The following is a 144179-nucleotide window of genomic DNA, read 5'->3' as shown; positions in this document are numbered from 1 at the left end:
GTCACACTTAGTCGAGTAGGTACGGCACCTGACATGAAACAGTCCTTGGTCAGGGGAGAGGGTTGCGGGGCCTTCTGTTCCGAATTTTTAAGGAAAAGGGAATGTTTCCCCATCTATAAATATAGTAAATATTATATAAAATTATTGTATAGCTCTACAGTGTGTATTTGTTTATTTGTGTGAATAAAGAAAGTGCCTGGTGGAATATCAAGCCCTCCATCGGACCTCACAGTCCATTGGGGATTAATATCATTCCATTTTAGGTACCACGCCATTAAAAAAGTCGTAAAGAAAATAACTAACTAAAAACCAGTTATCGTTTTAAAAATTTATGTTGAAATTAAAACCTATTTTACGAATTAACTTGACAGTTATTGAGCTACATGTGGATGATAATAGGACATTGGATTTTTTCTGAATGTAAATTTCAGGCAAATGTTTAAATAATTTGTCTGTGTGTACGTTAGAGAATTTTTATGTATTTGTACTAATCCAAATTACATTTATTACTTTTTTTCAGATAAAATCATACTATCTTGTTTTAACATCTAGTAGGTAGATTTTATACACGACTTAGATTATTATTTAATAAATCTAATAATATAATACATAAATACTAAAATATATTAAAAGATAATTTATATTAGCAAGTCGTGTTTTGAAAAATACAAAAATAATCATACACTTTGGAAGAAATGAAACTTTTAAAGTATATCCACTCTTTCCCGTTTCTGCAAGTTGGAATCATTAAAAAATTATGTTTTCAATTGGATTTTATAGAAGCAGTTTGCAAATAGTTTAAAGGTTCAGATTATATTCACCGATTTGACAATACCGATTTACCTAACGGCTGATCATTAGGGCACCCGTCTAGCTGAACATTCTCCATTGACGTTGCTTAAGTGGCGCATCTTCAAATGATGATGGTTTATGTCTTAGAAAATGTAGTGTTCGATTATCATTTGTACCACAACTTCGCTATTCATGAATGATTTCGTTGTGAAAAATTCTTCTAAAATGATTTATGATTCACGGCTCATTTGTATTTGGCATATCTTTTCAGCTTGAGTTCTCTTTGCAAGGCATCTATTCGATGAAATAAATAGGCTGCCGGTCTGAAAAAATCAGATGCTTAAGAAAATAATAAATTTAGAACGGCTTAATCAAATAAAAGTAGTAAATTCGCACAATTATTATGTTCCTAATTGTTACATTTTGAAGAAGTAAATAATAATATATAAATAATAAGAAACACGGCTAGACACATAGAAGCTAATGTACAGCCACATAGGAGAAAATTACACAAGGTGAACAATATCTACAAATTCTAGACGACGTAACGACTACCAGTCCCAAGGAAAGAAAAGATAAAGGAAAATAAATGCTTCTCACATTAATAAAATGTAATTTAAAAGGGTAAATTGGGTCTGTGCCAAGCTAATAAAAGACCAGATGGCTATTAGGAAATTTATCGTCTGCTTATATATAATAATGCACATGGCATCACTGTTAATAAACTTAATTATCATTCGATCTTATTTGAACAGATTTTTGCTAAATAGTTTATGAATTAAAAATACCCGTATAAAAAAAAATACTATATGCTTAAGTTCCCAACAATTTTGTGCCATAAAACAAAAACGATTAACCGAATTTCCATTTAAGCTGGATTTTGATATTTTATTACATCCATGTTTATAAATATCAGTAAAAATTTCAAATCAAAAGATATTTTTATTATAGTTGTTGGAACAGTTGTTACTAAAAATATGAACCATTCTTAGTGGTATTCATACTAGAGACTTGCCTATACATCCCAACATCATCATTACCACTTATTAAATTCATCTCAGTTCGTGGTCCGATTGACCAATTAACTTTTTTCAATTAATTAATCTTTATGAAAGGTATTGGTTTAGATAAAAAAAAGTCAGGGTCCCGAGTGGGATTCGAACTCACGATCTTCGGCTAAATACGGCGCTGCCCTACCACTTGAGCTATCGTGACTTCGATCCGCTCGTACACTAACTTCCCATTTCAACCTCACCTCCCATTTGAAAAATGCCAAAAAGGAAGGAAAATTCGAGACGTGATGGGAAGTTCGAAGTCACGATAGCTCAAGTGGTAGAGCAGCGGCGTATTTAGCCGAAGGTCGAGGGTTCGAATCCCGCTCGTGAACTGACTTTTTATCTCTATCAATACCTTTCATAAAGATTAATTACCACTTATTTTGCCCTCCACATCCCCTCTGTTCCTGAGGAACCGATACTGGAGTATCATCCACCTCCTTAATGATTTTTTATTAATTAATTTTCGTTCTTTTACATATTTACTACCTCCATACTATGTATCTAGATTGGGGGTGTTCTTCCTCAAAATACTATATTTAACCTAATATATTTTTATTAGGTTAAATATGGTATTTTGAGGAAGAACACTCCCAATCTATATTCACATTATTTAAATTAAGGTCTCCTATCCTATCCAAAATTTATTAGTGTGAGTAATTTATTCATTAACGTTAATCGTTATTCTGTTTGATATAAATTTGAGTATTATTAGTAACTAGTAAATAAATATGACCTAATGGATAAATGAATATATGCATGAATACAAATAAACGCTTTAACGGCTTTTTATTTTATAAATGAATTCCCAAAATGATGAAACTTTTCTTTGGTTTTCACTAATTATTTAAGCTCAAAAGTCCTTACATGAGCTTGTTCGACTAGCTCTTCTGTGATTTCTGTGTATTTTTTGAATTCTCGAATTATGTGCTCGGACATGCCCTCCACACTCGTCATCGACCCTCAGGTCGAAACTATGAGGTACTCGTTGAATCCTCAAGTCCTCCCATACAGGCCTAAGAAAGAGTTATGTTCATTATCCATCTACGCGAATGTCACCGCAATTTGGTCTTCTAGAAGGAATAGCCAACCTCCAACATCCAAGAACACAGTGAATAAAAGAATGGTGCCAAAAGTCGAGGACGGTACTAAATAAATAAAAAATGCACCACGTGTACATTTCCATTGAAAAATAACTTTCTTGCCCTTCGCTGTAAATCAACAAGGATTTTTCCACTTCCATTCAAGTCAGATACTTTAGACTATACCTAGACAGCAGACCGACATGGAATCCCCATACAAGACTCAAGAGACGACAACCAATAAAGCTTGGACAATTACGAAGACGTATATGAATCTGTTTAGTCGGTCAAAGCTCAAATAACTGTAAACAAGACTTTATTGAAAATACTTTGGATATAAAGAAAGGGGGGTTCCACGAAGATCCTACCAATGAAAAGTTCTCAGAAAAATCGTCAAAACTGCTGCCAACCTCGCTATGCTCAATATCTACCCACCTGTACCTCTTGTCAACTGGCCGGTGCGACACTAGACGGAATGCGATGGAAGTTTTTGTGACGAAGAATCCGCCCAACCTGAACAAGCCACATATACAGCGGAAATGAACGGAATGCCTTTAACGACTGTTTGGATATGCAGTTGATAACGTGACTCAGTTGATCGTATACGGTACAATGAAACAACTTTTCATTTTGTGAATTTACGAGGCAATGGAAAGCAAAAGAGACAGAGAGAACATTGGATTCATCCATTCAATATGAAAAGAGTAGCACTTGGTCAGTTTCACTGTCTGTGAGGAAATTCAACACTATCCTGTCAAGTTGTTCCAATACTATGGGATGACCATAGAACTTCCACAATAAATTGGTCCTAGTCCGTCCTAGATCAGCTTCTCTTGCAGTTTGCGTGTCCTACTGCCTACCTCTTCCGTTCTACGCTTGTCCGTCGTCAGTGTGGCGCACCCCATCTACTTTGCACTGTTTTGATCTGTTTAGACGGAGCCCAGCGGAACATTCCGTCGACGGACGCTGGTGCACCAACGGAGTCGACGGAGGCATTACGGAATGTAATCTTGTGCAGTGGAAATTTCCGTCGTGAAAACTTCCTGATGGCAAAATTTTCACGCCATGCTTTCGATCCATCCTAACCCTTCTGCCCAAATTAACCAACATTTTTCCATCCCGAGAAAACACCTCGTCGCCTGAAACGATAAAAACCGTATAAGCGTACATTTGTACTATTTCTTTTGGTATGTAAAGACTACAAGCAAATTTTTAAAAAAATATTTTATGAAAGTGTGAAATATATTAAGATCTGTGACAAAATGAATAGCGGATAACAATCCCGGCAATAATGCTAAAACACGTATAATAACACAGCAATATGCAAACAACTAATTTCAATTATTTGTAGTTAAATTTAAGAAAAAGGATTTTTTAAATATTTTTAAGTAAAAAAGGCACAATACATTCTGTGCAAATGGTTCATAAATCCAAAAATGTTTATCATTTTATAATTCAGTAATTACACTAATTAATAATTTTTTAAAAATACTATTACCTTTGTCAAATTTAAAAACAATAGATCATATAAAGATAATTAAGATATCTCAATTAAAGTTTCTATTTTAATAAAACCTCATAAATTGTGAAGTTAACCTAACACTGCGAGAGTTTTTATTAGAGCTTTATGTTAAAAGCTTCCTCTCGTAAGCTAAATATCAAAATAATTTTGTCGAAAAGCAACAACATTTCATATGCTCATATTAAGGTAGGCATTAAGTCTTTCAGCGAGTACATCAACAAATAATTAAACAAGCCATTATTGTTCAGTCGTGGACGGTTTACAAAATCAATTTAATGTGTTTTTGTCGCAATTATAAATTTTGAATATTATCCCTGTTTCCATTTTATTGTCATGGACGTTCCGATACAATAACCACCGAATTCGACAATGAAAGCCATTTCAATTAACTGCCACCCAGCCCTCAATTGAATTATGAAACTTCATTTACACTGACTGCCAGTCCTGTTTACCTCCCTACTCTATTAAATGTTCTTATTATCCTCGTGCAGTTTGAGAAAGAACAGTGAAATCCTAATTAAAATTTTTTGCCTTTCTTTTTTTAAAATTTAATTTCATATAAAAAAAACTTAACTGCAAAACACCTCATACTGTCGTTTAATCCAAATAATTTATTTAACAATTTCATCTTCATCTATTCAAGAAATAAACGTATAGTATTTCGATAAATTTAATTATGTTATGCCGACAATTTTCCATATCAATTTTTAATATTATTTAACGCTAGAATACTTCAAGGTAAAAGAATTATTGCTCAAGTAAAACGGGTTAACATTGCAAACCTTTTGAACGGGTTTTATAAAAATGTACATTTCTTTAATTGCCCATTAAAAAATATAACTTTCATGGAATACTATGTACATTTCAACTTCACTTCAATACATGATGATGATATATTTGTTTAACGTTTGAAGCCAATTACTCTCTATTTTGAAGACTTGGCTGCACTCATGAAATAAGTCGAAATATTATGCTGCTACTAAAATGTAATATACTAAAAGGTTGAAATATACCATGGCTAAATAAATTAAATCGTCCAGCTCTCGACAATATTGTTAAAATAATGGTCCAACACATCTTCTTTTGAAAATAAATTTCGCATAAAGGCTTTTCATTATTTCAGAAAATTACGTCCTATTTGATCCAGATTAATGATAATTACTAGTAGCCAACCTAAAACAAAATTTTATTAAACAGTAATTTTTTATTTGTATAAGCTCAAATCCGGACATGTAAGTACGTACATACAAACACGTGACGAGTTCACATCTCGTAGTCCACCAGCGATTTCAATTTTAGTTATTGACAGTAAATTGACAGCAGACTCGAAAATTACCCAACTCTGGTGTTGACACTCCAGAGCCAGACCTCAGTCTTATCCCGTACAGCAACTGTTGGGGGGGGGGCAGACAAAATCTGTAGACGAATCGCCGATTTTGTCTGTAGGCTGTTGCAGAACAAATCCAAGATAATCTAAAACCTTTGTCTTGAGCCCCTGAACAGCTCAGTTAAACTAGTATCCGCAGAAACATGACTAATGAGGTAAAGCCAGCGACTTTGCTGCTTGTGCAGTTTTAATTTTTGATCAAAAAAGGATAATTAATCGTTAAGGTCTAGGAACGTTTTAGCAGACGTTCCGACATTTTGACTGACCCTTCTGGAAAAATTAAAATTAGAAGATAGTTGAGGTTTCAGAAATTCCAATCGGCTAGCCACCACTGATTTTGGCTAGCCATTTATAATTGGAAGTAAAATATGCAAGCAAGAAACAAGATTCAGAGCAACATTCAAACATTCCAGCCTCTCAGTTGTTTATGTTGCGCAACATGTCTCATGTTTTCCATTCGAGCTGGGAGACCATAGACTAGTTATTTTTGTCTACAGGTAGTTGCATAACAAGCGATTTGTACCGGATTTTTCTACAGGCAATCGCAGTACTTTGTCTATAGACACGAGTTGCGCGATTTTGTGTACGAGTGTGTGCTAATCTTTATAATTTGCGATTCCATAAGCCTCATTCCAGTTGAGAATCTTATTTTTCCTCGGCGTGAAGAAGTTCCCGTTATCTAGTAGGTTAAATTTGTGTCCTTTAGTCACGAGATGGGTTTTGAAGTCCGACCAAGTTTCCTTCTCTTTCGTTGTATCCTGCTTGGTTTCATCCCATTATGTCTTTTTATTTTTCTTGCCGATTGACCAATGTTCACCACTTAGTTATTTTTACAGATACATTTGTAATTTCAGCTTCTATCTTCAGTTCTTATTTTATCATTATAGTTTTTCAGACTATGTCCTAGGGTGTTTCTATTTCTGAGGGCTACTTTTATGATGTTTTTTTACAATAGCATTAATTTTTTCCAATTTTTAATATATGGTTTTTCATATTAGATTTACAACAATATCCTTTCCCAAATTTTATTTCCTGGAATGTCAACGGATGTGTGAATGACCATTTTTTAGCTCTCTTTACTATCACCTTTTCTTTGTTGTCTTTTTTGTTTTTAATGACCTTGTGTTTCGACATTAGCCATGGATCTTTACTATGATTTCTTTCTTGTAACCGTTTTATTCTGCGAGATACTGAATATTAGGAATATAACAATATTCTTTCCCATTTTTTGTTTCCTGGAATGTCAATGGATGTGTGAATGACCATTTTTTAGCTCTCTTAACAAACACTTTTTTTGTATTTCTGTTTTTAATAACCTTGTGTTTCGACATTAACCATGGATCATTTCCATGATTTCTTTCTTGTAACCGTTTTATTCTGCGAGATACTGAATCATTTTAAATGCGACTTCGTATTTTTCAGAAGAATGTTTTATTTAAAATTCCCTTTACTACAGATCGACAAAACTAAAAAATAACTAGTTGACTTGACTCTACATCAAGAACTTCAAAGATTGTATTTTTTAAATACATCTATGTTTTGAAGCAGAATAATATTAATTTTATCTAACTAGTTTTATTTATATCTTGTACAAATCCAATTGCTGAAGGGTAAAATTGGTGGAATTGAAGACACAGTCACGTAACTTCCTTCATTAATTATGCTGTTTCAGTGTTTACTCTGTTTTATTTAAATTTTTGGCCGTTCTCCAGCATCAAACAGGAAGTCAAGAGATATTTAACAAACCAGGACTATAAATTTGACGGCACGACAGCTATGAGAGGACAATAGACAATCGATGCAGAGGCCAACCATAATGTAGTTGTAATCGGCTGACGTTTTATTTGGCATTCTGTAAGCCGTTCATTCGGAAGGATAAAGGACCGACGCATCGAATCAACGTTAATATATTCAAAATTGCCAATGAAAATTTATAATCTATTTATGTAAGGTTTTGGTTAAAATGAAAAAGCTAGTGCCACGAGCGGGATTCGAAACCACGACCTTTGGCTAAATACGCCGTTGCTCTACCACTTGAGCTATCGTGACTTCGATCCCCTCGGACACCAACTTCTCACTTCAACCTACAACCCTTCGAATTTTCCCTCCTTTTTTTGCCATTTTTCAAATGTCGTGTAATGAGGATTCGATGCTCGGCGACATATGAAGTGGCCACGGGGAGGTGTAAGTGAAGATATACTTCGTTTTATTTATTAAATTCATTATATTTCGTGGTCCGACTGGCCAAATGACTTTTTTCAATTAATTAATCTTAAGTAAGGTATTGGTTGAAATGAAAAAGTTAGTGTCGCGAGGGGGATTCGAACCCACGACATTTGAAAAATGGCAAAAAGGAGGGAAAACTCGAAAGGTAGGTTGAGATGGGAAGTTGGTGTCCGAGTGGATCGCAGTCACGATAGCTCAAGTGGTATAGCAGCGGCGTATTTAGCCAAAGGTCGTGGGTTCGAATTCCCTTTTTTTATTTCAACCAAAACCTTACATAAAAAGATTAATTAATTGAAAGAATTAATTTTGTCAATAGACCACTAAATATAATGGATTTATAATATATATCTAATATATTAGGATTTACACAATGGAAATATTAAAACCAGAGAGTACATCTGTTTCAATTAATATAACACGAGAACAAAATATTATTGATATTGGTTTATAATAATAATTTATATGCTATGTTCACTAGAAATGTTTATAGTGAACCGTCTGAACTTGATGGAAAAATTCGTCAAATGCGTTTAACCATGTATAGAAAGAGTGGATTCGAGTTGGGGAAAGAGCACACAGAGGCAACAATAGGCTATCCAATTACGTCACTCGCTTTACACACCTTCAACAAAAAATACCCAAATCGATACCTACAAGCGTAAAATCACTGCACGAACAGTTTGAGTAGAAAATTTAAAAACTGCAAACTTTTGTATCCAAATATAAACATACTAATAGAGTATTAGTTTCATTCTTGCAAACACAAAACAAGAATAAGGCATGTAAATTATCACCTACGGGTCAAAACCGAAGCTGTTAATTATTCACGGGTAATACCAAATCCTCGTATATCTACTGGCTAACAAATTACACGGCCTTGCTCAATGATCATACGACTCTGACTAGGAAAAGGGAGTAGACATTTGGAACAATGTAAAACGAACCTGATTTCATCCCATCAAAATAATCAAAAATTTAGGTTCAACTTTCTGTTTTGTTTGAATGAATGTTCGTTTATTCGATAAAATCAATTTTAAAAAAATAGATTGCCTATTTATTATTAACACAACGCTTCAAAATAATAAAAAAGTGTGTGGTGATTAGTGACCGTTAGTCTATGATTATTTGGAAATCGTGAGATGCGGTTTGATGTGACGTAGGTTTAAGAAAAACATTTTCTTTGGCGTGCCAACGTTTCGATCTTTATTGAGATCAACTTCAGAGCGTGGGATTTACAAACATTGTTTAAATTTAACAAATACATGTAGGATGTGGAAAAAGTGAATTTATATTTTATAATTTAAACAATGTTTGCAAATCCCACGCCCTGAAGATTTAACAAATACATGTAGGATGTGGAAAAAAAGTGAATTTATATTTTATAATTTAAACAATATTTGTAAATTTCACGCCCTGAAGATTTAACAAATACATGTAGGATATGGAAAAAAAGTGAATTTATATTTTATAATTTAAACAATGTTTGTAAACCCCACGCCCTGAAGATTTAACAAATACATGTAGGATGTGGAAAAAAAGAGAATTTATATTTTATAATTTAAACAATGTTTGTAAACCCCACGCCCTGAAGATTTAACAAATACATGTAGGATGTGGAAAAAAAGAGAATTTATATTTTATAATTTAAACAATGTTTGTAAACCCCACGCCCTGAAGATGATCTCAATAAAGATCGAAACGTTGGCACGATAAAGAAAATGTTTTTCTGAAACCTACGTCACATCAGACCGCATCTAACGATTTCCAAATAATAAAAAAGGTATAAATATTTTAAATCTCGTCCAAGAAATCTCTTAAAGTCAACTAAAAAATAAAGATCGTAATAATAATAATAATAATAATAATAATAAATAAAAATATAAGAAGATTTGTCGCATCGTAAATAAATAAATATGACATTCGGTCAAGAGTCTTACAATTAGACAAATATCAAATTTTTTTCTCCACAATGTAACATAGTTTATTACTTACAACTTTATAAATAGTAAAATTTATTTTCAAGCCACCATATATTATTTTTAAGCCCTTCTGGGAACAGGGAGACTACGATACAGGTCCCCATTGACCAATACCCGCGTCTGAAAATAATTCATCCTCTCTCTCTCTCTCTCTCTCTCCTTCAGGGCAGAGCAAAGTGCATTGGGCTTTTTGTATCGACCAAAATTTAAAAAGAAAGCTTTTTCTAGTTCTACTGAGGGAATATCCCTTTACGATACGAGATAGCCTACCAATGCACTGACTGACAAAAAATTTCACCCAACTGATTTTTTTCATTTTCCCGACAGAAGAAAATTCTGCCCTTAATTTGTCTCATTGTTCTTATCAATAAATATTTTTCAGAGGATCTTCGGAAGAGGTCAAAACAGAGAAAACTTCCTTACGGTTTTCGCCGAGCTTTCGACAGTTTTATACTGTCATCTTCAGGGCCTGTTTTATTATCATAAAAACAAACAATTAAAACATGAAAACACAATAATTACACCAAAAATTTAATATCTTACTTTAAACCTTAATAGGGAATAAAAAGGTTTAAAGTAAGATATTAAATTTTTGGTGTAATTATTGTGTTTTCATGTTTTAATTGTTTGTTTATACGATAAAAAAACAGGCCCTGAAGATGACAGCATAAAACTGTCGAAAGCTCGGCGAAAACCGTAAGGAAGTTTTCTCTGTTTTGACCTCTTCCGAAGATCCTCTGAAAAGACTTCTTGTATCCAGCAGGTCGATAATCTAGTTCATCGTTAAATAAATATTTGTTTATGCTATGTTTTAAATTGGGAATATCAATTAGACATAAACACACTTAATCCTTATTCCAAAACAAGGATAAAGGTTTTTTTCAATGTTTAATTTTTACGGAATTTAAAATGTTTATTCAGTCTCATTTGAATTCTGAAGCAATAAACTGTTTACTTTTCATCTTTGTTTTCTTTAGCTCAAAAACTTAAAAATGCCACTTAGTGCTGAGGATGATGCGCGTGGTGTGGCTCTTATTGATGATGGACGTTTCATCAGGTATGCGGCTATTGCCATGGCAGTTCCCTACGAAACACTGCGAGACGCCGTTAGACGTTTTCTAGCAACTGAGTCCTACCATAAAAGGCCCGGCTCTGGACGCTCTAGGGTAAAAGAACCACAGGATGACAGTTTTTTGTCTTTGAGAATTTTGCGAACCTTACTGTTGTTCAAGCGATTCATCAGCTCCGGGAAGTTCGACGTGTCCAAATTTCTGAACGGACTGCTCGAAGAAGATTAAATCAGTATGGTCTGATGACTTTTCGCCCCGTAAGAGGACCAGAATTGACCAGAACACACCGAGTTGCACGGCTCTCATCGGCTCGAGATCACAGTCATTGGTCTTTGACGGTTGGTCTGCTGTACTTTTTACAGATGACTCTAGATTTGCTCTGCGATCACCACATGGGCTTGAAAGAATGTGGAAAGACGAAATGAAAGTACGAAGCCTGTAATTTTTCACAGAGCCGACTTTTTCAACGTAGCTCAGTGATGGTGTGGGCGGGAACTTCAATGGAGAGTCGCACAGAGTTGGTTGTTGTTCCTGGAGGGTCTTTGACGGCGACTCGCTATGTGGATGAAATTTTGGAACATCATGCGTTGCCCATCCTCGGTAAAATCAGGGACAATTTTCTTCTATTGAACGATAATGCCCGTCCACATGTCGCCCGCATAGTACAAACATACCTTCAACAGCATAACATCAGGATCTTAGCCTGGCCAGCCCGTGCTCCAGATTTGAACCCCATCGAACATTTATGGGATAACCTCAAAAGACGAATAAGAGCACGTCCATCACTTCCTGATACACTCCACGATCTTGAAAGGACTCTTCGTGAATAATAGGCGAACCTCGAGCAAAGAGCAATTTCCAGACTAATAGAAAGTATGCCGAGGCTTCTTCGAGATGTAATTAAGGCAAGAGGAGGAAATACGCGTTATCGAAATGTTAATTAAAAATCTAACACAAATTTTATCTGTCCGTCTTTCTTTTATTTTTCATTTTCCTTAGCAATTTACTTTTTTAGACAAAGACTCAATTATTAAACGTTAAAAACGCGAAACTTTTATTAATATATAAAAATATATACAAATCAAGTTATATTACAAGTGGTCCTAATTTTTTGCCTGTCAGTGTAGTTCCATAGATCAAGCTATTAACCTTAAATTCACCTCTTCACAATATTGCATATATACTATTTAAACCATTAAATTCAATATCAAATAAATAAGGGTATGATGTTAAAAATTCAAAAGAATTGAAGGATAATTTAAAACCGATAAAAATTCAAAAAGATCATATTTTAATTAGCGTAGACATAGAATCGATGTTTTCATTTCATTTTCAAAAATACTCTTATTATTATCATAAATAGGTGAGGTTGAGATGGGAAGTTAGTGTCCGAGCGGATCGACCTACGTTTGAAGGTAGGATGGTGACGTCTAAAATAAAATTGATTGTCTGGGATTATATTAGATGTTTCAAGGATTGGGAATATTTGCTTACAAAGGAGTTTTTTAAGGAGTTGACCAATTCTTGGTCATAAAAGTAATCGGAAGGTGATTTTTGTTGAGTTTAGGTAATTGGTGAACCTTCGAAAAATGTGTAGTTTAATTAAAGAGAGTATTCTTAAAACTAGAGCTTTTGTTGGGAGTGTACAAAGGACCAAGAACAATAAAGAGTGATTGTATCCCCCCCCCAAGCATATAAACAAAAAGAAACGAGAAGGATTCATTTTCTTGTAATAATTGGAACAACATATACAATCAAATCAACAAAATAAAAATTAGTGACAGGAAAAAAGCAAATTAAAAATTACAAAAAGACTGGTTGAATTGGGGAACAAATGGAAGGACACAAACCTCCCAACGAAACAACCAAACACAAAATAACCTGAAAATAAAAAAAGGATACATTTTTTTAAATTATAATAATTCGATAATACATGTGCAATCAAATCAACAAAGTACCGTAGAATGATGGCAAGAAAAAAGCCTCCAAAATCCAAATTAAAAAAGAAGTAATAAAAAATGTTGAATTTGCTTCCAAACAGCATAGCACATTAAACAAATAGATATATATATATTTGTAATCTTTTGTAATTAATTTAATTAATTTTGACTAGTGCTTGATATTAGCAACTTGATATTAAGGGGCTCTTAAAACCTAGAATCCATTTGTAAGTATGTCGGATTCGAATGAAGGGCCGCTGGATTCGAACTCGGGACCTTTACCTTACAGTGATGAGCGCCGTGTCAAAGCCTAAACTGTTACGGCCACCGACGCCCCCAACTCCTTTATTACTGTTGTACGCTACATTTTATTACTGTACTCTACTTCACTTCTCTATCCAAATTTTTTTACTGTTCATCAAACTTTCACTTTCCTTCCAAGACGATAATCGTACGATAAGCATGAAATATCAAAGCTCAAAAAAATAAAAACACTAATTTTTAACATACACGCACGTATATTTTTTCTAATTAAATGCCGCCCATAAATTTTCATCAATAAAACATTATGTTCAGAAATACGAACGATCCAATAAAGTTAGTGAACTTATAAAGTAAACTTTAAATTTAAGATTTTTAAAAAATGTTTGCTAATATAAGAAATATTTTTACTGTATTACAATTTATGTTAAGTACGACAATTCGAACCTCTATCTGTATAAATGTGCAACTATATCACGTTTCCAAGAATATTATTTATATCTTGAAACCCTTTCGTATAATAAAGAAAAGGTGAAAGTAACAGAATATCCTGACATGGTTTTTATTTTACATCTCGTTGACATCTCACTCGGAAAGGATCTGTCTGAATCTTGAGCCTGTCTTTTATATATACCAAGTAAGATTTTTAAATAATATGTCAAGATTAAATCCTGTTCAATTAATAGTAAAAGGACTAATAGAAAAACCTGAAAAGTTTGAAAGATACTGTTTCTGAAAGTCTTTATCAACAAAGTTGGAAGTTTTCTAATTCTACTATCAAACCGGCCGTTTCGATAAAAGATTAAGGTTTACCTTTCCGAAATTTAACGCCCCTGGTTTTCAGGATATTGGGGTGAAAGAAGGGTAGTTAACTGCCAATACTCGCCCACGAGGCGTGTATTACGAAATATATTTTTCGTTGTGAAAAACCCGCCGTCCAATTTTCGTCTTAATAGGGGGTTGCTTTTACGACTATCGGTAAATTGAACGTTTCATTGCTTTAGCAAAATAATCTAACGTTTTAAACCGACACGGAGATACGTCATGTTCGTACATTTCCTGTTTAAGAAATAAAATTTCAGTATAAATTATTCATGCTTTCCCGATAAATTTTACTCGTTCAGTTTTATGACCGGATAAAATACGGTCTACCTACATCACTCTCGATCTGGAAAGCTTATATTCAGATAGCGGAGAAAATGATGTGTGGTCTTTCTGAAAGCAATTTCAGTTACAAATCGTAACAAATGGCTTTTGTGAGGGGAGGGAGTGTATACTTTATGCGTTCTATAGATCTGCCTATGGCTCATCATCTTTCATGCGCATCATTCGGGTTGCATTCAAATTTATTTTAATTACAAAGTTTTTCATTACAAATATCTCTTTGATATTCAAAATTTCTAGTAGAGTAAAATTTATTATTTTACTTCTTAATATTCTTTTAATTTGTAGTCTGCTTGCATTGTCGATAAACGGTAATGGGTACCCTGTGTTTCTAGTTTGTTCCTTATCAAACAAAGTTTTGGGTTTAATGACTTTATAAAACTGAGATAAACAGAGCATAAATTGTTCAATATCGTAAGACTATGGCCATCGAAAAAAATTTTGAAGTTTAACATGTAAAAGGTAGCTTGATAGTTTCCTATATGATTTGCCTATTCTCCCAGTTTTGGTCATTCGCGTTTCGTCTTTTCGCAATATTCAGTAGTCGATTTGTAATTTGTGTAAATGGAACGTTGTTGATTCTTGTATTCAATTGATTCTTGTATATATAAATATCAAGGTTTTGCACACTAACATTGGAAAGGCCACATTCTGAATTTTACATTCATTATAAAAGTTTTCTCAGCCTTCGAAACATTTTGAGTAGAAGTTAAAATATTTCTTTTTGGGCAATATGAAACCAAAAGATCCATGGCTAAGATAATTATTGGAAAAACAAAAAAAGTAGAAATTATAATAGTTCCTTTTAGACAATGTGCTTAAATGAGACCGAAAGACCCATGGCTAAGACTTGCATTGGAAAGGCCAAATTCTAAAGTTCATCCTCAATTCATTACAAGACTTTCCTTCGTCTTTTCCCTATCAAAATTACGTTGGAAGTTAAAATAATTGAACAATATGCTTCTTTGAGACCATAATAACTACGGTTCGGATTAATAAACTCTAGGATGATTCATTTTAACAAACTTTTGGCCTGGTGCTAACTTTCCGAATTACAAATGCGCCTCTCTGTTTACTGATCACGGCTTACTACTTCCTGAAATAACCAGCTCGTGGACCGCCTCGAGCCTACTAGTGGAAAAAGTTTCATCGCAATAAATGGGCCAGGCCCTAAATCATCTCGGTGCTGTGGAAAAAGCTTGAATTTGACCTTCTTAGCGGAAATGTCTTTCCGCTATATTTCACGATTATTACCCTCTGACAAAACGGAAATCGTCGCGGACAACGCGTGTGGTTGGTGCAACCTGGGTTTGCATAGCTGGAAAGCTCTCTCATGGAGAGACTTCACACAGATTCATCCCTTGGGACGCCCTGATATGCCGGAATGCATAATTTTGCATAATTCGCTCCCAAGTATTTCACATCTGACGAAGCAAACTGCTCCATGAAAAAAAAGTCTGCCTAATCAAATATTCTAATATATTATTCTTTTAATATAAGGACTAAAACATAATTATTTTATTAGAAAACGTGTTATGGTATCTTTCGGATACAAATGAATCCGATAATTTTCATAATCATTGTTAAAATTATATTGACATGTGTGGTGTTTAGTAACCGTTAATTAATGATTATTTGGAAATCGTGAGATGCGGTCTAGTGTGACATAGGTTTAGAAAATCATTTTCTTTATCGTGACAACGTTTCGATCTTTATTGAGATCATCTTCAGGGCCTGGGATTTATAAACATTGTTTAAATTATACAAATACACGTAGGAAGTGAAAAAATGAATTTATACAATGCTAGAAATTTTAGACTCAATCGAAGTATTTGTTCTCACTCAAAGTGTTTGTTTTCTGTGTAGATATGTCTCTGAGGATGATCTCAATAAAGATCGAAACACACTAGTTTTTGTGGTCCGCTTGACCAATTAATATTGAGATGGGAAGTTGGTGTCCGAGTGGATCGAAGTCACGAGCTCAAGTGGTAGGGCAGCGGGGTATCTAGCCGAAGGTCGTGGGTTCGAATCCTGCTCGTGACTTTTTTATCTCAACTAAAAACCTTAATTAATTGAAAGATCGAAACGTTGGCACGATAAATAAAATGTTTTTCTAAACCTATGTCACACCAGACCGCATCTCACGATCTCCAAATAATCATTATATTGACAGTTTTGCGCGCAATTAAACAATTTTCCTGGAAAATATCCTTTAGAAGTTCGTAGTTTCAGGCCTAACATATAAACAATTGGCTTGAAAGTTCACAGATTCATCCATACTATGCTGGAATGCGTAACTGGCAGGCTTGGGAAACTCAAATACTGTCCCCAATCCTGACCGGCTATAAAGGAAAATCGTTCTGCACTGCTGAATAGAAATGTAGTCTTTTTCTTCAGGACCTGTTGTTAGTGACGTCGCAAAAACGAACAACTAGGACATAACAGGAAAAAATATGTTCAATTTTTAAACAGAAATAAAATAAAAACCTTTTGTGTTAAAATATGCCGAATCGAAACACCAATAAGCTAATAACACCACAGCATCGTCTCAAAAATAAAACATCTAAACGTATAGAAACTTTATTTGCCATGTTCTGAAAACATTTTAATTCTAAAAAAGACCAGAAAATCAACCAACGTCCGGGAAAGAAGAAAGAAAGCTCAATATTTTGGGTTAACTTCTTTAATAACGTCTAGAGTAAGTAGAAAATAATTAACTTTTATTATTCCTCTACAACCCCTTCACCACTCAGCCATTCAAATTAGTGACTGTACCTTGATATAAATATACTTTTGTATAAGAGCATTAGAGCTGTTTAAAAAGGTAGATTTTCTTTTAATAATGAGCATTTGTAAGTCTGAATTACAGTAATGAAAGAAGAAACCCTTTCCATTATGATGGTTAGGATGTTGAGCACGATTTCTTACAAACTTTTATTTAAAAAAATATAAATAAAAATATATCTCCTATATTATAATAAATTATCAGACTTCAATCCTAATTATGTAATAAAAAACGGATCAGGGATGAAACCAATTTGAAAGAAAACACTCAGCTCCTTCCAAGTTTCATCAAGTCGAGATTTTGAGGAGTGTAATCCACTTCATCATGACTTAACTTTACACTTTACAAACAATAAACTTATTAGTTAATGAAATTTTGAATTATGTTACTGAAAACAAAACTTTTTTGGTCATATTTGTTTACCTTTTAAATTAATAATTAAAGTTTCGAAGCCTGTGATGGTGATATAGTCCTTGATAATAGATTGGGTTAATAACTTAAAACTTTATAATGAAATTTGAACGAAAGCACATTTTACATTTTATCAGCGATTATGACAAAGTAAAATTTTGAGAAATTTATAAATAAATAATTTACAAACGACAAAAATCATCATTTAAAATACATTGCGGGAAATAAGCCGTTAAAGGTGGAATTTTAGGAAAGCTTTCAATGATATATTTTCATCTGGGCTATCTTTAGATCTAAGCTGGCGTTTCCAAAGATAGAACTTATATTTTAAGGCAATGGATCGTGTCAAATTTTTTAATTTTTTATCTCTCTTTTATGAATCATTCATGTCATATCGGAGGGCTTAATGTTCAACTATATGTTTGGTTTCGCGGACCAGGAGGTCAAACCACTTTCCCGTACCTGTTACATATTATTTACAATTAAAATTCCATGGTTGTGCCAGGATTCTAACCCAGAACCACTAGCGTGGCACATACGAGTCTGACGCCGTAATCATTAGGTTACCGTGGTATCCTATTTCCCTTAATATTAATATGAAGATTTGAACAAAAACTGTATAACCATCAAAGTTATTTATTGGAAAACAATTTCTTACCAAAAGAAAATATCGTAAATGGCTTAATAGCTTAGTCAGTTTTTGCTTTTACACTACCTTTTTAAAGATGGCCCTGTCCTAAGATCCGGGTTTTTTTTAGTGACATTATTTTGAAATAAACAAAACAGAAGGAAATTTCGTTTCAAAACGATTATTTAAAAATTCTGAAAGTAGGTGAGTCTTTAAAGTAAGAGTTGAATCGGGCGATTGCTACGTTTTCAAGGATGCCATGGTTCGAATAAGCAACAGGAAACTTGTAGGTGAATTCAAACTTTCCCATATTGTTTTGAACTGATTTGCGAGGCTTTGTAAGTTCCAAGTGTTCAAGAACTTAATAAGGACTGTGAGATTTCTTTGAGGTATGCCAGGTGATGAACTTGCAGCTTTGTCGATCCAGGTTATTTAGGTCTGTCAGACGTGTTTCTACTTTGGAATCAAACAAAAGCAAAACACTTTATGTAGAGGCAAAAACAGTTTACATTTTGCACAAAAGCTCTATAATACATTAATGTATTCAAATCCTATACATTCGTAAAGCTTAAAAATTATAAATTATTAATTTACATAATTCATAAAAGACCTCACGTCATAGAGCATTCAAAAAGCAAGTTTCAGTTTTCAGCAATTTTCTTTTAAAATCCCGATTGTTTTTAAATCCAATTAGTTCACACATTTTGTTGTAAATTTTGTCCATTGAGTATAAACTAGGATTTGTGGTGTTTAGTGATCGTTAGCCAATGATTATTTGAAGATCGTGAGATGCGGTCTGGTGTGACGTAGGTTTTAGAAAAACATTTTCTTTATCGTGCCAACATTTCGATCTTTATTGAGATCATCTTCAGGGCCTGGTATGTATAAACATTATTTAAATTTAAGTTGAAAAAAATAAGAAGAAGAAAAATTTTGAATTTATAGAATGCTAGAAATTTTAAATTCAATCAAGGTATTTGTACTCACTCAAAGAGTTTGTTTTCTGGGTAGATGTGTCATTCTTGTGTTTCTCTTCTTCTTCTTATTTTTTCCACATCCTACACGTATTTGTAAAATTTAAACAGTGTTTATAAATCCCAAGTCCTGAAGATGATCTCTATAAAGATCGAAACGTTGGCACGATAAAAAAAAGTTTTTCTAAAACCTACGTCACACCATACCGCATCTCACCATCTCGGAATAATCATGCTTAGAAAATGTAGTGTGTTGCTTGGGTAGAGCGAATTTGTCCGTGTCCCTGGTGCTGTAGTCATGTGTTTTGTTATATATTCGATTTTTCTAACACAAATCTGTTTTGTATTTTTGACCATCCATGACCCTAAAATGTGTATTTCACCTTCGGTCTCCAGAATCTGCTAGTCTGAAAGCTCTTCGCATAATTGTTCAAGGTGCTTTTAAAGCTTCCGCCGGAACTGCTAGGCCTTAAAGTTTCAAATGCTCCAAAAGCTTCGATCAAGAACTGAACAGAAAATATACTGAGATTTCTTTGGGTTCTGCAGGATAATAAGCTTGGTCGTTTCCGATCATTTTGGTATGTCAGTCATCTAACTGCGTTTGGAAATCTTCTGTCCTGTGTGTGCAACTGTTATTTGCATAGTAACAAAGATATGTCCAAAAGAAAACATACTTTACGATTGATTTGCTTAATTTGATTTGTTTCTTAATGATTATTTGCAGATCGTGAGATGCGGTCTGGTGTGACATAGGTTTTAGAAAAACATTTTCTTTATCGTGCCAACGTTTCGATCTTTACTGAGATCATCTTCAGGGCCTGGGATTTATAAACATTGTTTAAATTATACAAATACATTTAGGATGTGAAGAAAGTGAATTTCTAGGATTAAGGAAAGCTACGTAACAGTTAGCAATCTACAGGGAAACGAACTTTCTGACCAACAAACTGCAACAAAGTAACTGACCTCTTAGACTTTTTCATTACCAAAAAAGTTTCTCCTAACTTCATTACCATACCAGAAAACATTGATATAAATTCTGATCACTCAACGGTAAGTGAAATATATATTGACAATATATTGTCGGTAATTGAAAGGATAATAATAAACAATGCAAACAACACTAGTTAATTTAACAACTGGCTGGACTAGTTTTGCCTTAGACGTAGATATAAAAACGGCGTAAAAAGAAACAATGTACCTCTGTAAACAGAAGGACAATTAAAAAATGACACAGAGATGTAAATTTCCACCATTCAGATTGCAGCATGGTGTAATACTAGACAGAATATGGATAAAACAATAGGGTTCAATTAAAAGACAATAGGACCCAAAGAAATTAAAGAAGAAAGTCATAAAAAAAGAAGAGAAAATGGCAACAATGAAGAAACCCTACAAACAAAAACATCCTCAAGAATATGGCCCAACAAATTAATTTTTAATTAATAATTAAATTAAAATTGAAACAGAAAAAGAAACTACATGACGACTCAGTCAGAAATTAGATAAGATCTAACTCCAAGAAAAATCCACGGTCTATTGCCTAAGGAAGGCAGTAAAAAACTAAAAGACCAATTGCCAAAATTCCTCCATTAAAAAAGAAGATGGTACATGGGAGAGAGACAGCAGAGAAAAAAACGATTTCTTTTCAGTACCCTTGATGAAATTTTCCAACCAAACGAAAATATTTATGCTAGCTTAGTTGAAAAACAACCACAATACAAGAGGACAATATAAAGCTAGTTACACCTAAGGAAGTAGCCAGATAATTAAAAATTTACACTGTACCAAAATATTTGTTACGCCTATTGACTTGTACGCAAATCTCTTTAACAAAAGAATAATATTATTGAAAAATATAGTTCAATAACAATAAATTTACTGATTATTCGTAAAACGTGAAATGCGGTCTGGTGTGATGTAGGTTTCAGAAAAACATGTTCATTATCGTGCGAACGTTTCAATCTTTATTGAGATCATCTTCAGGGCCTGGGATTTACAAACATTGTTTAAATTTAACAAATACATGTAGGATATGGAAAAAAGTGAATTTATACAATGCAAAAAATATTAAATTCACTAATTTCGTGGTCCGCTTGACCAATTAATATAATACAATTATCTCAACTAAAAACCTTAATTAATTGCAAAAAATATTTTTTAATTCTCTTTTTTCCACATCCTACATGTGTTTGTTAAATTTAAACGATGTTTGTAAATCCCAGGCCCTGAATATGATCTCAATAAAGATCGAAACGTTGGCACGATAAAGAAAATGTTTTTCTAAAACCTACATCACACCAGACCGCATCTCACGATCCCCAAATAATCATTAACTGACGGTCACTAAACACCACACACTTATTTATAATGATGAAAAACATTCCGCTTGACATTCTGGCATCGTTTTGTTTGTTTTCTTTACTTCCATTCCATTTGATGTGTTTTATTACATTTTCGAATTTCCTATAACAAATTATGTATTTGAGACCACCCAAGATCCTAAAATGTGTATTTCACCTTCGGTTTGCAGAACCTCCTAGTCTAAAAGCTCTTCCCCTAATTGTTCAAGGTGCTTTTAAGGGTTCCGCTAATCAAACTGTGCTCGACTCGAGTTTCTGGGTTGAAACTCTTTGAATAATCTATAGGAAAAAGGGAGCAAATAGTTCCGATGTACGCTCGAAATTACCGTTTCGGCGGCCAAGTGAATACACGTTCAAGACACCGCCAGCAGACTAAATAGTCACTACGGCGGCAGGGTAGTTTGCGAATAATGCGATTATGTAGTTTACCTCCTAATTGGCTTTCGAGTGAAGCTTGGTTTCGTTAAGTTTAACCACTTCAAGGGTAAATTTTAGTACAAGAGGGAGAAAACTAAATTTCCACAATTATTGCTTCAAACTTGTTTTTATAGAACTTTAGTACTAACTAAACAAAAGTAAATTAGTAAAATCTTAATATTAAATTAGATTTGTTTATATTTACACCTAAAATGTCCATACTAAATCAAATTCGAATCATATTTTTGTATGGAATTCGTATCAAGTTTGAAAATCTCCATCAACGTAGTTTTTCAATCGTTAGTTTCTACTAATAAACTGAACTTTTACTTCAACAATAACTGGACGCTTAACGTCAAATAGTGATTTTATAGCTGTATCCTCACAGTATTGGACTATATGATTGGGTATGAACAAACTACAAGTATATCAACTTGCAGTCTCCTCACAATATTTAAATAGCGAAAGGTATTTCGCATTCTTGAAGAAGACGGTACAAATTTGATGAAGTTCAAGTGGAAATAAATGTCGAAATTATATTAAGCAAACGGCGAAATTCGAATCCTCTTATAAAAGGCTTCCGAGTCTATTTGTGTTTGTTAACTTCGAGAAAATCACAGACAACCTGCTCATTTTACGTGGACTGAGGGTCTTCCGTAGATATATAATGATGAGGTTTTTTTTCCCCATGGTGGGGTACATTCCTATTCAATTTATTTCCCTACAGCGGTCCAGGACAAAACACAAATGATCATCGTGACCGTTCAAATGCAAAGATGCGGTCGTGGAAAACATCCGGTGTGCGATTCGAATATAAATTGGAAATATTGCTGACGTTGATTTTCTTTATTTTTTTATTTTTTTTTTTAATTGTTCGTCTTTTTTTGGTAAGTCGAGGTCTGTTGATCTATTGACCATTTTTTTAAATTAGTATACTTTTCTTTAAAATTCGTCTACCTAGGCCAATCGTTAATTTTACAATGACATAAATGTTCAATGAATATTCTTATAAACCCATTGGTACAATAAGATTTATATGAATATCTTTAATTATTAAATTATTTTATTATACGGATTGAAATGGCTTTGTCCTTTTCAAACTTATGACGTGCTACAATTGTATAATTGTGCAAATCAATTTTGTCCACGTTCTTGCGTACTCAGACATATACTTGTTTAATTAATTTCCACCAAGAACTTAAGGTCCCTATGTAAGTCCTCTTTCCTCAAGTTCCATGGTGCATTGACCATGTTACATACAATTTTATTTTGAAGTGTTAGAATAATTTTTTTATTCCTTAGTTTGGTACAGCCCCATAGTTATATACCACATAGATTTTAAGACGATTTTTTCTTCCTGTAATAACTCTACAGAAAGGGAGCTTATTTACATTTTTCTTACATTTTCCTGTTTTATATTACATGTGTTTATAAATTTATTCAATTTTTATATACATAATTTGATTATCCTTTATTTATGTTTCAAAAATTACAAAATATTTAAGAAGATTGCTTTATTCTGCAAATTGATTATTGATTTTTTTAAATCTATTTTACAATGGATTCAATTTTAATGAAAGTGTGTAATATCACGGTTTAGTTTTCCTACAAAGAGATTCCTTTATATTTTCAGCTTTAAACAGGCAAGTGGCCAACCATGACCTGAAAACAAAATTTCACAAAATTGTAGCTCTTTCTCTATCCCAATTTGGGCAATAGGAAAATTGTACACTTAAAATTTTGTTTTGTTTTGTTATTCCATGGACGTTGATGATGTTGTGTATTATTATTTTATTTAAATTAATTATACTTTTTATCCTAGGTCATGGTTGAGATGAAAAAGCTAGTGTCATGAACGGGATTCGAACCTAAGACCATCAGCTCAATACGCCACTGCTCTAACCACTTGATCTATCTTTGTGCTAGATGGTTATGTGGTTAGGACAACGAATCCCACTAGTGACACTAGCTTTTTCATCTCAACCTAGAAAAAAGTATAATTAATTTAAATAATTAATACAGTCAATTATGACTACTAAATATATACAGGGTGAGTCATTTTTTGACGCACCATTGGAAAATCAACGCGGGTGCATTTAAACTGACTCGAGGCTTATTTCCTTTGAATAATACGTTAATAAAAAAAAGTGAGTCAATTTTTGGTGCACCATAGGAAAATCAACGTAGGTGCGTTTAATTATGACTCGGCACATTTTATTTTGTAAGCCTCTTACCAAAAAAATAGCGAGTCACTTTTCGACGCACCATTCGTTACAAATTAATTTTAGTATTGGGTTGTCCGGAAAATAATGCAGGATTTTGGTATTAAAAAAAAAAAAAGAAACTAGTTACTTTAAAGCAATGTTCTTTAATCAAAATAATTTCCCATACTCTCAATACATTTCTCCCAACGTGTTGGTAACTTATTAATTCCGTCTGAGTAGAATTCAGAATTTTTAGAATTGATAAAGTCAATAAATGCATTTTCCAGTTCCGTTTGATTTTTGAATATTATGTGTTGTAAGTAGTGGTCCAGGTGTCTAAAAAAATGGTAGTCAGTAGGCGAGAGGTCCGGAGAGTAGGGTGGGTGAGGCAAAGTTTCATAGCCAAGCTCCAATAATTTTTGTGACGTTACACGTGACACATGTGGTCGAGCGTTGTCATGCAACAAAATGGGCCCTTTCCGATTGACCAAAGAGGGCTTCATTACTGCCAATTTCTGATGCATGGTATTAATTTGGTTACAGTATGATTCAGCATTGATGGTTTCGCCAGGATTTAAGAAGCTGTAGTGTATTAAACCAAATGAAGCCCACCATACCGTAACCATTACCTTTTTTTGATGAGTTGGGGGCTTTGGAAAATGTATTGGAGCTTCTCCTTTGTCGAGCCACTGTCCAGAACGTCTAGTGTTATCGTAGAGAATCCACTTTTCGTCACATGTAACAATTCTGGCCAGAAATGGGTCATTTTTGTTTCGACAAAGAAGTGATGCACAAACATCAAAGCGCTGATTTTTTTGGCGATCGTTTAATGAGTGTGGAACCCAATTTTCGAGTTTTTTCACTTTTCCAATCGCCTTGAGGTGGTCAGCGACGGTCGTTTTACTGACTTTGAGTTGCTCTGCACCCACCACTGATCGCAGAACATCATCATTAAGAGAGGAAGGCCTTCCACGACCTTCTTCATCTTCAAGGCTGAAATCTCCCTCCCGAAATTTTTTAAACCACCTTTGCACAGTGCACTCATTAACACAACCCTCGCCCCAGACTTGGTTAATGTTTCTAGCCGTTTGGGCTCCGCTTCGGCCGAGTTTAAACTCGTAAAAGAAAATCGTACGAAATTCTCGCTTTGACATTATAAGGATGACTGAATTATTTCCAAGTAGCGGAATGCTACAGAGGTAAACAAACAATATCATTTGGAAGAGGATTAATAAGTGTTGACATTCATACAAATGAGTAATCCTGTAAACGTAAACAGAATATTTTATATAGATTTTTTTTAATGAAAACTTAAAATCCTGCATTATTTTCCGGACAACCCAATAGGTTGGAAGGAAATTAAACAAAACCAATATTATTAAAACATTATTGAAACATGTAAAAATTTTAAAAAAAATTCTTCACAAATTAATTTGATTAAGGTTTAAGAGTATTTTTTTCTGGTAAAGTAAAAAAATTAAATAAATATAACAATCTCCTTTGTTAGCAAATCAAAAATGTTCAAAATCATTACAATAATTGTTCGAACAGACCTCCATTTGCTGTAACACAGTAGCCTAGTCTATCGTAAAACGATAATCGGACGAAAAAAATACTCTCTACTACTGACGAAATTTGACTCACTTCCTTTTTTTAATGTTAAAATCAAAAGAAATAAGCCTTGAGTCAGATTTAAACGCACCAACGTTGATTTTTCTATGGTGCACCGAAAATTGACTCACCCTGTATATGGATTAGTAATTTATTTTGTATTGTAAGGTTAGAGCCCTAACATTATAGTCTATCATAAATGGCCAGGCCAGTGAGGAGAAGTAGACCAGGATGATTAGTTATTATCAAATTACTGTTTTATCATCATGTTTGAATGTTGTATGTCCATGTACATTGAAAATTTAAATAATTCATCAAATTCATTTTATGAAAATGATGTTGAGTCAATGAACAATCCTTCTACAGAATTTGCACAATATTTTTGTTTTGTTGGTTTGTAAATTGATATACCCAATATTGGTCTTTAATGATATGTTTATTAGAATTTTATCCCTAAAACAAAAAAACGTGAAACATAATCCTGAGGTAAGTAAAGTAATGAAAGATAGGTAGACTGATTAAACTAGAAATACATTTTTTTTAAACAGATTTGGCCAAAGCTTCAAGGATTTTTTTAAGCAAAAACGTGAATGTCAGATGCCTTGCAATCCGAAACAGAACATATATTGCTGTATATTGACAAGTGTTTGGTGTTTCAGGCTAGATCGAAACTTCCTAAAAGAAGACGAAGGGTGCTTCCGGTGGAACAGCCGAGACCAAAAAGAGGTGAAGTAGTGAATCCAGCTGCAGTTGCTAATCGCCGTATGAATGCAATTAAACATCATCCGCATCCTATATTTAAAGACGCTTTTCCTAACCCAAAATTAGGTAAAATGATTTTGCTCTTTAGCCTCTCTCATACCATAGTTCACAAAACGTCTTGTCATAGAATTTGTAGATTTGAATGAGGGTTTGCTACTGTCATGCTTATATGACAAAACAGTAGTGATTAGTGCTAGCAGAGAAGTTAATTTTGACAAACACTGTTTCCTCATGATGTTCTTGATTCTTTTTTTTATACTAATTTTCCCTATATTGCCCAGGGACAGTGAATGGAGTAAATATGATAGGTCTTGCACTACAGGGTCAATCAATCCCTGGCCTCAATGTTCCTTCATCAAGCTCAGAATCTTCACCGAAAAAAGGTATACAAATGAGTTCAAATTGTTTAATGACTAAACAATATTAAATTACATGACTAGAATCTATGTAATGATTATGACTTTTAATATTGAAACTGTTCCTTGTATTTGTTTTTTATTGTAAAGTAATCAACATTAATAACAATTTATTAAATAATAAATGGCAAAGAAGTTCTGAGAAGTTAACCCTACTAAATAAACAGTGGTTGTCTCTTGAATATGATTTCTACCGCTTGCCAATAGAACCAATAGACATTTCTCATGTCGCTTAAAATGGATTTGCAATTATGACAGCATCTCGAATTATTATTTGAAATAATTAATACTAAAAAATGGCCATTAATTGTTCTGTGCATGTATTATGAATGTTTAGAATGATTTGGTAGTTTTAGCTACTTTCTAGTCTTGAGAACATTCGTGATTTTAAATTAAAATTTGTCTGTACAAAAGTAGTAAGGAAATTGAAAAATATTATGTATGCGTTAAACAACAGCAAAAGTAGTGATATTTTTTCATGGTAGCTAAAAGCTTAACCAAATGACATATAATTTTTATTTATAGAGCTGCATAGACTTGCAGAAAAATGATTTTTCAATCATAAAACATCTTAAAACATTTCAGTTATTTTATGGCTGTGTTTTATAGATAATGATGGAGCATGTAGCAGTTTAGCAGTTGTATCGCGGGTTGGAGGTGGAGCCATGGTTGCCCCAGCGCCGTTAGAGCCCCGAGCAGCAACAATCGGTAGTGTCAGCCTTCTTCTGCCACTCCAGGTAAAACTTATTCTGTTCAACGTCTGAACATGAAATCAATAGACATCCGATTAACCATATTTTCATGTTACAGCCTCGGCTGTTAACATCAGCTTCTGACATGATGGCACGAAGGACAGTTTTACAAGCTCAGAACATGCCAGGGCCAACTGGTGACTCTTCAGTTAATCCATCTTCAATCGATTAAATACCAGAATTAATATTTACGGATGATTTTCATTTCTTATATTCATTTCTAAAAGAGTTTAATAATTTTAAAAAATGAAATGATTATTAGTTAATGCTTTTTAACTATTTTACCAACAAAAGTAATGAATGAGACTTCAAATATCATTTTTTTGAACACCACCTTCAAAAAGCTGCTTCATCTTAATATAACAATACATTAAATAAATTAATGCTAAATTTTGAGGACAAGTTCAATTTAAGTTCCTTAAAATTGTATGTAATTAGCCATTCATATGTGCTAAAATAAAATTTAAAATAAACTTTTAGACCAACTAATAAAAAATTATTATTTTATTTAATCTAAATTTTAATTACCATTAATAATTCATTACAGAACTGTTGAAATGTTTGTAAAATTTAAATCTAAATGGCAAATGTCTTCAAATTATTATACTATGCAAACATTGGCATCATTAACGCTAGTTATCTTTAGATTAAAAGCTCAATGTGATTTTTAAATTTAATAATTCTAGTTTTTCTCTTATCAAATATTGCAATGCTTTAACTTTTTGGAGGTAATTTATTTAAAATAGCCAATTACCTCTTCTATCTTTGATCTTTATTAAAATTATACGATTACACTGGGTGTTCTGTAAGTTAATCTGCGGTCAGCACAATTATCTCTGGTTTGTGCATTCTTGCTGTTTGTCTTCAGTAGATCAAATGAACTTTTCAACTGTTGAAAAGTAGACCAACAGGAAAAATAAATACACTAGAAAAAGTATGTTTTAAGGATGGGCCGGCTAATATTTTAAAATTTTAGATTTAAAAAATTAGTTATTTAGGATTACGATGATTCTTTATTTTGTTATAATGTTCTTTATATCTTCTTGAGTACAACAAAGTTGAATGTGAAAAAAAAATTGTATTTAACTTTTTAAAAAAACATTAGATTAGACTATTTTAGCTGCCAATTGTAGATAAATGTGTTAAATAAAAATATTTTTCTAAGAAACCTTTTCTCCTTTCTGCCATTTTACAGACCCAGTGCTGTGGGTTTTTTAATCTATTAAAAAAATCTTCCTCCTTTTTTCCATTTCTACAGACTGCCAGGTATATCTAACATTGCAATCTAACATATGTATTATTTTCTCACTGCCACCATTATGTTTTATCAGTTGTTTTTTAAATTCCAACATTGAAAAATAAAATTAAGAACCATTATTAGTATTATTTTGGCTGTGCTAGGTTGAATAACTGACTTATCAAATATCATTTTAATAAATTAGTTTAAATTAAAATCATTAATTTATATTCTTAATATTTCCGCTTGTTCAATGTTACAACTATAATGTTACAAACTCTATGATACAACAGATGTACAGATTATTTTTAGTGTTTTTACATTTAGGTGCATAGTTATAACAAATATAATTGTTTATAATGTGTCAAATTTTAATAATGAAAATTTTGTAGTCAACACATCAAATTGCATATCGTCTTACTTTTAATATTATAATTTGTATTAATAATTCAACAATGATTCTTTTGTAAAATCAAAATAAATAAAATTGCCAAGCAAAAAATTGTTCTTAAGCAACAGAATATGTGTAAATGACTGGTTTACATTTAAACTAAGAATGAAAATGCCATTAAAGTAAGGGTAGAATTCTTTTATAGAGTGCCAATTACTGTGTTGACTGATAAGTATTCCATTAGCACTAGAAGTAGTTTATAAATATTTTTGTAAAAAAAAAAAAAAAAAAAAAAAAAAACAGCATATTAATGTTTAAAGTGAAATTTTGAAAATAAATGTTTAAATTAAATATTTAAATGTTTAGAAAAACAGGGTTTTTTTCTACTCCCTTGTGGTTGTTTGATTACATAGTCAGCAATATATTCAATTATATTATCATACATGAGTGCTTAACATCCAATTGTCCGTTGAATGTCGTGGAAGAGGGGACAAAGCACTTCACAGCATTTTTTATATATTATTACCAATCGAAATTCCAGCGTGCCAGGATTTGAACTCGGAAACACTAGTAGGGCAAAACAAGTAGGATGTTCTAACCAATCGGTCACACTCATTCCCAAAGCATTTAATTAAATTTGAAGTAAAATGATGGTTGTTGGTTGTCATGCTCTACTTGAACTACAATTACCAGGTTTATAACTAAAGTAATCCATGTTGGTCGTTCTGTTTAGTTTCTTTCATTTTATCTCATTACTTCTAAATTCTCCTTACTTTAGCGGAAAGAACGCTGGTCTTGGAAAGGATGATAATCATTAAACTTAATTTCTATAAACTTAGCCTAGAACTTTCACTATTCTTAAGGTAGTTAAGCACTTTTCGCAGTGCTGTAAACATAAATGTCACCTTTCTTTAGTGGCTGGACAGTTTACAGCGTAATAAACGCTTCCACTATCTCTTCAGATTCCCCAGTGATAATAAAGTGAAAAGTGGTCAGTTTAGAGGACTCGTTACTATCGGCAATTCCTGCCTGCTGAGAGAGAGGTAGATTTTCTTAAAATATTTCGAATTTTTTATCATATGGTGGATTCAGGTGTGCCAATTTACTGTGATCTGGTGCAAAGGGTCATGGCTGCACCTGCTCATGTCATCCTATAAATAAACTAACTACTACTACAAGTAAAAGTTTGATAGAAATAAAGAACAAACTGGAAACATATCATTTCCGTTTTATACATTTATAATAAAAATTGATTGAAAAGATTCCAATCAGTCACATCCACTGGAATCACTACGCAGTAAACTGTTTATGCCAAAGTACGCTAAAGTTGGAAGATCCCGCTCATGACATTAACTTTTTCATCAACCAAGATCTTATATAAAAAGAATAATTTATGTATAGTTTTGAGTTCATAAGCTCTAAGATGTTATCAAATTTACTTAAGCACAGCAATTGGTGCAGGTGTAAAAATAATAAATATAAAAAATAAACAAAAATTGCACCAAATGTCCAAGAAATTTTTTAATGATAAGATTGGAAGTTTCTTTTGTTTACTAAACTTCAATAAAAGTCTAAATTCAAGCAAATGAGGGACTTTAACAATTGGTATTTAATTGAAATAATTAATATGGTAATTAGACCACTAAACATAAATGAGAAAAGAGAACAACCACTCAGTGATAATAAAGTGCTGCTTCAACTGTCGGGTAGGATTACTTGGAAGAGTGCTGGATGAAAGGTTTCTGACATGATGGTTTGAGTGACTGAAAATTCTTGTTGCAGCGATTTTTTGGTAATCCAAGGTTATTCTGAAAGGTAAGAGGGATAATAGAAAGGAGCATTGATGATGGTTCGGAACGATTTGGCCGCGTTAGAAATTGGAATGTTTTGTAAGACCCCCAAAGTTTGATGCCATATGTCCATATGTCTAAAAATAGTAGTATAAATGAGCCTTTTGTTTTATAGTCAGTTTTGAACCTTGAATCTTTTAAGTTTAAGATATCTGAAACCGTCTTTTGAGCCATATGTAGGGTGGTTCCCAGTCATTTGTAAATATATAGCCAAAGATAGCAGACTACATAAGCTGGTGGAAAGGGTATACCGGTATACCATTAGTGACTGTTAACATTTTTGTGATTTTGGGGCTGTAAACATGGGTTTGCAGGTTTATGGTTGAGATGACAGGTTCTTTACAATAGCAAAGGATGGTGGTATCATCTACATAGGTGGTAATTATAGTTTCAAGAAGAATAGGAAGGTCTGCAGTATATACTGAGTAGAAATGGGTCCTAAGATATATCCTTGTGGTGCCACTCCATCTGCAATTAAATCTGAAAAGCAAGTAGTCTAAACTCAGAATCGCTGTCAAGTTATAGAGGCTAAAGGCACAGTGAGGATAAGCAGACTAAAATGATCACTAATGACTAAATTATAGGTAAAATACGTAAAGATAAAATAATATGAAGGGAAAAAGGAAAAGTTGGAATTTCAAACATGACAGTGATTAAAATAAATAGTGAACTTTGTAAGTTGTATTTTGTTCTGCTCATGACAACAGTTTTGTAATTAATTTTGATGTAATTTTTTTTACAAGACTCAATACTTTTATAAAAAGTTCATTACTGATATTTTATCATTTCAATACTTTGGTTACAAAAAAAATCAATATTATCTTTTTAAAACATTTCTCCACCTTTAAAATATAAAAAGAAAAACATTGGTACAATAAGTTAATAAAAATCACATAATTACAAAATACAAAACCACAACTCAAGATTATATCGTGTAACTCAATAGCCTGCAATACTGCTACGAATATAACAAGAATATAAGTTTCAATACAAAATGCACACAATACATACGTAAAAGTTATTAAGATATGTAGCTATAAATTATTTACTTTCATTTTAATATAGTTTCTTTTTATTTTTGTCAATTTCATTACCCGTTGTCTACATATAAAAAAGGTTCCAAGGCTTCCGTTGGTTCAAACTATCACTTCTTCTTAATTTTAGTGCAAAAAAATAATGCCCAACTATTAGAATATTAGAATACTTTCATATATATATAATTTATATTTACCATATAAATGTCTCTATGTTTCTTGTACATTTTTTCTTTTTAAAATCTTTTTTTTTTTTTTTCTCAATTAGAATATTTTATTGGAAGTACCTCAAGAATGCCTAATGTCTAGAAACTAATCAAGCTCTTAAAGTACGAAACGTAAATAATTACATTACCTCTGGAACTTATTCTATTACGATTTATAAAGCAAAATCATATTTTTTTTATTGAATAAACACAATAAGCGATTTGAAACAAAATTTTACACAATAGCATTATATTATATTTAACCGAGCCAAAGGATTTTCCCCTTAGCACATATGTAATAAATTATCTATACACATTATAAAAGTTGTTAATCAAAAAAGAAATGTCCAATAAACACAAAATAATTTTTATTATTTACATTTAATAGGAGATCAAACCTGACATCCATACTTAGGATAGTTTTGGATCACAATAAACTACTTAAAACTAATGCCTCATTTATATTCCTTAATAAAGAATAGCATATGGAAATACACCATTCTGCCATTGTTAATTTTATTTACATATTGTGTATTTTAAAAACCAAATACACTAATAAATATCTAAAATGTGCCAACTATACAAAAAATAAGATAATAAAATATAAGATCATAAAGCTTAATGTAAACACTTGATGAGCCGATCACAATATCATTTTAAATTGTAATTAATTACGCATAGTAAATTTGTGAGAGCTTCCTGAAGGTCATTTATCACTCAAGTTGATTTGTCATTATAATTGCTGTATTACCATGAGATAACAAATTAATTTAGTAATAACTCATATTCAAAACAACGGTTCCTACAAATTGATTCAAACTATCCAATCCGATAAATGATTGCGATTAATAACAATTTGCAACACTTTCTCATCTCAGCATCTTTTTTCAGCGTTGCACATATTTGACGTACAGACGAAATGCAATCATCAGTCTGGTGCTCTTAATTTTTTCCATTATATTCTTTGGTGTCCAGATAAAAGTCTTTGATAATATTACATAACGCTAGTTCTCACTTAAATCCTGTTGGGGAAAAAAAAATGCATAACAGTTAATATCAATGATAGCAATGTAATAAAACAAAATTAAGAAAATATACCTTTAAAAAAATAATAAACTAGAAGAAATAAATTTATGGTCGAGCTCCTCTTGCAGCTTCCTCTAAGGCTCTGACTTTTAGTTCCCTTTCTCTTTGTTGTCTAACAAAAATAAATATTGTTTATTAATCATTTCTATCTATTGCAAACAGAATTAATTTTTTTGTACCTAATATACTCCTCATGATGTGCAACCAACGGATGTGGGAATCTTTCTCTCTCCATTAACATATGTCTTTGTAAGTGTTCATGGGCAGCAGCCTGTAGTAAAAACGTACAATACAGAATAATTAAATATTTTTTAAGCTTTCAACACAATAATAATAAAAATACACACTTGATGGACAAGTTGCTCAGTGTAAGGTCTTGTTAGAAGTTCAGAAGGATGATGAAGACCTAATATTGCTTCTCTAGGAGGCAAAAGATTTGGTCTTGGGTATCCTCCTGCTCCACCTGTTTAATACGCTTATTTAGAAAATATGCATTTAAAGGTTTTTCCATTACATCACTGTCTTACAATGGTGAACTCAATATTATCAAAGTCTATAATAAATTCTTGTTGAATTTCATGTTCTGAAAAAATTTGCGTTCAAAAATAAAGTGAAGGAAGAAGGGATGAGGAAAAGTTGAAAATGAGGATTTAGAAGATATTTAATAAAACAGGTACCTGGAAGAGAAAATGGAGAAGCCGGTTCTTGCGCTGGGGCCGGAGCAGGCTGTGGTGTCGTTTGGGAAGGTTGCGGAGGTTGACTTGAGCCAGGGGCCTGTTGTCCCGGATGTAGGTGTAGATGAGTGTGCGCGTGAGTATGGGCATGGGTGTGAGCGTGATACTCGGGCGAGATGCCGGCCATTTGGAGTCGTACCATCGGATCTGTAGCCAGAGCGAGTCTTTCAGCCGCTTCAGCGCTGCTTGCATTTGAACTTGGGCCAGAACTAGCTGCGGCCGCTCCTGCTGCTGCATTACCTGGAATGCCTGCAATAAAAATTTCATTTTACCGCTTGAACAGCCAAAAATTGATGGAAAGAAATACAGACCTAGGCGTTCTAAGCGATCTCTATCAAGCTGAGAAATGCCAGGTGGTGGCTGACCAGCTGTAGGAGGTGGATAATTCCCATACTGATGAACCCCACCAGGAAATCTAAATAAAAATAAAAATATAATACCCCATATAATTAAATCTAAACCAATAATTAATTCAAGAGTAATTATTTTTGATCTGTTTGTGCAATATGAGAATAATTGCTTTTACATGTTCATATATTTTAATTTCACGTGAAAAAGATATATGAAAATATTAGGCATCCTTACAAGGCACGTACACACTAAGCAAATCTCGGCCAACAAATGATGACCAATACAACAGACCGAATGTTGGACATCAAAACATTAGCCACCCTCATCAAACCAAGGGGTTGGGGCCAACAGAGTCGGCCATGTGGAATCACAGTCAACAACGCCAGAAGTCCAAACCTTGACCGAGGCAAATCGTTTTGTTGGCTCTGATTACCTCCCAAACAGAATAGCAAATTATGACCAACAAAGTGGCTGGTTGTCTTTCGTGGCCGAGATTTGTTTAGTATGTATGCGCCAATAGAGAAAATAAACATATTCATTACAGTTGTCCTTCTGCAATAATTCACATTTTTTGGAACCCCACTTTTCAAAACCTTTTGTAAGGATTTTCGGGTTTTTTCGAATCGAAGCAGTTCACAAGCCAGGCGTTTAGTATCACTTTGTCAATGTTACTGTGAAGAACATCTTTCAATTGATCTTTTGGATATTTTTTTAAATTTTTTAAAAGCAAATTAAAAATTCCCCCTTAATAGGTTGTAGTTAAATACATTTCTCTTGGTGGTAAATCTTTTTCTTTCACAAAAATACTTTCACTTGAAGGTATAATCAAGGAAGTTTTGGCCTTTTGCTCCCTCGCCTTTTTTTTCTTTTTTTTAATGTTTATTTATTAATTGTAAAATAATTAGTAATATGTAATTTTTAAATAATTTAGTAAATAATAATTAACTTTAAAAGCATATTTTGTATACAAATATATATAACAATTGTTTTGCAATTGTGGTTAATTTGTAATTATCGTCTTTTTTTAACTACAAGGTTATTGAACCTCAGAAAGCCTCCATTTTTCATTTTTTTTCTTTTTTGCCTAAACAGTTCCGGCCAACGACATCCCTATTTGTAATTATCACAAATAAATTTGATACATAAGTAATAAATTTAAAGTAAATAAAATGTAAATTTTATTTTTTATTAACTTATTTACTACGTCCTCATATTTTGTAAAATTTATTAAAGGTTATTAAGTAGAAATACACTGTTAGTCAATTTTTTCATAATATACGGGTGGGCGTACATAAATCTTAAGTGGGTAAACTACCCAACCACCATTACTGGTTTGCCCAACAAGACCTCTATATATGGGTATCATTTCAAAAAGATGTGCTCAAAAATTTTAAAAATACAGTTTTTAAAGCAAAATTTTAATTAAGGGTAGATTTCATAAGTGTAAAGAAATTTTATACTTATTCCTCTTTTAAAAAAAATTAATTTAAAAAAAAATTCGGAAGCATCTTTACAAATCAATGCTGTAATGAAGGTGAACAAATATTTTAAAGTTTTAACCTTCTATGCATATCAATCCAGTGAGGTTCAAACGCCGTCAAACGTGCTGAGGCTGGATTGCCAGCTTTCATCAGTTCCTCTTTTAAGCGATCGCTCAACTCCCTTTCTCTCAGTTCCCTCAGCTCCCTCTCCCTCTTCTCCCTTTCAAAATGTTCCAGTTCCATTCTGGATTAAAATACATGTTTACATTGTATACATTTACATTTTAAACGTTGTTTTGTCTAACTGAAAAAACGTTACCTTTCTCTTGCCCCCGGGGCATAAATAGAATTGATCTGATAGTGCAGCATTGGGTCAATGCACTGTGGTGGTAGCCCGAGTGTTGCCGATCTCTGAAGAGTTACAGGAGAAAATCCACCATGTGGTCTTGCATACTCACTACAAATAAGATGATTTTTATATTAAATATTAATTACAGTTTTATTTAATCATTTCGAAAATACCTTAATTGGCGTAGAGCTGGGGTATCTGGATAACCACCACGACCTCCAAATCTGTCGTAAGGAGATGACATTGGTTCAATAGATCCTCTACTAGGAGGCTTGGAAGTTTCAGGCTTTTCTGGAGTTGAAATCTTCCTCTGGAAGTTCACAATGCATTACAACAAAAGCTAAGATAAATTAAAGCATTTCGCACTTACAGCTTGTACTTTTTCTCTTTCCTCCCTTTCTTTTTCGGCCTGCTTTCTTAGCCTTTCTTCTCGCTTCCTAGCAAGTTTTGACTCTGGAACTGGTTTGAAAGTCAAGTCTGTACGACAGCAAGAGTTGTAATCACCACGATTCCAATGCCTCAAAAATCTGTAAAGTTTGATGATCAGTTACGGTGCATATGTACATAAATTAGCAAAACGGCGTACATTGCACTTTGACTCCTGTGACACTCGGTGTCCTCTATCTTGGGTTCAGGGCTTGGCCCTCGAGGCACATGGTGTGATGGTGATGGGACATCATCATCATCTCCAGCCCCACCAGCTTCATCACTGGATAACGTTATTGGTTCTGTTTTAAGCATGTCATTATTGCTTCCCATGTATGAATGCACACCTACAAATTAAAATACAAATAATGAGTTTACTCACGGTGAAAGAACTTTGTTTTAAATTTAATACCATGTGATGGTGGCAGAGATGACTGGAGAGCCGCTGCTTGGGCATGTGCTCTTAGAGCATCGAGAGAATTGTGTGGAGCTAAAGCAAGAGAATGATGTGGATGAAGACTTCCAGGTGGAAAAAGAGGACTTGTATGTGAAGAGATCTGATGTGATTTACTGCTTGTGCTATTTGTCCCACTACTGCTGCTTCGTGGCACACTCACTCCTAAAAATAAAACATTTTATTTACTTTTTTTCTTTTGAATGCTTAAATAGATTTAAAGAATTACCTGATGTGATCATTAAGCTGGAAGGAGATAACCGTTCTCCACTGGAATTTTGATGGTGATGATGGTGGTGGCTATGTTGATGGTGATGAGAGTGGTGTCCTTGCCCATGATTTGTGGAGAGAGTTGATGACGTTGTTTGAGAAAGAGTGGCTGAAACATGGCAACTTGCTGATCCCTGAGGAGGTTGCTGTAACGACGGACTCCCAGTCCTCTTATTTGAATTGATTTTGTGTTGTACACTTGCAGAACTGCTTGATGTCGTTGAATGAGAAATCGTCATTCCCTGGGGTTGATTTGATTTTTCCTGATGATGGAGAAGTGTCGATGACGTCAATTGATGGTGGGTCTGAGTTATCTCTTGAGTAGTGTGATGATTCAATGCTTCGTCTCTTGTCTCCACTTCTCTTATTGAACGAGAAGTAACAGAATGCGTTAGCATGGTTGAGGCTTCAAGGGGTTTTCCATCTCTTGGAGGAGGAATCGGTTGTGGTATGGCATAAGGCCCATAAGGGAATGGATATGAATAATAAGGATGGGGAGTGTGATACTGATGTACAGCAGCTGCATGAGCGGCGGCTGCAGCCAGCAGTGAGTGATGCATTAAAGGATGATGAGGATGATGCATAGGTGGTACGAAAGCATGTGGATGAGATAAATGAGGGGACACTCTGCTTAAAGGAGATGGTTGCTGTGAAGGATGCATTCCGGGTTGGGGCATCGAAGTCGGAGGAGTGGCATGAGTCGGAGACGGAGCAATAAGACTTGGTACAGAAGATGTTGGCGGTTGAGGTGCAGAGAATGGAGAACTTCGTGGTGGATTGGGTGTCGGTGAAGAAGGTTCTGATGGTCTTGAAGGTGATTTAACTGGTGTTGGCGGTCTATTAGTAACAAATTCAGGCTCTTTTTTAATATTGTCAAGTGCTGGACCCAAAAATGGAGATGATGGTGGGTTTGAATCAGATCTATTAGGATCGGTCGACTGCGAAATTGAATTATTCAAGGTAGTTGGTAGTAAAGGTTGAGATATTGATGTACCTGAATAACCAGGGACTTTAACTTCCTTTAATGATTGTAGAGGATCTGTAGCAGGTGGCATTTGATCTGGAGGTATTACTTCTTGTTTGATCTTCAAATTCTGAGGTTCATTTTGCATTGAATATGGAGGAGAAGGATTAACCTTATCAACTCTATGCGAATGAAAATGGGGATGATAAAACTGAGCAAATGGATTATGCTTAGGGCGTACTGAAGGAATATTTATCATATTAGCTGAACTATCATGCTCTAGAGGAGGAGGATAAGCAGGTACTAATATTGACTGAGCCATATTAGGGGAACACTTCTCTTGTTGATCAGGTGGAGCGGGAGATTTAGGAACATGAACTTTTAATCGAATAGGTGGAGATTCTAGCGGTCTCATCGCCTCCGGCGGAGCTGGAGATTTAGGGATATGCACCTTTAATCTAATAGGAGGAGAATCTGGGGGAGCAGGAGATTTAGGAACATGCACTTTAAACCTCAAAGGTGGCGACTCTAGTGGCCTCAACGAGTCAGCCATTTCAGAATTTTGTGAAGGAGGAGTCCTAGAACTTTCATTTTCATTGTTCCTCTCGTTATTAGCTGGCAGTGATTCTTCACTTTCCCCAGGTTCTACTTTTATCGATGTCGCCAAAATAGGATTTGCATTTGGTGAGTTTGAAGTATTTGTGGTATTTGTAGAGTTTGCCGATACAAAAGGTTCAGCTCTAGTCTCAATCAAGGCCTGCGAAGAAGTAGGCGTAGCAGGAGGTTCTTCTTTCAGCACAAAATTCTCCACGGTTGTGGGATGAAAGGGCATAACAACACTTTCAGGATTTTCAAACAGAGTTTCACTCTTCACAATAAGTTTCTCTGTAATACTGATCTCTTCAAATGTTTTGGGACCAGTTTTAAGTGACTTTGGTGTAGCACAAATTGGATCAAATTCTTCTTTGATTTGTATAGCACCTTGCACAATAGGTGAAATTGATTTCTTATCTTCCTCGTCTTGCGGTACTACTGGAGGCACTGTGTAAGCTGATGAAGGTGGAGTAAATTTATCTTCTTCTTTCAAGACTTCTTCTTTTTTAACTGTAACAGAGTTATAAACAGGTTCCTCAGTTTCCACAAAGTTCGATTCAGCTGCCGGTCTGGGAGATCCAATATAAAAAGAGTCTTCCTCAGACAAAGATAAAGACAAACCATAATATTTGGACTTGGGCTCTCCTTCTGGCTTAGATTCTTCTTCTTCTAATTCAGACTGAGGTGAGGGTTGAAGAGGGCCACCACTTGCCAAGGCTGGAGATTCAACGTTATCATTTGTCTCGGGCGGTTCTTGAGATGTAGGCTCAGCTTCATCTGCCACCGATCCACTATCGGTTGTTAAACTCTCAGAAGGACTATCTGCCCCATCACGTTTTCTCTTGAAAATTGAAACTTCTTCTTCAGGTTCAGATTCAACATTCCTCTTTCGATTTTTATTTGAATTAATCTCAGTTTTACCCTGTAAAAAATACAATTTTTAAATTAAATATATTGATAAAATGCTGACGGCTTCATAAGAAAAAATCAAGTTTACCTTCTTTTTAGTTTTCTCAGTGGGCGAATTTGAACAATTGCTTGAAGCTCCAGGAGATTTCGCACCTTTTTTGTCAATCTCATCAGGCGTATTAGTGCCGCTGCTTCTCTTAGGACGAGGGCCGTTATTGCCCTTTGTTGGCTATAAACAAAAAATATAAATTGTCAAACGTAACTAAACAAATCTGAAAATATAAAAATATCTAATTACAGTTTCCTTCGCCTTATTCCGGGTACGCATTCTTCCAGGAGAACCATCTGGGCTGTCTGACTGAACTGGCCTAAATAAATAAGGAGTCTCTCGACCAGATCCACTAGAATTACTTGTGCTGTTATTATTATTGCTGTTTGTGTTGTTGTTATTGTGATTGTTCGGAAGAGTTGGGAGTTCACCATGCTTCTTAAAATGTGTTCTACAGTCAGTGCATAAAAGAACCCTGTCCTTGGGGCCTGAGGGCTGGACATCCCTTGTATCTGAAATTAACAAATTAATAAATTGTTCAATTATATTTCAATCGATATTTTTAATCAGTAAAGACTCACTGGCATAGCAATGTTGACAATGAAAACTTGAATTGTCCCTTGAATCCGAGTCATTTTCTGAATTGTCATCCTCGCTTGGTGAACTGCCTTCGCCTGTAATTTTTTAAAATTTTATAAATATCAATTCATTCACTCCTCAAAAACAAAAATAAAAAGTGTTCATTAAAAATCACCTCTTTCATTAGAGATAGGAGAAGGTCTAGAGCTTCCTCCGGTGGCTGAAATTTCGATTTTTCAAAAAAAAAAAAAAAATCAATCAAGTTCTCTTTTAAGAAGATTTGAAAGGTTCTTTAGGTTTTAAACTATGTGCTATTTGAAATTTACACAGGCAAAATTTCATTTTACATGTGTACAATTAAACATAATAAAAATAAGTGTAATCTTATTATACAAGACCTCTCAAATCCACTAATGGTCAATTTTAAATGTAATACATCACATAAACTGATAGAATATTTGATAAAAATGTATAACAAATTTTGATCGCATTTGCCACAACCAATTAAGGAAAACATTGAAAACTAAGAAAACAAGGGTATTTTATTATTACAGTTTCGTCGCTTAGAAAATAGCATCGTTTTGAAAAGTCCTTTACACTGAAAGCATAAACTAATAATAAAAATAATACCATAACTTATTTCAATTCAGTAAAAAGAAGGTCTAGAACTTCTTCCTGAAATTGTTTGTTAAAAAATGAAAACATCAAATTTATTAGTCAAGTGGGTTTGAAAGGTTTTTTTGATGTTTGATTAAATACCACTTTTTTATTTTCATTACTCATTCAATTTGTACATTTGTTACATGTTCTGACTGCATAATTGTTTAAATGTCAAAATAAAACACCTCTCAAATCCACTCAATTATTTATAATTTGATACTACAGCCCTCCCCCATCAATATTTACAAGTCACTAGAATCCTATTTATTGTGATCAACAGATATTGATGAAACTCTGTTAATTAAAACGATTGAAAAATTTAGACAAATTGTTGAGTTGTTTGTGATGTCCCCAGGGAATGCAGGGTATGAGTTTATAGTGACAAAACCCGCTAGAATACCATGCAGTCCCAATTACCTGGTGGTTCCTCCTTAATCGTGCCAGACCTCGGAGAATTCCGCGTGTTTTTATTCCGCCTCAAGGATCCTTGCCTTCGCCTCCTGTGTGGTCGATTATTGTTTGCTCCAGGTGTCTTTTTCCACAAATAGTAAAATACAACTATCCCATGAAAAAAAAAAAAAAAAAAAAAAAAAAAAAAATCTAATTAATATCACAAAAATTAACCTTTCATTCTCTTTTGAAATAATTAGGTAATGAAATAATTAATATTGTTTAAATGGTACAAAACAACTCACAGTGTCTTTGTGTGGAAGCAAATCCTTCTTAATCCGAAAGAAGTTTTTCCCAAATTGCCTCAACCCTTTAACAAACCGTTTCTGGGAAAAAATCAAACAAACAAGAACTTTAGACACAATTGCAAATGGATACAAAATATATAGAAATCTTGAAATCATATATAATTGTGCATTATTTAAAAAAAATTAACTTACAGTCTCTTCTTCACACCACTTCTTTTCTATTCCTTTAGGAACAGGGCATTTAACCAATGCTTGAAGAGCTTTACTTGGGTCATATCCTGAGTCATGCAGCTTTAAGAAAAAAAATTCAAGTTTAAAAAAAACGTAATTTTCAATCTATATTTCCTGTCGAATACTTACCACATCAAGGGCGTTTAATGTAGTATCATCCCTTGAAGCAGCCACACAGCCGTCGTCAGCAGATCCCCCATCGCACATACCTGCAAATGCGGCCATAGACCGTGCTGCCCTGAGATACATGAGGAGGTCGCCGTCCAGCGCCATAGTTGGAGCCCATCTCAGTTCCTCCCTCTCTCTGCTGAACTCAGGGTCCGGTGGCAGCTCGGTCACAACCCCGGGTCTGTACTCGGGTAGTCGAGCCTTGAAAAAATTCTCTTTAGTATCTTGGAAAACGAAAAGAGACTGAAAACTAATCACCTGGTGAGAAGGGCCCACTCTGATTTCTCCTTGGGTGGATGCCATTGTTAACTATTAACTACACACCTGAAACAAAAAGTTTGTTTATAATTCAAACAACTGTGACAATTAAAATTCACACAATGAAAATTTTAGTTCGGGGAAAGACGATTAAATTAGAAATATTTGTACAGTTAAATTAGTATAATCTTTGTTTAAACTGGAATTGTTTGATTTGGTGAACAGTTGACTGAGCTTGTTCAAATAAAATTTACATTTCTTATTTGGATTTAAGTATTAATTTCAACTTTTTCATGAAAATAAAATCGAACTACAATTCCAATATCTAATAAAACATTAAATTAAACAAAAAATTTAGTAATAATAATAAAAGTTATACATTTGCAATGTGCAACTAAAATAAACTTAATAAATAATTAAGAATTTTTTCCCCAACTTTATCTTGTAAATTAATGCAAATAATCAACAGAAGATAATAGTAAGTATTGGGTTGTCCGGAAAATAATGCAGGATTTTAAGTTTTCATTAAAAAAAATCTATATAAAATATTCTGTTTACGTTTACAGGATTACTCNGTATGGGAAATTATTTTGATTAAAGAACATTGCTTTAAAGTAACTAGTTTCTTTTTTTTTGTTTAATACCAAAATCCTGCATTATTTTCCGGACAACCCAATATTTACACATCATTAATTATTAATTATTTCTATTTCATAGAAATCAGGAGGTAAAATGTACAAAGATAGACCCTGCTTAAGATTACAATCAGAGAGTTAACAGGTGTCAACAATTATGCACAGTTACATTTTTACATTACACGACCTTCGGCTAAATACGCTGCTGCTCTACTACTTGAGCTATCGTGACTTTGATCCAAAAAGAAGGGAAAATTCAAAAGAAGGGGTTGAGATGGGAAGTTAATGTCCGAGTGGATCAAAGTAACGATAGCTCAAGAGGTAGAGCAGCGGCGTATTTAGCTGAAGGTCGTGGGTTCGAATCCCGCTTGTGACACTGACTTTTTTATCTCAACCAAAAACCTTAATTAATTGAAAAGAATTATGCACAGTATTGTTAGATCACAGTTTATAATCTGAGGTAAACTTCTAAACATCATTCAGAGCATTTCATCTCACTCTTCACAACCCAATACAAATAATTATAAAGCTTGATCATCTTCAAAATGCATATTCTGATCAGTTATGACAAATGTGTAACAACATTACACCAACTTCATTGGTTGATCCAATAATTCACCATATTTTATCCAGTTAATACAATCCGGTTTCTCTTAAAGAACCACCTAAAGCTATTTTTTATTTTTAAAACGCTAATTGTATAGCATTTGGATATCTTTAATCACACATTAACCTTATGGTCAGCTTAACAATGTAGCATCTGATAGAAAAAATTTGGTGATCTCATGACTGCGCCACCACAAAGACCATTTTTAGACTTTATCTAGATAATTCAAGATAATACAACGTTAAAAAATTTCACAAATAGAATCAGACGCTTACACTAAAAACATAGATTGCATTCCCTTTCCTTTCAAAATTCTTTTAATATTTTTTCTGAATATTATAAAAGAACTTTCATGAACATGGATGAACATTAGATGAAAATGTACTAGTAGTATAATTTGGACCCTCGGAACTAATAATTGTGGTAAACTTAGAAAATATTCAAAATCTCACAAAGTAGTTCTGTCTGCAATACTCCTATTATATAGCAATAAGCCAGAAGAATATATATATATTTAAATTGAAAGACAATTCCTTCTTTTAAAAAAATGGTCAGTTCCAGCCGTAAGAAATCCTGAAAGTAAGTCATCCAACCTAGCAGAGAAAAGAGAGATTTTGTGATATTTTCCTTCTATTTGGAAAACATTTAAAGTTGTCCTAACCCTCAAGCCACCAAAATCTCTGAACTAGTCAAAATTAGTCCCGCAAGCTCATTTAGTAAAATATTTAAGAGGATATTGTTTCCCTTGACTATCCCACTGCTCAGTTTACAATCAAATAGCAATGGAAGAATAGTTTGGATGTACATTGTAACTAACCAGTTATTGCACAGCTAGACTGGTTGAAGAAGTAATTTTGCATTTAACATAATTCACTGGTACTGATAAATATTCAAAAGGTGTTTCCATGCCCTGGTAAACAGGAATAATCTACATCCTATTATTATTTAAGCAAGGGAAAATGTTGCACCTCCTTTAATCCATATTTCCCCCAACCCTAGAAGTTCTTCAGGGTACAGTAATGGGATCTTTGTTATTTTTCACATACAGTGATCCTGCTGGTTCAAACTGATTGGGACTGAGCTCTGTTCGGATTAGCCGAATAACTTCAATACGGAAGAAGTAAGCAGTAAAACAGGTGTGTCGACCAGACCTGTTTTTTTATTCCTTACTTGTTGAGAAATAGCCTACGAGTTTTAAATTTGGTCTGTCAGACATATTTTGGCTTTTCCTCACCTTCAGTTTTAAATAAAAACTTTGGTTCATGCCCACCGTTGAAGATGAGAAGAAGCCGAAACGTGTCTGACAGAACAAAACAATGATGCTGAACCAGCCGGGTCATTTGCAGGGTGTCTCTACTTGAGGATTTTTTGAGTTATTCAAACGTGTTTTGGCATCGTGCCATCTTCAGGGAGAAATGTTTTAACCAGCTCCTCACTAAAGAAAGTGCAATGCCGAAATACATTTGAATAACTGAAGAAACCATGAGTTCACCAACTCGCAGACCAAAACCCATCATCAACTCAAAACAACAATGGTAGACAGACGAAAACGCCAACAAAAGGCCAAACTACAGTCTCATCACTAGACCTTACAATTTTAGGATGAATGTACAGTGAAAAATCAATAGTTGAGTCTGGACTGGGCAAAGATAGAGTAACTGACTGGCCATTAATACCATTTAAATTTAACTGGCAAATACTGTTAAAAAAAACTGTTAAAACTCTTCTTTGTATTGGATTCTGGATGTTTATATTTATGGATTAAGGTGCAACATCAATAATTACATGCAACAGTATAGGCTGCTCTCTTTTTATCCTAGTGTCCTTCAAAACACAGTCAATGGTGCATTCCATAACAGTTAATTCACTTTTTGTAAATGATGGTTCCGATAACCATAATTTTCAAAAATTGACATTTTTTTACAGTTTACATTCACCCCTTTACTATTCCTACAACAACTAATGTTCTATTATTTGCTTTTTTAATTAACTTTATTTATTTACTTTAATTAAACAATGCCGGGAGCCAAAGTGTTATCGGAGAGTGAAAAGTCAGCAATAAAACATTACAACTTAAAAATTTGAAAAATTGGACAATTTATAAAACTACTCAAAAGTTAAATAGAAGTAGACACCTCATGAATAACTTTGTTAGACTTAGCAACAACTATCCACAAATAGAAAACAACTACTAACTACAATTCGGCAAGTAACTACAAGGAAAATTTGTAAAACAAACATACAAAAGTTCAATGCATTTTGCAAGCAACTTAAGACAAAAAGCCCCTCTTGCAAAAAGCAACAAAGCCAACAGGAAATGATTTGCTGCTGAATATGTCTCTTGGAGATCAGACTTGATTTGGAGCAGTTATCCTACTATTTGTAAATTAAATTTTTAATAGTATCTTCTTAGTCTTGTGGATTAGGGCTTCGGCCTGAAAAACAAACTACATATTTGTAAGTTGTTAAGAATCTGTGATATGTCTATATAATATTGATTGTTGTGCTCTGTAAACACTGAAGAAGACGAAATACATATCGTCAAAAGCTCTGTGTTGGTATAAAAGCACTATTTGTTTTTCTGACCACATCCCAGTCCACGAATCCACTCTATTTAATTTTTAAGTTAAAATACAGGTGTGAACACAGTCAATGAGTTGACTGAATGTTAGAAGATGTGGATCTTACTTAATCATCCAAGTGTCTATATGATCCGGAACACACCAAAAAAATTTGATATACACAAAAACAATTATGATACATACAAAAATTATTATGAAGCCACTACATTAATAGCTTGTTGACATTGTCTAGTGTATCATAAATATGGCATAATGCAGTTTCCCAGTTTTCCCAGTTATCGAAACAGACTTGAAATGTTCATCGATGCTTCGAAACAAAGAAAAGTCACAAAAGATGTGGAAATTTATTTCAAAAGATGTAACAAGATTATTGTTTTAAAAATAGTGTTGGGAGCTAATCTACCTAGGCTTACATTTGTTAAAACAAAACCACATTGCATTTCACCCTTTCAACTGTATGATATACCTCTAAAGCAATGAGTGGAGTCAAGTATTCCAAATGAAGGATAACTTTGCTTTAAAAATTAAATAAATAATATAATAATATGTGTATTGAAGTTAAGTTAATGTCATTTGCCAGAATGTATTTAGACATCTTAGATAATGTCTAATCAAAATTAAAAGTTTTTCATTGCAAGTAAGAAAATGTACATTGTAACAAAAAACAGTTCAAAAAGTAGAGCAAAGATATGCTGTACTGTTAAAGACATACAATTATTTTTAAATCACAAGAGACAAAACTATCCTCTTAAACTCCTAAAAAGGTGTTCCTCAAGAGAGGGTTCATTCCTTTTTACAATGTACACTGAATAGAAATGATAAATGGTGGAGTGAATATGTTGTTTAATCTTTTTAAAAAGACAGTTCCCACTCACATTTTATTATTTTCAACAATCCAGATTTCAAGCTTATAGCACACCATCTGATTGTAAATTCCTTCAACCTGATGATGATGAGGTATAAGCTTGAAATCTGTATCGCTGAAAACAACAAATTGTGAGTAGGAACTATCTCTTTAAAAATATGTACACTGAAAATGTCTATTATTTGTTTGCTGAAAAATCCCATAAATCATTCAGCTCTATACCAATTCAGTAAAACACTTTTCATCCAAACGTTATTTGATAATCTTCAACAAAACTTGAAGAAAAAATGACATTCTCTCCAACAAGAAAGAGTCAAGTTGTCATTGGTCAACTTCTACACAACCGATTTATGCATTTATATTAGTTCAATTGTAATTAGGGGACACATTTTACTTGTAAAATCACTAAAAAACACAAAATTCCAATAAATATGTTTGTTCTTTTCATTTAGTTGATGCCAAATTTATTTATTTATTTTTATTTATTCATTTTTTTTAAATAGAGTCAAACATAACCAGTCAAATCCAAGCAATGTTTCTGAGGAAAATATTAAGTGTAGTTTAGTTACCTTATAAAATGCCTATTTTTTTTCTTAGAATAAAATAGTACATAAACGTCTATTTGCCACCACTGCCATATTGTAGAAAGGGCTTTTTATAATCCTGAAACAAAAACAACAAAAACTCAATAAGCATTTAAAGCAAAATGTTTGTCTTTTGTTTGTTTAATTTTGATTTAATTAACACTTGTTTATGATGAAGATGGGGCACATCTTTATGTATGACACCATTTTAACGAAGACTTAGAAGAGAAATGGCAGATGAACAGATTAACAAGGTTTTGCATAAGATTTAAAATAGTGCAATAATTAAGACGTACAGATTATACCTAGAGTTATAAAAGGATTATTATAACTTACAAATTATAAAAGGAAAAATACAAAATTATGAAAGGAAATTTAATCATATCAAATTACGTGTCGACATAGAGTTGCAGGTCAGTGTAAAGATTGAGATACTTTTTAAGAATGTTGTGAAAAAGGAATATGGCAGTTAAAATGTCCGAGAAATAAACATACCTTAATATGCCATGCAGATAGAGCTAATTTTTGACGATTGGACATTTAGTTTAAAAAATTATCAAAAACAAAGCCATTCGCAGTTTTGTGATATCTAACACGACTGGGACAAGTGCTATGCTCACACAATTGATACGCTTATCTAAATAAGTGTGACTGAGGTCACACTCATGAATCATACAAGTTCTATTAGAATAAAATTAACCCGAATGTTATTAAAGAAATACAAAAACAAAGCAAGCAAAACAATTTCTGGGTGCAATAATTTACAAATTAAAAAAAGATTTAATGTCCATTGTGGGGCGCATACAAACTAAGTAATATTCGCATTATAATATTTGGGGTTTTAATCAAAATTCAGAAAGAGTAATTAAATATACTGAGTAAAGATTAATGTCTAAGTGGTTCTTTGAACAAGCTACTTTTAAAGTATGACTTGGCCAAACAAATCACTTAACAAAACACTTGTCCAAAATTTCCTTACAGATTGTTTATTTATAATTCTCACGTTTTATAATATTTTATAGGATTTCAAAATAATTGTATTTTTGGCAATTGTATACAACGAAAAAATTGTATTTTTGGCAAAATGATTTTCCTCTGGGACAGTCTAGTGTAGTAAAACTAAAAAATTAGTTTGTAAAAATAGAAACAAAAACAAACATTAAAATAAAACGAAACCTGATACAATGGATGATAAGAAAAAGAAGATAAAAATGCAACTAAAAAAAATGTTAAAAAGAAAGCAGGCGGTAAAACTGAATATTCCATACCTACAAATTACAGTTCTTTACACAATTAATGTAAATGTGATAATAATTTTATGATCAAAAGTCTTAATACATTTTTTCTTCATTTTAATCACTTAAAAAAAAACCATTGATGTGTCTAACGACGCATAAAATAGCACAGTACACTGGATTTTAAGACATGAGCTCTTAATAGTATTTAGTATACTAAATTTTATCAAACATTCCAAGAATAAGCCAAATATTTCCTGCAATTTGAATAAGCCATCATTATTTTTAACTTATTACCTAAATCTGTACTTTTTTATTAATCCTTAATTAATATTTCCCTTAAAACTAAAGGAAGTTTGAAAGGTGTTAAGCAAGTGTAACAATTAACCCTAGAACAAAAAATTAATAACATTTTCTTCCACAAATGAAATCTTAAAAATAGAAGCAAAATACCTGCTGTACATTCATTAGAAAGTTGATTGGTAGAATATACCAGGCTTCTTCGCGGTTTATTTTTAGATCTGTGCAACATTTCAGAAATTATTTATGGACTGCTATTGTACAATGAGCAATCCCACTTAATCACTTTCTATCATTTCCGCGTGATACTTGCTATACATTTGTATACATTGTTAAATCGTACACAGCTTTAAACTAATTAGACATTAAATAACATTAAAATTATAAAATTAACAATAAAAAAGATTATATTCAACTTGAGTGAGGATTTTCACATCAGAAAAACTAAGATAACAAATGTTTAATGAGTGCATATACATACACATGTGAATAGAACTTGACTTCTCACATTGGGCTTTAGTAGACCAGGGTCAGAACTTAACCATCCCACCGCCCAAGTTAGGCTCCAAGAGCTGTCATCTGCTAGGTCACTTTACCCCCCCCCCCAATGCATATAGTTTTTAAATCCAAACCCCCTCATAATCAATACACATATGTAAAATAGCCTTTTTTTCTTTAGAAATAAAAACAGGGGATGCAAAGACTCACTGACACTCACAAGCAGAATATCAGGTGGCATTCCTACACTCTCTATATGGAGCCAAAGAATGAGACCCTTCTATTATGTGGGATTGTAAAGCAACCATTCTCTAGATGCCGGACACATGCACAGACTTTGGTCCAAAATTAAGAGTCCTTATGTCTACCTTGCATGGCCTATTCTTAGTCGGGTGATAAATCCTCTTTTTCAATACAGAGCTCTAAGGAACCTATACACCGAGCTCTTGATATACAGAGAGTTTCTCTGCTGATGCTTCTACCCTTTTGATTATGTTTTTAATATCCTTTTTATCGTCATAGGGCTGCATCGTGATGGTTAGACACAGAGGTTGGAACATCCCAGACGGAGCCACCCCATCTGCCTTTTCCCTACCCTCCAGGCCTATGTGTCCCAGATCACCAACATTTTACCAGTTTAGTCTATCTCAATTAGTAATAACTAATTAAATAATTTTTATTTACAAGGAATTAAATAATATTACTTTCTTTTAAATAAGAAATGTGTTTTTCTGAAAATTCTCATTATATTTTTAATGAAATACAAATAGTGGCTCAAAGAAAGATAAATGAATGTCAACTACCCAAAAAGTTCATTATCAATTTGTTTTTCATTTTTTCTCATCACCTTGTTTCTACTAGATTTATTTAATTATTAATTTTTTTGTATGTATCTCTCAAAGGTTGATGAATGTTGTATTATCAAAAACTAACACGTGTTTTTATAAGTTAATAATAAGATATTACAAAACATTGTAGTTAGGCCTGAGAAGTGAACCTTTTGGTAAAAAAAAAAAAAATGTATAAAATGACGATTGAAATTGAAGATAATAATTGAAATTGAGTAAAATAAAACAGACCAAACACTGAATATGGCAAAACACAAACACAATTAGCAAGAATAGGCAGATAGATTGAAGATGACTGAGCAGTAATATTTGCATCAAAACAATTGAAGATAATTAAATAGTGTGAATATTGACAGCATAAAATTATTTTTATTTGCCTTTATATTTCTTAATAAGGTAAATTGTTTTCCAGGTTGAATAGTTTCAACATCATTGCACATTATCTGAAGAGAACTTTCATAATTTCAAAAAACACTGATTATCTTCATGTATTCTTTTAAAAACCTCCAAACAATGGTATATTACAAATTATTGTTTTTTAACTAATTTGATTCTATTATCATATTTATTAATGTAAATATATCCTATACCATTTTTATAAAGTGATTGAAGAAAGATTTATGTATTTACCATTATACTTTTTTTTAATGAATTGTGAAATAAATCATGATATAAGTTCACATAATTTATAAAATTGTGACATCATCAGTAAAATCATCCTGGTTAGCCTATCCTCTGGTCTGGTTGATCTGATGGACCAGGATGATGACAATAGATCTTATTGGTGGTAAATTATAAAATTTCAATATTTAATTAAATATTAAAAGATACAAAAGCATAATTTTCTATTCTGCGATGCTGTTAATCAAGAACCAATCTTTCAGCAATATGACAGATTATGTTATCTCTAATAGGAGAACTGCAACAGAAAAATTGCACTTCATAGAAAAAGATTAAACAATGATTAAAACACCCGATTCCTGCTAAAGATAAAAAAATATTTTAGATAACTTACAATAAAATATAGAAATATATTTTATATACTGTACATACTGTAATTAAATATTTAATTGTATCTATTTATCCGTGAGATGAATAAGAAGAGGAATAGCAAAGAATTAAAGGATAATTAAGAAAATGTGCATAATGCAAATAAGTTTGTCTAATGGTGTTACCCAAACTGAAATATGCTAAACAATCTATTAAAGACTACTCAAAACTATTTTTTATAAAACGTCTGCATTAAAAAATAAATAATTGTCCAATTAAATTGCAACATGATCTCTTTAACTAAGCATTGAAGCATGGAAAGAAGATTTATAAATAAATTAATTGTATAAAATGCACAAATAAATTCAGTAAAATATATTAAATTGTCACACATAAAAAAATTAATCTTGCAAGTTATTACTTTTTAAAAATGGTAGATTATATTTTATTGATGAATTTATGTTTAGTACTTATGAAACCATGAAAAAAGGTGGAACCCCTCAATTATGTATAAATTCAATTTTTACATTTTACACACATCAAAATCTCATCATTTGTACATTTCGACAAATAGACAATTTCTCACCTGTCCACAAATATGCCTAGTAACTATGTGAGGATCATACTTAAACTTGATGTTCTTGCTTAAAAGAACCTTAAATTTGTGGATAAAAGTTTAATTATGCAAAGATCCTTTTAATCTATCTTAAATAAAGCCAATTCATCAGCATATAATTTAGAAGTAAACTACAGGAACAGGTTCTGTCAAAATTAAAACTAATTAATTGATATGTAACAAATTGTTCCTATCTGATCCAGAATATCTTAAAGAAAACAAAGAAAATATTTTGTTCCTATGAAAAACTAATCTTTAATCAATAGACATAGAAAAGGCCCTAACATAAAATTTAACTCTTAGCAAAATATTTGCTCTTTATATAAATGCAAAAATTATTTACAGTTAAATTTATCTATTCATAAGGAAGTTGTACAACAGGGCTTTCAAGTTTTAAATGAACAAGGCTGTTTGTTAATGGCTTAAAAATGTAACTGACACACAATCAATATTATCTGATTCTCTGTCTGTAATCTGTTTAAAATGAAAACCTAGAGCACATTTTTTTTTTAATCTGCAAAGTAATCTTTATTTAATGAAAAAATTAACCCTTAATATTTTTAATTATCTCTTCAACAATCCTCCATTAGTTATCTTACAACCTATTTGATCCGTTTTAAAGGATTTGAGGTAAATAAAACTCAGATAAAATTTCCCATTTGTGAAGATGATATTCAGACAGAGTATTTACTCCGTACTGAATTGAATTGTTAAAATTGTTTTACTCAGTTTTGGCTATATCTTATATTTATCTTTAAAATATCCAGTAATCAACAAAAAATAAACATTATAATGGTTGCAAATATTTACTAAAGAAAGAAGGGGGTGGCTACTTTTTTGCCTCTCAATGTACATAGATTCTTGTGTAAATAACAATCCAGATAAATCTGAGTTTTCACTTTTTTCAAACCAGAAACCAGAACCATCATTTGAAAAAAGCGAATTAACACAGTCACCCCATCTTTATTATTTCGCTAACTTGATTTTTTGTTAAAATTAGAAGCAGAAAATTAGGCAATTGATTTTTTATTTTGTTTATGACTAAAAATGAGAAATTTTTATTTTGAATTAATTAAATTTTTCGTAAGAATATAAATATATACAATTTTTGTGTCATGTAACTTTACGTTAAGTTGTGCACCTTTCATTATATATTATGCTTGTTAATTTTCATTTAAGAAGATTTTACCATGCTTCTACTGTTAATAGAATATTTATTACATTGTTTGTAAATAATATCATGTTAAATTTAATTTAGTAATGTTTAAGTAATATATGTATATTGCCCTTGGCTACCTCCCCTAATAGCTACTGCTTAAATACAGTTCTATGTCTAGTCTATTTATCTATCTATCTGTATCACAATAGCCACTAAAACATTGAAGCAGTATTGACTTCTGGGCATCAACAATGACTGAAGAATAACAGAAATAAGAAAATGAAAAAGAAAGAGTGCATCAGAATAATTATTAATTAATGAGTTAATTAATAATTATTCTGATGCACACTTTCTTTTTTTTATTATATATATTTTGTTTGCTCATAATGTGATTTTCCTAATATACATTTTCTTTTTGTCCTTATAATGTGGTCTTTTTTGTTTGTTTGTATGTNTATATATATAGGGAAAAAGGAGAAAAATAGAGAGTGTAATAGAAAAGAAGAGCGAAAAATTGGAAAAATAAAGTTATAGAAAAAAAATAAAGAAGTAGATCAATGGATAAGAAAATTGAATGAAGAAAGAAGAAAAATACTCTTATATTAAGTTGAATGTAAGAGTGGGTGAATGTCTAGTAGTAAAGTATCAAAAAACGAATAACCAATAAAAAATACCACAGAAGAGTAATTAGAGAAATCCAAATAAATAGTGGCTAAAGAAAAGAATGTAAATATAAAAAGCAAATAAGGAAAAAAGTTGTGAGTGTGATGGATGTAGATATAAAAAAAATGAGTAATGAAGACGTAATTCTTTTGTGAAGTACAGACATCCAAAAAAATGTAAGGAGAGAAGGCAAATATAAAAATAAGAAGAAAAATGTGGCCAGAAGAAGAGTATAATTTTTTTAAGTAAAGAGAGAGAGAGGTAGGTATATAAATGTATAAACCAGCAGAATAAGGAAAGGAGAAATACTTTTTATTGGGATGTAAAATATGTTATATGGAGATGGGAAACAAATTCAACAGAGTCGCTGGAAAGAAAAAACGAGAATAAATATTCAAGGCTGTGGATAAGCAATAAACTTAAGAGAGAGAAAGAGAAGATAGATGTAGTAACAGAATACAATAGAACAAGGAAAGGAAAAGTACACAATATTTGGATATAGAGAGAATGTAATAACTAGAAACAAGTTAACAAAGTAACTAGAAAAATAAGAATATACATTAACAAAATGAGTGACTATATGTAGAAATAGAAAGCAAAGTGTGAGAAATAGATGCATAAAAATACAGAGAGAGAGAATGCAAACAAATATTCAACTAAGTATGACTACAAATGAAAAGAAAAAATATAAAAAAAGTGGATAAGTAAAAAAAGGTAAGAGAAAGAGAATAGAAGTAGAAATAGAAAATAATAGAGTGAGAATAACGGTATCTAAAAAAAAAAGAATGAGAGAAAGGCCAACAAATATTTAACACAAAGAGGCTACAAAAAGAGACCAAATAATAAAAACAAGGATTTGTAAAAAAAAGTTAAGAGACAGAGAGTAAATGTGGAAAACAAAACAACAGAATGAGGAAAGGAGAAAATTTTTTATTATGATGTGAGAGAGATGGATATGTTTACAAAAAAAAAAGGAAGAAAGAAAAGGCAAACTAATATTTAGCAAAGAGTGCCTAGAAAAACAGAGAACAAATATAAAAACGTGGATATGCAAGTAAGTTAAAACAGAGATAAGGTAGATGTAGAAATTGAAAACAAAAGTGTGGGAAATATGTCATTTTATGTTGAGAAAAGATTTTAAAAAAGTAGATAAGTAAAAAAAGGTAAAAGAAGGAGAATAGAAGTAGAAAAAGAAAATTAAAAAGTTAATATGTGGACATCTAAAAAATAGGAAGAGAGTAAAAGCCAACAAACATTTAACAAAAAGTGGAGAAAAAAAAGTTAACTGTATGTAAAAAAGTTAACTGAGCAAATTGTGGAAATGGGAAAACAAAAGGATAAATAAAAAAAAAGGAAAGGAGAAATACTTTTTATTGTGGTGTGAGATGCAAAATATGGTTACAAAAAAATAGTAAGAGAGAAAAAGCAAACAAATATTTAACGAAGAGTGCCTAGAAGAGAAGAGAATAAACATAAAAACGTGGATATGTAAAAAAGTTAACCGAGAGAGAAGCTAGATGTAGAAATTGAAAACAAAAGTGTGAGAAATATGTATACATAAAAATTAGAAACAGAGAGAATGCAAACAAATATTTAACTAAAAGTGTACAAATGAAAAGAAAAAATATTTAAAAAAGTGGATGAGTAACAGGTAAGAGAAGGATAACAGAAGGAGAAAAAGAAAACACAACGATTAAAATGTGGACTCTAAAAAAATAGGAGAGTAAAAGCCAACAAATTTTTAACAAAAAGTGGCTACAAAAAGAGATCAAACATAAAAACGTGGATATAAAAAAAAATTAAGAGAGAGAGACAGAAAGGAGAAATACTTTCTATTGTGGTGTGGTAGAGATGTGAAATATGGATACAAAAAAATAGTAAGAGAATAAAGCAAACAAATATTTAACAAAGAGTGCCTAGAAGAAACGATAACAAATAAAAATAAAAACGTGGATATGTAAAAATGTTGTCACAGAAAGTATTTGTGTTAATAGGAAAACTGTATAATAAAGAAAGGAGAAATAATTTTTATTGTGGTGTAAAAGAGAGGTGATATATGGATGCGAAAAAAAATATTAAGAGAGAAAAACAAACAAATATTGAACAAAGAATACCAAGAAAAGGAGAGAACAAATATAAAAACGTGGATATGTAAAAAAAAAAGTGCACAAGAGACAGAGATTAATTGTGGAAATGGGTAAAGAACAGAATAAGGAAATGAGAAATGCTTTTAATTGGTGATAGATATAGATTTTTTTAAATATCAAGAAAAGAATAGTTGAATAAATAGTTAAGTTGCTAGTGTGGAAATAGGAGTAAAAACCATCAAAAGATGAGTGATAAATAATAGTTGAAAAAAAGACGTGTTGAAGGAAAAAAACGGAAAAACCATGGAATGATTACGAGAGGAAAAAATGATAAATAAAAAAAACTAATTGCGAGTCAAGACGAGAAACAAAAAAAAACGAAGTAGAGGGAGAACGATTGAAGTGGTAATCTTATTATTGTCGATTTTTTTTAATGCTAAAGGATTTATAGTTCATCGATTAAAAAATAAAATTTATGAAAATATATCAATATTTAAGATTCGATTTAAAATCAAAGGGGGAAAAAAGCCTAAATTTTTGTTAATTTCTAATTAAGTGGTTTTTTTAAACAAATGTAATAAAATTGACCATATGGATATATTAATTTAATCACATTTATAGAAAAACCTTTTATGGTAAAACTGTCCACACGCCTGCTAATTTACATAGGCTATTTTCTGTTAATCATGATAAGACAGTTGGGCCCCATCGAAGGACAATATATTACGGATATACATTGGGAAATATTACGATTCTTTTTTTTTCTTTGTGATGTGTTTGAGAGCCTGTGAAATGAGGGTAATTAAAATCCTTTGTTAACATATTTATCACACCCAAGCATAATTTATGTGATCCATATTAACAAGCGTATTAGCCGTTTGTTGTAGGGTTAAAAAGATTTCTGTTTTGAATTATGTTAAATGGTAAATAAATAAAGGGAGGGTTTGGTGGGGTCTGGGTAATACGGGATATATTTTGTTTTAAAAAAATATATAGAATAAGCCGAAGTGGAGTTGAAATGGTAAAACAAGCGTTTGGAATCGATACAAATAAAATAAACAAGGCCGCAATCGGAAAGATAACCAAAGTGGATCTCGTGAATTGTCTCAGGACTGATTTCCTCTCGGAAGGGCGAAGGGGTCTTCAACTTCAATACGGGCCGAAGACTGGAAAGGCCGCATTTCAGGTAGTCGAAAACTAACTTGAAACCCGACTAAATAGAAATGTTTAAAAAAAAAGATACCTTGTGAGATTTTGAATTGAATCGGTCCCGGTTGGAAATCCATCGGGTTTGCCAGAATCGCTCCTTGGAAAGGCAGAGGCTAATCCATAAACGAGGCAGGAAAGACGCGTTTTCGCCCGATTTAACTAGGCTAGTCTTGTCTCTCTACAAAAGTCGAACCGTTTCGTATAAAAATATTGCGAATTGGCTACGCACCCAAGCGGTGCGGACTTGATTTGACCCGTAATAAAAACTATTCCATTTTAGGGGAAACGCGTTCTCGCAGTCATTGTTTTTGATTGTGTATTTTTCTGGTAGTTGTCCCGTTCACCACAGAGCGCATCGGGATTATCGAAATCCTGGCTCATCCCTTCGACACCCTAGCCGGGCCGACCCGAACGACATTTTCCACTTAAGATTCTTTAAAAATAAATAAATAAAACTTTCCCAGGCTTGAAATAAAAGTTTTTCCGATACACCGAGTCTGGGCTGTTTCTGGAACCGGCCACTTTTTGTGGTACGGTGTCGGAACTGACCCCACACCCAAGCCAAACCTATTATTCCATTTTACTTTTTTAACATATTATTCTTTATTACATTATCTTTCATTATGTTTTAATGTGAAATAAATCAATGGGAAATGTTTGAATTCGTAGACGGGTTAGAATCTCACTTTGACAACTACCGCTGTGGACGGTACATCAACTATTCTAGAGGGGATAATTTAAATCATGCCTAATGCAAATTATTTGCGTCCCTATATTTAACGATACACTTATTTATAATAATGGGTGAATTTTTTAAGAATACAAAACATTGGCATTTTGGAAGGCAGCATTAAATCAGAATAAGCCAGAAGCCGTATTTTTGACCAAGGACCACCTATATCGATGTATTTTTTATTGCCTTTGGTTGAACTTTTTATGTAAGTTTTAAATGCAATCTATAAAAGCTTAAAAAAATTAAACAATAAAAGTTAAATCGCGACAATACGCCTAACTATTTGGGTGAATATTCTAGAAAGACACCTCTAAGCATCTGCACCTTAAGTCCGAATAACCCGAAAATCGTATTTTTGAGCAAGGTACACATATAACGGTCTTTTTTTATTGAACTTTTTCCGTAAGTCTTAAATTCATTGTATAAAAGCTTAAAAATTAAACAATAAAAGTTAAATCTCGACAATGCGCCTAACTACTTGGGTGACGTTTCTAGAAAGACCCTGCTAAGTATCTGCACCTCGGAAGGCAGTATTTAAGTCCGAATAACCCGAAAATCGTATTTTTGAGCAAGGAACACATATAACGATGTCTTAAACTTTATTGAACTTTTTCCGTAAGTCTTAAATTCATTGTATAAAAGCTTAAATTAAACAATAAAAGTTGAAGCGTGACAATGTGATTAACTACATGAGCGAGTTTTTGAAAAAACAACACCGCTAAGCATCTGCATCTTGGAAGGAGGTATGTAAGTCGGAGTAGGCCGAAAACCTTATTTTTGATCAACGAACACCTATAACGATGTATTCTTTTATTATCTTTTATTGAACTTTTTCCGTTAAACAATAAAAGTTGAATCTTAACAATGCGATTAACTACATAAGCGAGTTTTTGAAAAAACAACACCGCTAAGCATCTGCATCTTGAAAGGAAGTATATAAGTCAGACTAAGCCGAAAACCATATTTTTGAGCAAGGATATAACGATACATTTGCATTGTCATTTATTGAACTTATTAAATTGTAAGTTTAAATTACATGTGCGATTAACTATATGAGCGAGTTGGGGGTGAGGGGGAATCACCAATAAGCATCTGCATCTTAGAAGGAAGTACGTAGGTCTGAATAGGCCGAAAAGCGAATATTTGGCCAAGGAACACCTATAACGATGTATTTTTTATCGTCTTTTATTGGACTTTTTCCGCACGTCTTAAATACAATCTATAAAAGCTAAAAAATTAAACAATCAAAGTTGAATTGAGAACGCACATAAGAATATAGGTAAGTTTTTAGAAAGACACAACTAATCATCAGCATCTTGGAAGTAGTAGATAAATCAGAAAAGGCCGAAGCCCTTCGCTATCTTGACTAGTACTTTCCTTTGAATGCTTCTAAGAGTCTTAGATTGGACTTAATATACTTACTTAATATACTCTTCAGCCCAAATTGGCGCAGCGTCCGTGAGAATCGGGAGAAGTGAACCTTTTTTGTATATATATAGTTTCAACAGATCGCTTCCCAACCTAGTGGACCATCGAAGTTTCCTATCAAAGATAACGCCAAGACATTTTAGTTTATCTATTTCTTGTAGTAATTCACCCCAAAAATAGACTTTTATGGTATGGTAACACGCCTTCTTGTGATCGACAGAACTTTACTTTTATCGATATTAAAAAAAAGATTCTGTTTGCATGCCCATTTCTCCAGAAGATATAAACTTTTGTTAGCTGCTGTTTCTGCTTCATACTGGGACTTTCTGATCTCACTAATAATAGATCATCAGCAACAGGTACTCTAGCCTTCTTAATACCGGGTCATGCATTATTAACCAGAACTTGATCAGAAAAAGTCTTCAGCATGATCCATGAGGGTAGTCGATTTGTTGTTTTTAGAAAATCTTCATGTTTAAAAAATAATATTTTTCTAAATTGTGTAAGTTGTTAGGAAAGTGGACTTCAGTAGTATATGAATTCAGAATTTTTTCGAACTCATGCATTTATCTCATCGTTTAGCGACGTACTGCTTTGTCGTGCTGTTGCAATTTTGGGCGTCCACTAGGGGGAAAAAAAACAGTATCACCCACTTATCTTTTAATTTTGCTATTACATAACCTGTATGTAATTGTTGAAATGAACTAAGATTGAAGAAATTGGGGGAGGGGTTGCTGCATCTTCCTCTAACATGCGTCCAGCAGTTGAACTTCATTATACGGATTTTGATGGTAAGAACGATACTAACACCGAGCACTGAACCTTTTTGACTTAGTAGTCTTTTCCTAGTTCTTTAGTTCCTCAGTAAGTCCCCAGCTTTTTTAGAAGTACCTTACTGACAGTTATTTTTCCAGGGTCTTCTTTTCTCTAGCTTATGTTTCTATTCAGCGATTGCTTCGCAATTCGAAGTCGATAGTTTCTTCAGTTTCTTCCTCGTACAAATTGGGTCATCATTGAATATGCCCATGTTGTGTAGGTGTTTTTTCATATGCCAGTGATCTGTAGATGCTCTGTCATCAATCCACTGAGTTTTACCCTATCTAGACGCCAGTTTTGGACAGCGTTCTTTAAGCTTAAGTTAAAGAACAGAACCTGGCACAAAGCATTTCTATTCAGCTCAGAAGACAATGGAATAGGCCTGAAGTCGTTGACCACGGAACTCCGTATTTTTATCTATCCATTTATTCGTACATATTTTGCTACCACAGCGGTTCTGACTCCCGTCTTACTCATTGGAATTTTATGGATAGTAATGTTAAAAAAATGTAATATAAAATTAACTTTCAATTAATTAAGGTTTTTAGTTGAGATAGAAAAGTCAGTGTCACGAGCGGGATTCGAACCCAAGACCTTCGGCTAGATACGCCGCTACTCTACCACTTGAGCTATCGTGTTTTCGATCCACTCGGACACCTTTTGATTGGGTCAAAGGTGGAATTAAGATGGGAAGTTAGTGTCCGAGTGGATCGAAGTCACGATAGCTCAAGTGGTAGAGTAGCGGCGTATCTAGCCGAAGGTCGTGGGTTCGAATCCCACTCGTGACACTGACTTTTTTATCTCAACTAAAAACCTTAATTAATTGAAAGATATTAATTGGTCAAGCGGACCACGAAAACTAGTCAATATAAAATTTTATACGTTGCCCTTCTGTATACTTATTTGTTTCGAATTAATTTAAGATTTTTTCCTTTTAGAGTCGTAAGGGTTTTCTCCTTTTGTACTTGAAAATGTCCGAGGTCTGATAATTGTTTTACTGAAAATATTAGTTTCTTTAATAAAGTAGAATTCTTTTATTAAGTCAAATGGTATCAAGGTCAAGAATGGCTTTCCTAGGTACCTTAGCCTTTTCCTAATTCCTCCAGATATTCGATACTGGTCAACTGTAATAGGCCCATTTTTTTTATGAGGTATTTTATTGAATGTTAAACTAACGATGTTAAGTTACTGAATACTGTCGATAAAACCTCCTATAAAGAATAATATCAGACCGATTTACTTTTCGTATTGATAAAAATTATTATGTTATAAACGTTTCATAAAATGATTAACAAAGAAAAAAACACAAAAAATTAAACTGTAGTTCTTTTGACGAACAAGGCAAAAAATTATCAACCGAGAGAATTATCATTATCCAATAAATTACATGATCTGTAATTTTCACTTTTCTAGAGACAAACACAATTATTGTTGGTCAATATTGACCAAATCGGCGGAATTATTAGATTTTCTTTTTATGTACATATACAAGTTATATATTATAACTAATAATAACTACGTGTTTATTTGTACAGACAAATGCAAGCTTGTCTTACGCTAACTAAGCACAACTGCATTTGTCTCCCTCTTAACCCGAGGCGATAAGCGAGCCAGGGAAAAATGTAAAACCAGTCTTTGAGCTTCTTTTGATACTTAAACAATTCACCGAGGGCATATCGTTGAATTTGTATCTATTTTTAAATAAAGTTGTTTTTAAAAAAGAAGAAACTCGGACTCGAAACATAACTTACATATATGAAACATTCTACTTCTTTTAGATTTTTAGTGTGATGACTGTGTGATTTACATTGTACATTACAACAACAACAACAAAAATTGCACTAATTTTAATTAACTTACGTTACGTAAAACTGAACCTACCCAAATAGATAAAAACTTTCCAATAGATATCCCGCGACAAGAGACACAGGGTTGATATTTTCTTTTAAACAGAGTTGTTACATTTTGGCATTTACAGAAAATAGCCTAGAACTTTATTAAATAAATACATGTAATACACTAATGATTTAAAACATTAAATATTTACCAAGCGATGCTATTCAGCAACGTTAAATACCATCAAAATCGTATTCTAATTTAAAAGTAAATTATGGAGAAAAAACGAACTGGACAGGAAATGGATCATGTGTCTAACTTATTGAATAAAACATTAACAACATAGTCCCCAATACACGAAGCATATATATTTTAAGTACGGTATTCTTGGCTGACAAGTGAATAAATAAAAATTAGAATAAGAACGGAATTAAGAACTAAAACAAACATAAAATTTCATGGTTGATTTTCTATTTTAGATAATTCTTGCGGTATGGATCTTATCTTTCTCAAATGAAAAAAATTGCCATGGGTTCATTTGATTTTTTCCGCACTAATTGAGCATTATCGTACAAAAATGCTTTATTTGAAAATCAGATAGTAGACACAGTTATATTCGCAGAGGAGAAAAGAAATAATTTAGAACAAAGTCTATGAGATGTTGAAATAAAAATATAAACGCCCTAAACCAGTTTAAGACTGATTTCAAGCGGTTGCGTGCAAACGGCAGAAAGCCCTGAGAAACCTCAGCAATTATTCAAAGGTCTACAAACCTGTGTTGGCTATCAGAAAGGACCTGATGAATCATAATGCAGTATCAGATTTTTGTGTTCAAACCATCAACAAATACTCTCAAAGAAAAAACCCGGAAACTCGAATTTTGATGTTTACTTCAAACTATATGTATTTTTTTATCGTTATAATAGCAACAAAATATTTATTTTAATGTAAACCAAATTAAACGAGATCAGAAATTCATGAGTTTTAATATAAATTATTTAATTATTCAGAAATCGTGAGATGCGGTCTGGTGGTTTCAGAAAAATATTTTCTTTATCGTGCCAACGTTTCGATCTTTATTGAGATCATCTTCAGGGCTCAAATTGTTTGTTTTCTGCGTAAGTTTGCCATTCTTGCGTGTCGTGTTGAGAGTGCCCAAAAAACAAACAGAAAACAAACACGTTGAGCTCTGAAGATGATCTCAATAAAGATCGAAACGTTGGCACGATAAAGAAAATGTTTTTCTGAAACCACCAGACCGCATCTCACGATTTCTGAATAATTATCTATTAACGGTCACTAATCACCACACATAAATTATTTAATTATGATGTTTTATGGGGCGTCGGTGGCCGCAAGGTTTAGTCTTTGACACGGCGCTCATCACTGTAAGGTAAAGGTCCCGGGTTCGAATCCAGCGGCCCTGCATTCGAACCCGAATACTTACAAATGGGCTTTTTTTCAAAAATACCGGCACCCTGAGGGTTTATATGACCTCTGCTGTTGTGAACCCTCGTAAAAAAAATATAAAAAAATTAAAAAAAAAAAATTATGTTTTCAAGGAAAAATCACCAGACACCGGAAAATCACTTAGTGATTCATTAAAATTTAACTAATAATAATAATAATTTTTTTAACCCTCAGGGTGCAGGTGTTTTTGAAAAAAAAAACCCATTTGTAAATATGTCTGGTTCGAATGCAAGGCTGCTGGATTTGAACCCGGGACCTTCACCTTACCGTGTGCGCCGTGTCAACGCCTAAACGCGGTCACCGACGCCCCTAACTAATAATTTATTACCTGGTTTCGCTCTTAATAACGCGTATTGCCTCCTTTAGCCAATGTGCAACTCGTCTCTTTATCCTGCCCTAGTGTGTAGTGTTGTATGGAATTCATGTCAGAAGAACGTGCTGGCTTATTCACTGTGGTAATCCCTACATCCTTCAAGTATTGGGTGACAGCTCGAGCTATTATCATTCAGAGACACAAAGTTGTCCCCAATAAACGGAACGAATGGGACTACAGCTCATTGTTCCTTACTGCAGTTAAAGATCCGTGCTGTATGATAGGCACTCAATTCGGTACGATCATGGACGTTGGTTCCACCCTATACCCTGCATACAAAGCTTCTTCACACTCGAACCTGTCATCTGCCACGTACTGGCACTGATCTGTGAAGAGAACAACGCAGCATTGTTCAAGTGTCCAAGCAGATGCTGATTTGCAAATATCCTCCTTTCTACCCGATGCCTCTCCAGTAGAAAAGAAACTGATGAGGATGTCTAGAGACTAGGCTATTCTCACGAAGCCTTCTGATGATTGCTTCAGAGTTTACCTTATATTACGGACCATTTGGAGTTGACTAAATATCAAGGAAGCCGTTAAATGACGGTTCCGTAGTGCGGTAAGAGCAATAAAATGATCATCTGTCTAGCCGTCGTCCATCGCGGTCTAGCTCAACTCAGTACTTCCGTTGGTGCTAAACCGCTCTATCCAGGATGGTAGAGCACATCACATACAGGGGCTATGTAATGCTTGATTTACATTTTGCCTATTAGCATGCCAGTTGTGGTACTTACTGGCAATGCCAGCACTGGCACCGACAGGACAAGCAGTAGCTGGTTACACGCTGCTAGGAACTGGCAACTTTTTGACTACGAACGCTTTTGACGGCGAAATAAAAATATTAAAAGACGAAAAAATTTCAACTTGAAAAAAAAAATTAATAATAATAATTAAACCAAGGGCCAATTTACAAGAAGTGGTGGCTACGTGTCCAATATTTTGGAGAGTAGAATCATCAAAAAATGTTTGGTCCAAATCCGTGACACACCAACCTGCTCGTCCCCTTGTTAGATTAGGTAATCGTATTTATTAAATGAATGACATTTTAATGACTTAGGATATTTTAATTATGTATGGTAGGGTTAAACATTACAGATAGAGGTAATAAAAATAGGAGTTAGATAAAACGTGATGAGCCGGTTATTAAAGTTTTATTATATTTACTATATAAGTAATAGTTGTCTAGTCCTGATCATGACGTTAGAATTATCATAAATTAATTTTTCGTACTCCCCTCCTTTTCTTTTTTTAATGTATTTGTATTATGTATTGTATTGTATGTATGTATATTTATGCCTATTTGAATTAGTTTCATTTTGTAGATATTTTGATAGGAAACTTTATATTTTCCTAGTGGTGATGCGAATAAAACAAATTTTCTTTTGGGGGGAAAAGTTGTGTATCTTTCAAATGAATATTAATGCTAAAAAGTTTAGTTATATAGTATTAAATTTGGTTTAGTTCAACTTAGAATAGATACTTCTTTCAATTAATTAATCTTTTTGTAAGGTATTGGTTGAAATGAAAAAGTTAGTGTCACGAGCGGGATTCGAACCCCTTCGGCTAAGCTCTACCACTTGAGCTATCGTGACTTTGATCCACTCGGACACCAACTTCCCACTTCAAAAGGTAAATTCAAATGGTAGGTTGAATTGGGAAGTTGGTGTCCGAGTGGAACAAAGTCACGATAGCTCAAGTGGTAAAGCAGCGGCGTATTTAGCCGAAGGTCGTAGGTTCGAATCCCGCTCGTGACACTAACTTTTTCCTTTCAACCAATACCTTACATAAAGATTAATTAATTGAAAAAAGTTATTTGGTCAATCGGACCACGAAATATAATGAAATTAGAATACTTTTTTATAAAATAAATTATACTATAAACCCTGGTTCAATTGAATTGTGGAGTAAAAAGTGAGTGTTTTCAAATGTTTATTCCTCAACTTTGATAATTTTTATTTAATGTTTTTACTGTTTGATATTTTCAACTGTGTTTAATGTATTGATTTTGTTCAGCCTTGTCTTCTGCCAAATATAACTCTCACCCTTCTACACGTTCGATGATAGTCTGCAGGAGTTCTCTTCAATCGTTCTTCGCCTAAAGATTCCAGCAGATGGTGTCATGTTTTTAATGTTCTTCCCCCTCTTGCTGTGTTCTTTCAAGGTTCTACCTCTACGTGTCATTTAACTCGATTCTACCGGCTGACTACTTTTTATTGTTTTTACTTTTAGTAGGGAGTTGGACTTCCACTGAGTACCATCTCTTAACGTTTCGTTGCTGTAGCTGCCGTCAGACATTTTGTCAAGTCATAGATCTTTGTTGAATTTGAACATTCTGTTTTACGATTTTTAAAGGTAATAAATTTTACTTCTAGTTTTATTTTAAAAACACTCAGTTTTTAATAAAAGAAAACTTTTTCATTAATTTACTAGGTCTGAAAATGGTGGTTAAAATCAAGGCAGGCCCAGTTGTGGACATCCTAGGAGATGAGATGACAAGAGTGATTTGGGATGTTATAAAGGAAAAATTAATTTTGCCTTTTGTTGATGTCGAATTGCATACTTATGATCTTGGCATTGAGAACAGGGATAAAACTGATGATAAGGTGACGGTGGAATGTGCTGAGGCAATTAAGAAGTACAACGTAGGGATCAAATGCGCCACGATCACCCCTGATGAGAAAAGGGTCGAGGAGTTTAAGCTAAAAAAAATGTGGAAGTCTCCCAACGGTACGATCAGGAATATCCTCGGCGGTACAGTATTCAGAGAGCCGATTATTTGCAAAAACATCCCGAAACTTGTTACTCCGTGGGAGAAGCCGATTATAATCGGCAGACATGCCCATGCAGATCAGTACAAAGCTACTGATTTCTTGGTGCCAGGCGCTGGGAAACTGACTCTCAGCTTCACTCCCGTTGGCGCTAAAGAGCCGACAATCGTAGAAACAGTACACAATTTCGAAGGTCCAGGAGTCACGATCGGTATGTACAATACTGACCAGTCAATAGAAGCGTTTGCGCATTCGTCATTTAAATACGCCCTGGTCAGAAAGTACCCTCTCTACCTCAGCACTAAAAACACAATTTTAAAGAAATACGATGGACGATTCAAAGACATATTTCAAGAAATTTATGAACAGAAGTACAAAGTGGATTTTGAAAAAAGTGGCATTTGGTACGAACACAGGTTGATTGATGATATGGTCGCCTATGCTTTAAAATCTGAAGGCGGTTTCATATGGTCATGTAAAAATTATGATGGTGATGTTCAGTCTGATTCTGTGGCACAAGGATTCGGCTCTCTCGGACTTATGACTTCAGTTCTTGTGTGTCCTGATGGTAAAACGATCGAGGCAGAAGCGGCTCACGGCACGGTGACTCGGCATTTCAGGTTCTACCAGCAAGGCAAAGAGACCTCGACCAACCCGATCGCTTCCATCTTCGCCTGGACTCAAGGCCTAGCCCACAGAGCAAAGCTTGACAAAAACCAAGAATTGGCCAATTTTGTAAAAGTGCTGGAAACCGTCTGTGTACAGACGATCGAATCCGGTTACATGACTAAAGATTTGGCCATTTGCATAAAAGGCATGAACAATGTTAAAAGGGAAGACTACCTCGAAACGTTTGCCTTTTTGGACAAATTAGCTGAAAATCTCAAAATCGCCTTGAAAGCCTGACTAACTTCTAAAATATAAAACAATAAAACCTGATACAGGACTGTCTTTAATTTTTGTACTTGTTTTTTAATAATATACAAGGCAAATCAAATAAATTGAGACACTAATAGAGTTATAATTTAATGTACGTACACAATAATATGTACAACATATAAAATAAATTTACATTATTTCTTTATAAAAAAATACAATTGTTTTTATTTATCCTGATCACTGGAAATAATTTAATTTTATTTGTCTCATACATATTTTTCTATCCGGTTAATGGATGGGTTATGTAAGTATTGATTATATCACTATGAGAGGAAAACCAGTTTACAAATGTAACCATTTATAAACGTAAATCAAATAAAAAAAAACTGGTTTTCAAGTTCATTGCAGTATTACACATAAAAATTTCTTTTTTGTAAAAAAAAGTTCTGTACATTAAAATCACAAAAATAGTGGGGGAGACAGATATTTACAAGAAAATTTACAACCAAGGATGCCATGCTGGATCCATTCTGCATAAATTATCGGGACTTTTAGCCGCATTCACAAGAGTGCCAACCTGGAAAAAGAAATGCTTTGAGTTTAATTTATGTGAGAAATGTTAATCAATTCCATTGTTAGACAATGTGCAATGTCACAAGGAACAAATAAAAAAATAACAATTTAAATAATTTTCACTGCATTACTGCTAATTTCAAGCACTATTGAAATTATTTTGAGCTGTACCATAAATTAAAAAAAAAATGTGAAAAGAAAAACAAATTAATATTGTGTAGAAAAATCTAGATTTTTTTTAATACACAATTATTTCATTGTTGAATTCTGTTATAAATTAAAATGTTTGCATGCAGCATGTTATAATTTACCTTGCTCTCAGTGCCGTCAAACTGAGCCAGGCTGTTTAAATGCTGAGTGATTGAATTTACAGCATGTGAGACCATGTTAATTATCAACTCTCCAGCCACGTCTGCTGGTGGCGATGTCAGATTTTCATGATCTTTTTCCTGCTTCTGAAAATCATACAAAAAAAAAATCAATGTAAAATATATTACCAATGATAAATGCATAATTAATCTTTTTAAAGGTATTTTTCAGGAACAGACAATCATTCAACATAATTTATTGAAGCAGTATCGATTTTGGGGGCACCAGCCTCTCTTCTTCCAACTCCTTTTATTTTTAAATTCCAAAATTGCTTCAATAAAATGACGTGTTGCGGTTGTATGTTCCTGAAAAACGCCTTAAAAAAGATCTTGAAATAAGCCAACAACAAGAAAGAAAGAAAAGCATAATATATAATAATTCATGCTTGTTTCCATTGTGTTTATTGTTAAATCAGTAAATTAGATAATCAAACAAGTAGAAAATATAACAATAGTTTATTTTGTAAACTATTATTCCCACTCAAATATATTTATCATTTGTATTCTTTTAATCCAATCTGATAACCTGAGATAACTTTAATGTTATGTAATCAAACAAGAGTAAATTGACTCCTGAGCCCTTGCGACTAAAAATAGATACTTTCTCTTAGATTCTTTTTATATTTGGAGAAAGTTTATGTTTAAGGATTCCTTTGAATCCTGGCCAAACAAATAAGAGAAAGTATATAAATGAACGTGTGGCATTCATTAAAAATTATGGACCTTTTAACAGGTGGTATATGAAGCGTATATCACCACTATAAAATCAAGAAGAAAATGACTTGGAGATATATAAACCAATCCATAACTGAAATGCAAAATTATTTTGTTTGAGTGTTTAACTTTGTTTTTAAAGCGTTAAAACAAGCACACTTGAAGATAAGATGAAAATAAATGTCACCTGATAATAAAGATAGAATAAATCAAGATTCATTAGACAATCAACATTTTATCAGTAAGGTACAGTATAAAAAAAAAAATTCTGTAAAATTTCAAAAAACTTTCACTTATTTGTTTGTAAAAAATATTTTAACTTTTTATTACACAGAATAAAATGCGAGTAATGAAAACAAGTAAATAAATAATTAAAGGATATTGGTCTGTGAGTCTGAACACATGTCGAACTGGCACTCGATCAAAAATGATAACACCGAGTCCATAAAGACCCATTGCTGGTTTACCATGTGAAAAAATAATTCTTTGGAAAGTCTGAGGGACAGTTGATCTATAATTAAATCAACTTCTGTTGAATGCTGATGACTTGGTTCAATTGCACTTACAGCACTTCACAGTAAAACATTGTTTTTTTCTTCTTTGGATTAAAAAAGGTCATGTTTTCAAACAAAAACAGTTGAAACTACTTTATAAGAAAAATGATAGGGGGCATCTTAACAGTTTAGGTGTTGGCATGTCGACATACTTATAATCTGGCTTTTTTTTTAAACACCGGCACCCCGAGGTTTCATAAAACCTTGTAGTTGAAATACCCTCATTAAAAAAAAAAAAAAATTAAAAAAATCGATAACATATATGATCATCACATCATACAAAAATCACATTCCACACATCAAACATTTCTACTTAGTCTAATTATTCAACAATTTGGCTTTCTTTTCCCTAATATCCCTTCTATATAATCCTGAAAGGATAATCAGGCCGAACCATTATCTGATTTTTCCTACTGTCGGGTCCTTTCACCTCAAAGAAGCCGACTCTTTATATAAAAATGTCTTTCTATCCTGACTTCCTTCCCCACCCCTTCAAAATCCAACGTATATAGACATAAAACAGCAATATCTCACTGGCACTCCCAACACGACACACAAGAATGACACACACATCTACACAGAAAACAAACACTTGGAATGAGTCCAAATACATTGACTGAATTTAAAAATTCTAGCACTGTATAAATTCAATTTCTTTCCACATCCTATTTGTAAAATTTAAACAATGTTTATAAATCCCAGGCCCTGAAGATGATCTCAATAAAGATCGAAACGTTGGCACAATAAAGAAAATGTTTTTCTAAAACCTACGTCACACCAGACTGCATCTCACAATCTCCAAATAATCATTGACTAACGGTCACTAAACACCACATATAAATTTAAAAAAAAAGAAAAAAAAAGAAAAGGCAAATGTTAAGTTTTAATCATTCAAAAACTAACCTTTCGGTGGAAATAAATCATTTCGTCTCTAAGAATGGCCCTTAATATGGATGCAACTTTGAAGTTTGGATGAGCTAGACATCGAGCTGTAGCTATTATGCTAGCTGTTAAAGGTCCGTTAACTCCAGTTTCTGTAAGGAGTTCCTGAATGTTCGGGGTCAACCTGAATGGAACAGGCCTGTTTGCATCCAATTCACCTAAAACCCGGCCAAAAATGTTAAAACATTTGTTAAGAAATTCGGTATGTTTTGGAAATTTAAAATTTCAACCTTTTGTGTCTTCAATGTCAAATTTAAAATAAGCGACATTCAAAAGTCCAGAGTCTTGGTGAACGTAGAGCATATCAGGGTTGAGCCTAGTGAGGTGCAAAACATACTCGCAAAAGCATGCCAGTGCGAGCTGTAGTGTCATCTATAAACATAAATAGATTAAAAAACATTCAATGAACTATTTTAAAATAGATTTTACCATTTTCCTAAATGTCCAAAAATCAGTCGGAGATAGGTATGTTTTAAGAGCCCAATCTTTTAACAATGTCTTGGGTATCATCGTTGTCTGCACGTCTTTTAATATTTCCTTTAATATCTGATGACTTGCTTGCATTCCTCTTGCCTAGAATGATTTAAAAAAATTAACAAATCATATTAGATTTGCACAAAACAATAATTTACCTGAACCGAAGCAAGTCGTTCATAATATTTTGTTACAGGTGCATCATGCTCGATTCCGTGACTGGCACATGCGCCTTTATAAACATCTAGTAGTGAAATTGATGAAGGGTTGTCTTCAACCAGTCTGATCAGAGGATAAACAGCAACTACACGTGGGACCGTTATGTGCAGGAATCGTCTTGATGTCTCCTACAAAATAAATCCAATACACCTATTATTCCTTAATTATAACTTATAATTTGCTTAGCTGTATGCTGCATTTCTCATGTAAACTTCTTAATTTTTAGACTAATCAGTAAGTTTTATAAGCAAAGTATTTCCCATCATACATGGGAGCTTAAAAGTCTTTCTGTGGGGTAGACTTTTTCCAATTATTTCAACAATCGAGTTAAAAATTTTGTCTTGCATTGTTTCAGCTGCAGTACTGCATGTTTCAGCATAAGGGTTTTTAGCCAAAATGCCACCAATAGATATGATAAAAGTGGGGTGGGTATGTTGTTTAAAACTGCTTTAAAAGGTATATCTGGATTTTAAGCATTAAATGCTCATCATTAGGTTGAAGACATTACAAACACGCCACTTGACACAAAGCGGGATTTACAAAGTTAAATGATTGCGATATTAAATGTATAGGACAAAGTGGCAGAGAAATTAAAATGAGAGTTAAAGAACACTTGCCTAAATTGAACAAATCTGAATTTAAGGACCGACTAAATGAAACAAAACAAAATTTCAATTCAAATTTAATGTTTGGCTTAGAAATGCACGCAATCAATGAGCATCTCAGTCAGAAGGATAAAAAGAAAATTAGGGAACAATGGAACTCGCTCACTGGACACAAACAATCCAACAACCTCCTAATAAAATTTGGAAGGAAAAAGATAACAGAATGTATTAAAGGAAGCAGGAAAAACTGCGACTCGTAACAGGACACTGAAAACTTCTGAAGAAAATGGCATAACCCAACACAGCACATGCTGATTCTGCAAAGTAGAGGAAACATCAACCCATCTAATTGTAAGGGTGCAAAATTAGTATACAAACAACCCTGGTGGGGACCTTCTTCCCCGGGAGAATGATAAGAAAAGCGGGGAGAAGGGGATTGTGTGGCTGGAGGCAAGCGAGTTGACAACAGTGAGCCAAATCCTTTATTTTTTCTGTAAATTCCTGAATCCTTGTTCCTTCAGGGAGTGTGCCCGCTCCTCTTTTAATTAAGCGTATTTGTAAATAGTATTTCTTTAAAATTGATCTTAAGTTGAAATTGGGTTGTTTTTTCTTAAGAGGAATTTTTTATTTTTTTTGTTAACAAGACATTTTTTTTAGTTTGTTTCTACCACACGGCATTTTTGTAAATATAGCTTTTTATCGGATTTCATAAGGTCAAATTATACATTTTTGTTTTACGTGTGTAGTTGGATATTTCCTTTTTCCCGGTTCTTGTTTTCCTTTTGGAAAAACTTAGAATTTTCAGTCGGGGCCCGATGGTCCATTGAGACGACTAACATAATAACAAACTGTGGTGCTACACTTGCCCACAGGAAGAATTGTTTTGGGGCATACAATGTAACCGTGGAAGAGATCCTGAAACCAGACCTATTAATCTAGTTCCTTGATGAACTAGAACTTTAAGAACAATACGGAGGATATAGTAGCTCTTAAAAGGACTAGTAAAATACATGGCCCGACTAGTACATCTATCTTTCTAATGACATGTTTTTTTACAATGTACTGATGCATGTGCATAGATTTAAAAAAGCTATAACAGAAAAAATAGCTAGTTTTCCATTCTTCAGAAGAACCACCAGGTCATTGACTCATTGTTGTTACTCATAGCCAATTATATGTTGTACTAATTAGGGCAAAGAGAAAAAAAACAGAAGCTGTTTTAGCTAATTAAGATGAAGATGCCAAGTCTGGATATACTACAAATATAGTGTATCCAGAAGAACTTATTTAATACAAATAAAATATTAAACTCTCAATTATTCTGAACCATTACTAGTAGGATATATATTCACAGAAACACACAGACCCATTGAAGGAGAAGTTCAAAAGCATCTGGCAGATCAACCCAGTGAGGATAGGTAGGCCAAAGTGATTAGCCATGACCAAATTTCAGGTTTATCACCCTACAGACAAACATGGGCAAATTTCACAATATTTTTGTGTTAATGTCGTGGGTAGGTGAATGCATTTATTAGCAGAATGGTTGATGGTGATTTTATAGTAGGTGACTGTTTATATGAAGATGGTGGAGAAGTTGACCGACCAACTTGAGACAATGGTGTTTAAATAAGAGAGAATGCATTTAAGAATGACAGAAGGACAGTGCCAATATGTTTTGCTTAGAATTTGCATTACTAGGAGCTGAAATGTCAATTGTAGATCTATAAAATTACTTGTGTACATATGCATTACCTTTTGCTTTCCTAGATAATGGTTAAGCATTCGAAGAAGCTGTAAGACCCTTTCTTCTCTTCTGGCATCACCTAAACCAGAGTCGTTTACAACAAGGTAAGGATAAATTTTGCCATTGTGGCCTCTTATGAACAATCTCCTAGCAGCAGTGTTGTGTTTCTGTACTATTTCTACCCTTGGCATGAATCTTGATATCCTTACATAGTAATGGGAATGCTAAAACAAGTAACATTTGTTGATATAAAATTTATAATGATATTCTGTATATATTTATAATGATAAGTATGTAATACCTTCGGCAGAAGGAATTCACCAGGAAGTTCAATTTCTGCAGTCTGTAAGCTGAAGTTGCTTAATAGTCTACAATTTTCTTCAATTAAAAATGACCTAAAAAAAGAATCGGTTACAAAGGAAATCATATAATTTATAAGTTTATGGGTTATAAATTATAAGGGGTTATACTTTGGCAAAAGTTTGGTCTTTCCCTCCAGTATTTTGACCCATTTTTTCAATTTGTGAATCAAATTTTGTAATTTCATTGCATTCGGCACACTGAAGTCAAAGTCATCACTGAACTGGCTCTTCATCTTCTGGAAAACTGGATCTTGACTAGTGATTTGTGCTCTCTTGGCTAGACTTTCCGATGCAGCGCTACTAACTGAGGTGTTTTCTGAATTTGTATTTTCTGAATTTGTGTTTTCTGTAAGGTGTTATTTGCACTTTAAATACACTTATACTTATTAATAATTAATTATCGAAATAGTTACCGATTCCACCAAATGTAGCAACAAGCTTTTTTACAAAATGCAACGTGTGAGGAGTGATTGTTGCTTCACTCACGGCACCCCTGTTTTCAAATGCAATGACATAGCACTTTGCTAAGCCTTGCCTAAGTTGTCTTAAAACTTCTTCATCCCAGTTTTCTCTGAACCAAACCATCTAAAACAAAAACAAACATAAATATTTTAGTAAAAAAAAAAAAAAATGGAATAATCATGTTGAAAAATCATAACATACCTGATCAACAATCCCTTCTAAGAATGAAATCACAGTTGGATGAGCATCCATTTGAGTATGCATTATTCTTCCACATCTCCACATTGAGGGAGTAGCTTTGAAAGGTCCAGAAGCATCAGTGCCTGCAATAACGAAAGTAAATACATGTTTTTTAAACATAGTTAATTTTTGTCACTTTACCTTGTTGCTGGTCACTCGCTCTTGGTAGCTAACACAAAAAAATATGTATATAAAAATTGTCTAAATTCTAAATCTAAAAAACTTTTAAATTTATCATTTTACCTGTTTACCCGCTAATTTGGCACTTTTGTATCTTTCAAGTTGTTCTATTTTCAGCGTATAATACAGTGTTCTTATAGGAAAATAAACAGCTTGAGGGAACATCCTGCCGACCTAAAAGAAAAAATTCATATGAATGATGTTAAAAAAATCCATGTCATAAATAAGAAAACTTACTTGGCTTAGAAGATTTAACATGTAAATTCCTTCATTTCGCATTAGACAAGTAAGAAGTTGAGGGATCCAAGGTAACCACTGAATCGGTGGTACCCCAACTACATACTTGTCTACAGCTTCGGTTAAGGAAAATTTTTCATCATCATATGTCAAAAGCCAAAGGACCTTAAAAAACATATGTATATTAAGACAATTATTGACATTTACAAAGCTTAATTGCTATTTTACCTTTGCAAGATACTTCCTCGATTTGGATTCGTTCTGATGTCTGCAAGCGTGCAGAAAGCATGTGATTGCCGATATACCCATAGTGATGTCAGGGTTTGATGATTTTGTGAACTGAGACTCAATAAAATCACCCCAGAGAGCCCAAGCTTTGACTAGTGTATCATGGAGTTGTACCGCTGCTGAGAAAGCTTTGCTAGCTTCATCGACCCTTCCTGAAAAATAAAAAATTATGACAATCTTTATTTAATTCTATCATTAAAATCGACCTTACCAATTTGTGACAAAAGCATTCCTTTCAAAGCGTAACATTCAGAAGTCATCTCCTTGGTGAAGTATCGTAATTCGGTCAATTCAACAACCTTGAGGCCTTCTTGAAGCTCTTTCTGCCCAGACTGTCCAGACTGTGAAGCCATTTGAAGATAACATTTCACCTGTTGTCTTATGTTTTGAAAACAATCGACTACAGGTACAGTTGGGATTGTGTATATACGTGACAGAGAGTCCTGACATACACCGGTTAAATTTTGCTTTCTTGCAATTTTCCCAAAATGAATAATCGCCTGGAAATAAAAATATCAATAACAAAAATGCAAATGAAGATGACAACTATAAAAAATACCTGGCAAGAATCATGTACGCCAAATATGCTCCTGTTTACACCTTGATCATGCTGGGCATCATAATTTGATGCAATAAACTGATAATGGTGCTGGCGCCAGGTGAAAACATCACTCCAATGGCTCAGGTCATCAGCAATGATTGGTATCCTGTTTCTCCAGGTTTTGACAATAGTTTTCATGTCGTGAAGCGAATTGGTTCTTTCATGTTGAAGCATTCCTTGGTGGATCTGACAAGCTTCTTGCAATTCCATAATCTGAGTGATTATCATAATTAGTAATTGTATGTAAACAATAATTTCATAATTTAATGTATTATAACAGGTAACATCACTCCTTATGTTTCTGTTAAATTTGATAAAAACCTACAAAAATCTGTGAACCTTTACTTTACATCTAATTTAAATTGATTTAAAAAATTTATGTAAAGTGTGGCTGAAATGAAAACTTAATGGCACAAGTTATGATAGTTCAAGTAGTTAGACCAGCAGCATATTTTGCTGAAAGTCGTGGGTTCGAGTCCCACACGTGACACTAACTTTTCTTCTCAGCTCACACTTTACATAAATATTATAAATCAATTTAATAATTACGTTGGTTAAAATAGGGCAAACTAAGATACATTTGGATTTAGGTTTAATATTTCTGTAATTTAGTCAATTCTATCATTTTGGTCTGTCTTCACTGTGATGGTCATTTTGCCATATTCAGTGTTGGGGTTACAGGCAATTGTATTTTATGCAGTTTGGTTGTTTTCAATCTGCCAAAGTCTGGACAGTTTGGTATCTGCATTTTGATCCTTACCGATTATCTTGGTCTGTCACCTTGCTGGGCTAGTAGGCAGATATGTTTCGGCATTTTGATGGCAAAGAAGGCAAAATCCTAGAACATGTCTGACAGACCAACCTAGGGTGGATATACAGAACAAGATGTTAGGCCTACTGCTGTATTGTTGCCGGCAAGTTACCACAGGAAGTTAGACTTATGATTTTAATCAGTTTATCTCTGTACATCTTCCGCAGCACGACATTTTACTCCATTTCACATTATTTCTCCAAGTTTTATTTCTACTTATTTGCAACGGTGTTCACTAAAACACGTACTTCTCTCAATTTTCAATGGTTGGATCAATTAAGATAAAGCAAGGACTCAGAATCTGTCTTCAGAGGCAAGGCTGCAATAAGGTGAAAAAAGTTATATAGAATATTTTACTCTTGTATTTATTTATTTTTTTCAAATAATAACTGAAGATGTCGACCACAACTGAGAAAATGGTTCCAAATTTAAGGTCATTTCTTCTATAGGCACGTGAACAGCCTAATTGGGTTTTGATCATTAGTTGTACGCTCAAGATCTTTTTTGATTTTCTTTAAAGTTAAGCTTTTAAAGCTAAGAGAAATACAAATACTGTAGAGCCACAATGATGAAGGAAAGTCTTACTTCAATTTCCTCCCTCGGCCAACTACTACATGTTTTGTGTACCTTCGAACTGAACAAACTTTTATCCACAAAATTTATATAACTACATTACCACATTCTTGAACAACTGTGTAAATGCTGATAATAAAAATAGGTCAGATTATTATGAATGTAGATCACTTTTGTCAACATACTTGAGCAATATAGTGAGGAGGAGATTTGGGATTTTGCAGTGGCCAATATCGAAGGGCTTTTTATTCTTGTGACAAAGAGATCCTGAATTTGAATGCTGGTAAGTTTTTAGGTTTTTATTATTAGTGTAATAATAATAATAATAATAATAATAGTAAAGTAAAATAATTCTTGTCATATAGGGTGGTTAATACCCAACTTCTCATTCTGTGTTGGATAAGGTGTCAAACCACTACAATACTTCTTTCATACTGTTCTCAACTAAAAAAGCCAAGGGCTGTGCCAGGATTCGAACCCAGGACTGGTAGCATGGCAAATACGGTGGCCTAACCTGTCGGCCACAATAAGAGCGTGTAATATATGGGATGAAAAGCATTGAGTGGTCTCTATATGCATAAGAAGATTCTGCATTTTTTCCTCCATGCATGTTTCTTACTAACACTCTCTTATTTTTCTCCTGTTTACTTAATTAACTTGCTAACTAATTATTTAGAATTGAGAGATGCGGTCTGGTGTGATGTAGGTTTCACTAATCACCACACATAACTTGCTAACCTCTCGTTATCTCAGATTGTCAAATTACCAATAAAAGAACACAAGGAAGTATGCACATACAAAAAGAGAACACTTATGTTTAGTACCCGCCTCCAACCAAAACGCTGCCAGCCACAAGAGCCCTGAACCCTAGCTAAAAACAGACCCCACACAATTTCCTGGAGAAAAGCTGGCAAACATTGACCCAAAAAGACAGTTATAATAAAAAAAATTAAGTGCCCCAAACCAAATAATTAATTTAACAGTGCAACAGGAAATGGTAAGTACATAGAAACATTAAAATAAATTGGAATGATTTTATTAAAAAATAACAGTTCCCTAGTTAATACAATATTAACATTTTTTTTAATAAATGAAAAAAAGGCAATCAAAGTTTAATTAGAGAACCTGAATGAGCAACAAGTTTAATCTTATGATCGCAAAGAAACAACATTATAACATTTTATAATTCATACATGTATTTAGTAGTCATAATTGACTATATTAATTATTTTATAGTTTTTATCTAAGGTCTTAGTTAAGATAAAAAAGCTAGTGTCTCACTTGTGACATTAGCTTTTTCTACTCAACCAAGAACGTAGATAAAAAGTATAATTAATTATATTATTTTTTCATACAACCTTACATATATATCACAGATATGCTAAACAAAAGACAAATTAACACATAGGTACAAATCTTGCATTGAAATGTCTGATTCCATAAGACACTTGAGTTAGGCTCTTTTAGGATTTTTACGGAAGTGCTTAAATTAATTAGGCTTGTTTTACATTAATCGTATTGAATGTGAATTTGTTGGTTTTAAACAGCACAAACTAATCAGAATTGGTTTTGTAATTTTTTAAAAGTAAAATAATAGCTGACTAGAAATCATTTTTGTTTTGAGTCGTACAATTTTTGGCACTAAAAATGTAACAAAATTATCTTCACTCACACGGTTAAAATATCGCTGATTAAAAGACCAGACTTTAAACATAACTGAGTAAGCAAACTTAATAAAATACTAAGATGGCATACCATATAGATAAAAAATTATTATATTTGCAATATGGAATTTTTGACACTTTTTTAAAAATAAGTTACATTTACCAATTTACACGTAATACTCCAACAGTCTTGTACAGTCTAAGTGCTTATCTTTTTTTTTTGTGCATTTATTGTGCGAATAAAGTACAGAAATCCAATTAAAAGTACAATTTGCAAAAATAACAAAATAAATATAACCAGTAAGATAAATCCAAGTACACTTGTTTAATATCAATAGATTTAAATAAATAATGTAATTAAAAATAAACATTATGGCCAGTCTTTAATTTAGAGCAATGAATATTATGTTAAGAGTATTATTCAGTTTCAATTTATAACAAAATTTTAAATAAATATTTGAATTGTGTGCAAAAATAGTATTTTCAAATCTTATTAAGTGTTCTCCTCACTTTAGACTGCGCATTTATACTATTTCTTATGAATATTTATAAATAATTTCACTTAAATGTGTTCAATCATTGCATTTTAAAGCAAACTGTAGTTGTGATTGTTCCAGTTGACTATAATTAGTTGAAGCGATCCGTGAAGATAATTCAAATTTTATTTTTACTTTATAATTAATTTTAGTTTGGTGGTAACATATTTTAAATCTAGAAAGAGGGTTATTTTTTTAATACTAAACACACTATTTATTTTTATGATATATATTTTAATTGCTATGCGTTTCAGGCCACTTAGCTAAATGTTGAGCTCTGAAGAGGACTTGGCCCAAAATGCATTAGCAATTAAAACATATAGCTTAAAAATAAATGGCGTGTTTTGTAAAAACATAAAATAAAAAAATAAACCCAACTTTCTAAAGATTTGCAATTCGTGAAGTATATAGTAAATGGAATAATCATACTTCCATAAGTTCGTTATAAGTAATTATACAATGATTGTTTAGCAATGTACGTTAATCCCTTTTATTCCCTCATAAATATGAAAGAATATGTCAGTATATATATTTCTTTTCCAAGCATCCCTGCATTGTTGAATTTCTCTAACCAGTGCCAGGAGCGGCTAGTTAAATATCTACAAGAATCCTCGTGTACAGAGGTAACATGTCTATTTTAATCACACTGTATTTAAGAGAATTAAGGCCATCTGTAAGAAACCGATATTTTCCTGTAACGAGGACATAATACCGGTCTGAACTCGGTTTCTCCTTTTTATGAGAAAGCATCACGTATTGTGATACATCCGAGGAAAATCTACAAATTTTACTACCGTTTCTTGTCACTCTGTTGTAGAAGTCATCGTCCTCGCCACCCCATCCGAAGAAAATGTTCGAGAATCCGTTGACCGCCTGGAACTGGCTTTTTAAAATAGCAACGGACCCGCCAAATATGGAATCATAAGGGACTTTGTAGTCGAATATGTTGATGTTGGCTGACATGTGCCGAGGGTAGTTGGTACAACCATAAATATTGTTAAGATTCTGCGGGAGAAGGTCGACATCGTGGAATATGTAGCAATGGAAGTTATCAATCTTCTCGGTTTCTACAAAGCCTATGTTGAACAGCTTTGCCCTATTGAACGGCCTGTCTGTCTGTTCTACGACTACGATGCGATAATCCAGATTCTGCTTCTGAAGGAATGGATGCATATATGCGAGAAAATCCCTGAGATTTTCTTTTCTGTCCCTGTACGGAATAATAAGCGCGACTTTGTGCGGTGAGATGCAGTTCTCCGGCTTCCAAGCACCGCCTTTCTGTATTCTTGTGTCTGTAGCGAGTAGGTCCAGAATTTCTTCTGGAACTGGCTGAGAAGGCGGCTGGAGAATCAAACTCCTCTCTCTCCTTGCAACTTCACAATACGGCATTGTACTATTTGAGAGTTTCTCGACTGTAACCAAACTGTCTGGTATGTCGATCATCCTGATCACAATGACGTTCGACTTAGAAAAGAGCAACACATACAGGATGGTGTTGACAATCACTACCAAAGGGACAAGCCCGAGGATGACTTTGATATTTAAATAATACTTAAGAACTCTTATCCATCGGAAGTAAAGTGTCATCTTGGCCGGGTTTTAACGAAGTCCGGCTAGAAAATGCTAAAGCGTCCGAACTGTACTTTGGGATTCAAACGTCTTACTGTTACATAGAATAACGGCCGAAAATGCAAAACTAAGCATAACTAGAAATTATGTTAACAAATATATAAATGTAAGGGTTCAACAACTTTTCCCCACCCGCAAACCGGACAAACAGACTGACCTTTTTTTTCGATTCTGACAACAGTATTCCGAAAGGAATAATCGATGATAAAATAGATCGTTCTTTATGTAGGCAGTTCATACAGCACCAGATGGGTTCTATATTTTAAATTTAAAAGAATATTTACACGTAAATTAAAATATAAAATATCCTCATCTGCTAAAATTTTCAATTAAAACAAGTTCAATTAAACAATCGATTGAAACTTCGATTATTTAAAATCTATGGGCATGTTACTGCAGAATGATTCAAGTCAAACATTGACCAAAAACAAAAAAGGTCTTGATTTTATTGAATGATAAGAATTGAGAAATCTTTGGGTGTATTTGCATAATTATGAGTGGTTTAATGTAAACAATTTTAATTAATTGTATTTTTTATACAAGGTCTTGGTTGAGATGAAAAAGGTAGTGTCCCACTTGATAAAATTTGAAAATACTATTTTTTGGCACACAATTCAAATATTTACTGAAAGCTTTCAAATTCATTCAAAATTTTGTTATACATTGATACTGAATAATACTCTTAACATAATATTCCTTGCTATAAATTAAAGACTGGCCAAAATGTGTAGTCAATGATTATTCGGAGATAGTGAGATGTAGTCTGGTGTGACGTAGGTTTTAGAAAAACATTTTCTTTATCGTGCCAACGTTTCGATCTTTATTGAGATCTTCTTCAGGGCCTGGGATTTATAAACATTGTTTAAATTATACAAATACATTTAGGATGTGAAAAAAGTGAATTTCTAGGACTAAGGAAAGCTACATAACAGTTAGCAATCTACAGGGAAACCAACTTACTGACCAACAAACTGCAACAAAGTAACTGATCTCTTAGACTTTTTCATTACCAAAAAAGTTTCTCCTAACTTCATTGCCATACCAGAAAACTTTGATATAAATTCTGATCACAAAACGATAAGTGAAATATGTATTGACAATATATTGTCGGTATTTGAAAGGATAATAAAAAAACAATGCCAACAATACTAGTTAATTTAACTACTGGCTGGACTAGTTTTGCCTTAAACGTAGATGTAAAAAGAAACACTGTACCTCTATAAACAGAACGACAATTAGAAAATGGCACAGAGATGTGCCTCCATCATTCGGATTGTAGCATGGTGTTTATAAACATTATTTAAATTTTACAAAAACATTTAGGATGTGGGAAAAAATGAATTTATACAGTGCTAGAATTTTTAAATTCAGTCAAAGTATTTGTACTCACTCCAAGTGCTTGTTTTCTATGTAGATGTTTAAATTTTACAAATTGTATAAGTTCATTTTTTTACACCTGAAGAAGATCTCAATAAAGATGGAAACGTTCACACAACAAAGAAAATGTTTTCTAAATCCTACGTCACACCAGACCGCATCTCACGATCCCTGAATAATCACTGGCCATAATATTCACTTTTAATTACATTATTTATTTAAATCTAGTGATATTAAACAATTGTACTTTGATTTGTCTTACTGGTTATATTTATTTTGTTATTTTTGCAAATTGTACTTTTTATTTGATTTCTGTACTTTATTCGCACAACAATAAATGCTCAAAAAAAGAAAAGCCCTTAGACTGTACACGACTGTTGGAGAGTTACATGTAAATTGGTAAATTTAACTTATGTTAGCAACGTGTCAAATATTCCATATTGCAATTATAATAATTTTTTTTTAATCTATATGTGATCCCATGAAGCATCTTAGTATTTCAATAAATTTGCTTACTCAATTAAGCAGTACATGTTTGAAGTATGGACTTTTAATTAGCGAAATATTTTCACTGTGTGAGTTAATTTTTTTACATCTTAGAGTCAAAAATTGTACGACGATTTTTAGTCAGCTATTATTTTATTTAAGAAAAATTACTAATACTACTTCTGATTAGTTTGTGCCATTTAAAACCAACAAATTCACATTCGATATGATTAATGTAAACAAGCCTAATTATCAATTTAAGCACTTTTATTAAAATCCTAAAAGAGCATAATTTGAGTGTCTTACAGAATCAGACATTTTAACGCAAAATTTATACCTGTGTGTTAATTATAACTTTCTTGAGCATATATGTGACATATTTTGTAAGGTTGTATGAAAAAAATGTTAAAATTAATTAAACGTTTTTATCTAAGGTCTTGGTAGAGTTGAAAAAGCTGATCTCATAAGTGAGACTTTTTTAAGAATTTAAATGTCAAAATGTCATTGTATCATTGGTTAAATAAGTATTATGATGAAACTATGGCAGAATTCCTTTTTTGGCCAATGGTGACCTAGTTTAGAAACTGCTGACGATACAATTTTTTCAATCCAGTCAGCATTAATAACATTAAATCCTTTTATTTTATAAAACAAATTGAACTGAATGTTGACTGTTGAGCACGAGTATCTGGGTCCCCTGTTCTGATTCTTGGTGTAAACAGGGCTGTTTTATTGCATGGTCACAACAATTTCACTATGTATACTTTTAACAAACATGATACTACACGAATAACACTATACTTTGTCTTGAGGATGACCCAAAAAAGGTCAAAACATTGGCAATGAAATGAAAATGTTGGTTTTCTGATGCACTTCTAATCTGACCGCTTCTCACTAATTCAACCACGTATTGTATTCAATAATGATGGTTTTGTGGGAGAGTGAATGTATTTATTGTCATGAATGTGAAAGGGCTGATGGCAGAATGTTCATACCTCATAGGCCCTCAAATAAGTTAGTTTACAGTGTGTGTAAATGGTGATAGAGGGTTATCTCCACCATATCATGTAAAAAGGAGAGAATTTATCTAAGAGTGAGTGAAATTGTGAATGGATTTAGGAACACTGGGGACTGAAATTTGGAGAACAAAAAAATCACATGTTGAACCAGCACTGGGTTCTGTCTACACTCGTGGCTTTTTGATGTGGCTAAAACGCTATATGACTTTGTGCCATATTCAGTGTGAAATTGTCTGAAGGAAAGGAACAGTTCCTCACTGGAGACATGAAAAACCACTGTTTAACATTTAGAATATGGAGTGCACCCAGAATTAAAAATGTAGCAGATTGTTTTCGGTTTAGCTTCACCATTTTAAAGTGTGCAATAATTCATAGCAAAATAAATATAAGCTGGTTTAGAAGAACTGACTTAGCTGTTCATAACCCCTGGAGCCCGACCTCAGAGATAGAACGGACAAGAATGAGGTAAGCACTAACATCCCACCACTTTGCTAACAGCTCCCCATGGCCAATTCATGTCTGTCAAGAATCAAATCTGGTTACATTTGCCAAAAAGAGGAAAATGTGAAAAGAAGTTGTAGGTTGAGATGATGAGTTTTCTAGGGACTGATGTTACGATGCTCAAGTAATTAAAAGAGCAGTGTATTGAGCCCAAGGTTGTGGGTTCGAGTCCCCACGTTCACAAATTCTCAACCACTCTTTATATAAAAATTAAAAATCAATTTAACATAGATAATAAATCTAAAAACATAGAGGTGGCAAAATAGGCAAAATAAAACGAGGTGAGCTGCTCAGACACTGCTGGCACGAATAAGAGAGGGACAGGCTGCAGTCTTGACAGGAAGTGTAAGACAGACACGACAAGCAAGAGAGAGAGAAAAAAAAAAAGTTGGTTTCCTGACGGTCTAGAGATTTTCATCTTGTTAGGATTCTAGAGGAACTTGAGGGAGCATGCACCACAGAGGGGAAAAAGAGAAAAACATCGAGGGACCAAAGAATTGATGTTGATAAGAGAACAGGCTTGGCTATAGTTTTTCCCTTTTATATTTTATCTATATAATATACGAATATGTAAATTACACTTCAATTTATTGCGAACTGACAACTTTGTGATTTAGACTTCATGATAAGTTCTACAATGCTTAAAAAAAGGGATCCCCAGTTTTAGAATAGAGAGATTAGAGTAGATCCACCAGCCTATTCATGTGTGTGAGACTAAAAGTGTTAGATCCTAAAAAATAGTTCTGAAGAAGTGTTGATTCACAGTGGAAAGATTATAATAAAATAATGAATTTCTGTCCACCCTTGTTTTCCGTATGGTTTGACAAAGAGTGTAAAAGATAAAATGCTTGTTTTGTCAAATTAATTTTTTTAAATAGTTTATAGAAATAAATTTAATTTGTGTTAATTATCATCAGTTCTTCTTTAACTAATGAATTTGTTTTTAAAAGGTTTTAATAACTCTCGTTTCCTAATAATCATGATTCACAGTTGGGCCCTTCTTGTTTGAATCGAGAATCAAGCATAACATGTATATAAGTTTATTTTTTTATATATGTATCATGTTTATTTTCAACTTTGTATTCAAATTTGTATATATATGTATATTATATATATATTTTTTAAAATTTATATTCAAGTCTTTTCATTTATCTTAATGCCACATAAAAATTTCAAAAGTTCACTATCCCCCCAAAAAAAGTGTGGTGCCCAATTTTTTTTAAAAATCATAACTAGGACAAACTTCTCATCAAGCTCCAGGAGCCCATAATTATTTTGCGTCTGTTGTCACAGAACCCATGTTATTTGCCCTATTTAAAATAATAAAAATGTGTACATACTTGTTGAGCAGCTTGAAGGAGGGGTAAATGTATATGAGAGACGATGTGTGGGAGCCTCCTCCATTCTCTCATGCACAAAGAACTAGCCAATTCAACGTATCTTTCAACAATAGGCAGATGTTGTTCTTCTGGGTGACAAATTGTTAAAAATCCACGATATAAATGAACCTATTATAAAAAAAGAAAATTATTAGAACGGTCATTTTACAAATTTTAAGATATTTTAAAGCTTCACCTTCCAGCACAGTTCTCTCGGACAGCCTGTTTCGACGTACGCAATTGCATCTTTCATCAGGGACCAGTCAGGTACTCGCCAGGCACTCTCAAGAATTAAAAATGTATTAACACTTCCCTTAGTCCTCGCATATTCCAAAAGATGGTCCCATTGATTCAACTCTTTTGAGCATCTATAAAATAATTATTTGTAAAAAAATAAAAGATTTAATAAATTAAATTTCTTATGAACAAACCTAATCCATTGTTTTTCCCAAAGTTTTTGCTCAGCTAAAAGGCTAATAGGTGCTGGACTGCTTGTGTAGTCCTGTCTACCTTTAGAAATAGCTAGCTCGTAGCAGGAAAGGGCTTGGTCGAAAAAACCCTGCTGTTCGTAAGCCAAGGCAACACAAGTTTCCTTGTACCTGGCATGCTTTTGCCAAAGAGCACACCACATATCTTCTTCTCTCAATTGTGAATACATCTCGGCAAGATATTCGACAGCATTCTGTACCATCAGAATTGTTATAATAAAAATTAATCAGAACTATTTGCTTTAAGTTCACCTGCTGTGGTAAAGCTTCGGTATCAAATTCATAACAGTCCGTTTCCCTTTTTGTTTTGTTCTGAGCAGCAGCTGCATTTTCAGCGATCATTTTCTCAAGGGTCAATGTTACACGGTGCCATAAATTGTGCGATTTTCCAAGATAAGCCATAGCAACACTAATAAATATAGATATTTAATAGAGGTAAACTGTAAACGAAGGTTTTATACTTACGGCTTGATTGGAAGGGGTGGATTGCATTGAGAAAGTCCTTCAAATATTGTGCTCAAAGCACTTGGATGAATGTCCTTTTGTCCAGTGTGGCAACCACTGACAATAAATGGCAACAACTCTCCAGAAAGGGACTGCATATAAAAAAATATTTAATTAAAAAATCTTATAGGCATTCGATGTCAAGATGGCCCCTTACATAAATTAAAAAAAAAAAAAGTAATAAACAATACGAAAGTAAAAATAACCTCTTCAAATTGCAGAATATGTATGAAATTTCTAATATGGGGCATCAATAAGAATTAATAGAATACATACCGTGCGCTGTCTTTCTGATAAAATATTCCACAGCCTTGGGTACAAATCGAGCCAAAGTTTTTCAGCCAGAGATGAATCCAGGTGACACAGTTGAGTGACTGCAGCTAAAAAGTCCAAAGTCTTTTTTGGTTTATATTGATCCCTAAGGTCTGCTTGTTTCGCTACGAGCCCTTCTACTGAACTGACACTCAACTTAACATCTGAAATGTCAACCAGCTCTTCTTTTTTTATCGAAGAAGAGAGGACGAGGAAATTTTCTCTATCAACTGGATCCGCTGACTGAACAAGAGATGTTATTGAAGGAAGTAGTGGTGTGTCGTTAGAAAGTTGAATCAAAGTGTCTGAAAGCAAATAATTTTGAATAATGCATATTGACTTTTTTTTTGTCTAAAAGAAACTCACTCTCATCAGCAGTGACAAGGATAAGCTCAATGCATTGTTTAATCCAATAATGCTGTCCCATAAGTTCCCAATTTTGTGAACTAACTATGTACATTAATCTTTCGTGAAGCTTACGTCTCATCGAGCCATCAAATATCTCAAAAAACATTGCCCTTATCTGAGGTTGGGAGCATCGCAGTCCAGCCAGAAATGCTGGCTCAAGTTTAGGTATAAGTTCTGTATTTTTAAATGTCTCATCTCTAAAGAAAAACAAAAATTAGTATATCAAAAAGTTCATTTATGTTTTGATTTGATTTTAAATTTACCTGTAGACAAAATTAACAAGCTCTAAAAACTGTGTGTTTAAATCTGGGAATCTCTTTTCAACATAATGCATCAATTTGACTAGAAGAATTGATTTTTCTCTCAAGCTGGGCCCTGTGTTTACTTGGATTGTTGAAGGTACAACTGGCTTTGTATTTTTCATCCACTCTTCTACCATCTGCATCGAAATGTTTTATTACTAATAATTCTTTAGATATGGAAGTGTGTACTTACATTACAAATAGCCTTCATAACTTTCACATCGGGGGTTTTCTCAATCAAACCAACAAGAATAGAACCGATAAACGTTTTCTTTGTCTCACTTGTCATTGCTATGACTCTATTTTTTACAAGATCCAAGCTCAATATCAGTAAGTCACTTGTTCCTGGTGATGCTTCAGTATTTGCTGCAAGGTGTTCTCGACTCATTCTATGAATCACCCTAACAAAATGATTTATCAGTCTGTCAACGTAGCTTGGATTACTGCTGCAAGCTGCTTTAAGCATCATTATTGTCCCAAAGAGACTACTTGAATTGGCATTTGTGTTCTGCTCATAATTTGTCAAGCCTTCGAAAACAACCTGAAATTTAACTTCTTTATTAAAATAAAAAAAGACAAGTATAACACAGTAAAAAGTTTGAAGTCACTTACATGTCCCACAGAAGAATAAATGCATTCAAGTTCTTCATATTTTGATGAAACTGAAGATGTGGAAGATTCAGTTGGGAAAATTTTCATCAACCTTGTAAGAAGTGAATGGCTGAGGCGAATAATTTTATTATTTGTGCTCGAAATGCACGTGTTTATCCCCTTCTGAAGGGTTTTGCATACCGCCAAAATCTGTTCTTTCTTCATCACACTCAATGCTAAAGTTAACAGCTCAAGGCCTATGCAAATATTGCCCAAGTTGGGGTTCGGCGTTTCAATCGAGCAAAATATTTTATCAAGCCAAAGGAGCCTGAAGTCAATCGTGTAATTCGGCCAGACATCGGGTTTCAAAGCCATTCGAATTAAGTTGTAACAACGACGAGAAAGCACTTCTCCTGGAGAAGCAATACCAGCTACAGGATTCAATTCATTCACCTAAAAAATGTTTTATAAAAGTTTAAAAAATAAATTTATAAAAATCAATTTTAACTTACTGAACATGCAAGCCTCATAAGAAAATTAATTAAAACATCGGCATGAGACTTCTCAAGAGGCTTCATCTCATCTGGGTCATGTTTAATGGATATTGCAACAGATGAACCTTTCTTCCAAGACTGGTCACCATCTTCCAACGCCCCTCTTTTCATCCCAGGCTCTATATTTTGCCCCTAAAATTTTAGGTTAGAACATTGTCTCAACAAATAGAATTAAACACTAGAACAATTTCTAACTTGAGCTATAACCGCCTCCTCTTTTATCCTCTGCAATTCCCATCTTATTATCACTTCTGCGAGTTCACAGCCTAGCTTTTTATGCTCTAGAGTTGAAGATGCACTGAATCCCAATCTTTGCAAAGCATTGACCATGTGTTGAAGTAGATTGTATCGCACAGGGTAATATACCTAAAACAAATTAAAGATTAATTTTACAATTCTATAAATAAATATTTGTTTAATTTTTGTATTTGAACATTTACATTGTAATGCCTGACAACAAGCTGCAAAATATGGAATAACTGTTGCATCGAATGACCTTCTTCTACAATAATTTTCTTAGTCCAATGAGTAAACATTTTATACCCATTTTCCATTCGATCCGGCATTGCAGGGGTCAATATTTCTAAAGCTTGGCGCACAACTGGCCTGACTTCAACAGCATGGGCCTTTAGAAGGCTGTAGAATACTGCAACAAGAATATAGAAGTATATAATTTAATATATACATTTAAAAATGATGTTTGATTGTGAGAAAAAGTAAATTAATTTTTTTTGCTCCAAATAATGATAAACCTGTTTTCCCTGGGTGACAGGGTCTCAATTAAACCATCTCAAATGTGACCGAAGCCATTTTTTTGGACATACTGTTTCACATATGCATTATCGTTTCTCAACTTTGTGAATTTCTACTTTGAAACACTTTTTATATTTAGTTCAAACGTTATGCACCATTCAGGTATAGCTTTCATACTTTTACATCAAATATTATTTCAAAATTGATAGATTGATAAATGATGAAATATTGTGTGATTTTCAGGGTTTTCTATGCATTTAAAAAAAAAATCCCAAAAAGTTTAACAATTTTGTGTTCTCTTCAGCTACTGGACGATTCATTTAATCTGTAATTTAATTTTTAAATAAATTCTGTTATAAATAATGGTAAACATGAAAATATATTTCTATTTTCAGTTTTCTACATTTTTGTAAATTAGTTTTTGTTAATTTTTAAAAATGCAATCTTACAAGAGCTGTCAAATGAAGAAGGAAAATTGTTATTTAGAGCATACTGTACGTCGTTGAAATGTTGCAAAAAGTTAGTCTCTCACTTCTTCCAGGTGTACTGACTAAAAGCTTCTTTTTGTTCAATAGACATTACCAATTAGACAAGAAGCTAAACGAATTCCGACTGGAAGTGAAATCTCTGGTTTTCAGGGAATATCTTAACCGTTCTGCCCTAAGTCCTTCATCCTCTTACTAGCAATTTTCCTAATCCCTTACCCTTAACTGGTCTGGGGGATGAAAAGGACAAATCCTTGCATAAATTGCAGCAAAAGAGCTGAAGCATGAGGTAAGAAAGTGAGAACATACTTCACTTCCCAGATTGTAACACTGGTGACAGACAAATTGGACTGGGTGCTTCAAAGAACACCATTTTTTATTGATGAATTTAGAGTAAATAATTAATTAATATTAAGGTTATTTATGGAAAAAAATTGATGCTCCAGAAGAGGGTTCAGCCATTAAGGCTCTAGCATTTGCATTAATTGTCCCATATCATTCGGTGCTTAGTTTCGCACTAAGTTGATCAACTAACAATGTTTGTTCAACTATTTTCTCGTTAGCATGGTATTAAAATCAATTAAATTTTGCCAATATTTTTAGTGTTTTGTTAATTTTTTTTGAGACTTAAATATGTACCACAGAAAAAAATTATTGTTGAATAATTAAACAAATATTTAAAAACAAAATCCTATAAGATTATGGTTATTCTAATCTGTCGTAAACAGAATGTTATAAAAAACCAGTTTTGCTGGCTTATATTGGGTTGTCCGGAAAATAATGCAGGATTTTGGTATTAAACAAAAAAAAAGAAACTAGTTACTTTAAAGCAATGTTCTTTAATCAAAATAATTTCCCNATTCATACAAATGAGTAATCCTGTAAACGTAAACAGAATATTTTATATAGATTTTTTTTAATGAAAACTTAAAATCCTGCATTATTTTCCGGACAACCCGATACTATAATGCCAGAACATGCCAGGGACTGATAGAATCACGAACAGTCTCTCTCTTGGATTTTTCCTGAGATTGGAAGGTTTTTTTTAGTTGAAAGAAATTTGAGGACTTGGGCTATCAAATTGGATTCACCACTTTTTCAATCTTCAGTTTTTGCATTATTTATTTTATGCAACACCAGTAAGTCTTCTTTTGTTGTTTGATTAATGAATGTTTTTTTTTTTTTTTTAAATTTTAAATTAAAGCCTCTTTTTTACAACTGTATTCCAAAGTCTATTTTTTCGTTCCTTTGCTACTATTCTTCAGACAATTAAGTTTTAATTTTTGTTTTGTCAATAACATGATATAGTGCATCATCATACATGATGACAAAAGTTACCTTTAAGAACAATCCTTTTGTAAGCTGTCGTGTGGATGGCAAGTTTAGCAATAATATGCGAAAATAACAAATGACCATTGTATCGAGTTGCTGGATCTACACAGTTATTGCTTAACAGACAAGGCCATGCAAATGTCATAAGTCGCCTCAATTTGTCCCCTTGTGTTTTTGTCGCTGTGTCATGAATATGCTCCAGGGCTTGCTCAACAAGCAGACAGGACAGCTGGAGCAAGCGGATCCTCACTGCATCACCATGACCAAATGGATTATTTGGATCTATCACCTAAAAGATCAATATATTTCAATGAACTTAACCTGTTAGTATGTAGTAAAATGTAAACTACCATTACATTGTTTGAATTGTATTACCTGATTAATAAACACTGATACAATATTATCGGGTGAATCAAGCTTTGGAGATGGTGGGCCACCTATCAGTTTGTCACCTTCCCCTTTTTCAAAACAGTGGGCAAAACATGGAATTATAATGAGCTGCAGTATTTTCGCTTTTAAATCCTGTGATAGGCTTGTAGTTGGGAACAGTTCCACAAACCTAAAGAATGCCATGCGCTTCCATTCAATTGTGTAACTCTGAGCAACAGTGGTTTCCAAGAAGTCTTTTACAAACTGAAAATTTGAAACACTTAGATTGTTTTATATATGAAAAATAGTAGAGGTGAATCCATTTTATCTGAATGTTCGTAAAATCTGAAAAGATTTCAATCAGTGGAGAGGAAATTTTTTTTTTAATTTGAAAAATAAAGTTGATGATGGGTTTAGTAGAAAAATTTGTGAACACATGTTGACCCAGCACTGAGTCAATCACTGGGTCTGTGTACACTCACAGGCTTCGATGTTACTAAAATGCATTTCCTTAATCAGTTCTTCACTGAAGATGGCACAAAGCTGAAAAGGGGTCGAGTACCATAATACCCAGTAAGTGATCCCAATAAGTGTATGTAATATCCCCCCCCCCCATTAAATTTAAATGGTGTAAGGCTACTTATTGTGGTCATAAATGTCTCTCCTTAATTTTGCAATTTCCTCGTTTGTTCCATCCAAACATTTTGGTTACCTATCATTATCTTCTCAAACTTCAAAAGAAGGTGCTTAACAACTTCTTCCAGTAAATTATTATTAAAAATTGAAGATACTAAAAATCAGAAAGTTTCTCAATGAAGATGACGCAATGCTGAAACGCATTTGAATAACTCAATTAAAAAACCCGCGAGTGCCAGTAGTGGCTGTGTGCCGGTTCAACAAAAATCAGAAACATACTAACTATACTATCATCTTTGGACAGTTTTTTGAAAACTACTCTAATATCACTAGGTAATTCATTCCATAATAACCATTAATATAGTTATTCAGCTAATTAAATTTTTTTTCCTGATCTGAACAGGAATAGGCTCCTATTTTACTAGCAAATCTACTGTATAAAAATTAATTACCTGGAAATCAGGAAGAAAACGATCACAAAATGAGCGTAGAAGTTGAAATAAAAGGTCAATGTTGGATGGGTGGTGGCTGAAATAGTTCAGAAGTATCTTAACTATTAATTTAGGCTCCTTCCAGTGGGTGTACTCGATGGATTCTATTACTTTATGCCTTTGCTGAAATTTTAAACAATTAATAAATGAAAGAAACGTTTAAATGGCAAATGTTAACAGGCGGTTTACCAAATATTTATCGTTGCACCATATCTGAATGTAAGTTTGAGCCAATTGATATTGCGTTGCAATCCACTGATTATCAAATTTAACAAGAAGAGACACTATTCGAATACTCTGGAATTGAAGTTCTAGTTGCTCTTCTAAAAATATATGTATATTTTATTGAAGTCTCTTATAAAATCCCGCAAGCTTTGAAGAGGTGCATTGGCCCCAAAATGCATAGGAAAAATAAAAGGAGAAGGTTGAATTAATTTATTATTTATTACAACTCTGAATTTTATCAAATTCAAATAAACTGCACAAAAATGAACAGCAATATTTGTAATTTATTTTTATCCTATTAATTTTAATTAAATTAACCCATATATTTTTAGACACATGACAATATTTCTGTCCTTCCTTAGTGTCGTAATACGCGTAACATAATACCAGGCCTACTATTGGCACGTCCAGTCTCTTGGAATCGGGCTAAATCCTGGGAGACCAACTCTGAGAAATGCCAACTACCTCTTATATCCACTTGCCGGTGATCTCAGTGACTCATTCTCACAATAATATTGCGAACTTCCGGTTCAAGATTGTCTTTCCATGGTTAAAGAGTATACAACTGGATTAAAATGGAGAAAAGACAAGAAAAGGGGTCTGTTTACAAAATGAGTAACCTTCATGTTTACTATTCTTAAGTAAATCCGTTATTAAAAATAAGGATTAATAAATTTTTTGTTTGTGTTTTCTATTTTGTTTTATCCAACAAAAAAGAATATATCAGTTAATGTAATTAAAAGTAATAGAATAAGAACGAATTACAAATATCCCCATTCATTTTTGTGCAGTTTATAAAAATTCCATAAAATTTTAACAAACCTGTTGTTAAAGTTGCGCTGGGCTGAGATGCACCTAGTGCCATCATTACAAGCCTTTCTATACCAGAATTGCTCTGTAGAACATCCCTAAACGGTTTTCCGTCTTCGTGTTTGATAATGTACTCTAGGTATTTGTTCCACATATCATCCTAATAAAATCGCTTCGGTTAAAAACTGAATCACAACAGAAAATAAATATTGCAAAAATATACTAACTTTGATGTTAGAATCTGTGAGGAGTAGATTGATCGTTTGCTGTGGATACCTCAGTAAAAATTTCAGCAGTGGATGTCTAAAAGGTGAACTGGCACCAACTAACAAAGATCGCTCTGTTTGTAATACAAGTAAGCTCAAAGGCTCAATGAATCGGGAGCCTGCTGCAGGAATTTGATGGAAGATATTTATTATTGTGGCAACGATGTTTTCCGTCTCACCACTTTTTGTTATTCCTTTAAACAAAACAATAAAACAACCAAATTAACCATGTTTTCTGTGTAAAACAATTAATTTTTTTCATAATGATTTTAACGTATTTATCATGATTGTAAATACCTGACTGTGATTGTTTTATAGTTTCTAACAATTTTTGAAGATTTTGAAGTAACTGTTCACATAATTTTTCATTAAAACTAGTGGGAAATAATTGAACTAAGTAAGAGAGTCTTCTGGCAACGCTTAAACTGACATTTCTATTGTCGCCTAATGTAAGAAGCAAGGGTTTCATGATATCATCGTGTACCTACAAAATAGGCATAAACTGCAAAAACAAGATTTACATATTATTTTCTTATACTTACGATGTTCATGTCAACTTGAGTCCCGGCAAGAAAGGTTTTCATGCATTCAAACGCAGCTTCCTGAAGTTCTGGGTTGTTTTTCTCAAGTGATTGGTAGAACGTGTTGAAAATTTTATCTGAGAAGCCTGGCAAGTAATGGCAAGCGGCTAGCGCTCTCATTGCAGCTTTTCTAAGAGGAACGAGACTACTGAGATTCTTGTAGCATGGCATTTTTGAAAGGGCAGCATCCTGCGCTTCACAAAGTGCCATTATTTCATGGAAGAATACGTTATGCTCCTTTATATTTAAATCTAAAATCACCCAGAGAATGTGTACAAAAACGTTTGTCAAATTTAGAGCAACATCAAAACAAAAAATACCAATAGTGAATAATCTAGGGGTGAGTGTTGTACAAAAAGTATTTCCCTCCATGATTCCAATTTGAGCATTTGCAGCTTGATGGCGCAAGAGATGATTTTTAGGTGGTGGTATCATATCAGCCAAAACTACTTTGTGGGGTTCCATGACTTGAACTACTGTCTTATTCTGAGCCTCAGCAAATACACGAAGCAAGTGCATTGACTTAAAAAAAAAAAATATTATTATATTCAGTTTTTTGTTTAGGGTTTGTGTTTAGTTATTTGTATAGTTTTCAGTTGTGACAGACCATAGACCTCTTTTTCACTGGGCGACATTTATCAGATGATAAAAGTTTGCAGATATTTTAACGTAGGTTAGCCTCTTTCAAACTGGACAACATTCTACTGTTGCTGTGGTTTCAGTATCTTTGTATCATGAATCTTAGATAAGTCGCTGCTCATTGGTAATTGTACCATAAAAAAAATCTATTTGTTTTTTGTGGGTAGAACCAATAAATCAAAGAAGAGATGAAATGGGTGTATTTAACTATCTCTTTGAAGAACTAAGATGCCACAAAAATAATTTTTTTAAATCAATACATGTTTAGCGGTCATAAGGTAGTAGTAATATATTATGTATAATAATGTTTAAATAAATAGGTATATAAATAGTTCTATCTCTTTGAAGAACTAAGATGCTATGAAAATAATTTTTTTAAACCCATATATGTTTAGCGGTCATAATTGGCCTATTGAATTATTTCAATTAATTATACTTTTTTATCTAAAAGTCTTGGTTGAGATGAAAAAGTTAGTGTCACGAGCAGGATTCGAACCCACGACCTTCGGCTAATACGCCACCGAACCACTTGAGCCAGTGTGGCTTTAATACGCCTGAAAGTGGTGGATTCGAATCCCACTCATGACAGTAACATTCTCATCTTAACGAAGACCTTAGATAAAAAGTATAATTAATTGAAATTTTTATATATATTTTCATATGTCAGTTTCATCATTCATTGAACCGCACTGTCAGCTTCAAGATGGCATTCAATGGCAGGTATCAAACTGTGAAATTACAATCAATTTATTCAAATGTTAGCTATGATACTGAGATAACAAAAAATCAATAGAGCTTGACTGAATCAATAAAGGCCTTTCAATTTGAGTTCTTCGGTTAGGAGTTGGGTAGCACTAAAATTTTGATAATATTGAGCAACTGATTGATGTAGTGGTTGATGATCCATGATGGCATTAGGAAATATTGGGGTTAGGAAGGTAGTAATGTGAAACATTAGACTGAGGATACGCAGTGAACTGCAAAGATGCTGATTAAAGTTCTGCAATGTTTGATATCACTTGCAGCACCCCACAATGGATCAGCTTTTCTGCAACATGCAGGGTCTGCTGTAGTTCTTGGTGGCTTCACTATCACCACAATTCACTTTCCACCCTATCTTCCTCAAAATTTTCATATGCTTCTCTTGCGGTATTTAAGGATTAAAGCAGTGTAGGGGCGTTGGTGTTCACAATGGTTTAGGAGTGACAAGGTGCTCATCCCTGTAAGGTAAAGGTCCTGGGTTTGAATCCTGTGATCTTTCATTTGAACCCAACATACTTACAAATTTTTTTTTCCAAAAACTGGCACCCCGAGGGTTCATAAAACCTCATGTTAAAATATCCTCATAAACAAATGAGCTACTATTCATGAATATAGAAAGTAGATTTTTTTAAAAATTTTGTTATCTAATTGTTAAACAAAATAAATAACTAAAAGCTATTAGTTGTAAATATCTGTGTCACATTACCCAATACCAATTTATTACTTGTAAATAATTTTAAAAATTAAAAACTATAGTTTTTGTTTAATATTTAAGGACTTAATAATATGATATGCAATTTATTAAATTCATTATTCCATTAGCTCAGAATTTTCCTTGAATTCAAAATGCGTGGGTAGATTTGCTTAGCCATTGGACGGCAAGCAACTAAAAATTATGTAGTATGAAAAGACCCATTGCACAACTTCAAAGTGGAGCCGAAAAAATATTGTCCCTTATGAAATGCTGGGGATGACATTCGCAGATCACTTCACAGTCACACCCAGGATCTTTACCTTACAGTGATGAGCGCCATGTCAATGCTTTAACTGTTAGAGCCACTGACCCCACCTGATCAATGTTTACTGACATCTAGGCACGATAAAATATCATCAGCCGACTTATTATCATCCGACAAATTTTGGTGAGTGTCAAAGGGGACTTCGACTGTCTGAAGAATTGTTATTTGTTCAGACATGTGGCCTGACATCTTTAATTACTAATTTTTTTCTCTACTGGTAGTACAGAAAATATAAAGAAAACTTACTTGCTCTCTGATTAGGGTAGTTGGACTGGTGACCTGCTTTATCAGCTCAAATGTTACAGCAGTCAACGCTTTCTGCTGAATCGCTGCCAACTCTTTGTCCGAGTTTGGGTCCACAAGTGGAGCACAAAGTTTAATAAGTGCTTCTAAATTCAACTTTGCCTGGTCTAGTGCTCCACTGGACACCTCTCCTGTCAGGTCCATCATTACGAACAGCTGAGCTTTCACAAAAACAAACAGATGCTGAAAAACCCATCTTATTGACATGGACTCGTAGAGGAACATAATCGCCATGCAGCCTCCCAACTTGGTATACCAGGCTCTATCATAGCAAAGAGAGCACATTCTTTCAGCAATGTATTCCATCAAGGGTAACCGACATGCCTAAAAATCTTTTTATTAATACATTGCATTTTATAAGAGAATTTCAATTTGACAATGATGTTTTTATTGAATAAGAAATGTTTTTAAATCAAATACTATAAAGAGATAAAGTTAACATGTATTACCAAATCTTTTGATCCAACAATTGTTTGGGTAGTTTCTAAAATAAGATTCAATGCTTTTTTCCCTGGGTTGCACAGTTCTTTCTCTTCATGGCCCATTATTGCTGCAAGAGCATCAATGAGTACAAGAGGGTCCATAACACCTGTGTACTGCTTGTGGTACACTGGGAAGGGTCCTGAAAAATTGCAAAATAGAGAATAAAGAAGATTTAAAAAAATGCAAGTTGGTAGTCATATTATTTACCAGACTGCTGGGAAACAGCAACTATTGTAAAATGCCTTACAACAATTTCAAAAGTCTGCTGTACTTTTGCACTTAGGTCTTTAATTATGGCAGCTAAAAACATTCCTACAGAAAAAGAGTTTAGTGTAAAATACAATTCATTTAGCAGCCTTTTTATTTATTTATTAATATTTACCCTTAAGAGCTTCAATGTGTGTTTGGCGTGATTGTTTGTTCGGACATTTGTAAGGCTGGTTCTGTTTAAAATCAACAGGAGATGATTTAAAAGAGGAATGGTTCAAAAGGGTCAATAAGGTTGCTCTATCATCGTTCAAACATATCGAAGCCATCAAATAGTCCCTCACGATTTCCCAGGCGTTGGTTCGGTAGAATATGTCCGTAGTACAAGGTTTGAGAATATTCGTGGCTGCTTCTATTATCTGAAAAAAGAAAATTTAATTAATCCGAAAAAATAAAAATTGAAATATTTGACATACTTTTGCAACGGGTAATTCAATAGGAGCAGCATGCTCCGGAAATGAAACCATAATCGCTGGTCCAGGCGAATCTTGCACCGCATATTCTAATTTCTGAGGTTCAATCATCATTTTCCTGTTTCCTCCACCGAATTTCCCTAAAACTCTGTGGGAATAAACCATGGGATTAAAATTCATTTTTATGCTAGAAATGAATGTTTTTTTACCTGAATGCGACATGGGCAACTTGGTCAGTCGGGTTTCTCAGAGACCTCCACAATGCTTGCATTAAATCCGCTCTCACAGGCTGAATATGCTCATAAAAGAAGTCTGGCTGCAGATTGTCTACACAAAGTTCTAATGTTCTCAATCCCTAGAAAAACAAATTAAGAGGTAAATCAGCTATTTTTTCAATATATGTTATTGATCAATGATAGTACTTAGTATCATACTCATTACTGATCTTTTATTGGAAACTAGCAGTTTTGCACTCACTTGTGATATAAGAGTTGGTGATCCATTGAGAGCAGAAACCATCGGGTCCATGAGCATAGGCAAATAAGGCAAAAGAGAGCTAAGTCTAACAGGAACTGTCAAACATAGTTCTACAAATAAATCTTTCATGTGTTGCTTGTGTAAACCAGATTGTAAACTGTTCAGGCCTTTGAAAAACAAAATAATAAAAATAAAATCAAGAATTTTAATTATTTAACAATAATTACCTTGTAATAAGTTTGGAAGAAGTGGAAGAAATTCTTGGTACAATAAATCATGGTTACCACCACCAATTGATCTAAAGAGTGTCCTCAGTAATAGAAAATAATTATACGGCTCCTTAGCTGTCATTGCAAGTTCCATGGATCTATATTACATAATATAAAAAATATGGTATATTGCAAAAAATTGTCAATTATTTTACTACCTGTTAACGATTTGGTGAAGATGAGGTTTAAGCATGTGCTCATTCTCGGCTGCAAAGAGAGAGACACTTCCAAAAACCAATTTGAACAACTTGAGATAAAGGTTGCTCCTTTCCATATTTCCATTTCCCATCTCCTCCATCCTACCTAGAAGATATTCAACGAGTACTGTTGCAAAAATAGGCGAAGTGTCACTGTTCGAGAGAAACGAGTTTCCAACGATCTGCAGGGCAAAGTTTGTGGCTATTCTCTCAACCATGTATTCAATAGTGGTTGAGAATATTTCTCTGAATGTTTGTGCATTCATGACTGAAAACTTTAAGAAAATTTGTTTATTTGTAAATATAAGAAAAAGGTAGAACTTAAAAAATACTAACCACCCCGGAGAAATGTTCCAAAACTTCTTTTTCTTCTTTGGTTCTTACGGTCTGTTGTGGGATGGTCCTTTGTCCAGCTGAACCTACTCCGAGTGTGCCAGAAGGGGTCACGCTCAACGTATATATGTCCAGGGCTTGTAAAGCCCATTTGACAAGTCTTATAAAAACTTCAGTTTCTTTTGGTTTAAACAGCTGCAAATTCAAGGTCTGTAAGAAACATGCACGGAAAAACAAAAAATAAAAATTAACACAATCGCAAACTCGTGCAAACTGAAAACTTAAAGAACATCAACAAAATTAAATAGAATATCATAAAAAATAAAATAAATAATAAACAAAAGTAATAACCATGCTCCAAAAGAAATAAACGAAGTAGAATAAATAAATCATAAAACCCACAATTTCAACATCATGGAAGAAAAGAGATTATGCCAAACACTATGTAATATTTAAACTTTTCTTGCAAAATGTTTTTATTTTATAAATGAATGAAAAGTAGTATAAATAAATACATTTATAATAATGTATATATTTACATAGTTGCTCAATTAAATATTGACTACACTTTAAGAGGTGAGCCCTCACAAAGTGGAAATTATATATATATATAATTTTATATATATATATAATATATATATGTATGTATATATGTATATATATACACATATGTTAGCATAGGATAAAACTTTTGGTTCTAACTATGAACTTCTACTATTAAAGCTAGAAGGTTGGGTTTTTCCATTAACCTCATACATTTTTTTTGCAAAACACGCATAAATATGGTTTTGACTTATGAGCTCTCCGCTAATATAATGATATCATTAATATAATAATATTATACAATTTTTTATATATATAAAATTATATAATACTTTACTATATTAGATTTTGGATACTTCATAAATGTTTTTAATACATTTCAATCTTCTTATATTAAACAATAAAAAATTCAATAAATTATTTTGTTTCTCTAAACAACAATAATAATAATTATTAATGCAATAATGAATGTGGATTATTTGTGACAAAAGCTTGAATTTGGTCATCATGAACAAGGATGGCCAGAGGAGACTGAGCCTTTCGAATCAAAATTTTTAAACACCATAGTCACAAATTTTCCTAGCAGTCTGAGCTGCGGTTTTCCCTTTGTGGTAATAAAAAAAACATTAAATGTTGAAAATGCACCATTTTTTCAACCATTTTAAATTAGCAAAACACTGAAATTGACGAATAAAAACACCTCAACTTATAATTTATCTGTGTTTATTAATAATAATGACTAAATAAAAACAAGATGGATGAAATCGAATTATTGAAAAATGCGTCTTATTTTATAACCCAATATTTTTCCCTGAACAGTTAGGTGCATTGTTTTTTGTTGATTTAGTAATAGTCTCAGATGTTTTCTTAAGTTTTCTTTGTATCCCTTCATATTTTTGGAAACATAAAAGTATGGGATTCAAAAAATAACACCTCGACCAACCACTGAGTAAGGTAAGGTGAAATGCAAAACGCATCTGTTGGACCCAATCAGCAAGAATAGGCAGACATGATCAGAAATGATAAAACTACAAAGGATGCATTTCCAGGCGTTCTATTATTTCTGTTCATAAAATTAAAGTAGCCCTTGGTCGCAACTGCATATTAAATTTCTTGATGTTAGTAACTCAAGTGGTAGCTATCAACTTAATTTATTGTCCACATAAAAGTTGGAAAGCAGAGTAAAAGAAACTTTAAAAAACTATGTTAAAAAATCCTACTTTTATACAAGCATGCTTACTAGTTGAAAAATTAAATAAGATTCTCTACTCTTAAACCATGTTTCTCTCTAAAACAATTGAATAAAAAAAAAAAATTGATATTAAAATAGGCAAATTAAAATTGACACTCACTTTAAAACGCCATGTTATCGTCTTGACACCAAAAACCAAAGTCTTCACCAAACTTCTGCAATCAGCGACTGTATAATTTGTGGCTTGAAGGGATGGCAATCCAAATTTGCCTTTATTCGTTTCTTTGTCTTCCGGTTTATTTTGTGACGCTATATCTACAATTGGTCAAAATAAACTTTCTAACAATTGGCAAAAGATTCAAATTTAGTTACCGATAGGTGGTAAAGGGATTGACTGTATCGAATCTGAATCTTCCTTTTTCACCTGGACAACAAAGCTCGTGCTTGCAGTTGTGGCTGGCTTGATTTCCGCTTGTTTACTTTAAGCATGACGACACAATTATTTTCTCTATTATGCACTAATCAAATGCCATAATCTTACCTTTTAGCGACTAAAAATGGAAGATGAAGTTTCGCTATCGTTTTGAATTTTATAACAAAGACCTCAAGCATACGCATCAAGAGATCTTGTCCAGTCTGGGCCTGAGTAGGATCCTTCTCACTCAACTGTTTAATACAGTCTACTAGATTTAATAGTAGTTTGCAAGAAATAGTTTGTATACTGAAATTGAAGAAAGAAATATTAAGAAAAAGGTATTGTTATAATAACCAGTTTTTAATAATTTCAAGAAAATTTACCTCGTGGGAAGGGTCTCATCATGCACATTTTTGGAGAACAGATGTACAGCTTTTACAAGATCTGACATTGGAAGCTGTTCTCTAACATGATGGACAAGATCAGCAAGGGTGCTATATGCTAAAGGTCTTAGAGATTCATGTGTTGTCCAGCCTCGCCCAAGAAGAACTTCTTCATCAAACAGCCGTTCCATATAAGGTACAAACACTTGAAAATATTAACATAAAATATTATGACATATATTAACAATATTATGCATAAAAAAATCAAGATGTCAGTGTTGCTTACAGAGTCTTAAATCTGTGGCTAAAATATGCCTTGCAGCAATTAATAGCTCTTTTCTCAAGTGTGTGACTTCCATCGGACACAATGTTAACATTCCAAGCATACCCTCCACCATTTGTTGAGAATGTTTGCCAACAACATCTTGGTAAAACCGTATAATGTAAGCTAAGAATGATAACGTTTTTATTTGTGCCCCCATGAAATCGACAAAAACTTCTTTGTTGAATGCTGGATTTAATCTGAAATTTATGCCATTTATTCGCGAACTGATTATTTTATAAACATGATCATTTACCTGTGCTGTTTTAATGGTTGTAACGTAATTGTTTTAATAATAATAGGTATGTAATCGTTGACATCTTGGTGGACATTTACCTTATACAGCTCATACATTAAAACAACTATTATTGGTAATTCTTGTAATACTTTTAAAGAAAGAATCCCCCTTGGAATCAAATTGTACTGAAACTATATTTCCAGGTCAAAATAACATTAAAATAAAAATTACTTTCAATCAATACTGTATGGAATTCTTACAGGTTCCTTGCTTAAAGATCCATCTGGGATTTTCTTCTTTTCACACTGGATCAATGTCGTAGTATAAATTTCATTAAGAAGCGTTTCCAAATTAAGTTCTGTAAGATCCTTAACTCTAATAGGACTCTTAGGTTCAAAAATATTATTCATATGATCTGGAAGGTCTTGATAAATAGAACGGACAAATTGCAGAAAATGTTGAATCTAATAACATCCAAATAGTTAAAATTTGCCTCACGTATATTAAAAAATTTGTAAATTTACTTCGGCATTGTATGTCGGTCGAAAATGTTTGTGAAGTTCGATAATAATTCTAAGACACACCAAGACGTTCTGTTCATTTTCAGTCTCAAGAAGTTTAAAAGTCAATTTTAAAATAGATTCCACATAAGGTTTTAAGTACTTGTTTGTTGGTATCCTATATATCATTTCAAGAAGAAGTTTCCTCACTTGCTATAAGCATAAAATAGATATGTTATTAACACAATTGTTATAATAAAAAAGTATAAAATGTATTGACGTACGTGTATATTATACTCGGCTATAAAATGTGGATCACCCTCTTGCAAGATCTTTAAAAATATGTTGACAGCATGATCCAGAAAAGCAGGGTATTGTGGGGAAGACAATATGAGCTATGAAATAATACACAAACATTACAAACTATTTATTATAATCTAAAACTGAGTTCAAGTATTATTAACATATTGACTGCGTAAGACACATGTACATCATGCCAAGTGTCCTGGGTGCGGTGGACACACGGTCTGTGTCCTCCTGTTTATATTGGGTTGTCCGGAAAATAATGCAGGATTTTAAGTTTTCATTAAAAAAAATCTATATAAAATATTCTGTTTACGTTTACAGGATTACTCANGTATGGGAAATTATTTTGATTAAAGAACATTGCTTTAAAGTAACTAGTTTCTTTTTTTTTGTTTAATACCAAAATCCTGCATTATTTTCCGGACAACCCAATACTTTTGAACTCCCTCTCCTTCATCCCTTATATAATACAATTCCATTCAAATTTCCTAGGGCTGTGTCAAAAAGAGCAAAAGCATCACTGACTAAGGATGTTAATTTTTTTTTTAAAACTGGAAGTAATTTTTTTATTTATTCTGTTATTTATTAGGCGAACTTGCTTTTTGTGTATGTGTTTTTCTTTTAATTCATTATTTTTCTTAATAATCACCCTTTCTATAAAGTACACAAAATAAAAGAAAAATTAGTGTAGAAAATAAAAAAGAGTTTTATCCAATTACACACCCAAATAAAGCAATGCTCTACGGGTTGTCTACTTCATTTATTTAGTGCTATGGAGGACGCAACTGTCGATGTCATATAATTTACTTAGATAATTGTAATTTAAAAAAATCATTGACATTATTTTCAAGTATCAGAGAACTATTTTATGTGATAAATTGGGTTCTGGGTATTCCATGGGCAATCAAAATGACCAAGCATAGTACGCAATCAACCTGTTAATTAATTATTCATTTTGACAAGAATCATTTACACTCATGCAAACAAAAAATCTTTGCTATGTAGAAGCAGTATTTTACTTTTGTCTACTTTATGCCCCACCCCGAAGAATCTAGAGTACTCTAGGGGAGTGAATGTGACCAGACTTCTATGTTTGTTGTCATGTATATATATATGTAATGTTTGTTTTATACCTATTCTGTAGTCAACAACCTCAGGTACAAATGAGAGACTAATATTTTAGGATGTCTTAATTAAGTTAATCTAGAGTCTAGTCTAACTAGTAGTAAACTAGTCTCTAGTTAGATCTTAAGTTAATTGAATATAATAGTTGAATTTAATAAGTTAAATGAAGTTTACCTACCACTAAAGCTCTCAGTGGCCATTTCCTTTGATGCCAAGAATCAAATAGATTACACGAAATTTGAAAAATGGCAAAATGAAGGGAAAATTCAAAAGGTGCGGTTGAGATGGAAAGTTAGTGTCCGAGTGGATCGAAGTCATGGTAGCTCAAGTGGTACAGCAGCGGCGTATCTAGCCAAAGGTCATGGGTTCAAATCCCACTCAACACTGACTTTTTCATCTCAACTAAAAAACCTTAATTAATTTAAATTATTATTATTGTATTATCCCGCTCGTAATGCTAACTTTTTCATCTTAACCAGGACTCTTGATAAAAAGTGTAATTAATTGAAATTATTGTTACTTACTTTTCCATATATTGGATACTTGGACAAATGAAAATATAACCCGTTGTGATTGAAACACAATTTAAAAATGGTGATAAATCCCATCTGATTTAAGAACTGAGCTTGAGCACGGCAGCAAGTATTTGGATCCCCCATTCCAATTCTTGAAGGAAACAGTGTTATTCTATTGTATATAGTAATAATAGTTATGCATACCTAGTTTGCATTGAGAGTGAATGTATTTATTAGCATGAATATGTAATTTGAGAGGGTCGATGGCGGAATATCGAGTACCCCATCAGCCCAATATGTGTAAGGGTTGTGTTGAGAGTGAATGCATTTATTAGTGTGAATGTGTGATATGAGAAAGTCGATGGTGGAATATCAAGTGCCCCATCAACACTCAATTAGGTTAGTTGTATTATATGTGTAATTTGGAGGAATATAGAGACTCCATCACCCTAATAGAAAGAATGGTATGTAAATAGGAATGAATGTATTTAAGAATGAACGTGAGTACGAATGGGTTTGGAACTGCATGCATTGTGTGCTAAAGAGGCTGATAGTCCCCCCACCCAGAGCCCACATCGGTGGCTGGACAGATAAGACTGAGTTCTGCCCCTGGACTGCCAGCATCTAGGGGAGGGTGCTTCATGAGTCTGCCAGCAATTTACTAAAAATATCAAAAACTCGAATTGCCGGTGCACTATGAGAAACCAATAGGCTCAACTCGGCAACTGTATGTTCGTACATGTGTGGATTTGAGTCTACACAAATCCAAATCCAAACTAAATCCAAAAAATGGTGATAAAAGATTTGTTTGCTTATTTATCAGGATAGTCCAGACAGTGATTATTTTTGTTTGATATCATCAACGAAGTCTTGCCTGGCTTGATATTTTTGACCGTTTTAAATTTACTCCCCATAAGTTATTGAATAGTGAATAGAACTTTTAACTCATTTTAGACCAAAACTGAAGATTGATTATCTTCCACGGCTAAACTTCATTTTTTTTCATACCAGGATTTCTGTAAGACCATCCGGTCAAAGAAGCATCCAGTACACATGGAGCCAATCGGATGAGATGTCAGTATTGAGAATGATTTAAAATTGGGATTAATATGGTCATTCAGATGGGGACACTGGCAGGCAACTGGTATGGGATACCAATTTTCAATCACTTGATACTTTTGGCGTCTAGCCCTGCCATGTCAAGGGTGATCATTGTTGATCAAACCACTTTCAAAATGCTACTATAGAACTGAAAGTTTATGCAGGTTGGTCATCGCAAAACCGTACTACCTCGAAGTTTTCTGACAGCTCCTGAGCCGCTTGCAGTTTATTCTCATCCTTCGCCCCTGGATCCGCCAACGTCTTCACGTGGGAAATGTAAGTGTTGAGCTGCTCCTGTGAATCCAGAGAGACACCCTGGCCGGCCGGTGGCATTTTCCTCAGAGGAGCAGCCGCTCTGACTTTGTTCTACAGTAAGAAGAAAAGAAAAACGTTTAAATCACCTTTGACAAACTGGCAGAGCAGGAGAGTTGATACTTTTCTCAGTCAGACTTTTATTTATCTAAGTTTAAAAAAAATGATTGGCTCGAACCAATCATTTATACTGACTTCTTGCATTTTCGGCTCTCATGCGGCACATACCCTCTTGGTTTAGAAGGCTCCCATATGCCAGTCTCGCACTTTATACCACTTTAATGTTGACAAACTGTAAAAAACAGCATAACGTTTTGTACTTGCAGATCAAACCGCGTGAAACCTAACAGAAGAAGGTAAGCAACAAACCAATTGCTGCTGTTTGCTGATTTCAGTGTGGTGAACGACTTCAGCGACATCTGAATACACAACATCCAAGTCGTCACTTAAGGACTGGCAGCACAGCGTGGACCTTAATCAAGTTTTTAGCTAGTTTTCACTTTTCTGCAGCTCATAAAAGGTACTTACAATACCTAAACACATTTAACAATATAAACCATATAATAATCAGCAGAATGATTAGGAGTTCTGTCATGTTGACTAAAAATACACTTGGGTGAAGCACAGCTTGGATCTTCATCAAGTTTGTAGCTAAAATCTTCACTTTTCTGCAGCTCATTAAAGCTACCTACAATACCTATACACATTTAACAATATAAACCATATAATAATCAGCAGAATGATTAGAAGTTCTGTCATGTTGACTAAAAATACTCTTGGGTGAAGTACAGCTTAGATCTTCACCAAGTTTTTAGCTAAAGTCTTCACTTTTCCACAGCTCATAAAAGGCACTTATAATACCTATCCACATTTAAAAATATAAACCATATAATAATCAGCAGAATGATTAGAAGTTCTTCTGTCATGTTGACTAAAAATACCCTTGGGTGAAGCAATCTTCCAAGTTAATACACACATTAAATTCACTAGTTTGGTGGTCTGCTTGTCCAATTAATGTCTTTCAGTTAATTTAGGTTTTTAGTTGAGATAAAAAGTCAGCGTCACGAGCGGGATTTGAACCCACGACCTTCGGCTGCTCTACAACTTGAGCTATCGTGACCTCGATCCACTTGGACACTAACTTCCCATCTCAACCTTACCTTTTGAATTTTCCATCCTTTTTGCCATTTTTCAACGCTGACTTTTTTATGCCAACTAAAAACCTTAATTAATTGAAAGATTAATACACATATTTAAACTTATTTATTAAATCCCGATTCCAAATATATACGTTCTACAATGAATAATTATGATGCACATACATATATATTTATAAAACAACCCCTTAAAATACAGCAATTTGATTAGAGTTTTTGATTCTGTATGTGTAAATTATTAAGAGTTACCATTGCTGTTTTTGTAATGTCTTTTTACTACAAATTTTATTTTAAAAACCAATATAGTAAGTACTTACCTGTTTAAAAAATTGGTAATTGTTTATTTTTATAAAATAATAATTTATTATTGTTAATTTGTTCGAAAATACCCTGATGGTGACCTTGAAGCCCGGGTCAAAAGCTTGTCTAGGTTGGAATTTTCTTTTTATTCTACTCCTTGAGCTTAATACTGATCATACATCAAATTAAAATACAACAATCAAAGTACATTATATGAAAACATACAAAAATAAATAAAATGATGTAATAAAAATAATTTATCTATGCTAATATTATGCTTTATTACGAACAAAAGTCAATTACAATATGTAATTAATGGTTACAATAAAATTATTATTACTCATTTCTCTCTCTTGTTTACTTAGCACTACATACATAGTTATAACTAAACGTTTTAGTAAATTTACGTACTCTCAAATGGCAGGCTAAATATATATGCTTTCACTCCAAACTTCTTTGGGAGAGCCTAATTTGACTTTTGATTCTAGGAAAACAACTAAGATTACCTAAAAGTTGGTTCCAGGAGATGAAGGTATAGAAGGAAATAAACCGTTAACCAATTAGCCAGAAAAGGGGCACTCCTCTCACCATGGGACCAGAAACACAACTAGGTCCACGGAATGTGAGCCTAAGTCGGAACAGGAAAAATTACATGAAAAAGGAAAACCCAAGCTAATATAAATCTCTCTCTTTCTCTCTCTCTCTCTCTCTCTCTCTCTCTTTCTCTCTCTTCTCTCTCACTCTCACACTCTCACACTCTCTCTCTCTTTCTCTCTCTCTCTCTGTCTTTTTTTCTCTCTCTCTCTCTCTCTCTTTCTCTCTCTCTTCTCTCTCACTCTCACACTCTCACACACTCTCTCTCTTTCTCTCTCTCTCTCTCTCTCTCTCTCTCTCTCTCTCTCTCTCAGTAGGTAGATTTTGGAAAAATTATAGCCTCTATACTAGATTATCAGCCACTGCCCTTTTAACTATGACCTAAAGAAGATATACAAAGTAGAGACAGAAACATGCCGACTCTGTCAGTCAGAACCAGACACTGAAATAAAAAAATATTAAAAAAAATAAAACTCATCAAAAATAAAAAATATTAATACATAAAATGTTTATATATGAGACCTTGATAGTCTAGGGAAATGCATTCAAAGGCAAAAAAACGGACACACTTATTTTTGTTGTTTATGTCCAACTATGTTGGTATTATATTAATTACAAATACTTATTTTAATATAACAAATTAAAGGAGATCAGAAATTCATGAGTTTTAATAAAAATTATGGTAATTTGTAAGAAAATTCACTAAACACAGGAAAACCTTTAGTGGTAGATAAATATTTAATGAATAATTTATTCCACCAATAAATTGGTAGTACATTCCTAGGTAAACTGAGTGCTTTAATGTACACAATTGTATCATATTTTTTGGAACAAGTTAGATGCTGGTTGGTGTTATAAGGATGAATGTGGAAATTTAGGGTATTTTCATCAAACAATTTCACAGCCATGCTACAAAGAATACTTTTTAAACAATTCAAATTATATTTTCACTGACACATCATTTAAAAATTTCATTATCAAGTTGTACATACTGGGGTTAATGAATAGAGCTTTACTTTTCGTAATTGGGTGTTCTACTCCTTCTTTCTCCAGATCCTGGTAGAATTTATTTGTGGCCGATGAATGTTGGCTGCAGTGAAACCTAGGGTTAGAAGATCAAAACAGTCAATATGCCAATAATGTAACAATTTGAAGGCAAAGATATAAAGAATTGAATGCAAATAAAACGTTGAGTCAGTGAATATAGAGAGGTTCAAGCTCAGTCAATTGAAGAAGGAGATCATAGGGAGTACATCATATTCTCCAATATGCTTGTATTAAAGGAGGCACAAGAAACATCTCTGGACACCCTAGTAGGCTACAGTAAGCTGCTTCATATATGGGGTTGAGAATTGTTGTTACAACTGCTTTATATAGGAAAAGTAAGGAATAATAGTAATTGAAATTTGAGTTGATCAAATTATCAACTGAGAGTTTGGTTGGATTTACATACTATAGATTTAACATGATTTTAAAAATTCAAATTATTGTTGAAGAGAATTCCAAGATCTTTTGCAGAATGTACATGTGCCTATCAATTCTAAATAAAATAATTTGTAGTCATAACAAGTTTACATTCTTTATATTGAGGAACGTTTGATTATTTTAGCACCAGTGTTCAAGGTTGGCTAGAGAATATTGTTGGCAAAGAGTGAAAAATGAATATTTCCGAAACCAGAGGAATATGTTTATAAGGAGTTTAAACAAGAAAGGACCAAGAAGTGAGCCTCGAGTAACTCCAGAGAATACAAAATATTTTTTTCCAATGAAAGAATAACTAGCTGACAAAATCAAAAAGAAATGCAGCACACACGCATTGTACCTGAATTAAGCTGATCACAATGTGAATCGAAAGTAGAACTGAATAAACAAGAGGAGAAAAGAAAATCTCAGGCTGGAATAAAATGCCAGGCCTTCAAATATCTAAAATAAAAGTAGACGGCTATTTCAACTAAGAATGCAAAAGGCTAAATTTGATCGTCGATAGGTTATTTTCTTCTTTAAACGATTTTATAATCAGTCGCGTTTTTTTGCTATCTTCAGTGATTTTTGTCAATAGTTCCTTTTTCACACCTGTAAAATGTGTTGTCTCTTGTGGATTGAATCTCCGTTTCTTTATTATTTGTTTCAGTCTATTATTATAAATTTGAATTAGGTTTTTTAAAAAATATAAAATGTGTTGTGTATATCGAATTTTTCGAGTATAACAATTTTCTGTCGTTTTTGTAAGTAAAACAGCCATTTTAAGAAGCTTGTAACGATGGGTTAGGATTTTCCGTCATTGTACTAAAATGTTATTTTGCCTTCCATGTATTTTTTTGTTGATTTTTTTGCCATTCTGAAGGTGTCGTTGTTTTTACTCTATTTTTATTTATTACATTTCGTCTCAGAACTTTTCTTATGGTATTTATCGTACAACAGGGATAACTTGAAATAAAGAAAAACGAACGAAGCAAAAATGAAGTAACTGAGCTTCATCGCGCTTTCGATGAATGTATTGTAAATAGATTTTTATGTGTGCCAACCGTGTGTAAATCATTAGAAATATTTCGAAAGTCCAGATGAAAGACCTTCGAAAGCTTGTCGAAGGAACTGAGCGTTTTTCTTTCTTTCAAATTCGCCTTATCCCTGTTTTTTGATATACAACTATAATATTAACGCTGATATCATTCACATTAAGTTGTCATGGGAACCTAAACTCTGATTTTTTGATTTATAAAAGGATTAACAAAATAACATACAGACCAATTTCTGAAAATGGCAAAATACCTACGTCTTTCATACAAGGCCTAGAATAGCCAGTCCGAGATGATCGGAGACGATCAAACTACAAATTTATCTACTCGCAATTATCAGCCAATCTCTCATTCAGAAGGAAGGAAAATCACAAGACTATTCAGGAAAGTTGAAAGATAATATTCTGCCAAAAAGAAGCTGATACATCGTCCTTTGTCTCTGTGAAACTTTAGCCAGTTAAGGATTACACCAACTAAAGAAATAAACGAAATGGCGCTTAGAACTTTTCTTTTAAATCACAAGACACAGAAAAAATAATCTCTAATTATTCCATAAACTGAACACCATCAGTGCTTTCGCAAAGTTTATTGAATTATATTTAGTTAAAGCTGGAAAATAATCTCTATTAAAATTATTTTAGATAAGCCTCTTTAAAATCTAGCCTCTTTAACTCAGGAAAGTACCTTAAAGATCGATATTAATTGTGTTGCTTCTACTGCTTTACAACATCGAGTTAAAAAGGATTTTCGATGAAAACAGGAAGCTAATGCTACAATGATCTACCTTGCGTCTCTTCAAATGGCGTCGTGAAGAAGTCTGTTTAATTTTTGCCGATCTGTTTTGCAAAAAAATCATTTAACATGAAAATAATCAGTACGAAAACGTGTTTGAAAATAATTGATAGTTAACAACTGTTTAATGATACTTAACTAAAATAGTAATAGTTGTTTATTAAATTCTAAAGGTTATAGTAATGACCTGTTGATGCAATCTTTCGTTTATCGTGTTTTAGAAAGAAATTTGCAAAGAAAACAAAAACAATATTAAAAAATAATGTACGAAAAAATATTTACAAAGATATCAGGAAGGTGATCTTTGTGTACAGCAAATAATCATAAATGTAAAAATAGAAATTTTGCAAGGACAAGGCATGAAAAAAGAATTGAACTAGTGTAAGCACCCCCTGAGAAGCTTATTTATTGATAATTTTGATGCATCTTATCATAAAATATATGCTAATTGTGATTTTTTTTATTTTATAGTTTATCCTATGACATTTGCTGATTAAAAGAACCCCATAGTTCCAGAGAAGTCGTGGTGGGAGGAAGTTGACCTAGTCCACACGAAACTGGGTCTTCTCCGTTGTACAGACACTCTTCAGTCGATATGCCGCCTCCAGGCACCTAACACCTCATACATAAAAGAAACCACAAGTCGTAAACATTCCCTTGTTAATGTAATTAATATTTTATATAATTTATTATGTAATTTTTAAATAAGAAAATTAGAAGTAATTAATCGGAGTAAACTTTTGACAAATATTGTTACTCTAAATTTAAATAAAAGATATAATACATAGAATAATATTGTTTTATTTTTGTCTAAATGCAAAATATTCAAGGCTGCCTAGTGAACATGGACGATAAGACGGTTGACTTGATTTTCACAGGCTCTCTCGAAAGCCTGCCACCTGTCAGCTCGAAAATCGTTCGGATTTTCACTAGTTCTACCTTTACAGGTAAGTCTTCGCATATTTACCTTAACTTGATATTCAATTAATTCAAGATATATTAAAAAAATGTAATGACAATTTTCATTTGTTAGATACGACAATGGAGAGAAACACCCTCATGGCTCAGTGCTATCCCAAGCTGAAGGACTTCTGCAGAGAAAAACATGGACTAGAATTCCAGGTATCTTCAATTTATTAGCAGTTCAAGTTACATTGATTATTGTATGCTTCTTTTCACTCATAAAACACTGTTTTAAAAAGAAATATTATTTTCAATATTGTAGTTTTTTCTAAGTTTCGTCGATGATATGACATTGTTCACTTTCAAAGTTTTCTTCATTAAAATATATAATATTATTTATAGTTTTTTTTATCACGTAGAGGTTAGTAAGAAGAATAATTATTTAACCTTTCAGTCTATTTAAGTCTCAATCTATCAGAAATTTAAAATTAAATTCGGCGACGTCATTTACGCTAATTTCCAGAGTAATAATTTGAAATCTAAACAATCTAAGTCAATAAAACTACATTATACAATGATTAAATTATTATAAATTTTGTGTTTCAAGCTTTTTAAACAAGGATACATTCTTTAAGCCATGAAGTTTAATCTGATAGCGATATTGTATATGATCTAATCGAGTTAGATTGGTCGGAGAAATTATAAAAATATCTCAAAGGAGTACTTTTTTAAAGTGATGCTTGGAGAAAAAGGGTGGAAATTATTTCGGGCTCTACTTGCGAATTCAATCTTCATGTCGAAGGGTTTGGTTAATCTGTAAGTTGTTGAACATTCGTGCGTAGTTGGCTAGAAGACCGATAAAACTAAAACAAAGTTAGCAGTACTTAAATTAAATCAAAACTAAGCCGGAAAGGAAGATATTGACCTTCAATATTATAACAAAAGAAAAAAAAAGACCACATAGGAAAAAGGAATTCTGAAGGGGTCAGACAGCACAAAATGATCCTCGCGTAGGTACTTTATCTGTTGTCGACGTTACACGCAGTATAATTTGTTGGAATTAGTAGCTGATCGTATAATTTAGATGTTCTGTTATAAAAAGAAAGATTATTGGACTATAAAAATTGATGGTTTAATTGCTAGTTTCTTTGTGTAGTGTCATAAGCAGCTAGGCCGCGCCGTTGCAGATCGAACAGATTTCGTGTAATAAGTGTGTACGATGTCATGATGACTCCCATTATTATGAATGGATGTAACGGCTCGAAACGACAAAATCGTCGGTGCCTTCTCTCTTCATGATTTCCTTTGGGGGTAAGGGAAAAAAACGAATCGCATGTGACACCGGTGGCTCCCGCATTGCGTACATGGTAAATCATCTGCCGTGTTAAATAATAATTTCAGACGATTTGACATCGGCGTATCCAAAGAAACCGGTTCAATTGGGCGGAATGCTCTCATGATAACGCCTAGAGAAGTTCATATAAAAATTTCCAAGGGTGATTACGAGTCGTTCCATGCTGTGCCGGCCCACGGGCCCCAGTCGATAGAACCGCGACCTTGCAAGCAATCTTGAACGTAAATCGCGTACTTTCGCAACTTTTTTTAACACTTGAGTTATTAGTAAATCGCTCTTTAAATAAAAATAGACATGAGTTTATTTAATGACATCGACATTATATACCATGATAATGCTATGTTAATTAAGACGTCTTTCAAAGGATGCCAGCTTAGAAAATCAAAGATTACAAAATCCTGGAAAATTAATAACGTATACGCATTATATCCCGGAAATCACTGATAATGTACTTAGCCAAAACTCAAGACACCTAGGATAGGCCATGATTAGAAACAAAAAAATTACAAACTCCGATTCACTATTTTCTTTTGTTAATAATTGACAAATTCGATCATAAAATTTTAAAATTAGTAACCAGAATTAGCTTAATTTTAGATATATTTACACTGCATCGTTTCTTGTTGAAGTGAAGAATATTTATATACTTCATATTTTGTTCTTTGTTATTGGAGAAGTCATTTTTTGTGCAGTTCAACACGTAGTACATCAGCCACAATCAAAAGTTGATGGTGTCGATGACCTAAAAAGAGTGAACAGAATATATATAACCAAATTTGTAATAGCAACCTTTGTACTTCTTACCTATGACTAACCAAATCAGGAAATTATTAATTCAACTCCATCCCACCATCATCCAGCCAAGGTGATGGCTGTGTTTTGCGGGCATGGAACACATATATAAATACTGCAAATTGGGGAACAGAAAAGTACAGGAGGGGGTTAAAAGTCTGCATTGTACTTTTCCCTTCCACTAACTTTCCTTCACAAACATCATTCACACGATTTACATTTTTATATAATTCACAAATACAAATTAAACAGGAAAAGAATCAACGATTACAAGAAATGACGAACACAATAAACAAAACACAGACCTAATCCGTCGAAGACAAGGACACACTCTTTTCAACTTTTGTGAACTTATAAAACGGGCTAGGCAAAACGGAAATAACACAGATCACCTACTGAAGATGGCGAGAAGCCGAAACGGGTATAACGGACAACAGAGTTATAGGAAGACCAAAATTGTCAAAAACGACCAAAAAAGCAAAAAATTCTCTGATCCTTCAAGTTTTCAAAAAATATATCTACATCATCCGGACTTGAACAATGTAATCATAATTATTCAGAAATCGTGAGATGCGGTATGGTGTGATGTAGGTTTCAACAAATAATGTAATCATAGCTCACAAGATTAACAAATATTAACAATTGTTTACAATGTTACTTTTTCATCTCAATATGTTACAGGTGTTACATAAAAAGTATAATTAATTGAAAGAAGTAATTTGGTCAATTAGATCACTAAAACATAATGGATTTGTTTACAATATTGAAACTGGTGACTTCAAGCATAACGACACTAATAAATCATTTTACAGTGGACGAGATCAAATACCCCCGTCCATCCTATATTAGAAATATAACCTAGTTTCAAAGTCCTGATGAAGGGGATGTATTCGTTGAAAATTCGACAAAAGAATCTACAATCAGTGTTTTCTTTAAAATTGACCTTATCCCCGATGCATTTTTTGATTTTAAATTATGAGAATTTGAAATTTAAATTAGGAAAACATGGACACTATTTGCTTATAAATAACCGGGACCATGGTAATTATTAAATATATATTTAAAATAATAACATAAATCGATCAGACAATGAAGGCGTGAATTGTATTCATAAACTTGTGTTTATAAACGACTATGTCCTCAATATAATTAGTTTATCATTTTAAGTTTCGATTTTATTAAACTGCAAGTGTGGTTTAATAAGATTTTTTATTTCTTTATATAAAAAGGTTCATTTAATCTCCCAATTACTTAACGTCTTTTGAGCATGACTATCGCGCAAAATAATCGCAGTTCTGTGGAAAGACATTTTGTCCACGAAATTGTAGAAATTTCTCAAAGGTACTTGCAAGTGTATTTAAACACTTTCATACATCGTTTTTCTTATGTAAGTAGTTTGAGTGATGCACGTCAGCGCTGCTTATTCAAGATAGATGTTTTCTTAGCTTTTCGGTCCGCCTTGTGCTATTGACAGCCCCTGATCCTTGAAGAAATAATAAGAGTTCACAATAGGTTTTTTTGTCGCTAAAAATAAAACCAATACATTCAACTTTTCCTGCATTAAAATCAGTTTGGAAATTGTTTGACTGCAGTGGGAAGCAAAAGATCTACATCACAAAATACAAAATCTTCTTTTGCGTGTTTCGGAATAACTCATGGAATGGTTTTACACATTTCGTGCGTAGAATCATCAGTCAACGCGTCCGGGAATCCGGAAGTGTAGCAATTGATCCCGTATCCGATTCAGATGAGAACCGACACCGGGTGATAGCCGATTAACGCCCCCCGGCAAAGGAAATTACAGTTCTCGTAGGTAACTGTCTGAGCATGTCACGGATTTATAAAAAATAAATAAATATTGATATTTCTACTTTTAGTGTGAGTTAACATTTCTCTAAAAAAACACCGGCCTTTATAAGCAAAAATAAAGTTGAAAATGTTGTGTAATGTCGTTCGAAAAAATTGTGATTAACTACAAAATAACTTATATTTACTAAGTAACAATGAAAGTTAAAAATTGTGGATAACATTTATTAAAAGCAAAAGAAATAGGCTATGGTTTGGTAATTTCTGATCATTTTGTTCTGCTTATTTTGTCTGTGTGGGTCTATCAAACGTTCGTCGGCTTTTAACGATATTATATGGTAAACTTTGGATTTTATTATTGTTCTGTTCGATACTTTTGATTCACAGTTTTTCTCTTTTTTTAATTTGTACATATGGTGTAATGTGAATGAGTTGATTGTTTTTTATGTTAAATAAGCTGTGATTGTATATTTTTAAGTGATCAAGTATCTTGTAAGCCAAAGTGTAATTTTAATCTTATGTCTGTATTGTTGAGGGCCTGAGATACTTTCGTGTGAGATACATTACGAAATATATATATTTCACGGTAAATTTTTATTCTGATAGGTTTTGAACCATAGAGTACAACGGTTGGGTACCACTATTTTTCCGAACTACATATTTCAAGCAAGCCACTTTAATTCGTCGTATGGAAAAAGACATCGGTTACACCTATTGTCCCTGCTGCTTAATTTTGTGAAAATACACCCAACCAGACACAATGGTTGGCTCTGAAACTTGTAATAATTGAACAATTTTTTGACATAGAACCATGTATTCTGACTAATATTAGGGTCAATTGAGGTACATTAATCACGACTTTAATACGACTGAAGAGGACTAGGAATGGACAGAAACTCCGTTGCATAATCATACCTTTTGGCTTCGTCAAACTCTCACCTAACATGAATAAATTTTACAGGACAAAATCAAGTCATTATTTCGCACCGGGAAGTTCACATGCTGCGAGAATGATCGAAATTTGTCTAATTCCAACTCATTAAGGGTAAATTCGAATTCGATCAATATCGTTTACACTCTTATTCTGTAGGTAAGCCGGTGAATTTTACGCGTACACAGTGTGCAAAAATATTTGATGATTTAATGTTTTTCCGTAAAGCGGAGAAAATATGCGAGTGCTAAAAGGAAGTATTTAGCCAAGTAAAAATTTCATCTTAGCAAGGCGCTTGAATAGATTAAAACCCCTCACGACGGATCGGTCGTGCGGGTTTAGCGTAGCAAAGCGCCATTATTGCCAATTAACCCATGTTTATTTTTAACTTCTTTCACTTTCAATAAATTACGCAATGTTCGTTTAGATTTTTTTCAAGTATTATCTTCAGCATTTTAAATCTGATATTACAATCAATTCGTTTTACTGGTGTATGTGGATTCTCAGTAAATCATTTGTAAAGTTATAGTTTAAGATGAAGACCTAAGGAGTAATTGGGGTAACGTATAAAAAGACAGTGGGAGAGTTTTTCCGTTAAGAGCTAAAACTAGGTATTGACACTTTTGATGTTTACCTACATTCTCCACTGCCTAAGTCATGGTACTAGGATATAAATATGGTTGCTGATTCAAGTAACACAATCGTCTTTGGGAAGATAATTGCCATTCATCGTATGTAATTGTTAAGGTGTTAAAATACATTGGGAAATCAGCTGGAAAGGAGTAAAGTAACGGATCAAGCGTGCTTCCTTGGCAAACGAGGTCTAAAATGAGATAAATAGAAGAGGAATAGGTGCTTCGGATTATTAGGAAGTATAGGTTTATTAGGTAAGATTTGACATAACATAGTAGTTATAATTTTATTACGATCTGAAAGTTCACACCACAACTGTCGACTGCAGACTCTGACTGATGACCGTTCTTTTTCGTATATAAGGAGAAACCGATACGTGCTAAGGGTATCCGGACTCAAGACCTACCTACGGATGAAGCGTATGAAGGTAGCGTTAGAGTTTACAATTTATCGTCTGTTCATCATAAAACTAAAACTGTCTACATTGATATTCTACCTAATAGAGAAAAAAATTTATTGAGAAAGCCTTACTTGCCTTGACATACAGAAAAAGGGCTTGTCGCTCAGGTATAGTTCATTTCTTTGTTCAAATAGGCCCACTATTCAACACAAGTGATTCGTTTGATGATTACAGAAGTTTTTCTAAGCCTTTTGCAACTTTTAGGAATAGTTCCAATGTGTCAACAGTGCCAGTTTTTAGTAAAGACAAATTTTAATTAATTTGAATTTTTACTAGTTCAAAGATCAGCTCTGAAAACGAAAAGTACACGGAAAGCTCCACCTAACACCTTTTCAAAACTGAAGTATTTTTAAACTAATGTTAAAAATAGTATATTTTCCTTCTATTTTTTATACTTCAGACGTATAAGTAGCCTACAAAAATTGTCTTTTGATATAATGTTTGCATTTACGTATTAAATCACCAAAATATGATATAATCTGTGTGTAAACATTCGTTCACCGATATAAAATTGCATTTTTACAGAACAATATTAAAAATGAGAACTATTTTTGTGATGTGCAATTATGTGATCAGTATTAAAGAAATGCGATATTGGAGTAAAAAAACGAATCCGATTTCCGATTTGCATGAGTACGGTTGGCATGGGCAATAGAAAGAAACCAAAAGGCAACGCACACCAGCTTGCGTGACTATTAGCCGTATCTGATGCATTTCAAGCATGCATTACACGTTATCCTGTCTTTTTGAGGTTGTCGACATGAGATGGGGTGTGAGGGACGAAGCAACAGATGATCATATGACGACAGAGCTGTGCATGAGAGAAATCGCCAATTGTCAGAGACTTTCCATGGGTCCCAACTTTGTCGTGAGTGTTAATTTACCTGTTAAAAAATAAAACGGGATGTTGAAATAAATCGTTATAGGTGTTCCTTGGTCAAAAATACGGCTACCGGCCAATTCCGACTTACATATTGTCTTCTGAACTGCAGATGCTACGCGACGAGCTGGCCAGTTCTGGTTCCGAAGTTCATCTGCTGGACACTTGGTACAGGAAGGACAGCAACGCCGTCCCTCCCATATCTGTCCTTCAGCCGATTTCTTCAATTCTAATTAATTTCAACAATAAGGTATATATNTATATATATAAACAAATTAAAAGATTGAAGAACTATACTGTTTTTTTTTCTCTCCAGAGAATACCCAAACTGCAACAGCACGATCAAGCTGTATGGTGGGACACACTGGGTAAAATGCAGAAGCTATTTCGAAAAGCTTCACTCAGTTTATACAACTCTGGAAAAATCTCGAAAGATATTATGCATAATTACTACATGTCTGGTAAGCCATTCAAAAAGTGAAAAGTAATAACAACGATTCTGCACTCGTAGGTACATTTGATAACCCTTGTTGCTTTATTTATTTTGAAAATTTAAAAAAATAAACGATTTTGTTAAAAATTACATTGTAGTTTAGTCGTTTTTGATCATTTTTGTTTTATAATTCCTTGATTTGGACTGTTTCGGTTTCTCAACATCCTCATTGACTAGTCTTGAGCCAGATGAGCTTATTCATGTATAACATTCGTCTGACATGTAGGAAAACAACAAACCTATCACTATATAGAATAAGACGGAAGACTTGATATTAGATTTCAACAATTAAGTTCATGTGAAGTAAACGACATGATGAACTGTGGTCACCTTTACTTATCTTGCGAAAAAGTCCACAAAAACTTTCTAACGTTCAAAAACCAAAACTTACCAAACACATGGAAGACATAATACTGAAACTCGTTCGACGGACCAAATCATTTTGGCTAGACAGAACTTAATTGAAAAAAAAATGATCAAAAACGTGCAACCTCAGGTTCATCATATCCCAAGAAGATTACTGATACTGTTTTTTGCTTTATGAAGTATATAAATATTTTTTTAGTGACTGAAAGAGAAGTGATCAACGGGATTTTGAACGTCAAAAACACCAAAAATCATTGTCTAGCCTACGTTAGGATTATAAACAACATAAATTTGCAAAATTTAAAAAAAGCCTCATTATTCTTGGACATCATTAACAGAAGCTTGGACACCGAGGCATCCCGTTTGCTTGCCAACCTTAGAGACGAAAGGCTAACGGATAAAATAGAAACGTCAAATTATCAAAAGTATCATATTTCAAGTAATGTTTAAAAAAAGTTAATAAAGTTTTTAAAAAAATATTTTAGATACACTGTAGAATGGATTGGGCGAGAAGGGCTGGATACAGAGACTCACGAAGAGTATCTGAATCATTTTATAACACATTTTTATAAAAACATCACAAAGCTTGTTGACAGAGCTATGAGAAAAGAGGATTCAAGCCCACAGGGTCAAATAGTCACAGAGATATTACAACATTTACACGCATGTAATAATTCAGTACAGGTTTGTAACGATTCCGTTTGAAAATATTCCAGAGGAACAGCTTTGTTTCAAATCGTATTCAGGTGTTTTACGGCAGAGAGGAAGAGCTGTCTCACATTGAGTCTTACATGAAAGGGGATTCAGAAAAACCAATGGTCCTTTATGGCGAGGGTGGTTGTGGGAAAACATCCCTTTTGGCAAAATCGGCCGGCCTCACGTCCACCGAATGGTTCGTTGGGGCGAAGCCTATTTGCATAATCAGATTCTTGGGGACGACACCTGATAGCAGCGCACTCACTCCAACCCTCATTTCAATTTGCCAGCAGGTAATTTTTTGTCACATAATTTGTCCGTTCAAGCTGGATAAGGGTTAAGCCTTTTTTTAAAAAACCTCAACATGTTTACTTGTTTTGAATTAAATTTCCTTTTTTTTACTATGAAATATTTTAGATTTCGTACAATCTGATGCAACCATTTGACGATATCCCAGACGACATAGTGCCTTTAACGGCACACTTCAAAAACCTTCTGACATACGCTTCTGCAGCCCAGCCACTTATATTTTTCCTTGACTCCGTCGATCAACTTACAGGGACGCAGGATACGAATCACGTCTCATGGATTCCTACTAGATTACCACCGTTTTGTAAAGTAAGTAATAAAATTTATTAATTTCCCAGTCTTGTTTAAAATATCCGGTTGTTAGCTCATCGTATCTTGCGCATCCGAAGCCGACAACCCCGAAGTGTCGAAGGACTATCATATTTTGCGGAAAATGATCGATTCAGAAGAACACTTTATTGAAGTTAAAGCCCTAGGGGAAGAACTCGCTATGCAAGTAATACGGTAAGGACGAACTTTTTTGTCTTCTGAAAGAAAAATTTCAAAGATAAATTTTTATCGAGGATGTGGATGAAAACTGCAAAAAGGGATCTTACTAACTATCAGTGGCGTCTAGTCTCCAACGCTATTGATAAGTGCTCCCTTCCAATTTTCGTGAAACTCGTATTTGCCGAGATTTGTAGATGGAGGAGCTACACGAAACCTCAGGACACACACTTAGCATCTACAGTAATGGATTCGATTATGATGCTTTTCGAAAGAATCGAAAAACAGGTATTATAAAGTTTGATTTTTTTTATTGGTAAATATTTACTATTATCTGTACAATGTAATACGTTATGTAAGTATTTTTATGATACATATTTACAAATAACTAACCTATTTTATGTAAGGTTTTGGTTGAAATGAAAAAGTTTTTGTCACGAGGGGGATTTGAACCCACGAACTTCGGCTCAATACGCCGCTGAACCATTTGAGCTACCGTGACTTCAATTCATTCGTATACCAACTCCCCATTTCATCCTAAAACCTTTCGAATTTTCTCTTCTTTTTCTATTTTTCAAATGTCGTGTAATCAGGATTCGATCCTCGGCGACATATGGCGTGGCCACGGGGAGCTATTAGGTTAAACTTCGTTTTACTCATTAAATCCATTATTTAGTGATCTATTTACCAAATTCCTTCTTTCAATTAATTAATCTTTATGTAAGGTATTGGTTAAAGGGAAAAAGTTAGTGTCACGAGCGTGATCGAACCCACGACCTTCGGCTAAAGACGCCGCTGCTCTATCACTTGAGCTATCATGACTTCGATCCACTCTTCATCCTAACCTACAACCTTTCGAATTTTTCCCTCCTGTTTGCCATTTTTTCAAATGTCGTGTAATCAGGATTCGATTCTCGGCTACATATGAAGTGGCCACGGGGAGATGTTAGTAAAGTTATACTTCGTTTTAATTATTAAAATCCTTTATATGTAGTGGTCTGATTGACCAAATGACTTCATTCAATTAAGTAACCGTTGTTATGTAAGGTTAATTAATTGAAAGAAGTAATTTGGTCAATCAGACCACTAAATATAATGGATTTACAAATAACGTTGACAGTAAATACCAAGGATAGTCCATGGCGAGAAGTACCCGAGCCCATCTCTACTAGTCGTATACCGGTTTATAACGATGGATGGATGGATTATTTAGACATAGATTGGGCTAATGAATTGAGGTGAGTGAAGAGTTTATTGAGGCACGTGGAAAATTTGGTGGATATTAATTTCTGTACAAAGTGTATTTTGAGGTCCTTGTGGAGGGTTTTTGGAGACATAATAGTATTGACTAGGGTTCTGAGGAGGGTTTTTGAGATTGCAAGAGCAGAATTAGATGGATATTGATAGGTTTTATAGATGTCAGTTTCTTTTGTGTCGACATGTTAGATTTACGACCAAGTAGTTTATAGACCAGTCTAAAACGTGCGTTCAGTTCCTGTCTTTTTATTTGTATGTGTCGGTTCAAGGTTAAAATAGAATCAAGGGTCAGTGTTAGGGATAAAACATTTGCTGAGGAATATTGTTTAAGAGGTTCTGCTTATGTAAATCTTTATCCACTATAATAGAATGAAATACAGCGTCAAGAAATTTGGGAAATCTGTGATTTCCAGGAACGGTTTTTGTCGAAGTAACAGCAAGGTGTTTAACAGTGGTGCAGAAGGAAATGAGGAAGTGGGTTGGTTTTGATAGTGAAAGGTAGGATTCGTGGGAAGGAGTTGAGGGAGTGACTGGATCCTGTGGCAATGGCTTTGGACTTAATTTAATTCTAGGTTATTTTTATGTGCCTAAAGAAGAGGGGGAGCATGCTGTTTGGATTGTGTACTCTTAGAGTTTGCAGAACAAAAAAAGGATGATGTTTAATTACTTCTAGTACCATAGCCTTTTTTGAGGATTCCCGGATTCAGGACAGAAGGTCAAAGCCAGGGGACCGGATTCGGGCACCGGGTCAGGATGTGTTTAATATCAGAAGTGACCATTTTGAGAGTAAGTGGCAAGGGAAGGGGTTTGATTAACAAAATCATCATCACAACAACACAAACAGAAAATGAGAATTAAAGATGATTGAAAAAGATAGATGGTTTAAGAAAAATATTAAAACAATTTGGAACAATCCAATTAGGAATTTTATATTCATCAGTCCATTCTTGTAGTGTTTATTATTAACTTATTATTTTATATTATTTATTATTAATTATTAACCCCACTTCTTTCCTTTTTCTGAAGGTTGGTTTAGCATTTTAGCCTTGATTTAAATGAATAAATGTATGAAAGAAAGAGAAATAGATAGAGTGAACGAGAAAGAAAGATGTCGAGATCCATAGATACTAACAAGTAGTTAGTAAAAAAGAGCGAGATAGACAGTTAGAGGGAGAGGGAGAGGGAGAGAGAGAGAGAGAGAGAGAGAGAGAGAGAGAGAGAGAGAGAGAGTTTTACGAGTTTTTAAATATGATGTATCGTATCAAAGTGAAAATAAAATGTAGTTATCATATTGAAATGTTTATACTAATGGTATTACCTTTACAAATTCCATAACCTCACGACTTTAACATATTAAATCCAACATTAAGTTAATAATGCAATATTCTGTTGCTTGTTTTTTTTAATTAAGCCAAATTCCTTTACAAATTCTATCTTTTTATTTAATTTTTGTTGCAACGTTTCAGTAACATTTATGCATTCATGTATAAATTATTTATTTTTTTATATTTATACATTTTAATTAATACAATATTTAGGAAAGTGACAACACCATCTTCTTAAATAAAACACAAATTTCACCATAATGGTTATGAACAAAAAAAAGTTTGCTACTATAAATTTTAGTAGTTTTTATATTTTATTTTTATTTTCTGCTTAGTGACTGCAGTTAAATTAAATAACAGATATTACAAGGATTTATTTACACCAATTATGGAAAACGTAAAGTTAAGAACTATGCTTTAAATTATGATAAATAAAATGTTAAAGTAAAATATTTTCCTCATTTTAGTCTACAATGACAAATAAATTTAACTTAACCCTAAGCTTCAATTTGTTATTTTTAGCACGGCAGGATTTTGGTTTTCCATGCTCTGGCATACATCACAGCGGCTAAAAGCGGGCTTAGCGAATCCGAGTTAGAGGATCTTATTTCTCTAGACGATAGGGTTTTGGACGACGTTTACCAATACCATTTACCACCCGTGAGAAGAATTCCTCCTCTTCTTTGGACGAGGATAAGGAACGATTTGCCAAATTACCTCTCGGAAAGAGAAGCCGATGGTGTGAGCGTTATGAACTGGTACCACAGGTGAGCAGATTATTTTGTGGTATTATAAAGAGATTTCAATTTATTTTTACGTTATAGACAGTTCCGTGATACAGCTAAGGAAAGATATTTCAAGAATATGAACATGGCCATTTACTTCCACTCATCCATTGCCGACTACTTCCTCGGAATATGGGGCGGAGGGAAACCGAAACCTTTCAAATACACGGAAATACAAAGACATAGGTTATTAAAAAAGCATTAATTCCATAACCGCCGAAGTCAGTCAATCAGAAAAAATACAATAATGATATTGTGTGGTTATAGATTTAATTTGACTGATAGAGAAGGCTCTGCAGACAGAAAAGTACCAGTGCAGCCTTTAGTATTTTATTCAAAAGACGGAAATGTCTCGAGATACAACTTAAGAAAAGTTGGTGAAACTAGTTTCTGTAGTGGAAGCAATTATTTCACTGTTCGAATAGAAAGCACTTATCACAACTGTGTTATAATCTAAACGAAATTTAACAATGCACGTAAACGCGCATCGGGAAAAATCTTAACATTATTTTTTTTCCAATAATTTACAGAAAAATCTGTGATAAAATTGCTTATTGAAACATTTTAACTCGTATAATTCAATTTCAGTTTGGTGAGCTACCGTTCCATTTGGTGAGATCAAAAAGGTTCACCGACTTGTATGAAAACGTCCTTTTCAACTACCAGTGGCTTCACGCCAAATTAAGCTCCTGCCCACTTCAAGCCGTGCTCAGTGATTTTGAAGATGCATGTGCTAACATCGAGGACCGGGACGTGACCAGGTGAATTAGCCAAACCTCAACCTTAAAAAATAATAAATAATATTTAAATTAGCATATAGCAAAGTTAATTCATAATTAATATTATTTACAAATTCACTATTTTTCGTGGCTCTCCGTGGCCATTTCATTTGTCGTCGAGAATCCATTCCGATTACAGGACATTTGAAAAATGGCAAAAAGGAGGGAAACTTCAAAAGGTGGGGTTGAGATGGGAAGGTAAGTGCCCGAGGGGATCGAAGTCACGATAGCTCAAGTGGTAGAGTAGCGGCTATCAAGCCGAAGATCGTGGGTTCGAATCCCGCTCGTGACAATTATTTATAAAAATTAACGACGGTATGATTTAGTTTTTTTAAAAGACAAAATATTGCCAATATATTTGACGTTGTTTATTTGTAAAAACAATTTAATGAGATTTTTATTTCGTAAACAATAAATGTTTTAAATTGACGTCACGATAGCTCAAGTGGTAGAGCAGCGGCGTATCTAGCCGAAGATCTTGGGTTCGAATCCCGCTCGTGACACTGACTTTTTTATCTCAACTAAAAACTTTAATTAATTGAAAGGTTTTGGATAATAATTGAACTACATATTAAGGAACATAAATTAATATACAAACTTAATACACTGTTAATAAATAATAAACTGGTATGCATAAAACAGGAGTAATATAAACCTTTTTAGTGTTATTTTTCTTTTATACTCATTAATTCATTTTTGTTAAATTAAAAATGATTAAAACTAACTATATTCATATTCATTTTTGTGTTATTTACTTATTCATTAAATAAAAGGTTTTATTTTTGTTTTTTAAACGATTTTTTGATTTTAAGGTGCCAAAACAAATTGGTGTACCTTTAAAAAAAATAAAATATATTGAATTTTTCAAATTTAATAACGTTAGTTTTTATACGTTCTTACAATAAAAAAATAGATTAAGGCCTACAATCTGAGTTCTTTTACCAACTAAAATATACCACATATTTTATGCTGTTGTTATGTTAATTTATTTTCATTTAACAAACTTTACGTCTAAATAGTTAATTTTTAATAAAATGACAAAATTGTACTTATTTATATTTGTTTCCCAGTTAAATCAGGTACGTATACGAATATGTATTAATCAAGTGCATCTTTTGTATCAAATAACATTGAATACTTAATTATATATAATGTTCCAATATTTAACACATTGACATTTGGTATTAGGGAGGAAATTAGATTATTGAGGAGGTGAGGCAATGCATAAAATAAGTGAGTCGTTAATTGCATGAGAGACATTATTCCAAATCTTACCGACAGTATTTCTATTCAAAATTACATCAGTTGTTATAATTACACCTTTGTTAACATCTTTGCTTACACTTTTAATACACCACAGTATTTACAACACAGATTATTTTATCTTACTTGATTTCTGTCTACATAGAGTATCATAAGTATGTTTTGAAACAGAAATGGTAGACAAGTAGACATTGGTACAAATCTAAGCATTAAGTTTATGCTCAGCTTAAAAACAAAACAATGTAGTATTTGGGCTAAAAATGTTGTGATTGTCGTCACTAATTGCTTGTTAACTATATTTTTATTATTATACTAAACGTAGTAGTATTTGCTTAATGTAAAGAGTAAGCAATTTTAAATCTTTTTGAATTAACACGAAACACTTTCTATCTTTTAAAACAACATGAACACATTTGTTTACATGAATCTTGATCAAATAGAAACGATTTTAGTAAATTTGTAGGGAACTAATGTTGGTAGCTGACGCTTTGCGTCTTGGAGGTGCCATTTTGAGCATATACCCTGACATGCTAGCACCACAGTTGGTCGGAAGGCTCCTTCCTGAAATAGGAACGAATCCGAACATCAAAATGTTACTGAACGCCTGCGATGAAGAAGGTACTGAACACTGTGCCCTAATGCCTTTGTACCATTGTCTGCATACGCCTGGTGGACCGCTAAAGGTGAGACTTTCAGGTAAGTAAACTTTTTGTTTTCATTAACGACTCGGTTTTAGTATTCACTCGAGGGCCATCAGTTCGCCGTGTTCGACTTCAAGCTGACGTCGGATTTGAGGTATATCGTTTCGATATCGAACCGTTTCATCACATGGGATCTTTCTACAAGCGATATGAACAGGGACGTCAATCCAGGATTGGAAGGCATTATGTTAAAGCTTTATCTAAGCCCGGACAACCGTTTTGCAGCGGCTTTCACCAATAACAGCCAAGTACGACAAATCTGTAAAAACAACAAATGTACCTATTACAAAATATCAAAAACCATATTTAAACTAACGAGTTAGACTAAAAAATGATAAATTTAAATAATTTAGAGAGTAATTAACCAAATAAACATTACTGAAATAAGATGTCTAAATCTCATTTGCGAGGTTGATAGAAGTTGTTTGAGACGTGCTATCCGTAGTAAGAAATGTTAGAATAAAAATATTTCTTAATTAATAAAGATAAACTTTTTAAATTATTCTATCAAGTTTTAGAACACAGCGTGAATTGGATTGTTAAACAAAATTTTTTCAAATCGTTCTTTGTTTATCATCTCTAGTTTCTTAACGTGCAAGCAACCCCTTTTCCATTTTCTGCTGTTACATTAATCATAATGAGCTGCAATTTTACGAATTTGGAAGGAGTTTAACTAAATTAGCTCCTGGGCTGCTGAATATGTGGCTTGAATGTGTTTGTTCCCTACTCCATTTCTTACTTACTATCCCTCCGTTTACAATGAACAATCACCCTCGTCAAAAACTTTTAAATTGTCCATGATCAGACCTTGTCCGGGATGTGCTAGTTTTCTAACTTTGATTATGGATGGGTTGTGTACGCATGGGAGGTTGAACTTGAACGTATCATGAATTTTAATGTTTTTTATCTTCGGCTCTTCAAGTAGGTGCCATGTCAAGCAATACTTCCTTATTTCCATCCTCAATCAGATCTCTTTCTAATTCCTTCCATGATCTCCGCACTTTCAGATCCTCAGCAGACTACCATCAAACATGCTTCCGACCAGATTTGACTTCCCCAATTACAGAACTGCTCGGTACAATCTTCTCTTCATTATTCGTGTAACCAATGGATGGATCGAGCACCATCACTTTCCATCTTTAAATCTAGAATATTTCATTAACTCATGTTCAACAACTTAGCACCAAAAAATTTTAAGTTCCATACTAGTGTATTTGAAAAAGAACATGCCACTTCGTTAATGGAAAAATGTTCAATTCTATGTTCCAACGTCTCTTATGCGAAATTGAATTTATTTGAAAAAATAAAGATTGCCATACTTACAAGAGCCTGCATAAAATTCCCATTCCCGGCTTTATATGAGAGTTTGTTTCAATTTTCCCATATTCCTTAAAAGAAAGAATAAATATTAAACGAGACATTATACATTTATTTATAATCCGTTAGGTTTCGTGGTCCGATTGAACAAATAAATTATTTTCAATTAATTAATCTTTAAGTAAGGTATTGGTTGAGATAAAAAAGTCAGTTGGGGGGGGGGGTTCGAACCAACGACCTTCGGCTATAAACGACGCTGCTTTACCTCTTGAGCTATCGTGACTTCAATCTATTTGGACACCAACATTCCATCTCAATCCACCTTTTGAATTTTCCCTTCTTTCTCCAATACCTTACGTAAAGATTAATTAATTGAAAAGAATTTATTTGGGCATTCGACCACGAAACCTAATGGGTTTAATAAGTAAAATGAAGTATACTTAACTAAAGCTTTCTGTGGCCATTTCATTTGTCCCCGAGAATCAAATAGATTACACGACATTTGAAAAATGGCAAAAAGGATGGAAAATTCTAAAGTTGAGGTTTGATGGGAGGGTAGTGTCACGATAGCTCAAGAGGTAGAGCAGCGACGTATTTAACCGAAGGTCGTGGGTTCGAATCCCGCTCGTGACACTGTCTTTTTTATCTCAACCAATACCTTACTTAAAGATTAATTAATTGAAAAGAATTTATTTATAATGATTTTCAGTTGTTAGAGTTTTCCGTACTGTCCCAAATAGTTTTTATATTGATCACTTATATATCTTAAAATTTAAAACTAATGTAAAATTTGTTTACAGACTGTACTGCTTAATACGCTAAGCAGCGAATTCGTCGTCATAGATAATCCTCTTCCCGAAGAGGAAAAAGTCGTTGGCCTATGCTTGCTAAATGCTTTTTTGATTATTCACGGTGTTGGAAGTTGGTGCCGATACAACATGAGGGGTCAACTTTTGACGAAGTTAGTTTGTATGTTACAGAATAAAATTTAACCAAAATTTTATAAAATAATTTAATTTTATAACAGATTTGATTTCCACTTGATTTGGTTCTTGTAATGTAATTTAATTCGTTATTATTTGCAGAGGCTCCAGCCCGGAAAATCAAAACGAATGGCCTCTGCTTTCAATGGAATACGACACTTTGGAAAACCACCAATTTTTGTTTTGGAGTGGTGCACTCGAGGATCCAAGGATTAAGATTAGGGTGATGAGAAAAAACAAAGAACTGGAACCTTTTTGCTTTCACAGGTATCGTTTTAATAAATTTAATTAACAAATTTTGTATAAAAAACATTATTTTTTACAGTGCGATGGTCATGTCTCTTGACAAGACGACGATGTACTGTTGCCAAGAAGAAGGATCTTATGCCGTTAGCAAGATTAGTGCACTTGAAGGTGCTGAAAGCTGGGAAAAAGTGGAAACTTTGAATTCACCTTGTAAGTTGATAAATTAAGTTTTTCTTTATGCTTTATAGAATAACGCGATTTCTGTTGGTTTTTTCTTTCAGACAACGATGCCACTGAAATTTTACTCCAGTTAAAACTCGATAAAGCGGAAAACACTCTACTCGGCACGACGTACAACGGTTTTGCCGTTTGGGATTTAACAGGAGAAATTGAACCAAAAATGCTTCTCCTTCCACATGGAATGAGGAATATAACAACAAAAATAATGGTCTCCAATTCTTTTATGATTTCAGCAGCTAGGGACTACGCTGTCGCCGGTGTAAGGTACCAGTTTTTTATTGCTAAATCAGAAATAGCCATGTTTTCGTGTAAAACCTATTCGACGTTACCTGACAAACAGCGTTTGAAAGAAAATCATTTGTGCCTGTCAGTCGTCACTCTCAGGTTAATAGAGCAAAAATGTCATTTCAGGAAAAACCTTTACGTCTGGAGCATGGAGACATGCGAACTCGTCAAAATCTTAGACGCTCACTTTGGCAGGATCATCTCTCTGGAAGCGCTTACAATCGGAAATTGGAACTCGGTAACAAACCTTATTTTCATTAGGCGAACTCGAGACTCAACAGCTTTTCAACATTACAGGTCATTACCTCTTCCATCGATCGTTCTGTCAAAGTTTGGAATATCAACAACATTTTCGAACAGGTCCATGTCATCGACAGACACGAGCTGCAGATCGATTCAATTAGGTAAGTGTTGCTGCAGGCTGTTAAAATTAAGGTGCTGTCAAAATATAACACGTTTTGCAGAAATTATCTTACACGTCAATATCACCAAAGGCAAAAATATACGTTCATTGTAAATATATATCCGAAAATTTTAAAGAAATTATTCTTAAAAAATTTCTGTTTTTATTGCCAATTTTGGTAAAACAATCAATCACTTGATGATTTTATTGTTTTAAAATTTATGATTCCATACAGGAAGAGCCTGAAGTTGGGCCTCGATACTGTTAAAATAAAATAATACCTCCAAAATATCGATAGACGGTCTTACATAACTGCTAATTACATATATATTAGCGCATTTACGATTATATTTCTCTAATTATTATTATTAATTTTTAAGGGCGTTTTAATCGCCAAAGTCATTTCACGCCTAACATCTAATAATAATAATAATAATGGAGTCAGACTAGCAACAGTCTCAGCATGCGTATAGGCTCATCCTCATCCTTTTATTCTTCCATTCAAATATGATAGATAAACTAATGCTACATAACAATAATAAGAAACAATAACACTTTTTTTAAGCTAACTTTCTTATTTAAATTGCGATTTTTGGGCATTGTAGTTTATTACCCTGCAATTTGTATTTTCTTCCATTTCATTTTTCCGCTCCGGCAGCCTCACAAATTTCTGAAAAAAGAAAGAAATCTTGCACGCACAACTCTCATTCAAACATTAGCAGGAATTATTATTAAAATAATTATGAATTGCACAATAAACAAGAAAACGATTTTTTACGAAGTTAACAAAGCCTAGTTGCCTTAATTAAGAAATATTCTAATAAATTCCCATAAATATTGGAAGAAAGAGGACTTAATTAAATACTCCTTAGTTAATTTATTATAATTATTTATTTACAGTTATTTTATATTTGGCACAATTGAATATTCAATTTTAAAGTGAATTGAATGAATATCACACTCAGCACTGGGTGTCAATTTTTTGATTTATTATTACAATAAATCGCTTCGTAAAAATGTGTGGTCATGATAAATCTGCGAGTAAGATTATTTGTAATAACATTCACCTCGTTCGTTTTTAAGTTTGGGACATGGGAGAGCCGATTCAAATGAGACTTTTGGTGATATGGGTCAAAAAATGTTTGAAAAGCGTCCTCATTTTGTTACCCACTGACCCTAAAATCCGAGAAAACGAAAAAAATATTTTCAGTAATGTAAATAAATTGTTTAAATGTTGTTGTGGTTCGAGTTGTTTTGTTTTTGTATTTTTTATTTTGTTATGTTATAAAAAGTTACAATTGCGAACGGTTCACGTTAGATGAATATTATCTAAATTAACTTGTACTCAACGAAAATTAAAAAAAAACTATTTTATTACATTGTAACTGTATTACAATAGAGGCGTGATGATATTACTTACACTTTTCTTAGGAATAATTGTGAACTGGCACGTGTACAGAGATAAATTTGATGTAACACATACACATATGATGATGACCTGCTCCAAACAAAAAAGAAAAAGATAACTATTGAAAACATTGTATGTAATTAGCGATAACGCTATAAAATATAAAAACAAATAAGAAACTGACACATAAGGTGAGACCTACAATGATAATTGAAGAACAATATACATAAAATACAAAAACCTATATGCGTAAAGTTATTTTTTGAAAACATTCGTACGCAAGTAAAGAAATCATTAAAAGCTTTAATTGAACATTAATGTTACTAAAGGCAACACGTTTTCAAATTTAGGCAACCATTAAGAAAACAAAGCTTTAGAGATTATAAACAAAGCTGTTTACCTCTTTACCTTAAGTCTCAAAATATCAGGTTATTTGGTACCGTATTTTCATAATTATGAATTTTACCCTCTGCTTCCGATTAGCTTGAAAACATGATTGATAAAAGATGAAAACACACATCCACATTAATCAATTAATTGCAAAGATGCCCATTATTAGTGTTGAACAAATAGTATCGGTTGTATTTGAGGTATTTGATATTTTCATCATTTCAAGAAAAAATCTCTTCTGCACTGAAGTTTTAACTTAATGTTAAACATTAAATATATACTTTTATACAGGGTGAGGCACCATATCTCGAATGGACTCTGGTGCAATTGTTTATTTGAAAAGAAATTTGTGGTATGCGTTAGGAAACAATTTTCATCTGCCTTATTGGGTCTGACAGACGCGTTTCGACATTTCGCCATTTTCAGTTTGTCAGTGTGATTTTTTGTAAAAGGCATAATTCACTACAACCTTTGCCTTGGATAGATAGAAGTGACTTGATAATAATAAAAGGCTTTTACCCATGCGTCGAAAAACGCACTACCCTCTTTAATAAAATGTGAACAAAAAGACTGTTTAGAAATAAACATTTCGGATTAGAAAAATATATATCTATATAAAAAATTATAATTAGTTTGGTATAACAGGTTGTAAATAAATTATTCCAATTAATGATTAATTCAACGTCATTTCTTGGGATTACCGCTTATTCCAATGCATGGCATTATATTTGCTGTGACAAACTTGCAAGATCGAAGGAAAAGCTTAAATGCTGGTGATTCATGAATATAACAAGATTTATAAGCACTTGAGTTTCATAACTTAGTGAAAAATTAGTGTCACGAGAGGAATGAAATTAATTTTTCATCTCAACGAAAAAGCTTAGATAAAAAGAATAATTAATTGTAATAATTAATATTGTCAATTATGACCATGAAACAAATATGGGTTGTAAATAAAGTTGACATGAAACTCTCAAGTGATAATAAATCTTCCTTTATAAATTAATCACCAGCATTTAAGCTTTTCCTTCTTTCTTGCAAGTTTTGTCATAGCAAAAATAGGGCCATGAATTGAAATAAGCGGTCAAGGAACAAAGTTGGGGTTGCATGTGGGAATTAATCTACAAATCTTAATTTGAAAACTAGTTTATTACAATTTGCAAACTAATTCGTCTAGCGGTTCAAAAAATATCAGCATCATTATTAATTTGTCCGTTTTGCCATTGGGCCTGCGTCTATTCAAATCACCCCCAAGTTTTGGTTGGTATTTTTGGTTAAGTTTTATTTCTTGTTTCATGTAGAAATCGTAAAATAAAACTTAATTAAATAATTAGCTCGAGGCAGCGGTGATCGTTATCGTTAGGGCGTCTCGTTTTTGTTACATAGCAGTCCTCGGTTTGAATTTCAAATATGATATTTTATATTTTCTGGTTGTTAATAAATTATATTAAAAAATAAAAATATTTGTATTTATTTAAAAATTAGTGGAAGTTTTTATACATATAATATATATGTTAATGAGGTAATATAATAATGGGGTTAAACAGTATAACAGCAAGAGTTAAGTTATTGATCAGCATTTCAAGAAAATAATTAAAAAATGTGGTAAAAATTTGCTTCTTATGTTCAAAATGTTTTATGGTGTTTTCATTTTTTAAATTTGATTTTTTTTAATCATTTCAGCGTCTGCCAAGAGGTGAGCCTGGCAGTTACTGTAACTCGAGGTTTTGTAGGCGTTTGGGACATGCAGGCGGGTCATTTGTTGTCTCAACTTGCCGACAGTCCTCTCGGGGCAATCGTGACCCACGCAATTATAACGCCGAGCGGAAAGTTAGTGAATTGCCAAGCGCAGCTGTTGCCAAGTGATAACTTTTCCTTCTTAAAGGTACATCATATCTGCAGAATCCGGCAATATTCTTATATGGAACAGGATTACGGAACAAGTGCTGTTCAAAGAAGAGCAGCTAGGTATCAGGCAGATACTTCTTCTCGACGATGGAAACCGGTTTCTTACCATGTCGAAACCGCCTTTGGTCGCCGGGGTCGAGCCTCCTCCGAGAACAACGGCTACTGGCATTTTGAGGACGATTCCAGGTTAAATAATTTTCTCCTTCCCCAATTTTTTAAAAAGCAAATTTTACAATTTTACAGCTGGCAACACGATTTACAATTTTGAATATCCCGTAAGAAACATACCAGGAGTGAGTTTTAAAGAGGTAGTCATGACGAGTGACAACCAGTCTGTTGTGGCACTTGCAGCTGACAAAGGCCAGAAGGAAGCACTGCACGTGTTTCATGCAAAAAACGGGCAATGTTTATGTAAAATCCCTCTACGTATACCAGGCGTTAAGGTAAATTAAACAATAATAACTTTTTTATTTTTTAATATTAAAAAAATCTGCGCTTTTTGATCATAGAAAATGTACTATCAAACTGACTAAAGGTTTGATGATTTTTTAAAATTATAATTATCAACAGGAAAACTACAAAAATGTCTCGCCATAAAACAATATGATGGAAAAAGGATTCTTAGAAAATAAAATGGTTTTTAAGCTAACCAATACTAAAAAATGCTGTTAAACCTACATTCACTGGAAACATTTATACTGGGGAAGCTAGGTAAAGCTCTCCTAAAAGCCTGGCACTTTTGAAACTTGAAAAACAATTTTGGCACACAACAATAATGAATGAAATTAAACACCCATTCCTAGAAATGGAGACTGGCGATATGATCTCGAAAATATTCATTGCAACATCTTCTAAAAGTCTCAACAGACTATAAAATGAAATATAATTACAAGGTATAAAGATGACCACTAGATACATATAGGAACCGGATCAGGTATATTCTGTACAATCCCCAAATATGAGCAATCAGATATTGTAAGAAAACTAGGGACGAATCGAATTCCGATATAGCTAAGTTGTGTGTTCAGCAAATTTCATAAATATTCTTTCCACGTGATATACTTGATCTGATTTCTTACAACTCTCTATTCCTTCTATATAAATAAAAGAAACAGTATTAAACAACTCGAAAAGCTCCAGGATATGATTTAATTACACAACAAATATTACAAAACTTACTTTATAAAGTTAGAATTTATTTGGTCGTTGTTATTAACAATGTTCATCCTTACTTTTTGTTATAGGTTTGTAATTTGTGTGAATGTTTTACATAAAAGAACCTCTTCTTGTTTTCTCTTAATGTCAAAGCTATGTGTACATGCTTTCCCTTTATTTTTTGTGATCTAGTAGATTTTGTTTAATTGTAAACAAACTTTACAGACATTACATTAATTTTTATAACTTTAATCAATTCTTAATTTTATATAAATGAAGTCATGATATACTTTAACAGAATACGATTATAATATTAAATACGGTCTAAATATTCTCTTGCAACTCTTTACTCTTAATAAAGCACTCGATCAAATAGAGAACACGGTAACAAACAACTCGAAAACCTCCAGGATATGTTTTACGACAACATTACAATAAAAATATTACAACACTTTCCCGCCGTCGTCTGATGATACTCAAAATAAAAATGTACTGAGGAAAAGGAGGAAAGTGCCTTAAAAAGCGCGTACTTAAAAATAGAATAAAAAAAAAAGAAAAAGCTTACAAAGTTTTGATGCTCCAGATTACAACACTTATTGTATAAAGTTAGAATTTATTTCGTCACTGGTACCAATATTTTTTATTATTATTAATTACAATTAATTAAGGTTTTTAGTTGAGATGAAAAAAAGGCAATGGCACGAGCGGGATTCGAACCCACATGTGGGTGTGGGTTGAGATAGGAAGTTGATGGCCGAGTGGATCGAGGTCACGATAGCTCAAGAGGTAGAGCAGCGGCGTATCAAGCCGAAGATCGTGGGTTCGAATCCCGCTCGCCATTGACTTTTTTTCATACCAACTAAAAATGTTAATTAATTGTAATATATTAATTGGTCAAGTTGACCACGAAATTAGTGAATTATTATTAATATTCATATTTACTTACTCGTGTGCGTATATAACTTGTATGAATTGATTTTTTTGTTTACCTGAATATTATCCTTCTTTCATTTTTCATTTATGTCATAGCTATGTGAATATAATTTTTCTCCCTTTATTGTTTTATGATCATGTATAAAGGGTGTTCGGCTAATCGTATTAATTTGCCAGTAGATTCTACATTCAAAATGGAACTAAAAAGTCCTAATTAACTATGGTCCGAATCTCAACAGTTTCGGAATTATCCCCTTTTTTCTGATTTTTTAAAGATTTAACGACCTTCCATCAAATAAACAATGATAATCAAAACTAAGAGGTTTTGGACAAATCCGTTGATGCCATTGAAAATTACTTAAATTTCCAATAAGATGTGATCAATACTAAACTTGCAAACGTGGATGAAATAACCATTTCAGTAGCCAGAACTTTGAAAAATATTATTTTTTTTCAAAGTTGAAAAACTTGTTATGGTGATTCTAAACTTTTATTTTCAAACCTAGAGGCGAGCAAATTTCAGAAAACGTACTCCATTTGATTTTCTTTCTAGAGTTGAAATTGGTTGTCTAATTACTGTTTCAAAGATGAAGAAATTGATAAAACAAAAGAAAAGATCGTGGTTGAAGGATTGGTAATGTGATAAGATTAGTAATAATAACAAAAAAAACACCTTAATAAAATTTTGAATGAATGAACTAAAACATTTTGAATCATAAACCTCTTTGATTTCGGGGAATAATAATACAATAATCCTTTAATCAAAGATGCAGTCGTGTTGATAGATAAGTAAACGCTAGCACTATTTCGGCTTCGAACCTAAATTGAACAACGTTTAATAAATTCATTCAAAATTTCCTTAAGTTTTTTTTATTATTTTTACCTTACCAATCCGTCAACCGCGGGTTTTTCCTTTCCTTCCTCAATTTCTGCATCTTTGAAAAAAGTAATTAAAAAGCAATTACACCACTAAAAAGGATATAAAATGGAGTACGTTTTCTGAAATTTGCTTGTCTCTACGTTTGGAATTAGTACTTTAGACTCACCATAGTAAGTTTTTCACTTTCAAAAAACAATATTTTTCAAAATTTACTAGCGTTTACAAGTTTCGTATTGATCACATCTTTTTGGAAATTTAACGTTGTTTTCAATAGTATCAACGGATTTTTCCTTTCAGTTTTGGAGTTATCATTATTTATTTGAAGCAAGGTCGTGAAATCTTAAAAAATCAGAAATAGGGAAATAACTTCAAAACTGTTGAGATTCGGACCATAGTTAGTGAGGACTTTTTGGTTCAATTTTGAATGTAGAATCTACTGGCAAGGTTTGTAACAGGAGTGGCCGAACACCCTATAAATGGTTTTAATTGTAAAAAAACTTTACAGATAACATTTTATAAAAACTATATTATCTTATGTTGATAATAAGGACTACTTATCTTATTTTTATCTTTTTGTACATAAATACTTATATTATTTTCCAAATTTATATACACATTCTCTAGCCAGAGTAGTTTTTTGTTGTTATTTTCTTTTTCTATTAATTTTACTTTTTCAGTATCCACTGAGTAGTCAGCCTCATTTTATATTTTGACAAACCTGTACGATCTTCTTTATTAATAATATTTCTTTTGTGTTGGTTAAACGATTTTTTAAGAATTTACAGTTTTTCCCACATAGGTTTGTATGTCTTCTTTTTATGAAAAAGTGTTTTTGGTGGTCTAAATCTGTGGAATAGAGTGGATCAAGATAAAAAAAAAATATTTTATTCTTATTCTCCTTATTAATTCTTAATTTTAGATGTACGAAATTTCAGATGAAACGGCCAATATCACGAATGAGATTTGAACCCAGTTTTTTCGGAACACGATCAAGTTACTGTCCTGAAGACCTGAGTTCGAATCCTATCTCTGACATTGGTATTTTATCCCAAATTTCGAGTATATAAAATAATAAATATATAAAAATATTATAGGAAAATGAAATCACTAAAAGTAATAGTCATTAATTAATGAATGTTCGAAGTAAACAAAATATTCAATTATAATTTTGCATTAAATAACATCTAACTCATGTCAGAATAACCGCGTTTGTATTAGGTAAAATTGATGAAATTTTCACCCAGGCGAATTATATACATACCCTTGACAATATGCATTGTCATAAGTTTTACATAGAACAGCACAAATACAGAACATCGAATTGAATAGTAGTTTTGTTTTCTCTCGGTTGTTAGCAGATTCTGAATGTAAAGTAACAGAATTGACAAATTTTCACAGGAAGTCGGGCATTTGGTCGCCATGCCGCAAAAGTCTACCAACATCGCCTTGGTCGGTGGAGAAAAAGTCACCTTGTTCGACATTAAAAATAAAAAGATTATAAGGACGATACCGAAATGGGGTGGAATCTGTACCAAAGACGGAAAATTCGGATTGTACGCTCCTTCCAGGTATCTTGACTGTAATTTATATTATAAAAATTTAGTCAAAAGGATAATAATATGTTGAAAAACAATTCAGAGGTGGATTGGAACTGCTAGAGCTTAAACGAGGTGCCTCGGTACGAACGTTCATTCCCAGAGTGGCCGAAGGCGTTTTCTCCGTAATTTGCATGTTTAACAAAACGGACGAGTACGTACTGTATTACCACAGTGGGAAAAAAACCATCCGCGTTTTCAGGTGATTATTTGTTTGCTTTTGTGCAAAATAATTCCTCGTTTAATTGTTTTGTTGTTTTTCTTCCAGAACAAACGACGCAAAAATGGTGGCAAATTACAGGGTTCAGGCAGAACTGACGGCAATCGAGAGCACGGATGATGGAAAATGTATCATCCTCGGCACGGTCGACGGATGTTTGTCTGTTCTGGCTATAGCTGACAACAACAAGCCGGAGATGAAAGAATTCCTTAGGGCTTTGCCTTCCAGAGATGAAACGGTAACATATTTTTTTCTTTTTTACCTGAAACTACGTGACGGTTTTGCATTAATATTCTAGAAACGTATTTCAGAAAAAGATTCGTGCTGATTAGTAAAACATCACATTTTTTCTGCGATATTTTCAAAAATAATTCATATAAATAAACTAAGCTCTTAAGTACAACAGTTGTCATTTTTAAGCACAATCAACCAATAATAAATTAAAATAATAAAGTTCCCTGTTTATTTTCAAAATTAACTTTTTAAGATAGTGTTTTAAAGTTGATCAGCGAACAACTATGCGATTATTATATCATTACAATTAAGTTATAATTAAGTTATTAAGATACGTCGCAGTAAGATTTTTACGTCGTATAAAAAAAAGTTTTCACGGCCGCAAAGAGGGATTATTAAAGTACATTGTTTACAACCCACAAATTTTAACTCAGATGTGTAATTTTTATGTGCTCACATATAAAAAACTAAAAAAACAATAACCAAACGAAAACAACACAAAACATTTACAATTAAATTTGTTTAAAATAATCTTATTCTAATTCAAAACTTTTCATTCAAATGTATTTTTGTTTCCTTATATCAAAAACGAACAATTAAATTGATTGTATTGTACTGGTTGGATTTATTTTGGAATGGGAACGTCGGGTCTTGATTGAAATTAAGTTTTTTTTGGTGGTGGACATAGGTAAAAAAATAGTCATTTGTCTTTTGTCTTTTTTGAAATGTCCCTATGAGCCGACAAAGTTTTCCTTAATTGTTTTCGCAGGATACATAAATGTATTGCAGTATTGCATAAATTGAGATTAGATGTTGCCAAATTTACAAAAATCAACTGAAACATTCAATAAATTAAAAAAAAAATCGTATTCTCCTCTGGATTTTATCCATACTCAACGTTGTTAGAACTGTGGCAAATCTGAATTTTCTTTTTCTTTCAGCTTATAGCATCAATGTTTATATTGAAAAAAATAAGGATGAAATCCACAAAACCTTACGAAACTTTATTCTGTGCCTCTAATTCTGATTAAATTACAGTAGCTAAGTTGTTTGAAGTTCGTTATATTTTTTCTACCCCTCTGCAACATTTCTGTGATTGGTGGTGTCATTTAAATGTTTTCACCACTTTTGTGATTTTCGAAAGTATTCAGAAGGCAAACATTTTGGACTTTACAGAAGCTATAGTAGTTGTAGAGACATTTGGCAACTAATTTAACAGCAAAACTTTACCCAATTATGTGAAGTACAAATAAACAAGACAGCAAACCTGATTTTTAAAAAAATTAATTGAAAAAAAAACACATAAAAACTAACACAAATCTAGAAAATAAAGATAACATAATTTTGACACAAAATATTGATATAAACCATAAAAAAACACTGATGTCACACAAAATTATAAACAAAAATTGAAGTAATGTAAATTTACAAGTACTACCAGCGTTGACTAGTGAAGTGATCAATGTTAATCAGTTCAAAATATGCACTTCTTGTCGCCTTGTTTGATAAAATCACTAATTACATATAAATCTTGTTTTAGTGGAAGAAAAAAATGGAAAAGATTAAGGCGACGAAAAGGTTCCGAGCGGCCGGGTCAATCGCTCAAGTCTGCATTCAGTTGTACGACAGCGTATCCCAGGGGGACAAAAAAGAACAACACCAAGCGGAGCAAGTTGAAGCTTAAATTACACTTTAAGTCTGATGTGAGATGCCAAGAAGTGAATAAATATTGTGATTAGTCCGAACGAGTTATATTTGGATGTATTATTTATTTAAAAAAATATATATATTGTAGAATTGATCGTTTTTTATTTTTTGTTTGAAAACATTGTTTATTTTGGAATACATTTCCCGTTTTTTAGCATTTTATAAATAGATTGATCTTTTGGATTTTCAATCTATTAAAATTTTCCGATTGTTTTGTCCGTCTGGACAACTTTGACCATGGAAAAGAATAACAAGCCTTAAAAATGTGATGTGACACCAGTACAAAAAACCACATAGATAATTTACAGAGGTGATTGAAATTTTGATAATAATCGACTATCCGTAAATATGAATTAGTCAATACACACATAATGTTGAATTCTTGTGTATAAAATTTAAGCATGTGTAATCGTAGTTTATTTACCTACCACTAGCTACACTACTGCTAATCGTAAATACTAATTTATCAATATACACATAAATGTGTGGTGAGTAGTGACCGTTAGTTATTATTCAGAAATCGTGAGATGCGGTCTGGTGTGATGTAGGTTTCAGAAAAATATTTTCTTTATTGTACCAACGTTTCGATCTTTATTGAGATCATCTTCAGGGCCTGGGATTTTTCAAACATTGTTTAAATTTAACAAATACATGTAGGATGTGGAAAAAAGTAAATTTATACAATGCAAAATATATTTTTTTTATATTCAATCAAAGTATTTCTACTCACTCAAAGTGTTTGTCTTCTGTGTAATTGTGCCATTATTGCGTGTCGTGTTGAGTAGAAATTGATTTGATTGAATATAAAAAAAATATATTTTTCATTGTATAAATTCGCTTTTTTCCATATCCTACATGTATTTGTTAAATTTAAACAATGTTTGTAAATCCCAGGCCCTGAAGATGATCTCGATATAGATCGAAACGTTGGCACGGTAAAGAAAATGTTTTTCTGAAACCTACATCACGCCAGACCG

General features: G+C 33.1%; 6 protein-coding genes across 10 annotated transcripts in view; 3 read left to right on the top strand and 3 right to left on the bottom strand.

Moving 5' to 3' along the window:
* Positions 1–28281, top strand: part of LOC106670140 (potassium voltage-gated channel protein Shaw-like) — a 268915-nt gene extending 240634 nt beyond the window's left edge. For all 4 annotated transcript variants that reach the window (XM_014400218.2, XM_014400217.2, XM_024230690.1 and 1 more), the window contains 4 exons: positions 26531–26699; positions 26915–27016; positions 27659–27786; positions 27860–28281. In XM_014400218.2, the coding sequence (XP_014255704.1) occupies positions 26531–26699; positions 26915–27016; positions 27659–27786; positions 27860–27973 (513 nt within the window). In that variant the 3' untranslated portion in view covers positions 27974–28281. The remainder of the gene's footprint in view (positions 1–26530; positions 26700–26914; positions 27017–27658; positions 27787–27859) is intronic.
* A 4256-nt stretch (positions 28282–32537) lies between these two features.
* LOC106670102 (arginine-glutamic acid dipeptide repeats protein) lies at positions 32538–58156 on the bottom strand. The gene is made up of 24 exons (XM_014400119.2): positions 57693–58156; positions 48039–48132; positions 42781–42846; positions 42484–42723; positions 42316–42414; positions 42114–42201; positions 41843–41983; positions 40941–40985; positions 40768–40860; positions 40436–40698; positions 40226–40366; positions 37630–40150; positions 37359–37565; positions 37107–37293; positions 36891–37047; positions 36694–36830; positions 36491–36628; positions 36251–36415; positions 34651–34754; positions 34283–34588; positions 33953–34068; positions 33785–33876; positions 33618–33717; positions 32538–33541 (listed from the first exon to the last, which is right to left on the bottom strand). The coding sequence occupies exons 3-23, from the start codon at positions 42823–42825 to the stop codon at positions 33651–33653; spliced, it is 5352 nt and encodes a 1783-aa protein (XP_014255605.1). The 5' UTR covers positions 42826–42846; positions 48039–48132; positions 57693–58156; the 3' UTR covers positions 32538–33541; positions 33618–33650.
* Positions 58157–66473: 8317 nt separating this feature from the next.
* LOC106670101 (isocitrate dehydrogenase [NADP] cytoplasmic) lies at positions 66474–68038 on the top strand. The gene is made up of 2 exons (XM_014400118.1): positions 66474–66666; positions 66745–68038. Exon 2 carries the CDS (start codon positions 66753–66755, stop codon positions 67986–67988), a length of 1236 nt encoding a protein of 411 aa, XP_014255604.1. The 5' UTR covers positions 66474–66666; positions 66745–66752; the 3' UTR covers positions 67989–68038.
* Positions 68039–68087: 49 nt separating this feature from the next.
* On the bottom strand, positions 68088–108049 carry LOC106670100 (transformation/transcription domain-associated protein). The gene is made up of 60 exons (XM_014400116.2): positions 107916–108049; positions 107598–107774; positions 104646–104756; positions 104386–104574; positions 104122–104325; positions 103880–104052; positions 103588–103823; positions 103302–103506; positions 103045–103224; positions 102876–102982; positions 102664–102818; positions 100772–100978; positions 100397–100710; positions 100197–100336; positions 99970–100136; positions 99702–99847; positions 99496–99640; positions 99195–99438; positions 99020–99124; positions 98779–98951; positions 98273–98653; positions 95927–96128; positions 95568–95857; positions 95323–95509; positions 94987–95219; positions 94772–94919; positions 93914–94047; positions 93686–93847; positions 92604–92861; positions 92235–92517; positions 90099–90304; positions 89854–90024; positions 89617–89790; positions 89126–89557; positions 88707–89054; positions 88475–88650; positions 88170–88408; positions 87768–88108; positions 87453–87583; positions 87240–87396; positions 86931–87181; positions 86696–86867; positions 86461–86628; positions 76483–76737; positions 76135–76423; positions 75864–76075; positions 75636–75800; positions 75462–75572; positions 75360–75387; positions 75180–75301; positions 74930–75101; positions 74625–74862; positions 74456–74549; positions 74163–74378; positions 71745–71933; positions 71542–71685; positions 71343–71484; positions 71074–71270; positions 68846–68989; positions 68088–68538 (listed from the first exon to the last, which is right to left on the bottom strand). The coding sequence occupies exons 1-60, from the start codon at positions 107922–107924 to the stop codon at positions 68461–68463; spliced, it is 11427 nt and encodes a 3808-aa protein (XP_014255602.1). The 5' UTR covers positions 107925–108049; the 3' UTR covers positions 68088–68460.
* On the bottom strand, positions 79526–81993 carry LOC112128463 (beta-1,4-galactosyltransferase 1-like). The gene has a single exon (XM_024230689.1). It carries the CDS (start codon positions 81693–81695, stop codon positions 80700–80702), a length of 996 nt encoding a protein of 331 aa, XP_024086457.1. The 5' UTR covers positions 81696–81993; the 3' UTR covers positions 79526–80699.
* Positions 108050–113579: 5530 nt separating the features above from the next.
* LOC106670114 (NACHT and WD repeat domain-containing protein 2) lies at positions 113580–143296 on the top strand. 2 transcript variants are annotated; one of them, XM_014400168.2, is made up of 32 exons: positions 113580–113744; positions 113910–114026; positions 114113–114201; positions 120710–120826; positions 120885–121088; positions 121155–121299; positions 121897–122122; positions 122183–122381; positions 122444–122686; positions 122811–123011; positions 123067–123206; positions 123266–123476; positions 126293–126537; positions 126595–126741; positions 126823–126928; positions 127144–127316; positions 128523–128546; positions 129061–129280; positions 129334–129546; positions 131416–131576; positions 131701–131865; positions 131924–132054; positions 132126–132348; positions 132496–132607; positions 132667–132773; positions 136254–136400; positions 136456–136664; positions 136722–136921; positions 140845–141014; positions 141085–141243; positions 141310–141499; positions 143036–143296. In XM_014400168.2, exons 2-32 carry the CDS (start codon positions 113924–113926, stop codon positions 143177–143179), a joined length of 5124 nt encoding a protein of 1707 aa, XP_014255654.1. In that variant the 5' UTR covers positions 113580–113744; positions 113910–113923; the 3' UTR covers positions 143180–143296. The 2 variants fall into 2 exon arrangements, with proteins under 2 accessions (XP_014255654.1, XP_014255655.1); XM_014400169.2 differs by lacking the exon at positions 128523–128546.
* Positions 143297–144179: the final 883 nt, after the last annotated feature.

This window comes from Cimex lectularius, unplaced genomic scaffold, assembly GCF_000648675.2.
Source record: "Cimex lectularius strain Harlan isolate CLEC.00 unplaced genomic scaffold, Clec_2.1 scaffold40, whole genome shotgun sequence".
Lineage (NCBI taxonomy): Eukaryota > Metazoa > Arthropoda > Insecta > Hemiptera > Cimicidae > Cimex > Cimex lectularius.
Note: the sequence above shows the minus strand (reverse complement) of the source record. Positions and strands in the feature narration are given on the sequence as shown.

Excerpts from the sequence above, each read along its gene's own strand:
- LOC106670102 (XM_014400119.2), bottom strand. The coding sequence starts at position 42,825 with ATGGCATCCACCCAAGGAGAAATCAGAGTGGGCCCTTCTCACCAG. Across the intron at positions 42,724-42,780 it reads GAGTGGGCCCTTCTCACCAG|GCTCGACTACCCGAGTACAG; the intron begins GTGATTAGTTTT and ends AATTTTTTCAAG. Across the intron at positions 40,986-41,842 it reads GATTAAGGAGGAACCACCAG|CCACCGGAGGAAGCTCTAGA; the intron begins GTAATTGGGACT and ends TCGAAATTTCAG.
- LOC106670101 (XM_014400118.1), top strand. The coding sequence starts at position 66,753 with ATGGTGGTTAAAATCAAGGCAGGCCCAGTTGTGGACATCCTAGGAGAT.
- LOC112128463 (XM_024230689.1), bottom strand. The coding sequence starts at position 81,695 with ATGACACTTTACTTCCGATGGATAAGAGTTCTTAAGTATTATTTAAAT.
- LOC106670100 (XM_014400116.2), bottom strand. Across the intron at positions 92,862-93,685 it reads GTTTTCTTCCTGATTTCCAG|TTTGTAAAAGACTTCTTGGA; the intron begins GTAATTAATTTT and ends TCAAATTTTCAG. Across the intron at positions 89,558-89,616 it reads TTATGAGGCTTGCATGTTCA|GTGAATGAATTGAATCCTGT; the intron begins GTAAGTTAAAAT and ends AACATTTTTTAG.
- LOC106670114 (XM_014400168.2), top strand. The coding sequence starts at position 113,924 with ATGGACGATAAGACGGTTGACTTGATTTTCACAGGCTCTCTCGAAAGC. Across the intron at positions 126,538-126,594 it reads GTTATGAACTGGTACCACAG|ACAGTTCCGTGATACAGCTA; the intron begins GTGAGCAGATTA and ends TTTACGTTATAG. Across the intron at positions 129,547-131,415 it reads CTTTCACCAATAACAGCCAA|ACTGTACTGCTTAATACGCT; the intron begins GTACGACAAATC and ends ATTTGTTTACAG.